Source organism: Toxotes jaculatrix, chromosome 6 (genome assembly GCF_017976425.1).
Source record: "Toxotes jaculatrix isolate fToxJac2 chromosome 6, fToxJac2.pri, whole genome shotgun sequence".
Lineage (NCBI taxonomy): Eukaryota > Metazoa > Chordata > Actinopteri > Toxotidae > Toxotes > Toxotes jaculatrix.
Window position 1 is genome coordinate 20,331,329 of NC_054399.1, and position 135,945 is coordinate 20,467,273.

Below are 135,945 nucleotides of genomic sequence, written 5' to 3' on the forward strand. Positions count from 1 at the left end.
GGTTCTTCCTTTTATTTTTCCTGTTTCCTTCCTGTTATTTATGTATATGTGTGTGTGTGAGATACTATATATATTTGATACATTGTAAAATAAGCATGGTGGAACAAATACATAGACTATTTCAGGCCATAAATTTGTTCAGATACTGGTTTTGTTGGATAGATAGAAGAATTTCTGCTTGTTTTGTTTTTTTTTTTTCCAGTCAACAAATCAGAACCAAGGAGTAATGAAAGCCCAGTGTTGAGTGTGTTCCGTCTGCTCTACTGGAAGTGTTCATGTTGATGTCTGAGAGAAGGAGTGACCTGTCAATCATTTATTTGAACTGTCTGCTTGAAGCACTTGCTCAATGAGTCTTTTGGAGCCACAGTAACAGATGCAGGAATTGTGCATGGCAAAACATTTAAAACTAATAATCAACTGAGTCTGTTTATTTGATAGTTTAATTAAGTGCTTGATACTGAATAAAAAAAAGGTGCCGTATTATTAGCCAGCAGCGATGCACTATGTGATTATTCAGAAGGAGATTTAACAACATCAATCTACATAAAATCCCATGTAAGACAAAGTACCAGTATGCAGTCTCATACTTTCCAAAATATTCAACATTTTGTTGTCAGTTTTTCCCCATAGAAATGAATGGACAAATTGTTCAGAGGCTGGAGGGGGGAGCAGGTGTTAAAGTATTCTGAAAAATTTCACTCTTTGCACATCTTTTTTTTTTTGCCTGAACGTAGGCAAATTTGTCTTCTCTCACACAGTATAAATACCTAAGCAAACAGAGTTGCTCATTTTCCATGAGCCTCTGAGTGTCAGGAGCTCCATCCAGCTTCCTGCTATACAAATAACAAAAAACATTAACCCCCACCCCCACCCCCACCCCCCTTTTTTTTTTTAAACAAACTTTCTCCATTTTCCACATTTTTAATACCACAAACAAGTGATTTAAATCAGTGGATTCAGTGGAGTCTCTCGCAATATAAAAATTTAGACCATGGTCTTTGGCAAGCCTCAGTTTGAGAGGTGTCTCTCAGTTGAATCCATGTCTCACTCAGTAGAAGCTAAGCACTTAAAATCACCATGGCAACCTCTGAGTGCAGTTGGGCACAAACAGCTGATTCAGATCAACCGATTGGATGACTTCTCTCATGTCGGGGCGTTTTTTTAACACTCACTGACATCTCTGTCAAAGTCCTGCAACACACTATTTGCACACTACAAACCAGACACATGGATTTACACAATTTTCAGCAACTTTCACTGTTTTTTGTAGAATTTTAGTCTGGAGACATTCAGCAGTTAATGTCAGGTGGTGGGTTCAAATTCCACACACACAAATAATTTGCTATTTCTCAGTAATTAAGACTGTACTTCAATAGATTTTCACATTATTTCACATTAGATTATCACATCTTTTTAGAAGCCACCAACACAATTTCTTGTCATGTTTTCCAAAGAAGCCTTGCAATCCCACTGCAATTTCTTTAGAAATTGCATTTTCTAGTTTAAAAACGTGCCCTTGAGAACAGAGCACTCATGAGCAGAGGGTTTTGGAGGGGAAGGTAGAAATCTCTGCTTTTGTTTTTGCCTCCTCTCATTGCTGGTTTGAGTAGGAAACAGGTTTATTTTACCCAACACGTACAATAAATATACACCTACACACGTTCATGGAAAAGTGGCAGCACTAAGCGATAACAGACATCTAATGTGCCACTGCTCCATATCACAGGGTACTGCCACAATTCAAGCTCTGGTTTCATAGTTCCAAATAAGAAAGAACCATCCAGTGTCAGAAATCCAAGTTTGTGGATCATCACTGAAAACTAATAACTTAAGCCTGTGACCAGTACACTACATTTTAGGCAGTCTGTTTGCAAGGTTTGTGATATATCCTGCTGCCAGACAAAGAAACTACCAGGGGCACCAGAACAGCTTTCTTGGCAGAAGCAATAACAGGAATAATGAGTGAATCCTGGTTATCAGTGCAGTGGAAACTAGGCTATGGAGAGCAGCTTCTCCCTGTGAGCCAATAACAGCATCAGCTAACAGAACGGTTATTTCCCCCGAAGCGGTACGAGTTGAGCCGTGGAAGAGAACACGAGACACACATTCACTGTAATAATCATCAACTCAGCTCACTTATTTATATCATCTGTACGTTTATTCATTTGTCAGAAAACGCACAGACATACGCACGGCCTCAGAAATCAGTATATCAGTCGTCCAGGCATCCATTCAGTCAGTCAGTGGTAATATTGGCAACGTTGTTCAGAGGCACTGAAAGTGTGCTGAGGTTTTCACAGAGAGTACAGGAGTATATACTGTCCTGTCGGGGCACTGCTAGGAGGTTTGGGGCCCCTGACTGTAGATGGAGGTGGGGTCCTGAATTCTGTCAGTGTATAAGACTGACTCAGTCTGCAGACCAGGATACATGGGCTTTCATGTCAAGCAAGCCTAACCCTGTTCATGTTGTGAATGAGTAATAACATCAGAAACTAATGTAGCTGCCATGGACAGGCACATACAGTAAATACAGCTATAATAAGATAGTTTTAAAATAGTTGTTTGACATTTTGGGAAATACGCATGAGTTAGATGAGACGATTTAACTGCAGAGCCATTTGTGCCAACTGTGTCCTTTAATAACTTTACAGGTTTACTGCAGTAATTTTACAAGGTCCATCATCTCTTTGTTTTGTCAAAATCAGATGAGCAGTGTCTAGTTTCATTGCAGTAATGAATGATCATCTTTTGATATAATAATTTGTGCAAAATTTCACAGGTTCAGGGTGTAATTTTTTTTCTACTTAACCTCATAGTATTGCCCGTCTACCCTGGTCTGATCAGTCCAACAGTGCAACACATGGATAAACACACAGAATTACAAATATAATACACATCCATAACAGCTTCAACTTCTCACTTTGTAAACATTAGGATAAAACTTAATGAGAGGCAAATAATGACAGTAGTAACAAAGTGTTCACTTGAACTAATCAACATATGGTAGCATAATTTTCTTTATAAAGACCAGTGTCTTTTTATATTCAGTGCAAAATCACCAATCTTTCCAATGCCCTTTTGTAGATTCAGCACAGTACACAGACATTTCCAACCAACCAGTCATATAAACCTCATGAAAATGCTCTTGAACAGCATCCTCACTGTGACGCTTTCTCTCAACAGTGGAGACGTCTCAACATATTAAAAAGTATGGCATGCACAAAATAAACCAGATGCAATTTATATGATGCCATATGAAACACTTCTCTGTCATTTGCAATAAAGCACTGAAGTTCAACTTATAACCTATGGTGCTAAAACACATCAGCATTCAGATAACAGCATTAGTTGATAACTGTGAAACCAATAATTACCAGTATATTATAGTTATAGTCTGTAACAAGTAAACACCCCATGTATTTGAACAATTTCAACATAGTACCAGAACAAACAACAACTAAAAGGTTATTTTATAAGCATTAATGCAAACTACAGTATTCAATTTCAGTGAACACAGAGCAAACAAAAAGGCTGATTGCCAAAATATTAAACAGTTACTGACAGTATGTTCGTATAGGTGCCTTTAAAAAAAACCAAAAAAAAAAACAAACCCACAGTGGTTTCTTGATTTTATTGGCTTGCAACTGCTTGAAACATTTGTGCAACCAATAAAGATCCTTACATGTAGAATGGTGTTTCACTCCAACAGCATCCATCCAAAAATAGTCTTGTATAAAAGAAGCAGTTTACCAGTGCTTTGGCATGTTTTACTCCATTAACTACAAATTGTGTTTACTGTTAGTTTGGGCTTTTTAAGGCAGTGCCTTCTGGGTTCAAGATTTTCTTGAATCAAGTGAAATAATCTTGTTTAAAATACTATTTGAACTTACACTTGACAATGAGTTGCTCCATTTGAAACTCGTTCAAATGAACAAAGAGGCTGTGGGTCAAATTCAAATAATCATAAGTACTTGTAAGTTTAGTTTTGTGTTAGTGCTCTTGTGGCTTCCCAACTAGAACAACTGTGATGTGGTAGTTGTAACAAAAAGCAGAGGAAAATGCTTAATGGTTTGAAGCAGTGGTTGGGACCAACCCCCACTGGGTTCAAAGCTAAATCGGAGGGGTCACAGGATGATTTAAGGGATAAGAAAGAAAAAGTTGTTTCTGCTGCACAAAAATCACATTTACGTTTTATGACTTTGCTCTTGTTGTTGCCTTTTTTCCTCTGAAATACTGGATAATTTCAAATGTTTAGGGCCTCTGAAGTCTTCAAATACAGGGTTGGATTAACCTGTTAGAGGAACCCAAGGCAGAAATGTTCTATTGGAACTCTATTGACCCTCCCCTCTGTATTCTGTTGCCTCTAAGTTTCCATCAAGACTAGTGTTAGTTAGTCAGTTAGCTAGTTAGTCTTATTATTTGTCCAGAGACCGTGAAACCAACCCACATAGCTCTTTGTGGTATATGCAGGGACATGCACCTTGTGAGCACAACATCATCTAAAAAGTAAATGTCTTAAAACCAGGTATATAGCGCCTGCGGCCTGAGTTTTCCTAGATGGTAATCCAGCCTTGTTCAAATGAGTCTGACAAAGACATATCAGTCTTTGGTTGAGCTGCTCATAACTCGTGCCCACGCTAAGGCCTTAACCTGTGATGAGGGATCTTGAGTTGATATCGCCACATTTTAAGCGGTCATAAGCCAAAAGGCTTAGGGAACCAAACCAAACACGTAACTGAACAGAAACAAAAAGGGTTTCCTTACTGCCGTCTATAGTATCAGTTCGTTTTCTACGATCTCATTTCCTCCATTCTTCTGCAATTTCCTGTTTCATGCACTTTCTGAGGGTGTTCAGTAGCGAGTGTGACTCTTGTTATAAAAATCCAGGAGCCTGCCAACATAATAAAAGGTTATGCTACCAGTGCTTTCATGTAAGACAAAGCGTGTTATTTCTAGGAGGTGGAGGAGTTCTATTAACAGACTGCAACTCCATCTAATGCGAAGATCTCCTCGACTGGCTCTGTCTTTCTCACAGCTTTGGTTACAGCTCTGCTTTCATCAGCTCCTCTTTGTTCTGTTTTGAGAAAACCGTACAGCATAGAATGGTCGGCTAATACAACAGCCAAGCATTTTTATTTTTCTATATTTTGTTTGTCTCTCCCTCTCTGGCTGCCCCCACTCCCTCTCATATTTAAATCCCTGAACACCACAGTACTTTGTCCTCACAGTGCTATTCTCCTGAGTGTCCTCGTGTGTGATCAGGTGTGTGTTTGTGCTCTAGAGACAAATGTAAGATGTAAACAGCTGCCTCTCTCCACAGCTGACTAAACCAACCACAGAGAAAGGCAGGATGCTGCATTCATTTCACTTTTTAACACATCTGATCATGTGAAATCCAATTATTTCAGGGTAGGCCTTTAACTGATTGAATTATGTGGTGTGGAGTGTGTGTGCATGTGTGCGTGCACTGCTGCTCTGCTGGAAAAGTTGGAAAAGCTAATTTAATGTGAAACGGGAGGCCTCTGAATGACAGGTGTACTCTGTTCTTGGATACTGTATATTGGCATCTGAAAGATGATAATATTTGAAACTGCTACATAAGATGATTTTTGAGGCATTAATAAAATCTATTTGTCTATTTAAAGGAATATAGAATCATCAGTATGTAAATAACTATTTAAAAGATGCGATAAATACATAGATTTTTTTTAACCTATCATTGTTAGCAATAGAGTTAAAGGCACACTACACTCTTTTACTCATTTAAAGTGTGACTGTATAATGTCAAATGTCTCGCGACCGCACTGTGTTCAGCTCAGCACCACTGAATTGGAACATAAAATCTAATAAACAAACAGAAAATCATATTTGATTCAAATTACATAACTGATCTTTTGAGGACGGGGCTAAACACTGATAAACACAGGACCTGGGTCATCCAAGGTGACAATAAAACAAAAAAAGAAAAAGAACTTTCTGCAAATCCAGACAAAATCCATGTTCTTCCTTTGTAGCTGTTTCACACTGCAGTAAAACCTGGTTATATGCCCTCAGGGAATCAAGATTGATCGGGACAATTAAATGATATGTCTCACAACCAGAAACATCCACAAGCTCTGCACACGTTCATTTGCAGTTTGCAAACTAATTAGAAGTTTGTAGCTAAATGCTTTCGGCTGCAAACATCACCGTGAGTTTCTAACATGTTTGCACATTTCTTCCTCACAACGCCAGTTTGGTTGTTTGTCAAGGCAAAGATTCAGCTTATTTTCTGCTTCAGAAGAAGCCTCGGCTTCAGAAACAGCCTCTCCTGGCATGTGGTCCTCCTGTACAGTCAAAACTGATGAGACTAGCAGCTTTTAACTGCAGATGGATGGTACCAGAGTTACTTTACCAATGAACAAAGGCACCACCCACAGCGGTGTGGAGGGCCTGCGGTAAAATCCACACACAAACATACAGGGCTGATAGGTTGACATTCAGTCAGTTCACACTTCGTACAAGATTCCTGATAATTATTAAATTAGATAAGATTATGAGTATTTACAATATATGCTAGGCTCACATTAACCTAATAATCAATAGTATTCATGTATATTATACCATATTTACATCTGTAATGTAATTTGAAGATATTTACATCAGATTTGTGTGGATTTATTACAAGACAAAAGATGACACAGAATATAGAAAAACCCAATCGATACTGTAGATTGGTTTCTACTATATTGCCAAATGGCTAGCCAAAGCTTACTCTTTAGCCTTATTCCCACTAAAGGCACAAACAAGGACTTAGCCTTTAGCCTGATACACACCAAAGGGCCGGTAAGAGGTTGGCTAAGGCTAACAGATTCCTGTGACACTATTTCTATCAGATGATGTTTGTTGTGCTTTGTTTTTAAATCACAAATAGTACTTTGGATTTTATTACCTGTTTGTATGAAGATGTTGAATTTGCTCTTTTGAGCCCCGTGGTCACTAAGTGGTCCCTGCTGCAGGGGTCTGTAAAAAGTACCTGTAGGGCTGATTCACACACAATAATTTAAAAATAAGTCTCAAACTAAAACTTTGTCCTTGGTGTTGATTGTTTTCCCAAGGATGAGACTTGCTCTGACGTTAAGTGTTTGCCTCCTTCCTTTTACCTCTATCACCAATTTATCTCTGTTTTCCACATTTTGCATTCTCTGTCTGCGTGTCCTTGTCTTTTCCAAGTGCTCTTGTGCCTCCTCTCCTATCCTGCTAGATCCCTGTGCACCACTAGTCCTCTGCCTGTAGCCTGAACAAGCTCAAGATTTACTTGCAATTCATTTGCATTTACCTCTCAGAATGCGACCTAGTCTTTTTTTTTTTTTTTTCCACAATTTTCTCAAATCCATAGGTTGGTTTGTGAGTGAGAGTGATTTTCAAAATAAGGGTAATACTTAGATTAAATAGGGTCATCAAATCCAATTATAGCTTCATATAATTGATCATAAGGTCACATGTTTGATCCATATATCAAATGAACTGCAACAACATCTTGAGGCCATTTTGGCTAATCCCTTCCCTAAGTCTGCTCTTCAAACACGGGGCAGTATTTGCTTTCCAGCACTTTGGTCTTGTACCATCTCCCCACCTATTCTGTCCCCCTTTATTCTCTATATTTTCTTTTACCGCCCCCTCTCCTCACATATTTCTTAGCTGTAGCCAAGGTTCTCCATCTCGTGGCGGTATCTTAACTCCGAAACTTTTGCTTTGTGCTGCTTGCTCTCCAGATGCTGCCTGAAGTCCGTCTCCTGCTCTGCACCACAGTTGCACATGGAGCAGTAGAACTGTCCGCTGGGAGTCACACACATGGCTAGGTCCCTGGGGATGCGCTGCCTTGGTCTGGGGTTGTAGTACGGCCCTGGAGGGTCAAAGAGACAAAAGACAACAGACAGGAGAGAAAAGGTTAGTAGTAGCTTCATATTACTAGACTGATTCATTCCAGATTTATTTATCATGACAGCTTGAAGGACACTCCTTCAGCTATTCTGTCTTTTTTCAATTAATCCCTCAATCACATAGTCAGTAAACTATCAGAAAATTGCATGAATACACATTATAGCTGAGGTTACTTGTTCAATTGTTTGTTTTGTCTGGTCCGTACTCCCAATCTCAAATATATTCAATTTACAGTCATATAAAACAAAGCACAAAAATCCTCATACTCAAGAAACTAGAACCAGCAAATGTTTAGCTTTTTTCACCGTGCCAGCAGAATGGCTCAGTGGGTGGTGTTGTCGGTCACCCTGTTGGTCCACCACTTTGGTCCAGACTGAAATATCACAGCAACTATTGGATGAATTGCCATGAAATGCTGTACAGAAATTCACTGTCCCCAGAGAATGAATTCTACTGCCTTTGGTGGTCTACTGATTTTTACTCTAGAGCCATGTGGTTGACATCTGTGGAGTTGAGTGAAATGTTTTAACAGCTTATCAACAATTTAGCATGAAATTTGTTACTGGCATCCATGTCCCCCTCAGGATGAATTGTAGTAACACTATTCCCTTGACCTTTTTTTTCTAGTACCACCATCAGGTCAAAACTGACTGAATTATAAATATTATACCTGCTTCACCTTCAAATGTTTGCATTGTTCATGGAAATATGTTAGCACACTGATTTTAGTATTTAGCTAAAAATACTGATGAGCCTTGGCCTCACAGATCTGCTACTAGCATGACTGTAGACTCTCTGTCTTGTTATTTAACCGACTGATTGTTAAAACGGATTAATCCAATAATTTAGCAGGGACATGAACACAATAAATCTCAGGCTGGGGACACACCCAAAGCTACGTTTCACAACAGATCTTTAATATCGACCAGAATCGCACACTTAATTCTAACCTGATGTATCACTGACACGTGTGATACACCAGAGTGCACAGAAAGAAAAGCACAGTGTTGTCTGGGATTACAACTAGGTGGATCACTGGAAAAAGAGTATTACTTGGTTTGTGAGAGTGTGTGTGTGTGTGTGTGTGTGTGTGTGTGTGTGTGTGTGTGTGTGTGTGTGTCAACACGGCAGAAAAACGAGAAGGAGACGGGGAGAGAGATAAAAAAGAAAGCGAGAAGGCAACGGCAGGAGAGCATGCAGCTATTCTGGAGTTTGTCTATCAAAAAAACTGATTATATCAGCAGAATGCTGCAGTGTGTGTGTTTGTGTGTGAGAGAGAGAGAGGGGAAGGTAACTGGCTCTTCTGTATTGTTTGGATGATCTTTCTTATTGTATGATTTATCTTGTTTTATATTGAGGAGCTGACGAGCCAGTGTTTTTGTCTGTACAAAGACAGAGGCAGAGTGAAACACGACAAGAAAGAGATGGTTGATTGACGTCAGCAGAAAGTCTGCCGTTACATTCTCTGTATCTGTTTTCACACACACACACACACACACACACACACACACACACACACACACACACACACACACACACACACACACACACACACACACACACACACACACACACACACACACACACCATCAGGTAAAGAAGTGCACCAAAAGTGCAGTAGTTAGGCATAACAGACACAACAGCAAGTGCTAGTTAGGCATGTTGGGGTGTTAGAGGTGTTAGGAGAGGAGGTAGTCTTGGAAGAGATGAGTCTTAAAGAGTCTTCAAGAGATTCTCGAAGATAGAGAGGGACAGTCTGGACTGTGACTGCCTTGTGTGCATGACAGAAATGCCAGACCACATTCCTTGGAGGAACGCAGTGGCCGTAGAGACTTGAATTTGATTTGGGAAGCCATAGGTAGGACTGACATGTTCTCAGTAAATTCGCTTTTGCATGATACTGACCTGCGCATCCTGGACCATCTGTAAGGTTTCACCGTGTATGGAGGGAGGCCTGCTAGAAGGGCGTGCAACGTGGTCAGGTTTCTCGCAGCCTTAGTCAGGCCGTGAGATGAAGAGGTGATCTCTCTTAGATTCTTTGCACTGGCTCAAACGTTAATACAGCAAACAAAGGCTGCCCTCAAAGGCTACTGAAAATAATGTATCTACTGGTGATGTTGACCTTTTCATGAGACCCCTGAATGAATTTTTTTTCAGTGCAGATGCTGTTTATGTGATAGTCTAGCCTTTGGAATTGGAATTGAATGTTAAGTATTTTCTCTTGTTCACCATATCTTTTTAGGCAGCTGCAGCAGCTTATTTCACTGACATATTCTGACAACACATGGGAGAACTGCTGATTTTTTCTCTCTCTAACCCCAAGGGTGTTCATTACAGTTCAGTCAGCTATTGAAATTGGCATTCTGGACAGCCAAACTGACTTGGCAGAATATTTATATATAAATATACATATGCAAAAACATTGTGGATTATATCACATTTTATGAGGGAAAATAAAGTCTGAACAGCTAGAGGCCAAATACTTATGTAGCTGCTAATAGTGGCTAGTTAACATAGCTTCACCGGGAAACCACACAAACGTCAATGTCCCTATTGGGTTAATATGTTGTTGCAAATACAAGTCCTAATGTAGATACATGCAGCGGTAATGATTTGTAACCCCAAATTATGCTGATATTGTCTTTTAATTTATTAATTAATTTTGAATATATATTTTTTAATATTTTACCTGACATGGAAGCAGGTAGCTGTGGGCTGCGGCGGTTTTTCACCAGTCTGTACTCACTGCTGTCTTTCCTGTTTCTTCTTGGGACTGTCTCATTGCTGCCTTCCCTGAAACAGAACCAGAGTCAACATCACTTCAGTTTCATCCAAAAGGTGAATAAATCCCAAGTGTCATTAACTTACATAATATCAGCATAGCTAGTTGACTAATTAGTGAAACCAAAACCAGCCGTGAACGGTGATTCTTCTCAAACTGCCCCGACTTTTGACCTGATTAAGCTGATTAAGTCCATGACCATACAGTTTCCTGAGTAACTTATATTTGGTGACTGCATTTCTCGTAGAATTCTCTTTTACTTGGCACTGTATGCTAAGCCTGCACAAAGCAGAATAAGGATGGAGCCTACAGCAAAAACAGCAGAAAGTTTCCTTGCCCAAACCTACGTGTTGTTGGCGTTCTGTTGGGCCTCGGCGAGCCGTAGTTTCTTGGCGTGGTTCTTGCCCTGGTAGTGGGCCTGTGCAACGGCCGGTGAACTGAAGGAAGCATCACACAGCTTACAATAATCATTCTCAGTGGCCAAGATGACCCGGGTCGCCCCCTTATACAGCGCCTGCAGAAACAGGACAAAGCAATGCAGTGTTTGTGGTGAGAGGAGTCAGGGAGTAAACAGTGAGAGAGAGAAGAAAGAAATATTTAGTGCCGGTGGGAGGAAGAAAAGAATTCCTTGCCTAATTTCTTTAGATTTTCGAGTGGGAAATATACACTCATTAAACTTTTTGACTCAGGAAAAAAAAATTACAAATTCATGCACTAAACTCCAAAATGGTCATATTTGGAGTATGATATATTTAAACGACAGTTGCAGATTAAGCTGCCTATAGGTTTACACTTTTAATTCTTTATCAATAAATTCAATCGTTCAAAAAGAACAGTTGCAGTTATGTGTAATACAAAATTTCTTATGCTGTACATTTTACAATTTTGACAGATTTGTTATTGATTTGTATGTGTACTTGATGCTTTTATTCATTCTGAGCAACAATGGCAGAAACACGCAGTGGCGCTTCAACAACATGGCAAATCTTAAAAGTCCAAAAAAAAAAATGTAGCAGTACAATGAAATGTATAATATATATGTTCATTGAATTCTGTCTCCTAAATGTCCTAATTGGGGATACACAACCCCATTATTTCATTTCTATTGTCCTTTTCTCGTTTTGCTTCTGATCTTTCATAAACCAAGTTTTCATGCAGTTTCATTGGACCTTAGATTTAACTCTTGCTAGCACTGACAAAAGAAAATGAGTGAGATGGATAGGGAATTTTATCTTCAAAGTTCGACAGTAAATTGTTCAGTGGTGAGAGGATGATGTGAGTTTCCACTGTTCAAATGAAGCAGTGTGACTCTGCAGTTCCCACCAACCTCCTCCTCAGAGGGAAACTTCCTCTATCAGCAGACTGGCCACTTTGGCAGCAGTACACCCACCTTCTCAACTGAATCTGTAATATTTAGGAAGGTTGGTGCTGAGTTGCTAAGCTTGAGCCTGACCTGCCTGCCTGTGTCGCTGTCGTTGGATCCTGAGCTGAGGGCTGTCTGTCCAGCCACATCAAGGACTTCAGGGATCCTAATGGCTGGTGGCTGTTGACTGCCAGCATAGAAATTTCTCAGCTTTTTACTGTGGTTCTTCCCCTAGACAAACAGATGAGGACATAGAAGTTTGTGTTTATTTATGTACAATATCTTGATACTCTACATGCTGCTGCATGTGTGAATGTGTATTTCAACTGACCTGGTAGTGCGCCTGTGCCTGCTGAGCAGAGTTAAGGGTAACATTGCAGAGTTTACAATACAGTGGTTTGCACAGTTCCTCCAGCCCCAGAGAGTCCTCCTGCTCCTCCATGCCCAGAGGAGAGCCCTCATCCTGGGGTTGCTCGCTGGCTGGGGCTGCCTGACCTGGAAGATGGCCAGGGATGAGGCTGGACATCGGGGCTGGGATGAGGGCTGGTCCTGGGGGCCGTGGAGGAAGCTGTGAAAGGTCTGGGCCTGGAGCAGGAGGGGACGACAGGGGGCTGGGAGGGAGGGGGAATCGACCAGCTCCAGGCGCCACTACAGGTGGGGGCACCAGTGCTTGTGCAGGGTTCAGAGGTGGAGGGCCAAGTGGTTGTGTGAGATCCATGGTAGGAGGCACTATTGCTTGTGTGTGATCTACAGGTGGGGGCCCTAAAGTATGTGGCATTGGTGGAGGCCCCAGGGGCTGAGCTGGAGTCATTGGAGGGGGGCCTAAGTTGTGTGGGGGGGTAATGGGGGGAGGCCTTAAGGTGTGAGTAGCAGTTATGGGAGGGGGCCCTAGAGTCTGGGTTGGAGCCATAGTTGGGGGACCAATTGCCTGAGCAGGAGCGATGGGTGGAGGGCCGAGAGGCTGCGTAGGTGCCATTGGCGGAGGTCCTAGCTGGTGGAGCGAGTCGATGTGTTGGAAAGGCTGCTGGGGATGGCTGAAGAGACTCAGAGGAGGCTTCAACATGTTCTCTGGGCCTGTGGACACCAGAGGAAATAAAGCATATAGACATGACTATTACACACAGGAAAAGTCAAAGAAATTTCTTACAAGAAAATTCAGCAACCCTGATGAGGATGACAATGTTGATTCAGACAGACATGACTGCAATAACACATGAATTAACTCTTTGCCACTTTTTGTTTTAAGTCTTTATGGCCTTGATGGCTTGTAGACGTTTGTATAAACAAACTATATTCAAAGAAACCAGACAGAACATTCATGGAGTAATAGAACATACTTAGAATTTTTTAGCCATGCTAGCTCTAGGGACAGCAATGTCAGTCAGTGGGCTGGTCTGCCACTTTGGTCCTGACTGAAATATATCAACAAGTATTGGTTAGACTGTCATGAAATTTTGTACAAACATTCATTGTCCGCAGAAAAATTAATCCTAATGACTTTTGGGATCCCCTGGCTTTTCCTCTAGCACCACCATGAGGTAGGCCTTTGTGATTCAAATATTTCAACAATCAACAATTTCTGGATGGATTTCTATGAAAACTGGTCAAGACATCTTGAGGTGAATCTGCTTCAAAATACACATTGTAGAATATCAGGCCTTTGTACAAGGAGGAATTGTGCTCAATATTTCAGGAAACAACTACTTTTTTGGGGTGGCTCATACAAGTTTATGATGTGCCACTTTTAGTAAAGATGACATGTAATTTGTAGGATGGACAGCAATCCTACTGACAAGGCAAGGAAACAACCATAACATAAACAAAATGTCACTTCCCTGGCAAAGGAAGAAATAAGCATGCATTGCAATATGTAGGTTGGCACGGTGGTACTCCGGCTCCCTCCCACAATCCCAAAAACATGTACATTAGGTTGACCGACTCTACATTGCCCCTAGGTATGAGTGTGTGCGTGTGTGGTTGTCTGTCTTTGTGTGTTATTTCTGCGATTGATTGCTGTACCCCACCTCCAGCTCCCCTGCGACCCTGGTGGCTCAAGTGGTATAGAAAATGGATGGATGCAATATGTATGTATTGCATTAAGTTAGACTGTTGGTGATGCTTAATATACTGCTATATATAAAGCGGATGTTGTAATCATCAAAAAGGAACTCTTCTCTAAAACTATGACAATCCGATGTTAAATGCACAGTGACACTTAGAGAAGGCATTTATTTATTGGAGCCCTGAGGCTGGAGAAATGTACAGAGATGGGCGAATGGAAACACATTCTCGGACAGAGGAGCTTCACACTCCAGTGGGCAGAAGAAAGATTAGGCTGAGCCTGCAGAGGCAGCAGTCATGCATACAGGACGTTGCACACACATGAATGTGCGCACACACAGAGACAGTGACAATAAAATCCTAAAGCCTCTCTAATCAGAAGAGATCACAGCCTAGAGTGTGACTGCTCAAATAGGCTGAATATGTGTGTGTGTTTGTGTGGGCATAGTAGGCACGGGTGTATGTGCAGAAGAATGAGCATAATATTAGGAATGCTACTCTGCTGATTTGTGTGTGCCTGTTTGTGTCACTCTAATGCTCCATTTTGTGTGTTTGTGTGTATGTGTATGTGTAACCACATATTGTCAGGTCAGTAATAGGCCAACAGCTGAGTCAAAACTCAGTGTGCTGGAAGCTTTCATCTGGAATCCAATCGGACGCCCAATGGCAGTGATTCATGGACCCAAAATAACACCCAGGGGTGTTTGTGTTTCCGACTGCTGCTTGCTGTCAGTGTGTCTGTCTGGCTGCCTGTCTGTCACCTGGCCTGGCTGACCTCAGGAGAAAGGTATGCTGGACAAGGCACTGACCTTACTATAGTGCCGTCAACTGCAAGATGAGACGTTCAGAGAGTAAGCAAAGTGGCATGTGTTGCCTACTCAGTAGTGAAGCAGTAACTACTATTTTCATGTAAATAAAAATGAGTTTCACTACTTAGACATTATGTGCTGTTTCAACATATCCTGTTCATGAAAGCTTTTCCATTTGCTGATCAGAGGAGCTCCTTTTAAGTTTCTGACAAGCGATCTGTGGGAAATGCAGTGCAGAAATACCACAGCAATGACAGCTTTAGCTCCAAAGATGGAGACAATGTAACAAAAATTCATGTAATGTTATAATAAATGGATATACTGTAGACATGTAAAGTTAAAATATGACCAAAGGGTTATGATAAAAAAAAATGTTTGTGCTTCAAATATTCATCTTTTTGCTGCTGGTGTTGAATGAGACCAATAAAAAAAAGCCTCATCCCACCAATCAAGCTCCACGTACTGCACTTCATCAATCTCACTGGCAGCAGCGTCATGAAAAACCTTCAATCCTGACTGAGACAGCCTGCACAGCAGTTTAGAAACCAAACCGCAGGACAGCTGACCCTTTTTGCTTGATATGATCCATTAAGCAGTTCAGAGAACACACTGTGCTACGACACAGTGGATATGACTATTTAACTGCGTGTGAATGTCCTCTATATCTGTTACAATAAGCTAGAAGTTGTCCCTGTCAATTGTTTTTCCAACACTGCCTCCTTACATAATATTTTTTCTTCCCTGACCTGTTCTCCTTGATCTATTGGTGATACTGCCTCATGTATTTACTTGGAAAATAATGTAGTCAGTGCTGTGTGCATGAACCAAACACTCTTGAACTAAAGAGATAAAAAAACAAAAACAAAAAAAAACACTAAACAGCTTTTATTTTGCCAATGATTCCTTGTGCTTGCCAGCATTTTCAGTTCAATTAATTCCTCTATAGTAAATGAGCCACAAAAAACGAGAGAGATCTGCAACTGCTGCATTTACATACACACACTAGACTCTAGGTGGGACTGTGTATAACTACATTTTGCTTCCACCTTCATGATATGTATTGTAAGCAATGACTGATTAGTTCTGGGGGAGAAATTGATTTAATAACAATGTGCTTTAAATCACATTTGTGAGCACATTTGCTTTTTCTAGCATAGGATGCAAAAAAGCATTCATTATTAGTTGGTTCTTAGTCTACACTAATCTGAAACATCAATAAATACTTACAGTACAAAACAGGAGGATCCTCCCTCAAAGAACATCAAAGTGGACCAAACATAACGGCTTTTAAGTATACCACATAATGAAGAATACATGCTTAACCTTCTCTCAGAATTTCAGACCTTGACTTTTGGTCAAACCTTTACTTTTGGTTCTCAATTTGTGTCAGAAACAAACAAATGAATTGCCTGTTTTGCATTTCAATTTTGTCTGTTACCTATCCATAGTTTTAATGTGAGCCTGCACTGAATGTAGATAGGCCAAGGTCGGTTTCCTCCTCTTCCAGGAGACCCAGATCTAGGCCCACAAAGTGCAGTCTACAGAGATGCAGCACATATACACGTCCACAGCAGTGGACCTTGCTGCAAGGTCAAAAAAAACTTTGTTGTTTTGCATTTTAGGTTTTGGAAATGACAATCAACTTTGCAAGTCAAATGTGATACTGCTCTGAAGTACAAGGCAGGAAGTGATCTTAGACTGTCAACACAGTAGTGCTCATCATAACTTTAGCAAGATATTGTTCTCAAAGTCTTAAAAGAATCAACCAGAGTCAGGAAAAATAAATGGCTTACTTGAAACCGCCTTAGGCTTTTTTCATTAGTTTGTTACTTGTCGGATTCTTTTCAGCTTGACTCAAAAGTTCTTGGTTTGCTGGTTTAAAACTAAGCTGCAAAAAAACTTCTGTTCTGTTCTGGAGCCTGATAATCTCATGGCCTCCACTGAGAATCTCTAAATAGGCCAAGTGTTCGTTTTCTCTAGAGTTTCTCTTGCCGTACTGTGTTGTGCCACATCAATTATAGAGCAATGAGAAGCACATGCCTCCTGCACTTATTCCATATGCTTCACTGGGCAGCGGATGAGCAGCGAAGACCAGATACATCTTACTGCAATTTACTTATTATACCATTACAGTAAAGTCTATCTTCCACTTATATATCTCAGTAGCCCTGAAGGTTAAAATCTCCTTCACCTACCTCCTCTCATGGAGAAGAGTTGGCTTAACTTTAATAATTAACATGATCAACGTGAGTGGTATTCTTCTTTAAAGACACCTGGCCTATGCATTAGGGTGCTATTACCATATCGATTGGTAAATATCTATACCTCCTTATAGAAATGGGAATTAAGAATGTGTATATTTAGGGCTGCAGTTATTATTATGTTTTTTGAAATTCTTTATTTTGGTTGATAGATCACAGGTATTATACTGATAATGGTATTCAGACAGAAAGGCACACAAACGGTCACATTTCAGAAGCATAAGTCAACAAATATTTAGTGTTTACAAATGAGTTAAACGATTTGTATATTATGAAAATAGTCATCTTTTCCGTTGATTGATCCAGTAACCGGGTACTTTTCAGCACCATATAGCATTTCATTTCCAAAAATATACTTTTTATTCACTATCATTAGGACAGAAGCTGAGATCTGATTGAAGATGGCAAGTGACTATTTATGGACAGGAATATTAGCAGGTGCATTGATCGATCTCATGCTATAAATCGGAATGATCTAGCGTCATGACCATGACACACGCTGGCCTCAAGTCCATAAGACCAACAGGAAAGCCAGTTTTGGCAGGCGACCATACAGGTAAAATGAAAAAAAAAAAAACCCCACTTATTATATAATTACCACATGTCACCATCAGCTGTGCAGATCAAGCGGTGCAAAGGATAGAGTGAACTGAGCAGCAGTGGTTCCGTTTTTTTCCCCTCACTTGCTCTGACCACACTCGATTGACTGCCATACTCGAGTGATGAAAGTGAACATTACACTGAGGCTATTATGCTGTTTCAGATTACGGTCAGACATCAAGCACAAACCTCGAGCATCCCCCGGATCATGAGATACAGAGCTCTCCTATAGTCCAAGAGACTATTAGAGTATCTCGACAACCTCAGATTTCGCATCGCAGCATCCATGCTCTATAAGCTGGGCAGGTTGGTGGCGGGTGCGTCTCCCTACATGACATTACGAAGATGACAGCGGCACCAGAGCAACCGGTTTCAGCATCCACCTTCCTCTGTACCATCTGCAAATGTCTCCGGTTGGATTTTCTCCATCCCCGCACATTAAGCGCGCAAGACTGCTGGCAGTCAGAGGGGCAGATCATATGTATATGTTAAGCCTGTCCTTACCTGGCAATCGGGCAAGATAATGGCTGCTGTCACCGTAGCTGACAGGCGGCGAAGTGTAATTTCTGCAGTATTCTGCACTGTGGTAATACGCTGCATCTCCGGTCTTCAGCTGCATCATCGTAGTCACATCCCTTCGCCAACTTCTCCTCTTCAAAAAAAAAAAAAAAAAAACCGGACGGTCAAGAAGGATGGCAGTCCCTACCACACGCTGAAACACTGAATTTCACCGGGGGGGTGGTTTCCAGAGGCGGGCGAAATACGGACAGCGTCAGGCAGCTACTAAATACTCTCGTTCACTACTGGTAAACACATTGCATTTGTGTTTTATCATCTCATCATCACATGACGATAAGCATCTGCTCAGCGGGGGTAAAATCTATTTGCGGGAGAAAAACCCTGTCGAGCTTCCTCCACCGTCCCTTTCCTTCTTGGTATAGTCCATTTCCGATGCCACCGCTGCTGATTTGCATGGGTGGCAATCATGACACATTGTATAAATATGTTACACCTCTGTGGTACACTCAGATCAGCCGTGCTGCCTATTTATGAGTCTCAGATCTGCAGGGAAAACAACCGGTCAGGCGTTGTAATGAAACTGTTGATATGATATGATATGATATGATATGATATGATATGATATGATATGATATGATATGATATGAGCAAATAAAATGAAAGTGCTCCTGAATTAGGCCGTGGAGAAAAAGAACAGATAATAATAATAATAAGAAGAAGAAGAAGAAGAAGAATGTACTGTGTCTATTCTATACGTTCCCACTTTGCTCTAAGTCCCCCTATTGATCATTTATAAACAAACATTTAGTAAACAGTTTATGACACACTATGATGAGGTTGTAAGCTGATATAAATACATTTTAAGTGTTTGTTTTTAAGCATCGGTTATAACCTATATTGTCATCCATTGTCTGTTTATGCACCAGGCTCCACTTGTGGGTGTCCACAGGAAGAAATATAGCTGCTGACAAATAATAAATAAACACTTCTGCTTACAACCATGGTGTGTCATGAACCATCTATTAAATGTTTATATGCTATTTTATGTTATTTATTTTATGTTATTTATTTTATGTTTATGATATTTGTTATCCATGTTCATAATATGAACCCATTTCTACATCAATGTGACCCTTACAAAACTTTTATTTATTTATTTTAAAGGATAGGTCTTAAAGGATAGGTGCCCATATACATCTATCTATCTATCAGGAAGAGCGATCACAGAAAGCAAAACCTGTTTCAAAGTACATACAGGCACCTCACAATTTTTTAAGCCATACTTGAAAAATTGTGGATCTATCCTTTAAAGTATTTTATTTTATTTTGTTTTATTTCAATTAATTATTTTTTTCAAGTTTTTTTTTTCTTTTATCCACTTCCTTACATTTGGCTTATCGTTGTGCTTCTGTAAAGTGTGAATTTCCATGCTTGGGGATCAAGTAAGTCTTCGCTTATCTTCTTATCTGATCAAATTGTGGGCTGCTTTGCAAAAAACAGGATACGCCCACAAACACTGAATCTTTATTTTGGTGTCTAATTATTTGAGCACCGTGAGGACATAGTGTGGCCCTGAAATAACTATGTGGTTTTAACCACAACTGCGTCGTCCCACCAGCTATATATTAGACTGACTGATCTCACACAATTTCAGTTCCTGCGTGTGTGTGATTGTGTTTGTGTGTGTGTGTGTGTGTGTGTGTGTGTGTGTGTGTGTGTGTGTGTGTGTGTGTGTGTGTGTGTGTGTGAGGAAGGGAGGAGGGCCCCAGACAGACAGCGTGGCTGCATTGTCGCAGCGAGACAACTTGTCCAGTCCATACCAGCAGCTCTGCCGCTCGCAACATCCCCAGGTCGACCTTTTTCACTGGACATGCGGGATCTGGCTTTACTTTCTGTAACTGTATGACTCACAGGCCACAACACCGGAGGGTTTGTTGTTGGCGTGGAATAACGGCTGCAGTCACGGATATCTGGCACAGAGGCTGACGAGCGACAGATAACAACCTGCCTTGCCCGGCGCCGGGAGCCACCAACCGGCCGCTGGGAACCGGAGGGGTTGGAAGGCTAGCTAACTGGAATTAGCCGGGGAGAGCCTTTCACACCCTCACCCTCAAACACTTCGCTGCGTTGACGCCTACTCTAAAGGGTAGGTTACTATGATAAATTGGTAATATTTGCGCCTTCCAGTTGACAAATGGCGTGTGTAATATATTTTCTAACAAGGGAATGACAGGCTCACCATTAGCCGTTAGCTAGTGAACAAGAGAGCTAGCTAACGTTTATCATAACGAAACTGGTGGACATTTTTCCCTAAGAGATGTTTGTGGTAAGGCAGGGCCGACATGATTCGACTGGTGAACTGATTTTCTTGGTCATTTCATTTTTACATATGATTGTATTTATCCTTATATCGAGAGCTCCCAGTGTTGTGTAGCTGTCATCTCTGTGCTGTCATCCCCAAACACCCAGCGTTAGCTAACCCGCTGCTAGCCAGCCTGCAACTCGGACTGCCACAGATGCAGACCGTGTTGATGTTGTTGTTGTGTTTTAATTTCCTCTCCTCCCGACACACATCTCAGGGACAGCGCGAAGATGGATTGAAAGATGAAGGGTGGAACTGTCCCATCATCAAAATAAGAGGACTTCTCTCTGAGGTATGCTTTACAAATCCATCATCTCCTTTGCATCTGAATCCACACGTCTTCTGTTGACTGTCCAGCAAAGACATTTGATATCAAACGTTGTCTTGTTTTTTTGTAAATGACCAATGAAATCGGAAAGCTACAGTAATTTCATGGCGAAAATGAAACTGAAAACTGATCATGAATCACGAGTGTGTTTCTTGAAACCACGTTGTTGTGTGATGTGGTGCAACTGGCAAACCTTTGTCTGTTAACCACAAATACACATTGTGTTGTAGAGATTTAGCATGTGTTCGATTTGGCTAACCTGCCATTGTTAGCCCACACAACTAATGTTTCAGTATTCAAAGCAAGCCCGTGTCTAGGCCAGTGTTTTCCCACTCCCCACATCCTGTGTTGTGAGGAAGCTTCCTCTTTTGTCCTAAAGTGCTTAGCTGCATCCTGATCAGGGTCACAGATCGCAGAACTGCTCAATGGGTGGTTTGTTCTAACTCAGGGTTTTCTATTTTAGCTTGTTTTTGTACATATCAAACACTACCCTTGTTTGTAAATTACGTTCGCTGTTTTCCTTTCTCTCCAATTATCAATTTCCTGCATTTTTGTTCTCAGTTACAGCTGTAAATTTTAACAGGGCAGACAAATTTTCCATCAGTTGGCGGATTAATGTCATAATATCAGATTGCTTACTATCCTTACTTGTTCTGCACTTCTTGCACTTGATCTAGTCCTCCTTCCAATCAGCAGCTGGATACTTATCCTGGTCAGGATTGTTTTGGCAGCAGGGCAAGCAGAGTTGGCCAGGCATTGTCCTTTTCCTCAGCGGCTTCCTCCAGCTCACTGGGACTCTCTCTGGGGGATCCCCAACTGCTCCTAGCCTGATAACCAGATTCAATTTCAGTTTCACGACAGAGCATTTGCCATGTTACTCTAAAGACGTGTAAACTTAAGAGCTATCATATCTACAGTTTTTCTTTAAGCAACCTATCCAGCTGTGTCAGTAATTTCTACACATGTTGAAATTTTTAGGGCTTTTTTCTGTAGACGTTATTCAAGCTCTGGCACAGGAAGAGGGCTTTGATATGATCAGTAAAGGATTCTACCTGCTTGGCCACCATATCCTTTTGCTAATGATTTTTTTTAGGAGAAAGTATCCAGTGAATAATTAGTGATGGGTTTTTAAAGCATTTCACTGTGTTATCTATCTACACCAAGAAGATGCATATCAGTACAGTGCTGTTTTAAAGGGATGTAGTTTGTCATATAGATTGTTCATACTGGCTGTTTTTGCTCAAAATATCTTGTTGTTATTAAGCTGTTTAGCTAATATGGTCTGAAGTCTAGAATACGTTAGCTGTCTAGACTCGAGACAGCTAACGTAATATAATCCGGACAGAGTAGCTTCCACAATTGCAAGCACTAGACTGTTGAACAAGAAGGGCAACAAAACAGTGAATGAATCAAAGATGGTTATTGGCTTGATGAATACTAACAAGCAGTTGTTGCTTTTCTTGTCATTTTTACTGCTTTTCTGAAAATGTTCTGTGGCCATTAACTGTCTAAAGCTCAAGCTAAGGCATAAATGTTGTAATTTCTTTAAAGGCCACACAAACACATACTTTCCCATCTCTGTGTCAGAATCTGCTGTTGACTCATCGTGTTGTTTTTGTGTTTGTCAGTGCTGGACCTGAGCAGTCTGTCTAAAATAGTTGTGTCATTTCTCCAAAGATCCTAAATTTCCCAGTACTTCATGACAGAATGTTCAGTGAGCTCATCTTTATTGGTAAAATTACAGCTACAGCTAGTAAGCACTAAGTATTTTTTCTTGAGAAAGTAAAGATGCAGTATTGTACTCATTATTGGCCAACATCTATTACTGACAATAATTAGCTGATTGCGCATTACTTAAAATAAATGTCAAATTAACCTAAATGAAAGCTTAATGTTTCCAAAAACATGACTGCCATATGGTAGACATATGGCTTGTGATAAAGGCTTTTTTGCTGGAATTGATCTCACTTAGAGTATCAGTTAGGCACTTGACCTAGCTGAATTCCCAAAAAGGTAGTGACTTCTTTTGTCTTTGCATTTAGTGTCAAGTGTCAAACCTAGTATTTTTAAGTAAAGTAACCCATCTGAGTGGGAAAGGAAATTTTTTCAGCTTGGATAAGATCTAAACAAGAACATGGGTCAGCATCCAATGGATAACTGGTAGACATACATCTCCCAGTAAATGATTCTACAGAAACAGGGATTGTGCCACACGGTGGTGCTGAGTTATCATTATGGACAGCAAATAATATTCTAGATCAAAGTTTGACTTGCTAATAAATGGAGTGGAAATTTTATGAGATGATGCTCTAAATATAGGAGATAGTGCAACAATGCTGTTGCACACACTGGGGCAGTTGATCAGAATAAGACTTGATCCCAGCCTAAAATATTGAGGGCATAATATAAAGTTCATCTTGACGTGAGATTGTTGTTTCAAACAGACGTGATTTACAGGATGAGTGAAAATTTATTTTATTTTAAAACGCCACTGGGAAACTGTGTGTTTCTACCGTTAATTAACTGTTCAGTGTAACAGAAGTGGGAAGATAAAGTCATTACTTTCGTTTCTGTTTAAAGCTCATGAATAACAGCACAGACGTCTAAAACTGTCTCTTCAGTGTTTCACATTGCTATCACTTTGGGGACAAGCATGGGCATGCAACCACATCTTTGCAGTTCTGAGGACATGCACTGCTGGCCTTTGTGACCACCCTCTTAATGTAGGTCTTAACTTAAGACCGACATTAAGAGGGTGGTAATGTTAGTAATGCTAATGTTTTCCACATTACTTAAAGTAATGTGGAAAACATTAACATTACTGAAATATGAGTTAAATAAAACCAAAAAAAATGTATGGGCTTCAAGTGCCACCTGTTGGCAAGATACACTTGAGTGACAAAAGTAAATAAACCGTGACCATTTAACACATGCCATAAATACTCTGCAGACTTTTACCGTACTTGTTTTAGTCTTGCTACTGTGTGGTTGATTGAACATGTTTGTTCTTTTTAACTCAGCACGAACAGCTGAGCCTCAGTCACAGCGAGTAGCAGGAATGAAGATTCACAGTACTTCAACCGGATGTAGCTCATGTGGGACTAAAAGTCAATAGCTACTTTTCTGACATAAAATTGCCAGATCTAGAATAGCTGTTACATTGACAAAGCTGCGGTCCTGACCTAATTTAAATAAAATCTATTTATTTAAACAAAGCTGGCCAATGGAGTTTTTAAAGTCAGCCCTGTGGGGTGGTTTCATGGGCACCCACTGGGCTACCTTAAAAGTACTGCACATGCACCTTTGAACAGCATGTTTCAACATGTAAGTTACAAACAACAATCTTTAGTCTAAACAGAAGCATTAACTAAACTGTATTTAATAAACACACTACACTTCAGCTTTTTACATTAGGTGTCACCATTTGGACTTAAATGGACAGGGTTTGCGACCTGTGCTGGACACTTTGAGGGTCAGAGCTTGCTTCAAAGTGTCGTTATCTTTCAGGTTGTGCTCTGCAGCTTAACTGTGTGACTGAGCTGGGAGACAGCAAAGAAGATGCCTCCCAGGCCGTCCTCAGGGGAGCTATGGGGCATCCACTTGATGCCTCCCAGGTATGCCATACTGGATTATATCTATTTATTGTGTACATGTGCACATTTATTAGCTTTTAAATTTCTTGGTATTACAAATTAAAAAATCTCCTAAATTCGCATACCTGTGTGTTTTTGCAGTGTAAAAGAAGGCACTAATACTAAGTGGAAAGTAAGTAATGAAATTTATCATCAACACTGTACAATGATGCTGGGTGTGTCTGCAGGATCCTGGTGGACTGCCTGTTGCCCAATGGGATGATTCTGACCCTCGAGTGTCTCCGTGAGGCCACGCTCATCACCATCAAACATGAGCTGTTCAAGGAGGCCAGGAAGTATCCCCTCCATCACCTTCTACAGGAAGAGACATCATACATCTTTGTCAGTGTTACACAGGTAAGAACTTTGAATCTGAATTGAAATATCTGGTTGGAAGAGTTTTCCATCTAAATGAGTAAACTGATGGAAAACCACTGCTGAAAGTCTGATGGAATAACCCCAGACTGCAATTTATACAAGGGGAACAGAAACTGCCAATGTGGCCTTAACTGCTAATAAAAAATAAAAAAAAAGAAATGAACTTCCTTATCTCTCTCACTCTCACATACTGTGCTCTCAACACAGCCAATGTGTTCCTCTTTCATGAATATATCGAGGAAACTCGGCCTCTACTTTGCTGTGGTTGGAAGGTTCCACAAAACTGTACAAATCTTAGCTTCAGAAAGTATTTTCCTGTGCTTAGAGACACACCGTGATTTTCACTTTTCCAAAACATCTATTCTGCACCTGCATGGAAGACTGTCAACTGTTACACCCTTTCACACTTTCATGAAAAATGGAAAGTGGAATACTGAACACAGCCTGTATTATTGTCCTGCCCGCAGGAAGCAGAGCGGGAGGAGTTCTACGATGAGACTCGGAGGCTGTGTGACCTCCGACTCTTCCAGCCCTTCCTCAAGGTCATTGAACCAGTTGGCAACAGAGAGGAAAAGATTCTCAACAGAGAGATCGGTGAGATATTCTTCTTCTCTGATAGCATTGGTTCTGTTTTAGCCATGGTTATTATTATTATTTTTTTAATAACTTTGCTTGGTTAAAAAAAGGTAAATTAATGTATTGTTTGGAACATGTGATGAATTCAAATTATATTTTTCTGTTCAGTTAAAAAAGTTTTTTGATTTACAGTAGCAAAGTATTTGGTACATTTTAAGCAAATGATAATTGTTTAATTTGCAAGGTAATTTATTTGTAGATAATCTAAATAGTTGCTGTTTTTCCTTAAATGGAAAAAGACAAAAGATGCAAAAATGTTTCTAAATTGTTAAGTACTCTGTTAAGAAGCAAACTAAGTAGAAAATTTGGTGAATTTTTCTACAAATGAAGTTGGGACTGAAAAGGTCTACCTGAACTACTAAGCAATATTGATGTACTAAAACTACTACTTTTGGATTACTGTTTTGTTTGTTTTAGGAAGATACAGTAAACATTTTACTTTATCTGTAAATTAACAAATCTAGCCAAAATTCCCTCAAAAGACCGAAAAAACCCCCACCTACTCTGCTTTCTATTCTGTCAGGTTTTGCCATTGGTATGCCTGTGTGCGAGTTTGACCTCGTGAAGGACTCTGAGGTTCAGGACTTCAGGAGAAACATCCTGAATGTTTGCAAAGACTCTGTGGAGCTGAGAGACGCCAGCGGGCCACACAGTAGAGCGCTTTATGTTTACCCACCCAATGTAGAATCCACACAGGAACTTCCCAAACACATCTATAGCAAACTGGACAAAGGTAGGCCACAGATTTAGTCTGCTTTTTTCAGTGTGGAATCTAACCACTACCACAGGATGTTTTTAAAGGGAAAAATAATTTATCTCTGGAAATCAAAAATTTATCTTTTTGCTTTTTTGGTCTGATCAAGTCTATGGTTATTGTTTGTTTATTATTTTTTGAGAACATTGTACACAAAAAGCACTGAAAGACAACAGGAGGAAAACAACGCAAAAAGCGAACATTTTAGCCTTTCTTCAATATTTAATCATTACTAGCCACGCTTTACAATGGATAGGGACTGAGTCAATGAGTCAATCAATTAATTGATTGAAGTGCGATTCTATTGTAGTAAAACAATACTTAGAAAAGATGCACAGTACTCAATACAGTAGCCTCATTCCTCAGAATAATTAATGGTGGGTCATTGTTTCTTGGTTGGTGCTGGAGTAAAATTTGATTTATTGATCAATGGTCAATCTGTTTTTCTGTCTGTCTCTTCTTGTAGGTCAGATTATTGTTGTGATTTGGGTGATTGTTTCACCAAACAATGACAAACAAAAGTATACACTGAAGATCAACCACGACTGTGTGCCTGAACAGGTGGGGTGAACATGAAATGAAAAGACAGTAATTCTGGCACCTTTAAGTCGGATGCACTGTTCTTAAAGAAGCCCGTATTAAGTTCTGCCTTATCTATGTCCTAAAGGTGATTGCGGAGGCCATTCGTAAGAAGACACGCAGCATGCTGTTGTCCCCAGAGCAGCTAAAGATGTGTGTTCAGGAATACCAGGGTAAATACATCCTCAAAGTTTGTGGCTGTGACGAGTACCTGCTGGAAAAGTACCCCATCAGTCAGTATAAGGTAAGAGACAAGCAAATTTATGCTAAGTATACAAAGCATTACATTTGTGAAAATTGAGAACTTAAATGATATTAAAAAGGATAAATTATTGCTTTCATTGGTACTAAATATTTTCATTATGATTTCAGTAATTTATCAGAAAACAAAAGAAGACTGATCTGTATATTTGATCCTGTCTGATGAACAGTATATACAGGAAGCTTGGTCAGCAGCTGTTTGAATTTTTCAGGCTGAAAATTTGTCAACATTTACTGGCTCACATTAAGTGAATATTGGGAAAGTGTAGACCAGATATAGCTAAATGGCTCAAAGAGAAAGATTATCAGACACAGTTGGGGGGTATTCAACTGGGATGTTCTATGGTAATAAGTGCTGTTAAGTCAAACGTAGGAAACCTGCTCAGTTATAAAGACTCCACTTTCAAAACACTGGAGCCGTTTCCATATGCACTACGAGCTCATTTTCTGATTTTCCACGAGTGATTCCCTCTGAGCCAGATCAAAGTAGAAGATGCACACAGTGTCACTGTTTCCTCTTCAGTCAGCTGCCGGAAAGTGACCAGTTGACATCACTGGCTACACTTACTCATGGTGTAACTGTATCAGCTCTGTGTAGACTTTCGTTATAACTGTACGCCTCTGTGTCATTCCCTCTCTCCATCTCTCCCGTCTCTAGTATATCCGTAGTTGCATCATGCTGGGCAGGATGCCTAACCTGATGCTAATGGCTAAGGACAGCCTGTACACCCAGTTGCCTACAGATAACTTTGTCATGCCGTCATACTCTCGACGCATCTCCACGGCAACTTCCTATATGAACGGTGAGGCAGCTGCCAAGTCGCTGTGGACCATCAACGGAACTCTGCGAATACGAATCCTCTGCGCCACCTATGTTAACGTCAATATACGTGACATAGACAAGGTGGGGACGTCCACTGCTTACAAGATTCTTAACTCCTATACTTAACACTTCAGTAAACTCACTGCCCAGTGGTTGTAGACTACAGTTAAATTACTACTTCCAAAGTAAGAATGGCCTTTCAATTGGTTAAAAAAAAAAGTGAGCCGTATTTTCTATATTTTTTAGCAGATTGATAAATAAAGAGGAGTCTTTCGGAATCAGTTTATTAAATTCAAGATTTCAAGATCAAGATTTGTTTTTGAGCAGTATAAAAGGACTGTTTTCCCAGTTGTGCATAGGGTCCCACCTTCCAGCTCCCTCACATCCTGTGGAAACAAACAGTCATTGTCCAACTCTCATATGAAAATAGACCTCTACCAAAGGAAAGTAGTTCTGGCAGCTAACGTTGGTGTGTTGTCCTGAATCACTTTTGTAAATGTAACAAATCTTCACTAAGCTGCCAGACTGCATGCCTCTTACGTGTAAGGACCATTTAACTTGACAGCTGCTACAGGTTATCAATCATCCAGTCTTAAAATCAAAAATGCATCGTGATAACATGTATTTTTTCAGTGTTGTTATTATTGTTTCTTTCTTAAAAATTTATCTTTGATCCATTTTGCCTCTCTCTCTCTGCTTGTAGATATATGTGAGGACAGGTATTTACCATGGAGGTGAACAGATGTGTGACAATGTCAACACACAGAGAGTGCCCTGTTCTAACCCCAGGTAATTCACCATTACCTTTAGGAAAAGGGACCTCTCAATAACAGTAATCATAATTAGTTAAAATGTAGAGCACTTTCCTGAACATAGTTATAAAGTGCTTAAAATGAATATGACTGTAACTCACTTTCAATGAAACGCTTCTTTATACGATATGCATAGCTAATTATTTAAACAGTCGAACTCAGGAGAGTAAGTTAACAGTTTAGTGCTGGCTAGTAACACTAAACTGCAGTATTACGTTACTGTTAAACCCGAGTCTTTGTCCTAACTTGACAGAAATACCTTACCTTACCTTCTAGAGGTATACCTGGTAGAACAGCCTGCATGTTAAAACAATTGTGGTGTCGACGTGTGAAATTTTTTTTGTCCAGTGTAGGTATGAATAAATTTTCTTGCTAAAAGTACATGATCAATTCAGCGCTTTTCAGTCTTCTGTCAGGAAACATTGGAAACAGTTTGGTGGTCCTCAAGGCATAGCAAGGCATAACTCTTTTTTCAGGTTCCTTGTTTTGGTGATATTAGCTTGAGCTGTAGGTCTCCGCATGAAATTGTTTTCGTCTTATTGTTAACTATGTTTGATTGTCCCCCATTGTTGTTCCGCAGGTGGAATGAGTGGCTCACCTATGATATGTACATCCCAGACATTCCCCGTGCCGCCAGACTGTGCCTCTCCATCTGCTCCGTCAAGGGCAGGAAGGGGGCTAAGGAGGTAGGAGAGAAAGCAGTGAAGGGAAGGACTCCACAGTGGAACTTACGTTCATAGTGGATCAGAAATGGACATGCAATAACAGGAAGTGTCTTACTAGGCCAGCTAGGGAATAATTTTGGTAAAATAGTAAAATACATTGTCCTACAGTTTTACCAAGGAATCTCATTGGAAATGTAACAGTGAAATGGTTGAATTAAGTGTTTTGGTATATTAATGAGTAGAAAATGTCATTTTGGGATTTAAATCACACAAACAATCTGTAGTAGGGCACAACAAATCAAATATGGACTCATGTTAGCCAAACAAAAACAACACATCTTTGTATATGGTATATAACAGATTGGCAGACAGTGCTACAGTTGTTGCAGCCTAAAGATAGAAGATAGCAGATGACCTTCATATGTCAGAACAATGGCATGCTAACCCATCCGAGAGGGACTTATATGTATAGGTGCTTTGTGTGTGTGTGTGTGTGTGTGTGTGTGTGTGTGTGTGTGTGTGTGTGTGTGTGTGTGTGTGTGTGTGTGTGTGTGTCTTTTGGCATGTGCTGGTACTGGCACATGAACCCTACTCTGTTTGTCAGTCTGTCTGAGTATATGTGTCCACGGTGAACGGGAGCTGTGGTATCATCTTTGGCTCTGTTTAATTACTTATCAGCCATGGGCACTGTGATGGAAAAAACATCACCAGAAACACAATCAGCAGAAGGGACTTTTCCATTCATGATAGGATATGTTTTGCTCGTGTGTAATCCACATTGAGGGCATGTTGTGAAAGGGGCTAACTGTTCTTCCTCAAACTTGGATGAATGCAAAATTGTTACTGCACTGGATATAAAAATTAAATAGGATAATACTTTTTGACATAATCCAAAACTCATTTGTGCTGTCTACTAAGGGGTAGCATATTCCAGACATATTCCAGACAGTTAAATCTGACATACAGTGAAAAGAATGACTGACATTTTACTCTATATTTAGACAACATGTAGTGTAAAACTGTTAGAGTGTGTCAGTGTTTTTGTGTATTAGGTCTGATATTTAATGTAACAAACACCTGCACAGATTGATTTTTCTTCTGTCTCTCTCTGGTGGAAAACCTGAAGCAGAGGGAGGTGTGTGTGTGTGTGTATTTGTGTTTGTGTGTGTGTGTGGGAGTGTGGGAGTGTGGGAGTGTGGGGTGTATCACTGAATGCCAGACATGGATATTGTAACAGACCTGGGGTGAATCCTGTCCCCCTGCTGCGCTATGCTAGGTTGAGGTCAGGTGAGCGGATGCTCTTTCATGCCCCACCTGAATTAAAGATAAAGACATCTCAGCAGCCTTTTGTTCCAGCACTTGCTATAAATAAGTCCATTTGAACTGGCTTTCTGCATGTAACTCTGTCTGTCGCACTATGCTGCACTTTGTCACCTTGTCCCATCGCTGCCCCTTAGTGAAGATTCACTGTGAAGATCAAGATGTTATCTTAAACATTTCCCCAGCCTTTGTGAAGGCTTTCATTGTAGCTTTGGTTAGAGAAGAGCATTTAAAATAAATTATTTGATAACTTTTAAATCTTAAGATGAAACCGCAGTGCATGTTCGCAAGCAGTGGCAAATATTTTCAGAAAATGTTAACATTGAGTGCAAAATCCTTTATTCTACTGTACCTTGTTTCATAATTTAAGGCAGACATTCACAGAAAGGCCCAGTTCAGAGTTTAACTGAACTATTTGGTTTGGCTGTTGGATAATGAATCTGCAGCACCATAAAACAAGCAGTCCCATTCACTGACACATTTACCTATTCAACCTTACAGGGTTATTGACACTACATGTCATTGTAGTTATGAAGTCGGCATCTTATTTAAACTTTGTTAAAATCCTTCAAACACTATTAAAATTAATTAGAATGTGTTAAAAGCTATTAAAGCTATAACAAGCCAATAAACCTCCTGCAGCCCTTTAATATCTTTTAATACCTGATGTCTACAGGATATCAAAAAAACTGCAGACCAACACCCTGAAGCCAACGCCTGTGGTGGAATAGTGAAGCAACCAGCATCTCTGATCAATAGAGTTTGAACAGAATGAGCAGCACAGGGCCAGTTTTAATAAGTCCACTAAATCATGGGGAAAGTTGTGTCTCAGGGCTGAAAATGAAGTTATAAATGTTAACTTGTGGATGTGTTGTCTGTGCTTTCACTTGCCTCAGGTACCTTTTTGTATTTATTAAAACCAGTGGCTGTTGTGTTTGTGTACTGTGCCTTGTTTTAGCGAATATAAATGTTTTTTCTGAGTTAGTGCTTTTAATGTGTCCTTAGCGTAAGGAAACCTTAATAAGACTTAATACTTCAACTGAGTCCCAGAATACATTGATGTTAAATGCCTCTTTGATTCTGAATTTTTCACCATCTGTGCTTGTGTCTGTTTTGTTTCCCATGAGATTCTCACATTTAAACTAATTACACTACCCTCCCTTCTCTCTCTCCCATTAGGAGCACTGTCCATTAGCTTGGGGTAATGTCAACTTGTTTGACTACACTCACACTCTAGTGGCCAACAAGATGGCTCTGAACCTCTGGCCTGTCCCTCACGGCCTTGAGGACCTCCTCAACCCCATAGGAGTCACTGGATCCAACCCCAATAAGGTATTAAAATTCAGCGTCTTTTTCAAAAGTAAAAAAAAAACAAAACATTTTTACATATCTTTTGGCACAGTAAATGCACTGTTTCATATGGGGACTGTACCTAAAATAGGGCTTAAGAAAGTAACAGGTTTCCATGTTTTCTTTACTTTATTTCTGTTGTTCAGGAAACGCCATGTCTGGAGCTGGAGTTTGACCACTTTAGTAGTCCAGTCAAATACCCAGATATGAATGCAGTAGAGGATCACGCAAACTGGATCATCTCAAGGGAGCTGGGATTCAACTACAACCTCTCTGGACAGGTAATAACTCGTTTACCAGCTCATATCTAGTGGGTTGGAAAGGTACAACAACACAGAGGTTTAATCAGTTAAGGCTTTTAAAAATGTTGTTACTTATGTTTAAACCTCCTTGTGAGATCTCATGAGTGTAAAAGGTGTGGGCCATACAAAAGAGCAGGAGTAGCATACAGGAGTGGGAGGGTGTGCTCTTGAACACTTGAGTTGAAGCATTAAAAAACTTGTAAAAATACATGTTTACCTTCAATTTCTCACTGAAGAAGCTTATTCATTCAGCAGGCAACAAAGCAATATGCACTTGTTAGTAATGAAGGTGTGTGATTTTCACCTTTCATTAAACCCATTTGTGGTGTGAGATATTTTGGCATTGATTTGTGAGGCCCTAATGTGAGGTGTAGTTGTTTTGTCGTTGAAGGGATTACACATAATGGGACAATCTACCAAATTAGTTGTGATAGAAGTGTGTAAGTAATATGAGCAGAGCTGTGTTGTGTAAGACACCACATATAATTGTAGTTGATTTGATAAATGTGGTTGATTTTCAGCCCCAGCTATAAAAACTGACTGTTGACATATGCTTTGCTAACAGAGCTGGTCCCAACACTTTTTGTGTGACACTGTGCTCAGTTACTCATGATGGTGATTCTGTCTTATCAGATTTCTAGATGATGTGCAGCATGAGAACCATGACTTGTGATAATGTGACATGTGGTTGGAGTTACTCCGCCATGTGAGAGGATGTGAACAGTGTGAGACGACGTGTTAAGTTATTCATGATGTGTGTGTCAAATGTTCGTAGTGCCAAACTCAATATGTGGTGTGATAATAATGGCACCCAGCCCAATCCTGATCAGAAAATTGTTTAAAATCTAAGCACATTCTTTTTTTTGTTTTTTTTTGTTTTTTTGGGGCGATGGTTGTGCAAATTTTGTCCTTTTAGCTTATCACAGTGTTGTCTGATAGGGAAAACTTCAAATTCAGGATTTGGAGACTATGCTCCAGCTCTTTTGCAGCTTTGACGCATTTTTAATTTGAACTGGAAACAATTCAGAAGCAAGCCGTCCATTATTCTTTGGAAACATTTATGATATACTGTGTTTCAGAGTTGTTTTGCATTTTTTGGCATTTTTCAAGCGTAAATACACATTTGCAGTTCAGATGTGGAAACAGATGCTTTTTGGCTTTATTAAACATGACTATCATTCTGTTGCTTGTACACCTTCTCTGTCATCACTCATTTTAAATGTCAGTGTGGCCGATCTCTCAGCACAGCTCCTGTCATTAACCTGAATTTCTGATTATTTTATCTCATGATGTCATGATCGTAAAGTCATAATTTTATCTGTAGCTCAGCAGCTTGACAGTGACAGCTGGTCAGTATAATATTTATGAGTTGTGATTAAATTTCTTGCCTGTTCTGAATTGTCTGACAGCATAAACAGAAATATGTAAAGGAGAACAACTACATTGTGAATATGGCTCAGTGATGGTGAAGGTAAAGTCAGAAACAAATAAATTGGATCATTAACAAGAATAAGTTTAAGTGAAATAGCAGGAAATACAGACATTTAAGTACATTCACCAGTGAATTTCACACTTCAGAGATGCAATCTTCTCCTGCTAAAGACCTGGATGATTATTTGAGCACAGCATCAACACAGCTTCTCATTTTACCTACTAGAAACATGATTACATACTCCAAGGTGTGAAAAAACTACCATGGTCATACCAAGGGAGATTTAAATGGTCACGCAGCACGACGCATGAGTACTGAGTACTGTATAGCCTGTGCACAGATTTAGAACTGTGGTTAAACTTTTTACCAGAGCCCTGGTGGACATGGATGTGTAGATAAAATTATAACAATTAGGATAATATTATGGTATAGTATTATAACAGTTAGGATCTTACAAATGACAGGATTTGCAGCAGATAGATTTTTTTAAAGTGACATGTTGTTACAGGTCCATCAGATACTGTGTGATGCAGGAAAGGTTGACCACAAATTGTTGACTTATTTATGATGATAGCGTAATGTGGCATATTGTAATTCCTTTATCTGTAATTCCTGTATCTGTTTATCTTGAGAAGCTTTCCTAACAGAAATGAGAGTTAATGAATTGCAATTGTTAATGTCTTAAGCTAACCCTATATAGAGTCCCTATATTCCTACTTATTATTGGCAAACTTCAACATTTTAGAGGCTCAGCTTCACTCAAGTCATTTTACACACCAATATTTAAGGTGTTAAAAATGGTTTGCTATGCTTCTTTCCATATTGTCTTGTATTCAGAATGAAACATATAGCTCGAAATAAAGTCTAACAGTGATGTGACTTATGATCAGAGAGGTGAATAATATAACATTTTTTTTATTGTGTTTTACTCCAGTGTAGCTGTTTGTTGATATCAGAAATTTACAGCTGGTAGTCCTTAAAGTGTTTTCTTTCTGCTGTGTTTCAGAGCAATCGTGTGGCCAGAGATCACGCTCTGACAGAGAGCGACACTGAGCAGCTGAGACAGCTGAGCAACAGAGACCCTCTGTCAGAAATCACTGAACAGGAGAAAGACTTCCTCTGGAGACACAGGTAAACTCCCAGTATTACTTGAAGTATTACTTGAAGCCATAGATTACATAACATGACACAGATTTCACAGGTTGGACTCATATGTAGCTGTGTGTAATTTTACTGTGTGTTACTTGCATAGCCCCAAACCACATTTAATTCAAGCTTATTCATGTAGGTTAACAGGTGAGACATTTTCATTTTTCGAAATTCCTACTCCTAAACAACTGTCTTGTTTAAAAAAAAAAAAAAAGCCAAAACACATATCTGGTATTAGCCTTAATCAACTTTGGTATGCTGAGTACTCACACAGTTTTGCTTTTTACTCTCTAACCAGGACATGCATATGTAAAAACAACTGATTAATTCTCTCAGTCGGATGCAACACATTGCAGTTATTTCCTTCGTCTTTCTCTGCCAGGCACTACTGCATGAACATCCCTGAAATCCTTCCCAAGATCCTTCTTGCTGTCAAATGGAACTCCAGAGATGAAGTAGCACAGGTAATCCTATTTTGTATGTGCCTTTTATATGAACACACATTCTAAATCTGTGTCTAAGAAATAAGAAGAAGCATACTTAAAGAAAGATTTACTCAGCTCAGTGGTTCCACAAAATGCTTTCAGTTGGATTTTGAAAAACAAGAATAGAAAAAACTTTTGGTTTTCAGTCTTGTAAGTACCAGATGCAAAGCATGCTGCAAGATTTATTCCATCTACTATTTTTGAGCGCTCATGTCAGTTTGTTAGGAAATTGTTTTTTGTATTTTTTTGTTTTCAAGCTCAGATGTATTTTATACCTCAGTACCAAATTCTTCCCTAATGCACATACACTGTGTTTTAAAGCAATTTCAGCCTCTTAGCTGTAGCTTGCAAAATCAAGGCTTGCAACAGAGCTGCACAGAATCAAATTTTTTTTTTCATTCCTTTTATATATATCTGTTAATAAAATGTTTCCACTTGATTGTAATTCTGTAGTTTAAATATATGTGTATTAATGCACATTTCTTGGTTTGCATGTTTTCCAGATGTACTGTCTGTTAAAGGAGTGGCCATCTATCCGCCCTGAGCAGGCCATGGAGCTGCTGGACTGCAACTACCCAGACCCCATGGTCAGACACTTTGCTGTACGCTGCCTTGACAAATACCTGACTGATGACAAACTGTCCCAGTACCTGATCCAGCTTGTACAGGTAGGTCTGACATAGAGTTGCAGCTGTTAAGTTCAAGGAACTGATCAATGAAAGAATGATGTAGAAAGGAAGACATTGAGAAACTAAGAGTGCTGTTAGTGAAGTGGGCTGTGGAGTACCTTTCTTTGTCCTCGGCAGCCAGTCTTATATCTCTTGGAAAGCAGCTTTTGTTTGGCCTGTTCCTGTGTATGGAAGACTTCCTGGTGTTTGGTGTACAGAGACTCCACGGTGCGGAGACATCACAGAGTCTGAGATGACTAATCTGAACCTCATCTCTGCATCCCCTCTTGTTCTTTTCTTCCAATGTTCCTATCCTCTCTCTCCTTTTAGGTATTAAAATATGAGCAGTATCTTGACAATCCCCTGGCCCGCTTCCTCCTCAAAAAGGCCCTGACCAATCAAAGGATAGGGCATTTCTTCTTCTGGCACCTCAAGTGAGTCACCATCCATGCTTTTTCTTCATATTTAGGGACCTTTCTTTCTCTATGTCTCTCCAGAAAGCTGAAAACTCATCTCACCTTCCTGCCTTTCACTCTCTGTCCCCCTCACTTCTCTTTGTGTCTTCTTCACAGGTCAGAAATGCACAACAAAACGGTGAGCCAGAGGTTCGGGCTGCTGTTAGAGGCTTACTGCAGGGCTTGTGGCATGTACCTCAAACACCTGAGCAGGCAGGTAGAGGCCATGGAGAAGCTCATAAACCTCACTGACATCCTGAAACAAGAGAAGAAGGATGAGACACAGAAGGTAAAGAAGGTGGCAACGCACACATAAACACTCACATACACAAACACACACAGGAACACATTAGTTTAAGTCTTTTACATCTCAAAGCCATGGTACCATGTATGATATTTGAAATATCAGGATGTTACTTATTTATGATTTTGTCACAGCTCAGAATGTGTAAATTACACGTCACTACTGTGTTGTTGATCAGTTTCAGGCCTTTAATCAGTCCAGTCAGGTTATGTCAGTGGCTTCTTCAGATAATTGACTCACAGCACACATCAAATATGATGATATTATATTAAAACAGTCTGGGGAAAAAAAACACCTTCATTTAAAACTCAACTTGTCCTCACATTCATAAAAAACACACAGATGTAGTCATTTGTAGAAGATTTCTTTGTGGTTGCGTGTTGCGTGTGTGCATACACATTTATGTGCAAATGAACTGTGTGTCGTTGTGTGTGTGTTTGTGTGTGTGTGTGTGTGTCTGTGTCTGTGTGTGTGTGTTTTTGTGTGTTTGTGTGTGTGTGTGTGTGTGTGTGTGTGTGTGTGTGTGTGTGTGTGTGTGTGTGTGTGTCTGTGTGTCTGTGTGTCTGTGTGTGTGTGTTTGTGTGTGTGTGTCTATTGTGGAGGTCCAGATGCGGTTTCTTGTGGACCAGATGAAGAGACCGGACTACATGGATGCTCTGCAGAACTTCACCTCTCCTCTCAACCCTGCACACCAGCTGGGAAACTTGAGGTTAGACACCTGTGACTGAGCTATTGTGTGTGTGTGTGTGTGTGTGGGTGTGGGTGTGCGTGCGTGTGTGTGTGTGTGTGTGCGTGTGCAGTGGTTTGTATGTGTATAAGTAGGGCTGACATTGTTTAATAACTTGAATTAATTTGCTAACAGGTTAGATGAATGCAGGATCATGTCATCAGCAAAGAGGCCGTTGTGGTTGAACTGGGAGAATCCTGACATCATGTCCGAACTCCTCTTTCAGAACAACGAGATAATCTTCAAAAACGGAGATGGTAACACACATACACATACACATACACACACATACTCACACACTCACACACTCAGATAAAAGCACTAATGACCACCAGGTAAAATGCTTTGGTCTAACAAAACAGTTGTTCTGTATACTACAAGTGTTGCTGGAGTTTTGATCTCTCTAGAAATCAACCTGTAACCACAAACCCAAACTAATATGTGCCTGAACTGATGCAATAGCATTCAAGCTTTATATCACATAAACTGTGAAGCTTTCCTTCAATGATAAATCTAAATGCTGAGGAATATGGGAAGCTTCTGTCTCAAGCATGTGCTTTTTTTAGTACATCTGATTCTCAAAATGTGACCGCTGTCATCATAAGCCTGGAAAGGATTTGGGCAACAACAAACACCTGAGGCATGGCAAGGCTCGTTTATTTGTGTAGCACAGTACAAAAAATATAAGACCGGGAAATAAGAACATTAGAAAAGGAAGCAAGTAGAAGGAATAGAATAATAAAATACATAACATAAGGTAAAAAAAAAAGAAAAAAGATACACAAATAAAAAAAAACAGCTTTAAAAGGCAGAATAAAGAACAAAAATTATGAAGTACCACTCTAAATTTCAATTTAAGGATCAATACTTTAAAATCAGTAATTATAATTTTACACATTGAACATTTTTTTGTTGTCTCTGACCTACCCCTTTATGCCTCCTACCTTTAGTGCTACGAATCTATAAAGCGATCCTGCATATTAAATCACACTGTTCAGAGGCTGCAGAGCTTCTTGTAATGGTTGCCTGTTGTAATCACACTAGCTTGTCCTTATGTTTGTATGTGTGTGTTTGTCAGTATCCAACGATATTAACGTTATTAATTGTAACTGTCGTCATTCTGTGTGTCTGTGCTGTAGATTTGCGGCAGGATATGCTGACGTTGCAGATTATTAAAATCATGGAGAATATTTGGCAGAATCAGGGACTGGATCTACGGTACTGTAAATCTCTAAGTGTATTTCTCTTTTTTTCCTGTATCTTTCTGTTTCTTTACTCTCTCAGTGCCTGGAATTAACCAAATCTGTTTCATGTGTGTTTCCAGGATGCTTCCCTACGGCTGTCTGTCATTGGGAGACTGTGTGGGCCTCATTGAGGTGGTTCGCAGCTCCCACACCATCATGCAGATTCAGTGTAAAGGAGGGTTGAAGGGAGCCCTGCAGTTCAACTCCAACACTCTGCATCAGTGGCTCAAGGACAAGAACAAGGGCGAGATGTGAGTTCTTCTCACCTCATATTATTTTTACAGCATCTCTGCATCATTAGACCGTATGAAACACAGAGCATTAAAATGAAGTCTCTGTAGACTGTAAAAGAAATATCTAAAAGCAGAATTCCTGTTTGTGTTTCTCACATGTATATTTTTTGTAATCAGTTCTTAATTTCCATTTAAAATACAGGTATGACATGGCTGTGGATCTGTTTACGAGGTCCTGTGCTGGCTACTGTGTAGCTACATTTATCCTTGGGATAGGAGACAGGCACAACAGCAACATCATGGTCAAAGATGATGGACAGGTAAAGTGTATATGCAGTGTGTAGTGTGTAGCCTTGTACTGACATGTGATGTGCCTATAACTATGCCCAGTCCCATATAAATGTTGCCTGTTGCTAAGGAAGTTTTTACTTCATTTGTTCCAAAAATATTAATAATCTCCTTGCTTTGCTTGTCTTTCTCTCTGTTTCAGTTTCGGTCAGGTGATGGTGTCTGTGGACTTATTAAAACATAGCTCCCAATAAAATACTGAACTGCTTATCTGAAAAATGTCAGTAGTGTGGCATTTCACAGAGGCAGCACAGCCAGAAACAGTTTGAGGAAAAGAAATATAGTTTTTAAAGGACTATTCTAAAACATAATCCATAATCCTGACAAAATGCAGATAACAAAACTTAAGAAGCTTCTTTGTCTAGCCTGCTTTATGTAGGCTATTTTACTATTTTATTTTTTGCTGTTGACAAGTGCATAAAGTGAAAGGTTTAAGCTAATAGTGGAAGACTGAATGGCTGTACTCATCTCTGTAACTTGATGTTGTTGGTGATTGCTGTTAGCTCTTTGTGTTTCCCTGTGGGCATACAGTTTATAGATCAGACTTTAGAAGAGGTTTACTTGCCGGAGACAGTGACTGAGCTTTGACTTTCTGCTTTCCTCTTTGTTTTGCTCTCCTTCAGTTGTTCCATATAGATTTCGGCCATTTCCTGGATCACAAGAAGAAGAAATTTGGCTACAAGAGAGAACGAGTTCCCTTTGTACTGACGCAAGACTTCCTCATCGTCATCAGCAAGGGATCCCAGGAGTGCACAAAGACCAAAGAGTTTGAGAGGTACTGCAGCTGCCTACATCTGCTTTTCTCTCATTGTTTTCGTTCACTTTTTTTTTTTTTTTTTTTTTTTTTACTGTCACCATTTTCGTCAAACTGGAGAGCACCCTCAGTGGTTTTTATTTTGAAAATGCATGGGAACAGAACAGTCGGTATGAATTTATTTAGCAATGCAGTACATTTGTCTTGCCTCACCTCCCTCAGTTGGGCAAGTTTCCACTCAACTTGACCAGATGACCACAGTGAGCTCACTCGGAGCTCTGTGGATTGATGTTTGCATCAGTGATTACATGAAAAACAAAGCAATTGGCCAGAATCCTTCCTGTCTCGCAAGCAGGTCTGAGGCCTGTTTTAAAAAATTTGCAACATGCAAGCTGCCGTTTGCAACGTGAGATAATTTAATTTTGACATCAAATGACGAAACTTGCAACTCATACATGAGAGTGCGAGAGCCTCGCAGGACTCGGAAAGGTATTTGCTGTTTGTGAACTGGCTGGCTGTTGTCATCACAGCCCTCGAATCTTCTTCAGATGGCATCACACTGAAAGTGAAACAGAAGTGCTCAGCTGGCTCTGCGTGGGTGTCATTGAGTAACACTGAGCTTTGTTTCTAATGTCATTTATCCCTTGCTGATGTTACCATGTCTTCCCCGCACTGTGGCCATGATGCAAATTGTATAAATATTTTCTCTAATTGTTGCGTCTTTCTCACATTCTCTTTTCCTTGTCCCTCCAGGTTCCAGGAGATGTGTTATAAAGCCTACCTGGCCATCCGGCAGCATGCCAACCTCTTCATCAACCTGTTCTCCATGATGCTGGGCTCTGGCATGCCTGAGCTGCAGTCATTTGATGACATTGCCTACATCAGGAAGACTCTGGCCCTGGAGAAAAGTGAGCAGGTATGTAGACATTTCTCTGTGTTCATATCCATTCCGCTCTCGTCTTATTTTGGGGTCTTTAAATAGTCTCAAGTCTCACGTCACCATATTATTTTCATCTGCTTGTGAATCTTTTGTATTTTGTTTTTTCTCTGCCATGTGCAGGAGGCGTTGGACTACTTTATGAAACAGATGAACGATGCTCACCATGGAGGGTGGACCACTAAGATGGACTGGATATTCCACACAATCAGACAGCATGCACTAAACTGATGTCCTGCACACAAACAAAAAACACCAGTCCCTACCATGGAGTATTTACTTGTGTCAACCAGACGCAGCATTAGTCTTTCAAGGAAATTCAGTTCTGTTACACCAGACACTGCAAACAGCCCACTGATGGTTTTCTTTTTAACACCAGTACTGTATGTGTTAATTTAAACAACTTTTGCGTTGTTCTGCTTTTTCTCGGCGTCATCATCTGCCTTTCTGTGTGGTCTTGATGAAGCTCTCACACTACCCTCTTCTTGCTTCGGGGACAACAAGAAAGTTTTCCTCACATCCTGGTGAAGATGTGCCCTACCTGGCCAATGCTTGTATCCCTGGCTACTATGCTTCCTCTATTTTTTTGGCCAACACGAACAAACCGGGTAACCAAGGAAATTTTACCCCTTACTCTGCTGCTCTTGGAGGAAAAACACAAATTGGACAAAACAGTGTAAAGAAAATGTGTTTGCCAAGCTGTAAATGTAGCCATAAAGGGAGTTCGACATGCTGCTCTTCTGCTGTTGTAGTGCTGCACTGTGGGTCCACCCCAGACGGGAGGTGCTTGGGAAACTTTTTTTTTAATCACTGCTGAGAAGATAGTGGGCACAAGGACCTGTCTAAATTATCTCACATAATAGAAGTGTTACTCAGATTTGCTGTCTGGTGCACGATTACCAGAGTATGGGGGCTTCTATGATGACTACCACTGCACAGTCTTCCACCATCTTTGTGGGGAAGTTGCCCTTCTGAGCTGATTTGTTGTCAGCTTTCCAACTTGTTACCCTTTGTGAGGAAATTTCAAAGCTCAAGAACTGCACTGCAGAAGAGTCTGTGTTGTTTTGCACAGCCCTGCAGTCTCCCACGGCCTCAATGAAACAGCACTCCACTCCTGGGAACATTTGTTGGTGGTGCAGCTTTAGACTCATGCATAAACTTCAGGGTGAAGATGCCTCCATCAAAAAAAACAGCACTTAGAAATACCAGAATAATATACAGATTTATTATGTATGACTTTTTAAATTTATTTATGTATCTAGTTTCTTTCAGTTTCTACACAGGCAAAACCCTAACTCAGCTCTCTGGAAACATGCCATTGTTTGTGTAAATATATTTGGATTTTTTTTTTTTTTTTTTGTGTTTGCAACTTCTTCTGGCTACCAGTGCAGCCCTTCTCCCCTGCTTTCTCTGTCATAGAGTTTTTGCTCCTGTTCGTAAACCAAGACCGCAGACGCCCTTTTTTGCTTCAGTCACTTTTAAGTTATGTCAGCTGACAGAATCAGTGGCCCAGTTTGTCTCATTGTGGCTAATTTTCAGTCCTACTATGACTTTTAAAGAATAATTTGTTTGGGGGAAGCAAAATGGCAAGAGTGAAAGTGCCAGTCTCACATTTTGGAAATAATGGGACCTATTTTAAGCCTCTGTCTGTCTGTCTGTCTGTCTGTCTGTCTGTCTGTCTGTCTCTGTCTGTCGGTCTGTCTGTCTGTCTGTCTGCGAGCAGAGGTCCAGGGGAATGTCACGTCTTCCTGTTGATACAATGCCTTGGCGTCACAGCACAACACTCCACAACACTGCACACTGCTAAGCCCAACAGAGTCTGCCTAAGCAAGTTGTAGTTAACAAAATCATAACAGCACTGTTAACATGAAAAGACATGATACAGTTTTTAGGAAGCACTAGATTTGACCTTTGTGGTGTATTATTTTTTTATTTGTATGATAGGCTAGTGCTCTTTAGCATGTCCCCTCATTAGAACGTGTTTTCATGGACAAAGTTTATTTATCTTGTTTATCATTTGGTGGATATTTTTTTATCCAGAACAACTTTCTCTGAGCCTATAACCCTGCAAGAATTTGAGCCATGCTTTTTGTTGCCGGGTACTGTTAAAGCCATGCTCCACACCTTTTTGTTGGCACTTGAATTTTTTTATAGATTTTTCCCAGCAAGACCGTGTAGGTTTTTCAGTATTTTAAAGTCACAGTGAAATGGTTGTTAGAGCATCTTTAGTAAAACAAGTGAAGCAGCACATGGGGGCAGGATTAGCTAATCATCACTATCACATTTCATTGAATAAATTTTGGGTATACATCCCTGAGTTTAAGATGAGGCATAAATAATTTTTTATGTTTTACAGAGAGAGAGATAAAAGACGGCTTTTGATGTAAAAATACTCAGATTCTTTTTAAACATATATTTGGCGTATAACAAGTGATAACAGAACAGTTAACACAGACTCAAGATTCCAGCTTGGAACATGTATTTATGTTTCACTGTCATCAAAGCAGACTATAGCAGGCTGGTCTCTGGAGACGGGTCATTTGGGATCATTTAAAAAAAGGTGCACAGAGCTGTGAATGGCATGATTTCTCACAACTGAGAACGTCTCGTATGGTCTGCTCTGCTGAGGAGAGCATCCTCACAAGCCCCGCCCCCGACATCCTCAAATGTGTCTTTCAAGACATTTGGATGTGTGCGTAGCTAAATTGTTATTTTAGTAACCTTACAATTCTTACAATCTTGTCAGTGGAAAGGAAAGTCTGCACTTTGCCAGTTCAACTGTTGATTGTACTGAAAAGCCAAAGTTGTGGTCTGTTCTGATGTGGCGCACGTGTGAGGTCGATTTATTTCAGCATTGATTGCTGGAATGTATTTAACCGCTTAACGTGGACCTTATGTGCACTCACCCGTTTATGTTTTTTCGTTCTAAAGTCAGATGCAGTGTCACTGAACACACGGTAGGCTGTCAGCAGAGAGCTCCTCTCTCATCCACTGATTTTCTTAACGTGCCAAATCAGGCCTCACTGCGGCCTGTGGAAGCTAATGCTGGAATTGCATCATGCAGGAAGGTATCAGTATCAGTTACAGACTTTAAAAATCAAAAATTAAAAAAAAAGGGAAAGGTGGGGGTAATGCACTTAAAAAATATCAAGTTCTCAATGCCTTTTTGTTCAAAAGGACTGTAAGAAGAAAGTTAGCCTAGTATGCATGTTTCTCAAGCAGCATAACCAGTATGTATGATGTACATTTTGAAACAGCATTAAGCAGTATGTATGTACAGTTACAGTCTAAACTCTTTTTCTATGGTAGGCTTCAAGTGTGACAAACCTATAATGTTGTTATCTTTAATATCCTTTGCCATATATCCTCTGAACTGATAGTGTGAGTGTGTTTGTGTGTGTGTGTCCATGTGCATTAATTGTCTTTCTGTACAGGTTGCAGAGCTTCATTGGCAGGCCCCAATGAAAACACACACCATGTATGTATGTATGCGTGCACATGTCCACGTGTCTGTGTGATGACACCCAACTGTTGCAGTGATGGTGTCTCTAAATGTTTTGTAACCCTTTTTTTTCCCCATTTGCTTGTTTGTGCCAGAGAAGAAAAACAAAATTGCTGAAGCTTTTGCAGGAAAACTTCAGGAACGAGGAAACGTAGAAGAAGGGAAACTTCTTTTTTTCATACATCGGTTGTAAATGTTTTACTTGAAATGTCACGAATTGGAACCACAGCTTTGATGATTTAGAGCTGGGATGCGGTATCCATTTAGTACTGATTGTGAGAGAGAGTGTGTGTGTGTGTGTGTGTGTGTGTGTGTGTGTGTGTGTGTGTGTGTATTGTGCTGTAGGTGAGCAGCAAGGTTTGAAACATTTGTGTACAGGCTGTTTGTGTACAGGCTGTTTGTTTGTATACTGGCAGTAAATGCTATTGATGCCACAGTCCTACATTTCAGAGCGAAGAAGCAACTATTTCTTGAACTAGAATGAAGGACTGAAGTTGTGCTTGAGTCCACGTTTCTAAGACCAGGTGCAGTGAGAACTGTGATGAAGTATTTAATAAGATTCAGTAACCTCAGAAAGGAATGAGGTCCAGCACCAAGATGATAGTTGTCACATCTTGTCATAGCATGTATGTATGTTTGTTTGTTTGTTTGTTTGTTTGTTTGAAAGTTCTCCTGGTCTCCGACTTTGGCTCTGAATTGGTGCAGGAATTCTGCAATAACTGTTGCACTACTTTTTTCCTCCCTGAAGTGAAGGCTTAGATGACACCCACTCTTTATCCTTCTTAACTGTCAGAAAGCCCCACATTGAAAAGGTATTTACAAATCCGCTTGTTGCAGGATCAGTTTAACTGGTTTCTGTCTTGTTTTGTTGCTAAGCTCGTCTGACTGTGTGGGTCAACAGTCTGCAGGAGATTCCTTTTTCCTCAGTGCTGAGAGATACTGATAGATGTTCTGTGAAGCGACCGAGAGAGGAGGGAAACAATATTTTCACTCGTCATCTCTTCAGTTTGCTAATGCAATCACAAAGTCTGACCTATGATTCCAAGACTAAACCGTGGACATGATAACATGAACACGCAGCAAATAAAATGCAGATCAATGCAATATCCTTGCAGTAAATACTATGTTTGTGACACTTACATTGTGGTGTTTTGTTTTTGGCAACTGTCACAAGTTTTTATTCTTGTTTGTGTTCTTGTTTCTTCACCTGATGGACAGGTGCTCACATTATTGTGTCCACCACCTGTATGAACATGCACCCTGATATTTAGTAGAGCAGAGCTTAATATGTGTTGTTTTGGGTTTTTTCCTGTAGAGAAGTTAAAAGCCTTGTTTTGTTTTTTTGTTTTTTCTTACACAAATTGTGTTTTTAGAAAGCCTTTGAGGCTTTAAACAGCATGAATGTCGAGGGTTTTAAACTCTATACTTGCAGAAAAAGAAAAAAAAAATCAATCTTGGATCCAAGAGCAAATATGGTGAATCATTTAGATTATTTGTGATCATTTTTTTAGACATCACAAATGCCCCAAATTCTCAGCTTAAAGAGGAATATGGACTGAATAGTCTGTCCTTTCATGTTCTTTTCTGTATACAGTACTATGAGCTACATTACAGTGTGGCATTAATATACTTCCATAACATACCATTAACCTATACTATGAATGAATGTACAACGGGCCAATGTATTGTTTTCCACAGCCTGCATGGAATTGGGTAAAGATGAATTCTTCCTCTTGCTACTTTGTTTTTTGTTAGTTTTTTTTTAATTTAGTCTGCTAGGCAGCCATACAGATGTTAATAAATTAACGCCTAAAGTTAGCTCTCTGACATCTTCATTCTCACAGTAACCTGCGTTTGTTTTTGTTTTTTTCTTCTTCTTCTTCTTCTTCATAAGCGTATATTGTGTTTCATTCTTGCTCCCAGGTCACAGAGTAAAGGTTTGTACCCTGACTGACTGATTGGTCATCTGAGTGTTCTGTGAAGATGTACAAATAAATTTGTTAAACATTCACTCCGCGGTGTTTGCTCTCGCACTGTCCCCTATTGCAGTTTGACTGTACAGCAGGTGTCTTTACAAAATCATGCTTTATTGCTAATAACGTGTACTTGACAATAAGCACTCTGTAAAGTTTGTCTCTGCAACATTCAACCATAAACACTTAAATTCTTGATTTTGTGTTATTTCCCACTGTATCTAAATTTCTGAAACATTAAAAAGTGGCTTCCTGAAAGGGAAAATTCAGGGAATTTGTTATTTTCCTGGAGAATGACTGTCAAGGATGTCTACTAATATCCCTTAACAGGAAAATGCTTTTTTCCCAGATTATTGATCCCTTTAAAAAATGAACATTAATAGACCCTCTTGAGAGATGGTGACAGTTCTGCGAGCAGAGGTCCAGGTATGTCATAGCACTTCAATGGAAGTGCTATGACTTTGTTAAAGGACGTCAGGGGAACAGCACAGTATATATTCACACGTAAAACCAGCATAAAGAGCAAAGTTTTATTTCACTTTTCTCACATCTCAGAGGGCACTTAAACACTCATTCCTTTGATTTACTTAGAGGAAACTGTTATTAAGGTGACACCTGTTTTATTCCTCACTTAACTAGCAACAGTGTGAAGCTCTGTCATCATTTCAGTCCTTATTTTTCCAGTGCTTTCTGAGGAGTTACAGGCCCCAGAAATGGGTTACTTTCTCTTTTTTTCTTCTTCAAAAATGTTTGTTTTATTAACCCTCTTCCTTTCATAGTTTTAAATCTGAAGACACTCCTGAAAAGGTTCTTTTCAAAAAAAAAAAAAAAAAGTAACCAGTCTGCACAACAAACACAAAATCTGTTGGAAGAGTGTGAAAATTATTTTGAATATAAATGTGGACAAATTTAACCCAACAGGTCTGTGTCACTGAAGGCATTGTCTGCTGACTGCTGTGAGGGGCCCACCTCTGTGGTGGCCTGAGTAGGAGGTTCAGGCGCAGCAGGGTGGACTGAACGGAAGGGCTTCCAGGGCTTGGACGGGCAGTGGAAGGGGGTGTCATTCACAGCTTCTGCAGCTCCAGGGACCGAGGCCACATCGGGGATGCCGGACGGTTTGGAGGCCGTGGTGTCCTCCTCAGATGATTCTTCTTTGGCTGAAGCTTTGGAGGGGGTGGCCTGTGAGGTTGGTGGTGACTTGGAGGGGGGACGGTCAAACAGAAGGTTCCTGAGTGGAGACCAGCCGGGGGGACGGCGCCTGGTGAACAACTGAAGACAAGAACGCAGTAAGTGGACGAACAGACTGACAGATGAAACTCCTCCTTGGTGATGAAAATGTAGCTTAACCTTTGAGGACTGGCAGTGAAAGGAGAACAGCTGTGCTCGCAGCCCATTTTACACTGTGCTGGTGTTATGGTATCGACTCTCACTGCCCAATACATAAACTCTCAGTGATCATCAATCATGTTCTCATACATAATTTCAGTTTTTGCAATTGAGGCTTCACTGTTTACAGGTATTACCAGTTTACCTTGTATCTATCACACTGGTTATCATTACTCAAAACATTAAAAATCATTTATCAATCATCAAATCATTAATGCATTTATATGTGGATTCTATTAGTAATATGAAAGTCAGAGAAGGAGCCTAATGGCAGCTGACAGCACCTAAATAATGAAGTAAAGATCAAGATATTTTTCTTAGGATTTCGCAAATTACTGAGAAAGGATAAAAAGGAGAGGAGCTTCTTGGACTTAAATGTTTCAGGTGGCCACAGAAACAAGTACAAATATATGCTAATGTTGCTGCATATCTGTTGGATGTGTGAGGGAGTTGTTTGTGTTTGTTAACACATTAGCCAACTTTAAAGTTGTGTCAGGTTGTCAGCTTGCAGCTGATTTCTTCTGCCCTCAAGTGGACAAAAAAAAAAAAAAAAACCTTTTCAGCTTTAAAGTGAAATTCACCTTCCACTAAATCACTCCATCAAACAGTTATTGTGCAGTCACTGACCTCAGCTGGGTCTGTGACTGCACAATCTGGCCCCAAATGCCACTATGTAATAAATAAAGTAAAACTTTATTTTTGAGCATCTTTTGAGTTACAAAATGCTTTAGAGTTCCAAAAAGACAGTAAAGAATTTGAATAAATAATTACAACAATAAGAACAAACCAAGGCAAAGAAGCATCCGGGGTATGTATCAGAGCTTAGGGTTAGAGCAGGATGTGAAAAAAAAAGTCAAAATACTTTCTTATCTTTCACTATTTTGTGAAAAGTGGGTCTCACCATGGGAGGCAGTGCACCAGGTTCACACTCTATCTGGGCCTCTGGGGGTTCAAGTCTCCATGGAGCTATGTCCACTGTAGAGTTACAGTTTGCAAACTCCTACACGCGAATGCACACACACACCAAGTTAAATGAGCCCAGAAGGCAAAGAGTAGTGATCGTGTCTGTGTTTTGTTTTCGTTATTTACCACATTCTCTTCATCAGGCACACACAGTTCGTTCAGGTCTTTGTGTTCGGCCTTGGCGCAGATGCTTTTCCTCATATCAAATCTCAGCTTGAACCTGAAACCTGCGACCACCTGCAGGGATTCACACATGCAGTGAGTATAAGAAAGACTTTTCCCTGCTTCCTCTTCATTCAGTATCACCCAGTCTCTACCTGTCTGGTGGCGGGGCCAACACTGTGCAGGGTGAACAGGTGAGTGGAGTCAGAGATGGAGTTATACTTGGAGATGGAGACAGAAAGAGGAACTTTAAGGTCCTCTGAATCCTCATCAATGTCCTCAGGGCAGCCCAAACAGGGAGCTTTCTCTGGAACGATGTAATCATCTGGAGCGGAGGCAAGAGCGTAAAAAAGTGAAAAAAAAAAACATAAAAAAGCAGAGATAAAGTAAAAAGGCAAAAGAGGAGATGGCAGACGTCTGTGGCTCGGGATGCTCCCCACGGGGTCCCTTCATACATGCATGCAATATAAACTGTACATTACAGCACGATGCAGGTCTCTTTACTCCTCAGATACTGATTATCATAAATTTATACAATGGTTTCTGCTGAGAAATAAGTTAAACATAATAAACAGATACAAATAACGCACAATATTCAAGTAAACTTTAAGTAAAAAGCACATAATGTAATCTAATTAATTAGAAATTTATGTCAGTGAACTTTAAAAGGTTCACCAAGTGTAATAATGTAAGAGAGGTGTGATGTAGAGACAGATGGATAACGGATCAGCTGAATGTGCTCGATGGAACATAAAACTGTTTAAATTCTGTTTGCAATGTAAGAAATGGACTAAAGTAGATTCACAGTGTTTTGTAGCCAAGGAAACAACATAGAGAAATGCACAAGAAAACAAAATCAGGCAAAACAAAGTGATGAATTCCCACACCAAGCTTATTGTAGGAACACTTAAAAAAAAACAAAACAAAAAAAAAAAGAACAGAACAGAACAGAAAAATATTTGATTCAGACAGATATACAACAGTCCAGACTGCTAAAAATGAACACATGAAATTGGATGTAACAGGTCAGGAGGGGCTGTACTTTGACCATGCTTCTCTGATGGAAAATAACTTTAGTAAAGCTGCTGGCATTGTTTTTGAAACTAGAGTCAGTTGACCTTTAATAACCTCTTACTTCAGTTTTGATCCACACTGGTTTATGGGAGAATGAGAATGTGTTTTGCTTGCTTTGGAGGGTCAAGTACAGCAACATTCATAGTCCTCTTATTTAAAAGAGTACCAAATTTGATGCAGCAAATCCAAATTAATATTGTCTTTTTTTATTCCATGTTTCCTTCATTCTTGTCAAAACATTACCCGTGAGGGGTCTATTGAAGCCTGGTAAGCTCACTTGTTTCTGATGCCAGATGTTTTTCATGTTAACCAGATTCCATGCAGCTCCCTCTGGAACCACAAAAGCTTTTATATAACTTTTTTTTTTTCACATACGCAATAGTCGCTGTTCCCCGAGACCTGCAGAGAGCCTTTATGTACAAAATCAGAGGAGTTTCCCTTAAACGTCTGTTGCTCATCCAATCCATAATTTACAGACAGATGAGTTTAAAACATTCAGGGAATCAGGCATAACTGAAATTAGGACAATACATAATTATTTATACAGGGGGAAATCTAACATAAGACCAGCTTTATTACTGAAGTAAAACAGTGCTGATTCTGCGTCCAGCCTGTTTACTTAACCTGTGGTGTTAAAATAGGTCTAAAATAAGTTTCAAACAGTGCCACTTTTGTTCCTTTAAGGCCAGACCCCACTGTAGCAGGCAAATACTACATTAATGCAGAGAGGAATTTTTCAAGCTCAGCCTTTAAAACTTGCAAAACATTTTGGAAACAGGATAGAGAGCACATAGAATCTATTTACTGTAGGCCAACAGTGGGCTGGTTAGGCAAACAGATTAAAGTCTAGACTATGCCACTGCAGATAGTGTTGATATATTACACAATTGTGCGCCCACCAGTGTACACTTTTCCTCAATGACTCACTGTTTTCTACATGAGAAATAGGCCCTGCTGTGATAAACAGCGTCATGGTGGACTCTGACTGTTAATATTGCAGAGATTCCTGCTGTAAGAACATTCTCCATACACGATCAAACAATTTACGAAAGACGACGTGGATGTTACTGTTTTCAGTTTTACTCATTATATGGGATGAGACCTGAAACAGTTCCAGTTGCCCCAGTGGAGGCATCACATGACAAGAGAAGTAATAAGTATTAAGTGAGCCACCGGTTCTTCGGGTTAATGTCTTAAATGAGGTCCCAAGTTGAAAAAGTTCTTCAAATAATCCTGCTTATTGAGAGGTTTTTGAAACAATCATCACTTTAAATTCTATTCAGGTTTCTGACAAAGTAAAATCGCTTGTCCCTGAAGTGTCCTAGATTATTTCACACAGCAGAAAACATGAAACAAGGCAAGCAAAAGGCTTCATCTTGTGTTCAGATTTTCTGTTCTTTTGGTAATATTTATCATTTAAATATCTGACGTTTTGGTTAATGTACTGTTTCACTTTCCTGCCAAGAGTTATAGTACATTCAGACAATGTTGGCAGTTTATTTTCATGCAGCTGCCACTGGTGGTGGATTTGCAGTCATTCTGCTTACAGCTACTTTGCCTCTAGTTCTTTTCACTTAGAGGGAGATACCACTGGTGACAGAGGTTGATGGGGAAGTTTTTTTTGTTTTTTCACTTGGCTGCTCGTAATTATAAACAACAGTCCAGTGAGTTCATCCACCATGAGGTCATCCTGTTCATCCATTCACTCACTCACTCACTCACCCAGCACACAGTCCACCTGCTTGGTGTCTGTTTCTGTGTCTGTGATGTAGACTGTGGCGTTGCATGAAATCGGCCTCTGGAGGAACAACAGGATAGATGATGATTATTGACTGTGATTAAATAGAAACAGAACTATTACTACCAATGTTAAGAGATAGAACCTGCTCTAAATGTTCCAGCTTTGTTTGTACTAACGCATTACCTTATTTTCTCCACAGAAGTGAATGTAGAACAATTATGAGAGTGGAGAACATGAATGTCAGCAACTGTATTTCATTCCATCATCATTACCTTGCGTCCATAAGCCAGATAGTCACAGTCTGTCCAGAGTTTGTTGCTCCCAGCCGGACAGTCACTCCTCCTGGTGGTGAACTGCAGCGAATACACAGAGTCCGAGCCATTCTCTGACTGGAGAGAGACGCACACGGTCAGTGTGTGTGTGTGTTTGTGTCAGAGGTCAAAGTGTCTAAACATGTTTTCCCAGAATTTCTCGGTCATCCTCCCACAGCTTTAGTTCCTCTCGTTTCATCACCTCCCAGCTTCAGCTCTGACATGAGCTGCATGGATTTTTAAAGGAGGTCACAGCCTTCAGATCTATTCCCATCCAAGTCTTTAACATAACCAAGATGTTAAAGACATGTTGTTTTACTTATAGAAGAACAATTATTACTTTTATCGGTACATTGCATCATATTTATCCAACTTTATACTAGTTATATTTCAGAGCGAAATTTACTTTTTACTTCTTATACACTCAATTTCTTCACTACATTTATCTGGCAAGTAGCAAGTAATATTGTAAAGTTTAAGGAATTGCATTATTGCAAGAGTACATTTAATATGCAGTCAGGAATTAAAAAAACTGTGTAAATTAAAACTTTTCTCCTGCATGATTTGTATTGACTGTTTAAACCTTCTATGTTTAATCGTCCCATCAAGGGGAACACTGATAAACTTCCTCTAGAAGTGACTGATCACTGGTAAAACGATTTAAAACATTTTAAAGAAAAAATCCAGTAGCCTACACTTCTATTTATGTTATAGGAATATCAGATTTTAGTATTTTTTTTCTTTAAGACTTTATAACGGCTCATGAAGACTGTATATGCTGAGACAAAGCAGGTCAGTAAACATGTAGAAAGCCACATCTGTGTTTGTCGTCTCTATACCTTGCTGGCTGTTTGTATCTGAAAGAGGGCCAGCTTGTGTCCGGTGCTCAACCTCTCATTGAACTTGTGCACGGCGCTGTGGACGGCCTTCTCTACAGATGGGTCGTCACAGAAGATCAGGACGCCTGGCTGGACCTCCACTGTCTCCTGGACAAGCTGAAGAAGCATACATTTTATACATTTATACAAAATTCTGGTAAGTTTTAATGTCGTGATGTATTTTTATAATGTGATATTACTGCTTTCACGTAAGCAAAGTATCTGAATACTTCTTCTACCATTGCTGTAATCCCTCAGGTTTAAAGACAGAAAGACAGTTAAAAGTCATGGCCTCTGGTACTTTCTCCTCACCTGCCCAAAGGCTGAGCTGTGGAGGCACAGCAGGCCCAGCACACACAGGCCCACTCCACTCCTCATTATTTGATCTTGATGGATGTTTGGCTTTGCTCTGCTACAAAGCACAGAAAAGGCAAAAATCACACCAGCTGAAGACTTTCATCCACACTCTATCAGTGAGATATTAGTGCATTTCATGTCCAGATGACCAAATTCCTCATTCGTGGCTGAAAAATAAGCATGTTTATACTTTTCTGGATTTAATGTAAAGAGTTAGTGATACAGTGTCTTACTGTTTCTGAAGGTGGAGGCCTGCTGTCGAACCTGCCGAGCTTGAAGAAGAAGAAAAACTCGACTCCTCTCCACACAGGGATGGACGACTGAGCCTGAAGTTCTCCTGAAACAGTAGGTGGGAATCCTGAGAAAGATGATGACACACACATAGACGCATACACAGAGGACAGGAGGGCACAATGGACACACACACACACAGATGGAAAAGGAGAGTAAATGTTTGCTTTTTTGTTTGCCCTCCTACCTGTTGAGTCAACAACAGTCATTATCAGAAAGAGAGAGAGAGACAGAGCATTTGAGGAGATGTGCAAACTTCCCTTGTTGGTGACTTTGGGAGAGAAAACACTCTCCTACCTCAAACACGTACTCACAAAATAAACCACACAAAGTAGAGTTAATTGGTTAATTAACACACCATCTGTGTGGTAGCAAAAAAATTACCCTTACTGTATGTGTTTAGGAGGGCACTGTGTGTGTGTGTGTGTGTGTGTGTGTGTGTGTGTGTGTGTGTGTGTGTGTGTGTGTGTGTTTCTGTGTGCATGCGCTCTGTGTGTGGTTTGTGTGTTTTAACTTTGGTACTTTGTCCTTGTCGACCTTTAGCCTAAACCTCTCTGATTTCCCCACTGCTGCTCTGTGATTTGAGGTGAAATGCGCTCAGATGTTACGCTCCATATAGACGGATCATACAGACATTGTGTTTGCATTGTCTTTGTGCAGTTACAGGAATACACTAAGTTCACCGAGTGCAAAAAGGTCACCTCACCTGCACCTGCACACTCATGACGACACACCAAAATCTTACATATGTGTCTGACAGGTCATTGGCTCTGTCAACATTTAGAGAATCACTTCAACTCCATCATGTGCACAGATACAGAAAATTAGTTCTTTGTGATCTGCAGATAAAAAATGAACTGCAACTGTGGAAAAGCATAGACAAAAGAATAATTCCGCCCTCTTGTGGTGACGCACACAAAAAGAAATGTGCTAACTGTGAACACAGCTACTGAATAAATTGTCGTGTCACCATATACAGCACACAGAATACACTATATAAACACATACACACACTCAGTTACATTTAATCATATGCAATTAAATACACATTCCCACCAATACACATAATGTGCGTTGGTGGGAATGTGTATGGCTAAGGCGCAATATCACATTAAATGATGAGGACCTCAATTAATCCTGCACCATTAACTGTTTTGTCCACCTGTTTCAGAACTGCCTTGGGGTCTATTGCTAAATAGATTTGTGAATAAATGATCACAGACAGGGGTCAGTAGGTCCCCACAGCACAGGGCCTCCCAGTGGGTTAAAGTTTGCTATATTCAGACCGAAGACCATCTTCTCTCTCAACGACATGAAGAAATACATTTAACAACATCATTAGACAACAATATCATTAAATTATTATAACTGATGTATCAGTGTCTTTTTTCAGTATGGGTTAATTTGATGATTATTTTCTTAATCATTTGATTGTTTCTCATTATTGCAGTAATAACAGTCTGCGTGCAGATTGTGTCTGCGTGTCTTTGATTCAGCTGTTTGTTTAACTGGTGTGAGTTTACCCTCAGAGGTGTCAGTTCTGCCCTGCCTCCTGTGACACTTCATTTCCTCTGTAGGAGTCTTTTAGCTGTGTAGTTGTTCAGCGGTTTCACTGAACCACCAAACTACAGCTGCCACGCTCCTACGGCATTTCTAAACTAGTCACGTTCCTCTACTCTTCTTCTTCCTTCTTTTCTTTTCCAACTATGAAGCTGAGGTGTCGCACAGGTGGATGGTGTCTTTTCTTCCTGGCTGCTTTAATTTTAGGTAAGTTTGATGATTATTCAAATGTGGTTTCGCCCTCAGATAATGACTGTAAACTCTCTCTATAGGTCATTCTTTGTCTTTCTCAAGAATTTCAGTATATATGAGAGACTTTTCACACCTTGTCTCTCAGGGTTACTGCCTTATTGTGCTTTTTCTAATTGATCTTCTGTTTCTTTACATGATACCATAAATAAGACTAACTGTTTTGGATATTTTTACTCCTGGACCAAGTCTTTTATGCCAAAGATCAATGTATGTCCTGACAGTACATGATGCCATGCAGCACCAATTACTTCTAAACAATCCCATTCTGTAAATATCATTAATTGAAATAAATAACGCTGGGTGGGTTCATACATTTTTTTTTTTGTTTGAAATTAAACAATGGTCTTCACAATGCTGTTTTAACTCTTTGAACTCTTTAGGAGCACAGTACTGCACTTTTTTGGTGTCTGTATGTGTCATAAGTTTCAGTTTAAGGCACGTCTAGTTTCCTTTCCCACACAGTGATCTTTGCTTGTTTGGTCTTTGGTGGTCTTTCTCACCTTGTGGTTTGAGCAAACAAAGTGGTATGACAATGATCAGAGCCAGTTTTCAGGTACTGGTAGTACACATACAGTAAAGCATTTTATTACTACATCTACTGATTAATTTATCTTAAAATCTTAATATCTTTGAAATGCAGATTGTTAGATAACTAAACTGAATAAAAAAAACATGAAACTAAACTTTGAAACAAAATTTTGCAGTAGCAGCTTTTAAACTGTTTTTTTTTTTCCAAAATGACATGCCGTTGTTAAATTATTGCAGTTGTGATACTTTAATGTAACTATTGTAAACTGTGGGCCAAGGTCAAGACTATATGTATTATCTATTACTATATTAACCACATATCCCAAAAATCAACTAACTATGGACTGTAGGAATTAGCAGCACTAAGGGACAATCAATGATGGCTCTCACTGAACTTCAACCTAATCTTGTAGTCCTGTCTTTTAGAGGGGCCCGGTGTCAAAATCCACTCTATATGGTGCTTTATGGTGAATATTCCTCATTGAAGTTGAAAATATGGTGGCCCCACAACACGTTTCCCCCTCTTTCAGTTTTGTGCCACAAAGCAAGCAGAAGTTTCTTTCCATTTTCACCCTGCTGAGACACACAAACTAGACCCTGGGTCAAAATCACCAGATTGCCAATGGTAATGATTAATTGATTTTAAAATGCTTCCTTGTTATGTAACAATAAAAATGACAGGTCTCTTCCTCCACCAGGAGTCCATCTCCAGAGAAACGACCGCTCGGTCCAGCCTGCTTCCAACTCTGAGCAGCAATCTGGGGCTCAGATCTACCGGCCGGTCCTGCAGCCCACTGAAGCCATTCCTCCAACAGGTACACACAAGACCCCAGCATCAGTTTCTGTAGCCTGTAGTCTGAATCCTGCAGACAGAATCACAAACTTTCATGATGTTATCAGTCCAATTATGTAATTAAATGAGGTAGGACTGTTTATCATGGGTTTATTTCATTGTGCTTTACTGAGAGTTTTCATGATATACAATATCTGAGATAGCTGAGGTAGCATGTAATGCAGTGGATGTATAACAGTATTACATTTGAAGTTAAGATTTAAAAAAAAATCTTAACTATAATTCAATATAACTTCAATAATAAATTTCATAGCACCCATCTATAAAGAACCATACAGTTTGACAAACTGTGTGAATCAGCTTTTTACAGTAGCACAGTAACTCTGCCGGTATGTGTATTTCTGTCATATTATCTGTTTCTTTTAGACGTGATTGTTAAATATTCAAATTTGTTAGACACTTAATGCATCAGCATTATACTAAAACTGAACTTCAGTCAGGTGTTACTGATAAAGAATAAAAGTTATAGATAATGTTACATAACCATGTCCAATGTAAAACTCGCATTACAATTTGTACTTCATTGCTGTGTGTGTGCTTGTGTTAATGTATGTATGTGTGCACTTTGTGTGCATGTTTTTGTGTGTATTGTGCACAGGGACCTACATGATGAAAAGCTTGGCTGGGAAACCCTGCATCAAAGTCACCACAGGAGTAGAGTACACTGTCATCGAAAAGAAGGTTTAAAGGCTGTGACTGGCTCAGCACTGTGTGTGTGTGTGTGTGTGTGACACTTTTCAGCCTGTTTTTCAGAAAGTGTGTGTTTGTGTCAGCAGCTCTTTGTGAGGTGTTACAAGTTGGTTTCACTGTTCAAACTGTAAAAATCTAAAAATGCCTTCATATTTAATTTTTTTTTTCAGTGAAAGACAAACTGTGATCCAGCACAGAATGAAACATTTTTCTGTGTTGGAGTGCAGATTTATACTCGCATATGTCTCAAATATAGAGTGACGAGTGACAAATTTTTATTTAGTTACATTTTGTTTAAATCCTAGAAGAATGTGAGGAGAGATGATGATTTGTGACACTGTCCAGTGATATAAAGTAATATTTCCCTCCTGTATGCACTCCAAAGACCTGGTATTTCAGCCTGGATCCTTCCAGGGTCAGGACCAGCGGTTACTGTGGCAAAGACACTGCTGTTCTCTCTCTCACGCTAGCAGACAATGCAGCCAGTCTGCAGCTCACCTTCAGAAAGGTACAACACACTTGGGGACAAATTTCATGTATTCCTCATTTTTGTGAAGTTTGAATGTTCTCCCCTAAACATCACGCAAACAGTTCAGGTCCAAATTGCCCATAAAATAAACAGCCGTTATGAAAATGACAGAGAAGAGACATAAAGGTTTGGGGTTTTTTTTCCTCCAGCTTTTCAGATCATCACATGATTGGAAATTCAGCTATCTCAAGAAAAACAGATACATTTCACTATTAAGAAAATGTTTAATTTCTTTGTGGAAACTAAAAAATAGTTTGCATGGACAAATGTGTAACTGTTCAGAATTCAGGGTTTTCTGAATCATTCTCTGTGTTTTTGTCCTACAGGAAAAGAATGTTTTCTACATTATCAGGACGACTGCTCATCTGTCTCCTCTGCCTGTTTGCAAAAAATGTTCAAGTAAGAGCGGACAGAGTGAAAAGAGAAAACAGAAAATATATGACCGCTTCTGTTTCTGATTTTTAGGAATAACCTGCAAACTCTAAGAATGTATCTGTCACTGTTTTAATATCCTCTTCCTCCCAGACAAGACTTATTCTGGCTTGATGGACCACAAGAAGTTGTTCAAAACAGCCAATGGTCAGAGCTTCAGTTGCAAATCCGAGAATCTGCTTTCGATGTCGACTGAGCTGAAGATCAAGCTGGTCCCTCTGCAGATGCAGGCCTTCACTCTGCCCAACGGAAAATACGGACAAGGTGATAGAGCCAATCGTCTGGGTTCCACAACAGGAAATGAGCCACTGATTCAAGATGCTGCATTAGAGGATGGGAAAGCAGGAACACTATATTTCTGCAACCCAAGACTTTATATTTTGTCTTTAACAAACTGATTTGTTTTGGGAAGCTATGTGCAAAATTTACACAGCTCAGTTAGATTAGCTCAATTAGACATGGTTTTTGGAGGCTTAATGACATGTCCCAGTGGTTGGTGTTTAAGACCAGTGCTGAAAAGCAGTAAACCTGTCCATGCAAAGCCTTCAACTTTCTTTTAGGATACCTGCTCCAGAATTTGAATAAATTTATCTTGCACTATACTTAGCATGACAGAGACTTACAGTACCACAGAAACAGTTGAAAGCGAATTAATCGCATGATAACAGTTTCTCCAAACATCTTTTCCTCCATCAGCTACTCATCTTTTTACTCAGTCCCCTGAACCCTATTTATTTTTAATCATCCTCTTTAATCCCTCTCTCTTATGTTTCAGAGGTGGAGTGCTGGGCTGACTTTAACAAGAGGGTCATTCCCATCATCATTGGGGCCACAGTGGTGGGTCTCATCCTGATCGCAGTGCTCACATGCCTGTTCATCAGAGACCGCCGCACACATGGCTACGAGGCACTCTGAGCTTGCTGTGAAACTGGATGGAGATTTACTCCATCTTCAAGAATATTTTATATTCTATTAGAGTTAAGTGTTCAAACTTCTTCTCCTTGACCTGCATTTGACTTTAAATTTCACAAATGTTTCTCATAATAAAATGTAGACACCTAATATCTGATATTCAAACTATAAATTCAAAAAGTATTGTTAAATGTATTTATTTGACTCTTTTCTTAACTTACACTCTCTTCAATTAATGTGAAAATGAATTTCCTATTGCATTTCATTTGTCTTTCGTTCTGCTTCCATTGATGGCTTTTATTCACTGTAGTTTGTTGTCATTTTCAGATTTTTTATATTTTCAACAGTTGTACAAAGGACACACAACAACAACAAGAACAATAATAAAATTACTGTTATCAGTATCATTGTTAAATGTATATGTTTTAAGTTACATTTTTTTCGATAGACTTGCTGTAATTTTACAAGCTACTCTTGTTAATGAAATAAAACAAAAATGGTCTTTTTATTTTAATGATTGTAATTATTCATCACTGACTGTGCCACCTCTCAGAGTGGATGAAGAGAGAAGGAACAATAAAACAAAACAAAATGGTAATAATAATGAATAAGCAAATACTCAAAACAAATAATACATTCAACAGTTCCACTACCTATGTGACCTGTCTCCCTCTGCTGGCAGTTTGTGGTCACTGCAGCTCCCTCCCCGCCTCCATATCCCCGTTTCTCATTGGCTGTCGAAGCTACGAGTCCTTGGGAAGATCATAAATGATAATACAGAAATTTAGTAGTGTGTCATAGTGTGTATACGTGCATGTTTAACGTATTAAAGCCCCAGATATTTAACCCCGGTTTTATTTGAGTGGTAGCTGCAGTTAAAATAAAGCCAAGCTGAATATTAGGGTCTTTGTTAAATTACCACTTCGCCTTCTCCACGTTCAGCTGGTCAGTCAGTGAGTGAGCTAAGCTAGCAGCTAGCCTCAGCAGCTGGTAGCTATGGCTGCAGTTATGCTGAGTTTCCCCACTCTGCAGGGTCTGAGGATATTTACACAGTGAGTACATCAAGTAGTGACACGTCTGCTCTGTTCTTGTCAGAAACAGACCGCCCCCACTCCCACCACTGAGACGTTCAGCTTTTTTTAATTAACGTTTTTAAGTTTATGAATCGGACCAGTGTTATCTCACGGCTAAGCTAACCAAATAAGATACACTTTTGTAGCTAAGATTGAAAATTGTCCGCCGGTGGTCATGATTACTAACCTTGACAAAATCACGTTATTTCTCAACTCAGCATCAACATGTTGATAAAATGTGTTTCATCCTGCGAACTGCTGGAGATACAGATTAAGACCTGAGCAAGGTTAAATAAAGGTAGCAGTTAGCATGGCTAATGTTGCTGGACCAAAATGCACACTGCTGAGCATACACCTGTGCGACCAGTCCTCATTGGGTGTAGTCACATTCACCTCAGTTATTTAGATGAGATTTCACTTTGTTGTGACTGCAGCTGCTGTTTCTTGAGCAGTTCGTTCATTTAGTATCTGCTCTGCCCCTCAGAGCCATGTAGGAATTTGAATGAAGTTGTTGACTCTTCTCTCTTCTGTCCTCTGTGCAGAAAATTATCATGGACCAAAAGAGGCGTGAGGCTTGTTTCATCAGGAGGTGAGTGATGTGCAAATGCAGTGGAGATTTAAACTGTAAAATGTTGTTTCACTAAAAACATATCAGTGTTTTCCTGATGTGGTACAATAGAAATAAAAATCCACTGTGGATCCCAAACTGTCTTGAGCTGCTGTTGTTTAGATCAGAACGGTTGTGTTGCATCTTACCAGTTCTTTAATTAGTGAGTTTAACAATATGTATCTGCACTTTTTATATTTAGTGTTTGATTTAATTTAAAGAGCATTAGCCGTCTGTTGTAAAAACTTTGTGTCCTCTCCAGGGGTGGGAAGGATAGAGAAAGTGTTGATCGCCAATCGTGGAGAGATCGCGTGTCGTGTGATGCGTACAGCCAAGAAGATGGGCGTCCGCTCTGTGGCGGTATACAGTGATGCAGACAGACACTCCATGCATGTGGCCATGGTGAGATGCTAGATACATTTTTCTGGCTGTGACTTTTACTGTGTTTCAGGACTCTGTGATCTTCTCCACTCTGTGCAGCGGCTAATGAACACAATGAGACATCATGTTGTTGTTTTTATCTTTTTTACAGCTTATGTTGGTTATATTCAGTTGCAAACAGTTTTGCTTTTGGTGTTTTGTAGGCAGATGAAGCCTACCGCATCGGTCCTCCACCCTCCCAGCAGAGTTACCTCAGCATGGAGAAAGTTTTGGAGGTGGCCAAGAAGTCTGGATCACATGTGAGTAAGCTCGCTGCAAGGAGAATTCTGTGGACCATTATATATAAATATATATAGACACACACACACATATATAATGTGTGTGTGTGTGTGCCACTATTATATCCAGTTTTTCTGAAATCTTGTATGTGTGTTTGTGTGTGTGTAGGCGGTCCACCCTGGCTATGGCTTTCTATCAGAAAACACAGAGTTTGCAGAGGCTTGTAAACAGGAAGGAATCATCTTCATTGGGCCACCTTCCTCTGCCATCCGAGACATGGGCATTAAGAGGTGGCACACACATATTAATATGAATATTTATATTCTGCTAAATTTTATGGGCAAACATAAACGGAATGGGGAAAAAAACTATAGTAACAGAATTTGCCAATTGACTTTTTTTTTCAGCACATCCAAACACATCATGTCAGCTGCCGGGGTGCCAATCATTGGGGGTTACCATGGAGAGGACCAATCAAATGAGAGGCTGCAAGCAGAAGCTGCTCGGATTGGTTACCCTGTGATGATTAAAGCAGTCCGTGGAGGAGGAGGGAAGGTGAGAGGATGTGAAAACTCCAAACTAACTTTGAAAGAGTAACTTCGGAAAACAAAAAGTAACTGATTGTTTGTGTGCGTGTTTAGGGGATGCGCATTGCACGCTCAGATGCAGACTTCTTAGAGCAGTTGGAGTCTGCGAGACGAGAAGCCAGAAAATCCTTCAACGATGACGTCATGCTGGTTGAGAAGTTTGTGGAGGATCCCAGGTAACACTCACTCACTAACTGCTAACCAGCCAGTTCTGCCATGTTATTGTCTCCATTTATGTGATATAAAAAATGAATTTGTCCTTTTATTTCTCTCTCTGTCTGTCTCCTGCAGACATGTGGAGGTTCAGGTGTTTGGAGACATGCACGGAAACGCTGTCTATCTTTTTGAGAGAGACTGCAGCGTCCAAAGGAGACATCAGAAGATCATAGAGGAAGCACCAGGGGTGAGTGCACGATGATGGTGGTAGAGACGCATCGTTGAATTAATACTGAGTGGAATTTTAAAACTATGATATCTAAGTTTGAATTTAAAGCCTGGGATGGGAATCAGACATGGACATGTCTTGTCCAATGGTTTATTTAGTCATGAACTTTCAATAAAAGCTCTTTGTTTAGCTTTTACTACTCTTTGTCATAGAAGAGGAGACACATCAGCATCTGTCCTTCACTACCATGATGAGAAAAGCTGGAAAAAAAACTTTGCACACTTTGTGTTGGTAGAATTTATAGCTCTACATGTGTTGAATGAGGAAAATCTCCTTCATATGAGGAGAATCTCCTGGATATTGGGGCTTTGATCACTTGAAAATGTTTGTGTCAACAGTTGATTGTTTACATTGTGTTTTCATTCATTTCTGTATGTATTTTTTTCAGCCTGGTATTAGTCCTGAGGTTCGGAGGAAACTTGGAGAAGCAGCAGTTAGAGCAGCCAAGGCTGTCAACTACGTAGGGGCAGGTGAGACACACAGACACCGGCACATGTCTCACCACATCACTGCACTGCCTCAGACCCAGAACACACAGTGCACTATATTTATATTATTTTCTTCTGTAGGTACGGTTGAGTTTATTATGGACGCCCAGCACAACTTCTACTTTATGGAGATGAACACCAGGCTGCAGGTGGAACATCCCGTGTCTGAGATGATCACTGGAACTGACCTGGTGGAGTGGCAGCTCAGGGTAATAACAGAGGGGGGAGACTAAAGATAACTTTAAAAAAAAAGGGTGGAGCTGAGGGGGTGGGTGGTGAGTAAAACTTTTATTACCAGAAACTGACTATGCTTTGGGAAAATCTCCTCCAGGTGGCAGCAGGGGAGCGCCTGCCTCTCCTCCAGGATGACATCATCCTAAGGGGGCACTCATTTGAGGCGCGTATCTACGCCGAGGACCCAAACAACGACTTCCTTCCTGGGGCGGGGCCTCTGCTGCATCTCTCCACCCCTCCACCAGACCAAGACACTCGCATAGAGACTGGGGTCAGGGAAGGTGGGGAGGCAAAATCTACCTGTTCAGCTGTGTTTACACTGATAGTTTCCCGCTCTTCATGTAACAATAACACTCTGTGTTTATTTTTTTTTTTACAGAGTTAAGAGTCAAATTTGCAACTTTATGTTATTGCTCGATGTAACACAATAGCTGTACTGGCTGATTACGCACAAAACAAATTAAAATAGCAGAGGATGAATGGGAAATACATTATAGAAACCATAACAATGAGCTAGTCTCCATCTATTTAATAATCTCCGTCTGTGTGTATGTGTGTGTTTGTTTTCAGGGGATGAGGTGTCGGCACATTATGACCCAATGATCGCCAAGCTTGTGGTGTGGGGAGAGGACCGATCAGCTGCCTTAAAGAAGCTGCGGTACTGTTTACGACAATATAATGTAAGACACACACACACTCAGATGATAATTCTTTTCATGTGATGCAACTGAACTTGTTAGATAAATGTATTTGCTAAACTTAAAGTCCCTACGAGTTGCGTTTGATTTAAATTGTAAAACAAATGAATGCAGAAATTCACAGAAGTTGTGTTTTCACGCTCTTTCTGTCTTCTTCTCTGCACCTGTCCTCAGATCGTGGGACTGAACACTAACATAGACTTTCTGCTGAGTCTTTCGGGCCACCCAGAGTTTGAGGCTGGAAACGTAAGCACCAGCTTCATCGCCCAGCACTACGCTGACCTCTTCCCCACTCCGAGAGCTCCTTCTGGGGCGACGATCTGCCAGGCGGCCCTGGGTCTTGTACTGCAGGAGAGGAAAAACACACAGGAGTTCACACACGCCTCCACCGGTGAGGGCATAACGTTTTCCTTTCCAGGACAAATTATTTATAGCTGTTTGACTTGAAAAGACAATAACATTCTAAGTGTACATGGTGTGTGATTTTCAGACCCCTTCTCCCCGTTTGGCTCAAGCAGTGGCTGGAGAAACAACATTCAGTTTAACAGAAATATGACTCTACAGCTGGGAGACAAAAGTAAGTACCAGCCATACTATCAGCCTTTACTGCCCTCTACTGCACAGGAAGAATAGGAAGTTAAAGAATAGACAGGAGGACAGAGAATCTGAAGTGGTTTAACATATGAGAAGCAGTTTCTCTTTTTGACTCTCAGTTGTTAAACTTGAGTTTCATTTCTGCTAAATGCAGAAAGACAAATGAACGCTTTGAGCTTCTGAACAGGGGATTTAGATCACGATTCAGGTAGGGCTGCAACAAATAAATATTTATGTTCTCAATTACTATAATTTTTTTAGTTTATAAATTGTCATAAAATGGTGTAGATTTTAAAGCCGAAGGTGACAAGTCCAGATGTCTTGTTTTGTCCCACAAAAAGTCCAAAGCTCAGAAACATTCTGTTTACAATCACAAAAACAAAGAAAAAGGAAATCCTTACATCACATACTGGAACCAGCAAATATTTAACATTTTTACTTAATAAATGACTTGAATGAATAATAAATTATCACAGTTACAGTTTAGATGAATCTTCTTGGATGGAATAAACAGTTAACTGACTCCAGCACTCATTTAAGTGAGGAGCGTAAAAATGTATGAATCTGAGTTTGGATGGAAAATTCCAAGTGACCAGAAATGATTTGGAAATCCTGTTCCTCTTCAGTAAGTACTTGATTTTTTCCTAGCAACAGTGGCTAACAGAGGACGCATGTTGAAGTTCCGGTTTGTCAGTGTTACATGCATGAAGCAGCACATTCCACTGTAATGGAAAATATCCGTAAAACCTCACTACAGTGCACAATGGATCTGCAAGCAAAAACAACACACAGACAAACACAGACATGCATACATACATACATGGGGCAATAAATATACAATAAATCAACATAACACATGAAGGCATAAACATGGATTTTGTGGGTTATTTAGTGTCTTCTCATCTCTTATGTAGTAAAAGGATCACTGGGCCTGTCTTAAAAAAACACATTTTAATGTTTTGAGTATTTTAGAGGAAAAGGTGATGACAATGATGACACAAGTTTTAATAAATCAGTTGAAGAGTTAATATATTGTGTTAGTTTTAAAAAAACAGATCAGTACAGTTTGCAGTTGGCGCCTTATGGATGGCGGATATGTGGATCTTATTCATCTAATGGCTGTTTGAATAATTAAGATTATAGCTGCTCTGCTCTGTGACAGTTTGTTAATGAACTCGTTGAATTCATTCAATTCATTATTCAGTGTTTCTATTAAAAATGTCACTGCAAGGCCAAAAATAAGTCCAGTGGCTGCTGCTGTGTGAGTGTGATGATGATGATGATGGTGATGATGGTGACTTGGTGTTTTCTTTACTTTCTTCACCATCTATCCTGTGCATGAATCCAAAACCTTATTAGAAAACATTTCTTCCTGTTTGTGTCTCTAGAAGTCGACGTAGTCGTCAAGTATAACAAAGATGGAAGCTATAGTATGCAGGTGAGCTGGGATAGAAGTTTTCTTTTTGTTCAGCATTGCCACATCATTGATAAGCCACAGTGGTGGTGGGTTTTTTTTGGTTTGTTTTTAAGTGATTTTTGTAAAGTACATTTTTTTTAAATTAACAGATCTGTTTATTTTAAAATGATTATATTTTAAAATCTAGTTTTCCATGAATATTTATTCTTTTATTTGCATTTTTCCCTATAAATTCTTGGTACAAGTCATTGGGAGGTGAACCTGCACTTCTCATGTTCCTCTTTTCAGATTGGTGAGGAGGTGTACCATGTGACTGGAGAGGTGGAGGTTGAGGGTGGAGCTTCGTTCCTGCACTGCTCTGTCAACGGGGAGAAGTCCCGTCCCAAACTGGTGATCCTGGACAACACGGTCCACCTGTTCTCCACAGTATGTTCCTGACAGTTGACATAGAAACACAAGCTGAGCGAAGTAAACTACTTAATGTTAGATGATAGAAAGATTTACATTTTGCATATCCCGTCAGTCAGTGAAGCACAGAGATCGATGCTTTTGTGGTTTGTTAATTATATAAATCTGGTGTCTTTTTTTTTTTAATTATTTAAATTATTGACGTTAAATGAAGAAGCAATGTTTCATGTAGGGCTGTAACTGACGTTTTTGGTCCATAAAATGTAGAGAAAAATGGTCACCCAGGTATCCTGAACACCATCATCAGATTACAAGTGGTCCAAAACCCAAACATATGGACTGAAGTATCACATAAGATGAATCAAAACAGCAAACATACACCTTTCAGTAGCTGGAACCACAGAATATTTGGCACTTCAGCTTGAAAAGTTAATTAAATGTTTCTTAATCCTAAACACTGTACATATTAACTGGGTGGGCTTATGTAAGGTTGTATATAAGTCTACATTTACCGCTGTCTTTGTGAGCATCAGTAGTTTGTTTATTAGGCACTTGTCCTGTTTACAGGTAATTTATTGCAGGTTAATTTTCCCAAATGAAGGATTATGTGAAAGCTGTAAATTTATCTGTTCCCCAGTTGATTGAAAAAGAACTACACTTCACCTGTCGCTGCATCTGTCTCTCGTCCAACAACTGGGGACAAACTTTCGACATCTGACATCAGGGGAAATTAAACCCTGTTCAAATCGTCTTACCTCAGCTGTCACAGCTGACAGGAAACTGTCACTTCTCTTTCTGACATGTTTTCTACAGGAGGGCAGCTCCCAGGTGTCTGTTCCAGTGCCAAAGTATCTGGCAGGCGTGAGCGGCTCCGGGGCTCAGGGTGGAGCTGTGGCCCCCATGACTGGAACTATAGAGAAGGTGAGGTGTTTATTTTTCTTTAGGCTTAACTAGTGTTCGCACATGTACTGAGGTTTGAGTACTTAAAGTCATCAAATTAAATAACAGATTTTAAATAAAATGGATTTTTTTGTATAAGCCTATCATATAACTCCAATTCAGGGTACAATGGTGAGAAACTATTAACATTAAGATAAGTTCAAAGAAAAACATATTACTTAACTGAAAGATGTTTACTAAATTCTCTACAGAAGGTGGAATAAAAAGTGGACAAATATCAATTTATAAAAGTGATTTATTTATTTATTCATTCATTCATTCATTCATTCATTCATTCAGTTAGTTAGTTGTGTTTTTGTTTTGTTTCCAAAGTGAAGAATTAGTTTTGATGCTCAGTACTAAACTGCAGGTCACATAATAATAATACATTTACTTCACAGAATCGCTTCATAATAAACAAACTTGAAAGAATGAATGATGATGTTTTTGTTGTGGTGACTGCGTGTAGTATAAGCTCTATAATACACTCCTGCTGTTATAAACAATAATTGACTGTGAAAGAAAACACTATCCTATGCTTCCACCTTGTCTATTCTTTTTCTTTTTGAGGACACCTCACATACTGGCAGCCAGTGCAGTGAGGCTAAAGCAGATGTGATTAAATGATAAATTAAAAAAGAAAATTACAGTAGAATAATGGAGAAGTAACAAGGGCTTAAATAACTTTGAGGGTCCAGTCAGACTGAGTATCCTTTCTCTAAACAAATAAACAATGTGGTGCACTGTGTTCAGGTGCTGGTGAAGGCCGGGGATAAAGTGGCTGTTGGAGACCCGCTGATGGTCATGATCGCCATGAAGATGGAGGTGAGGGACTCCTGCTGGCTCTGCCTCACACACATTCTCACTTTTTAACAAGTTTAAATCGCAGGTACACACTCTGCTTAGTTTCTAGTAAAGCTGATCTGTTGTTCCTTTTCGCCTCTGCCAGCACACGATCCGAGCGCCCAAGTCAGGTGTGATCAAGAAGGTTTTCTTCAGCGAGGGCTCTCAGGCCAATCGCCACGCTCCTCTGGTCGAACTAGAGGAGGAGGGCGAGGATAACGGGGACGGCGGCAGCCAGTAAACGCATCCAGACACAAAAGCAACCACAAAATACACACAGACAGATGGGAGAGAGCCGGGACTGGTTACTGTGACAACTGGAGCATCCACCATTAGATAAATATTTTTTAAAATGCAAGTCAGGACCTGAATCATCTGTCTGAGAGTGAGTCTGGTTCAGTCAGACAAATACTTTCACCCAGGTCCCCTACATGCATTTAAGAAGGTCCAACTCAGTTGCAGTGACCTGAAATGTTCCTGGGCTGAACCTGAGTCAGTGGAGAAACTACACATAGATCTGTAATGTACAGTTGCCTTTCACACAGCAGAGTTTTGCCTTTATGTTGCCTGTATTTTCTGTTTTCTTCTTTTTTTTGTTTTTCTTTTTTTGTTGTAAGTGAATCAGACTTTTCTTCCTCTGTGTTTGCAAATGTCTCTTTTTTTTTCCAAGTCTCTTCTCTCTGTGTTGGTTCCTGTCAGTGGTGTTGGTGTTGAAGATTTGGGGAATCCTGTCCTTTTGTTCAGTACAGTTGAATGCACTTCAGTGTGAATGACGTAGATTTCTGAGCCTCCTTTCTATGCGAGCTGCATGCACCTCTTTACATGAGCACAGTGACAACACTATGAGTGTGTGGCAGAATTATACCTTATTGGGTTAAGAATAGTTACTGATAACTGTGAGAAAGTATGTCTCATTTAGATCCTCATCCCCACATGATGCATTATGACGGATTTGTTTATTGCCCTCTCTGACAAAAACAACCATGAATTCATTGTCACTGCCAGTGAAAACCATCAACCTCCAAGTTTGCTGATGTTCCTTTTTTTGCTGATAAGTTGAAGGGTTACACTCTCACTCATAAGGCAAGAAAACTCTCCTACCATGTACATACTGTAAAACTCTTCCATATTTCAAAGACTTTGATTTAATCACTAAGAACTGACATTTTGAAGCTGTATGATTTTCAGTGAGCAGTGATAATGAAAGAAAAGTGGATGGATGTAAAGTTAATGTATTTTTAGAGTTTAATATTTTGACACATCCTGTCTTTCCAGACTGACTTCAAACTCAGTCCTTTTACACCCCCCCCCCCCCCAGACCTTAGAAGAAAAGTATTGTGGTTTAAGGACGTGGCACTGAAGCAAAAGGCCCTGATGAACCAACACTCCAAAATGAATTGTGATGCAAAGTTAAAGTCACATCTGCAGTATTTTTGAGACCACATTTGGCTCAGGGTTCAAAATAACCCTTAAAGGATGAAATGTCAGTCACAGAGAGCTTTATACATACAGATGGTTTGGTTGTGTGTATATCCGCCATCAGTCCAAGTGATTTACCAAATGGACGACATGTGAACTTGACCGGTTTCTGCTGATCACTCTGTTCTTACTAACTGTGTGCTTTGAGGCCTTGTAGACTAAAGCTGTCAATATAAACGTGTGTTTATTTCCTGGATTATTTTGTAGATATGCGACAGATGATTTTTTTTTAAAAAAAAGATGATAATGAACTGGTCAGATGCTGTAATAAAATTTTGTCAAAGTAGATGCAGCCCCCATGTCGTGTCATACTGTGTCATACTTGGTGCATTATTTTTCTCATTTTGGCTGATTCACACATCTTTTCAGGTCTGTGTTTACAGACTGGGATTGATTGACATCTCATCTAAACTCCTCTTTGTGCCTTTACTGTTGTGTCACATGTGAAAATACCTGCTACACAACATTCACCAGTGAATGGCCAAGACACAGGGAAAACTATTACTGGCGGATGCTGTGTGTGTGTGTGTGTGAACTGAAGATCTGAACAACCTCCACAGCTCAGCAGGTAAGACTTCATTAGATCAGTGAGGTGTTTGCATCATGTTAATCTATGTCTTTACGTTGTGCCTTGATGGTCAAAATTTGGGGCAGGAATTATTATTTTCACGATCTGTTCATTATTTTCAAATTGAATTTTTTGGCTCCATATATTTTTAAGAGCTAAATGCTTTAAATTGCTTGTTTGCAGTCCAGTGCAGTACAGTGATACAAAATGGAGAGAAGCTGCTAATTCTCATATTCTAGGAGCAGCAGATATGTGGCAGTTGTGCTTATTAATGACATTTGTTAATTAAGGACTAATAAGTTATCTAAAGTTCTTGATTCATTTCTGTTTATTGCTCAATTGACTAATTGTTTCAGCACTGCTAAAAAATGTCACACTTCATCTTGTAATTCAGAGAATTTAAGTTTATTGGATTAATTGCCGCTATCTCCCTGATCTAAAGTCTTATTTGCGTTTTCTCTCCCTCATTAACTACATGTAGATTTCTCTGAAGGTGCTACGCTGTTGTTTTCTGGTCAGGTAATGTTTACTTCTCTCATATGAGAGCACTTGAACGCAGTCGCACTCCGAAGACTTGTTTCTTAAAAACGTATTTATTTCGTAAATAGAACTGCATCTTCATAAACATCAGCTATAAGACAGATTTACAGACAGAAGGAGGAGGGAAGACAAAACGGACACAGCAACAAATCTCAGTCAACAGAAGAGTGATGATGGTGGTTTATTAATCTTAAATCTGGTGAAGCTTGATTTTACTGATGAGGGGAGGGAAGAAAAACCTGTCGAGTGCCGACGATCTGCAGTCTGAGTCACAGGACATTCTGCTGCAGAAAACGGACTGGCTGACATTTTCATTTAGATTCACGTTTTTAGCTGATTTGATTAAAGAAACTTTAATCTGATTTCAGTCTGCAAACAGTGGCTGAGCTCTCCAAGAGCATCTCCGCACCGACGTCATCGGCCACTGTCTCTAAATGTGTTTCATGTCTAAACCACCTCTTCTTCCTGACTGGAACTGAAGATTTCGATTGATCCTTGTACAGTTTATGGTAACGATGTCCACAATTTCTGTTAAGTGAATAGTTTTAGGATAATTCTTCAACTATCACAGACAGTGGGTCTGGTCACTGGAAGGTGATGTTTTGGGGGTTTTTTTTTTAATTTTTTATATATAAAGACTGAACTAAAGTCTTGAAATTTTTATGTTTCTCAGGCAGAAGACAGATGACTGTACACGTATTCAGTATATGGCCAATATTTCTAGAAGCAGAATTAACTCAAAACCCCGCCTGTAGACAGAATTTAACAGCTCTTCGTGTCTTAAATGCGAAATCCAATTAAACTGGGATGGTGTTTCTTGATGGATGACACAATGATCATCTGGTGTGATTAAATATTAAGTGGCCATTTTTTGAATTATGCGGCTGTGTAATCTCCTGCTTCTAGAAATAACCCCCTAGGCCTAAAACCCTGACTTCAGTGCTGCTGCATGCTTTAGAGAATCAGGCCTTGGATGTTTTCAATCTGATCTTGAGTTAATATGAAGCATATATTTCCAGGATGCTGTGTGGATAAAAGTTTCTCACTCTAAACACAGGTGACAATAGAAACCTAAAGTGTTCAAGAATATTAAACCGAGAAATATTTAACCAAGAAATTGTTACATAATCCTACAGATTTTTGAAACTCATTCATTCATTTTTTACAGCTTAATCCATCAGGGTCGCAGGGAGCTGGAGCCTATCCCAGCTGACTATGGTACTGAGAGAACCCATGCAGGCAGGAACATGCAAACTCCACACAGAACCGGGGTTCAAACCTGGAACCTTCTTGCTGTGAGGCGACAGTGCTAACCACTGCACCACCGTGCCGCCCTTTTTGAAACTCAGCTCATTAATAACAGATGTTACTTCATACTGCATCTTTCTTTCCATGTTTCCAGTTTTAATTTTTTTTGTTTATTATTTTATTTTGATCATGAATCTACTACTTGTCACCCTTAGTGTATATTTATCTTATTTTTTGTGTAGCCCATCAATTATGATTAATATTATCGCTTGTGTCCTAATGTCTTATTTATTTAATTTTGAACACTTTGGCTTTCCGTAGGTGAACACAAGGGGGCATCAGAACTGCACTAGCACTGCAGGTGTTTCTGCACGGCTCAGTCTGAACTGCCTTTGGTCATGAAGGACTCATCTCCCCTCCTCTGCCATCTGCTCTGGTGTCATGTAGACAGTCACGGTACGGCTGTGGCACTGTGGCACTGAAGCCCCACAATGCTTCCTACGCACTGAGGTTAGTGCTGGTTCCACAGGTGAAAGTTGTCCAGTTTTGGTACTACATCTACTGGGTGGATGTAGTACTCTTTTTTTTGTGTGGCGCCATAAAGGCTGGGTGATGATTCAACAGGGTCATCTACTGACCTTTGGCTGATTTACATCCTGATGTAATGATCACAATTATCATTTTACAAAACATCGCTAGTGTTTGTGAGCTATGTGTAGGAAAAATACTCTCAAAATTAGTTTGAGATCTTTTGTGTTTTATGTGTGAATATCAGAGAAACATTGTGTATTGTGTATGTATTGTGCAATAGTAAGGTGCGTATATACAGTGAAAGAGTTTTTGCTTGTTAGGGCGAAATTCATGCAAAGCCCTATTGTAACTGAAGGGATTATTATTATTCTCCCCTTTTATTTTTCTTCTGCCGCTTTTTCGTCTAATTTGACCCCCTGAACGTGCTCAAAAAGTCATCAAACTTTGCCCAAAATTGTCCCCTGACAAAAATTCTTGTTTGACACTGTCCATGCAACCGGGCGCGGCCAAATGGCTCTGCAGCACCCCCAGAGTCTGAAAATATTCACCGTAAGACCTACATACTTGAAAACCAATACATAGATGCATCGCGTCGAGATGAGAAAAAAAGCCTCTTGGAGAAAAATTCCATGATGTACAGGAAGTCGGCCATTTTGGAAAGATTTTGCGAACTCCTCCTAAGGGAATTGTCCGATTGCACTGAATTTTGGTCAGATTGCTCAGAAGGCATTAGGGACAAAAAGTTATCAAATGTTTTGATGTGGGTTACACGGTCTGCCCGTGGCGCCACCACGAAAATGACCCTTCGCCAACACACAGGAAATGGATGTATTTGTGCCTGTATCTCCCACATACTTCATCCAATGTTGAGCAAACTTTACAGTCAGGATGACCTTCAAACTCCCAACTGATTTATATGCTCATTTGATGATACACTCATAGCGCCCCCTGCTGGGAAGGGCCCATGTCTTTTCTGTTGCTGTACACTGCTGAACTTCTCTGGGGAGAAGGGCAGGAGAGAAGAGAGGACATAATCTGATACATTTGAAAAGTTTTGTCATGGTTCGGAAGACATGAGTAAAAGTTATCAAAAGCTTTCATCAAAATTACACGGTGTGGGTGGGGCAGAAGAACGAAGTTGACCCTTTGTTAAAACACAGGAAATGGATGTATTAGTGGGTGTTTCTCCCACATACTTAATCTACTTAAGTACTTGACATTTTGACACAATTCTAAAGTATGACTTTTGTTGGCCGATTTTGAAGCCTTGCAATACTATGGCGTTTCTTATGACATTTTGAGACCATACTAAAGTATGACTTCTTTTGGCTGATTTTGAGGCCTTACTATACTATGATGTTTTTCTGACATTTTGAGGCCATACTAAAAAAAATGTCATACGGCCGTATGACATTTTTCTAACATTTTGAGGTCTTGCTAAAATATGACTTTTTTTGGCATATTTTGAACCCTTACTATACTATGACGTTTTTTATGACATTTTGAGATCTTACTAAAATATGACTTTTTTTGACATAATTTGAAGCTTTACGGCTGTATGACGTTTTTTATGACATTTTGAGGTCTTACTGAAATATGACTCTTTTTTTGGCCGATTTTGACGCCTTACTATACTATGACGTTTTTTATGACATTTTGAGGTCAAAAAAATTTTTGACTTTTTTTGGCCGGAAAAAACGCCATACTATACTATGACGTTTTATGACATTTTGAGGTCAAAAAAATTTTGACTTTGTTTGGCCGAAAAAAAGGCCATACTATACTATGACGTTTTTTATGACATTTTGAGGTCAAAAAAAATTTTGACTTTTTTTGGCCGAAAAAAACGGCATACTATACTATGACGTTTTTTATGACATTTTGAGGTCAAAAACAATTTTGACTTTTTTTGGCCGATTTTGACGCCTTACTATACTATGACGTTTTTTATGACATTTTGAGGTCAAAAAATTTTTTGACTTTTTTTGGTAGAAAAAAACGGCATACTATACTATGACGTTTTTTATGACATTTTGAGGTCAAAAAAAATTTTGACTTTTTTTGCCCCAAAAAAACGCCATACTATACTATGACGTTTTTTATGACATTTTGAGGTCAAAAAAATTTTTGACTTTTTTTGTCCGATTTTGACGCCTTACTATACTATGACGTTTTTTATGACATTTTGAGGTCAAAAAAATTTTTGACTTTTTTTGGCCGAAAAAAACGCCATACTATACTATGACGTTTTTTTATGACATTTTGAGGTCAAAAAAATTTTTGACTTTTTTTGGCCGAAAAAAACGCCATACTATACTATGACGTTTTTTATGACATTTTGAGGTCAAAAAAATTTTGACCTTTTTTGGCCGAAAAAAACGGCATACTATACTATGACGTTTTTTATGACATTTTGAGGTCAAAAAATTTTTTGACTTTTTTTGTCCGATTTTGACGCCATACTATAGTATGACGTTTTTTATGACATTTTGAGGTCAAAAAATTTTTTGACTTTTTTTGTCCGATTTTGACGCCTTACTATACTATGACGTTTTTTATGACATTTTGAGGTCAAAAAAATTTTTGACTTTTTTTGGCCGATTTTGACGCCTTACTATACTATGACGTTTTTTATGACATTTTGAGGTCAAAAAAATTTTTGACTTTTTTTGGCCGGAAAAAACGGCATACTATACTATGACGTTTTTTATGACATTTTGAGGTCAAAAAAATTTTGACTTTGTTTGGCCGAAAAAAACGCCATACTATACTATGACGTTTTTTATGACATTTTGAGGTCAAAAAAAATTTTGACCTTTTTTGGCCAAAAAAAACGCCATACTATACTATGACGTTTTTTATGACATTTTGAGGTCAAAAAAAATGTTGACTTTTTTTGGCTGAAAAAAACGCCATACTATACTATGACGTTTTTTATGACATTTTGAGGTAAAAAAAAATGTTGACTTCTTTTGGCCGAAAAAAACGCCATACTATACTATGACGTTTTTTATGACATTTTGAGGTCAAAAAAAATGTTGACTTTTTTTGGCCGATTTTGACGCCTTACTATACTATGACGTTTTTTATGACATTTTGAGGTCAAAAAAATTTTTGACTTTTTTTGGCCGAAAAAAACGCCATACTATACTATGACGTTTTTTATGACATTTTGAGGTCAAAAAAATGTTGACTTTTTTTGGCCGATTTTGACGCCTTACTATACTATGACGTTTTTTATGACATTTTGAGGTCAAAAAAATTTTTGACTTTTTTTGGCCGGAAAAAACGGCATACTATACTATGACGTTTTTTATGACATTTTGAGGTCAAAAAAATTTTGACTTTGTTTGGCCGAAAAAAACGCCATACTATACTATGACGTTTTTTATGACATTTTGAGGTCAAAAAATTTTTTGACGTTTTTTGTCCGATTTTGACGCCATACTATACTATGACGTTTTTTTATGACATTTTGAGGTCAAAAAATTTTTTGACTTTTTTTGTCCAATTTTGACGCCTTACTATACTATGACGTTTTTTATGACATTTTGAGGTCAAAAAAATTTTTGACTTTTTTTGGCCGATTTTGACGCCTTACTATACTATGACGTTTTTTATGACATTTTGAGGTCAAAAAAAATTTTGACTTTTTTTGTCCGATTTTGACGCCTTACTATACTATGACGTTTTTTATGACATTTTGAGGTCAAAAAAAATGTTGACTTTTTTTGGCCGAAAAAAACGCCATACTATACTATGACGTTTTTTATGACATTTTGAGGTCAAAAAAAATTTTGACCTTTTTTGGCCGAAAAAAACGCCATACTATACTATGACGTTTTTTATGACATTTTGAGGTCAAAAAAAATGTTGACTTTTTTTGGCTGAAAAAAACGCCATACTATACTATGACGTTTTTTATGACATTTTGAGGTCAAAAAAAATGTTGACTTTTTTTGCCCGAAAAAAACCGCATACTATACTATGACGTTTTTTATGACATTTTGAGGTCAAAAAAAATGTTGACTTTTTTTGGCCGAAAAAAACGCCATACTATACTATGACGTTTTTTATGACATTTTGAGGTCAAAAAAAATGTTGACTTTTTTTGGCCGATTTTGACGCCTTACTATACTATGACGTTTTTTATGACATTTTGAGGTCAAAAAAAAATTTTGACTTTTTTTGGCCGAAAAAAACGGCATACCATACTATGACGTTTTTTATGACATTTTGAGGTCAAAAAATTTTTTGACTTTTTTTGGCCGAAAAAAACGCCATACTATACTATGACGTTTTTTATGGCATTTTGAGGTCAAAAAAAATTTGGATTTTTTTTGGCCGAAAAAAACGCCTTACTATACTATGACGTTTTTTATGACATTTTGAGGTCAAAAAAAATTTTGACTTTTTTTGGCCGAAAAAAACGGCATACTATACTATGACGTTTTTTATGACATTTTGAGGTCAAAAAATTTTTGACTTTTTTTGGCCGAAAAAAACGCCATACTATACTATGACGTTTTTTATGACATTTTGAGGTCAAAAAAATTTTGACCTTTTTTGGCCGAAAAAAACGCCATACTATACTATGACGTTTTTTATGACATTTTGAGGTCAAAAAATTTTTTGACTTTTTTTGTCCGATTTTGACGCCATACTATACTATGACGTTTTTTATGACATTTTGAGGTCAAAAAATTTTTTGACTTTTTTTGTCCGATTTTGACGCCTTACTATACTATGACGTTTTTTATGACATTTTGAGGTCAAAAAAATTTTTGACTTTTTTTGGCCGGAAAAAACGGCATACTATACTATGACGTTTTTTATGACATTTTGAGGTCAAAAAAATTTTGACTTTGTTTGGCCGAAAAAAACGCCATACTATACTATGACGTTTTTTATGACATTTTGAGGTCAAAAATTTTTTTGACTTTTTTTGTCCGATTTTGACGCCATACTATACTATGACGTTTTTTATGACATTTTGAGGTCAAAAAATTTTTTGACTTTTTTTGTCCGATTTTGACGCCTTACTATACTATGACGTTTTTTATGACATTTTGAGGTCAAAAAATTTTTTGACTTTTTTTGTCCGATTTTGACGCCTTACTATACTATGACGTTTTTTATGACATTTTGAGGTCAAAAAAAATTTTGACTTTTTTTGTCCGATTTTGACGCCTTACTATACTATGACGTTTTTTATGACATTTTGAGGTCAAAAAAAATTTTGACCTTTTTTGGCCAAAAAAAACGCCATACTATACTATGACGTTTTTTATGACATTTTGAGGTCAAAAAAAATGTTGACTTTTTTTGGCTGAAAAAAACGCCATACTATACTATGACGTTTTTTATGACATTTTGAGGTAAAAAAAAATGTTGACTTTTTTTGGCCGAAAAAAACGCCATACTATACTATGACGTTTTTTATGACATTTTGAGGTCAAAAAAAATGTTGACTTTTTTTGGCCGATTTTGACGCCTTACTATACTATGACGTTTTTTATGACATTTTGAGGTCAAAAAAATTTTTGACTTTTTTTGGCCGAAAAAAACGCCATACTATACTATGACGTTTTTTATGACATTTTGAGGTCAAAAAAATTTTGACTTTGTTTGGCCGAAAAAAACGCCATACTATACTATGACGTTTTTTATGACATTTTGAGGTCAAAAAATTTTTTGACGTTTTTTGTCCGATTTTGACGCCATACTATACTATGACGTTTTTTATGACATTTTGAGGTCAAAAAATTTTTTGACTTTTTTTGTCCAATTTTGACGCCTTACTATACTATGACGTTTTTTATGACATTTTGAGGTCAAAAAAATTTTTGACTTTTTTTGGCCGATTTTGACGCCTTACTATACTATGACGTTTTTTATGACATTTTGAGGTCAAAAAAAATTTTGACTTTTTTTGTCCGATTTTGACGCCTTACTATACTATGACGTTTTTTATGACATTTTGAGGTCAAAAAATTTTTTGACTTTTTTTGGCCGAAAAAAACGCCATACTATACTATGACGTTTTTTATGACATTTTGAGGTCAAAAAAAATGTTGAGTTTTTTTGGTTGAAAAAAACGCCTTACTATACTATGATGTTTTTTATGACATTTTGAGGTTAAAAAAAAAATTGACTTTTTTTGGCCGAAAAAAACGCCTTACTATACTATGACGTTTTTTATGACATTTTGAGGTCAAAAAAAAATTTGACTTTTTTTGGCCGATTTTGACGCCTTACTATACTATGACGTTTTTTATGACTTTTTGAGGTCAAAAATTTTTCTTACTTTTTTTGGCCGAAAAAAACGCCATACTATACTATGACGTTTTTTATGACATTTTGAGGTCAAAAAAAATGTTGAGTTTTTTTGGTTGAAAAAAACGCCTTACTATACTATGACGTTTTTTATGACATTTTGAGGTCAAAAAAAATGTTGAGTTTTTTTGGTTGAAAAAAACGCCTTACTATATCATGACGTTTTTTACATTTTGAGGTCAAAAAAAAAATTGACTTTTTTTGGCCGAAAAAAACGCCTTACTATACTATGACGTTTTTTATGACTTTTTGAGGTCAAAAAAAATTTTGACTTTTTTTGGCCGAAAAAAACGCCATACTATACTATGACGTTTTTTATGACATTTTGAGGTCAAACAAAATTTTGACTTTTTTTGGCCGAAAAAAAACGGCATACCATACTATGACGTTTTTTATGACATTTTGAGGTCAAAAAATTTTTGACTTTTTTTGCCCGAAAAAAACGCCATACTACACTATGACGTTTTTTATGACTTTTTGAGGTCAAAAAAAATTTTGACTTTTTTTGGCCGAAAAAAACGCCATACTACACTATGACGTTTTTTATGACTTTTTGAGGTCAAAAAAAATTTTGAGCTTTTTTGGCCGATTTTGACGCCTTACTATACTATGACGTTTTTTATGACATTTTGAGGTCAAAAAAAATTTTGACTTTTTTTGGCCGAAAAAAACGCCATACTATACTATGACGTTTTTTATGACATTTTGAGGTCAAAAAAAATGTTGAGTTTTTTTGGTTGAAAAAAACGCCTTACTATACTATGACGTTTTTTATGACATTTTGAGGTCAAAAAATTTTTTGACTTTTTTTGCCCGAAAAAAACGCCATACTATACTATGACGTTTTTTATGACATTTTGAGGTCAAAAAAAAAATTGACTTTTTTTGGCCGATTTTGACGCCTTACTATACTATGACGTTTTTTACATTTTGAGGTCAAAAAAAATTTTGACTTTTTTTGGCCGATTTTGATGCCTTACTATACTATGACGTTTTTTATGACATTTTGAGGTCAAAAAAAATGTTGACTTTTTTTGCCCGAAAAATATGGCATACTATACTATGACGTTTTTTATGACATTTTGAGGTCAAAAAATTTTTTGACTTTTTTTGCCCGAAAAAAACGCCATACTATACTATGACGTTTTTTATGACATTTTGAGGTAAAAAAAAATGTTGAGTTTTTTTGGTTGAAAAAAACGCCTTACTATACTATGACGTTTTTTTATGACATTTTGAGGTCAAAAAAAATGTTGAGTTTTTTTGGTTGAAAAAAACGCCTTACTATACTATGATGTTTTTTATGACATTTTGAGGTAAAAAAAAAAATTGACTTTTTTTGGCCGAAAAAAACGCCTTACTATACTATGACGTTTTTTATGACATTTTGAGGTCAAAAAAAAATTTGACTTTTTTTGGCCGATTTTGACGCCTTACTATACTATGACGTTTTTTATGACTTTTTGAGGTCAAAAATTTTTCTTACTTTTTTTGGCCGAAAAAAACGCCATACTATACTATGACGTTTTTTATGACATTTTGAGGTCAAAAAAAATGTTGAGTTTTTTTGGTTGAAAAAAACGCCTTACTATACTATGACGTTTTTTATGACATTTTGAGGTCAAAAAAAATGTTGAGTTTTTTTGGTTGAAAAAAACGCCTTACTATATCATGACGTTTTTTATGACATTTTGAGGTCAAAAAATTTTTTGACTTTTTTTGCCCGAAAAAAACGCCATACTATACTATGACGTTTTTTATGACATTTTGAGGTCAAAAAAAATGTTGAGTTTTTTTGGTTGAAAAAAACGCCTTACTATACTATGACGTTTTTTATGACATTTTGAGGTCAAAAAAAATGTTGAGTTTTTTTGGTTGAAAAAAACGCCTTACTATACTATGACGTTTTTTATGACATTTTGAGGTCAAAAAATTTTTTGACTTTTTTTGGCCGAAAAAAACGCCATACTATACTATGACGTTTTTTATGACTTTTTGAGGTCAAAAAAATTTTTGACTTTTTTTGGCCGATTTTGACGCCTTACTATACTATGACGTTTTTTATGACATTTTGAGGTCAAAAAAAAAATTGACTTTTTTTGGCCGATTTTGACGCCTTACTATACTATGACGTTTTTTACATTTTGAGGTCAAAAAAAAAATTGACTTTTTTTGGCCGAAAAAAACGCCTTACTATACTATGACGTTTTTTATGACTTTTTGAGGTCAAAAAAAATTTTGACTTTTTTTGGCCGATTTTGACGCCTTACTATACTATGATGTTTTTTATGACATTTTGAGGTAAAAAAAAAAATTGACTTTTTTTGGCCGAAAAAAACGCCTTACTATACTATGACGTTTTTTATGACATTTTGAGGTCAAAAAAAAATTTGACTTTTTTTGGCCGATTTTGACGCCTTACTATACTATGACGTTTTTATGACTTTTTGAGGTCAAAAATTTTTCTTACTTTTTTTGGCCGAAAAAAACGCCATACTATACTATGACGTTTTTTATGACATTTTGAGGTCAAAAAAAATTTTGACTTTTTTTGGCCGAAAAAAACGCCATACTATACTATGACGTTTTTTTTATGACATTTTGAGGTCAAAAAAAATTTTGACTTTTTTTGGCCGATTTTGACGTCTTACTATACTATGACGTTTTTTATGACATTTTGAGGTCAAAAAATTTTTTGACTTTTTTTGGCCGAAAAAAACGCCATACTATACTATGACGTTTTTTATGACATTTTGAGGTCAAAAAAAATGTTGAGTTTTTTTGGTTGAAAAAAACGCCTTACTATACTATGACGTTTTTTATGACATTTTGAGGTCAAAAAAAATTTTGACTTTTTTTGCCCGAAAAACACGCCTTACTATACTATGACGTTTTTTATGACATTTTGAGGTCAAAAAATTTTTGACTTTTTTTGTCCGATTTTGACGCCATACTATACTATGACGTTTTTTATGACATTTTGAGGTCAAAAATTTTTTTGACTTTTTTTGCCCGAAAAAAACGCCATACTATACTATGACGTTTTTTATGACTTTTTGAGGTCAAAAAAAATTTTGACTTTTTTTGGCCGATTTTGACGCCTTACTATACTATGACGTTTTTTATGACATTTTGAGGTCAAAAAATTTTTTGACTTTTTTTGCCCGAAAAAAAACGCCATACTACACTATGACGTTTTTTATGACTTTTTGAGGTCAAAAAAAATTTTGAGCTTTTTTGGCCGATTTTGACGCCTTACTATACTATGACGTTTTTTATGACATTTTGAGGTCAAAAAAAATTTTGAGTTTTTTTGGTTGAAAAAAACGCCTTACTATACTATGACGTTTTTTATGACATTTTGAGGTCAAAAAAAATTTTGACTTTTTTTGGCCGAAAAAAACGGCATACTATACTATGACGTTTTTTATGACATTTTGAGGTCAAAAAAAATTTTGACTTTTTTTGTCCGATTTTGACGCCTTACTATACTATGACGTTTTTTATGACATTTTGAAATCAAAAAAATTTTTGACTTTTTTTGTCCGATTTTGACGCCATACTATACTATGATGTTTTTTATGACATTTTGAGGTCAAAAAAATTTTTGACTTTTTTTGCCGATTTTGACGCCTTACTATACTATGACGTTTTTTATGACATTTTGAGGTCAAAAAAAATGTTGACTTTTTTTGGCCGAAAAAAACGCCATACTATACTATGACGTTTTTTATGACATTTTGAGGTCAAAAAAATTTTTGACTTTTTTTGGCCGAAAAAAAAACGGCATACCATACTATGACGTTTTTTATGACATTTTGAGGTCAAAAAAAATTGTGACTATTTTTGTCCGATTTTGACGCCTTACTATACTATGACGTTTTTTATAACATTTTGAGGTAAAAAAAAAAATTGACTTTTTTTGGCCGAAAAAAACGCCTTACTATACTATGACGTTTTTTATGACTTTTTGAGGTCAAAAAAAATTTTGACTTTTTTTGGCCGAAAAAAACGCCATACTATACTATGACGTTTTTTATGACTTTTTGAGGTCAAAAAAAATTTTGACTTTTTTTGGCCGATTTTGACGCCTTACTATACTATGACGTTTTTTATGACATTTTGAGGTCAAAAAAAAAATTGACTTTTTTTGGCCGATTTTGACGCCTTACTATACTATGACGTTTTTTACATTTTGAGGTCAAAAAAAAAATTGACTTTTTTTGGCCGATTTTGACGCCTTACTATACTATGACGTTTTTTATGACATTTTGAGGTCAAAAAATTTTTTGACTTTTTTTGCCCGAAAAAAAAACGCCATACTACACTATGACGTTTTTTATGACTTTTTGAGGTCAAAAAAAATTTTGAGCTTTTTTGGCCGATTTTGACGCCTTACTATACTATGACGTTTTTTATGACATTTTGAGGTCAAAAAAAATTTTGAGTTTTTTTGGTTGAAAAAAATGCCTTACTATACTATGACGTTTTTTATGACATTTTGAGGTCAAAAAAAATTTTGACTTTTTTTGGCCGAAAAAAACGGCATACTATACTATGACGTTTTTTATGACATTTTGAGGTCAAAAAAAATTTTGACTTTTTTTGTCCGATTTTGACGCCTTACTATACTATGACGTTTTTTATGACATTTTGAAATCAAAAAAATTTTTGACTTTTTTTGTCCGATTTTGACGCCATACTATACTATGATGTTTTTTATGACATTTTGAGGTCAAAAAAATTTTTGACTTTTTTTGCCGATTTTGACGCCTTACTATACTATGACGTTTTTTATGACATTTTGAGGTCAAAAAAAATGTTGACTTTTTTTGGCCGAAAAAAACGCCATACTATACTATGACGTTTTTTATGACATTTTGAGGTCAAAAAAATTTTTGACTTTTTTTGGCCGAAAAAAAACGGCATACCATACTATGACGTTTTTTATGACATTTTGAGGTCAAAAAAAATTGTGACTATTTTTGTCCGATTTTGACGCCTTACTATACTATGACGTTTTTTATAACATTTTGAGGTAAAAAAAAAAATTGACTTTTTTTGGCCGAAAAAAACGCCTTACTATACTATGACGTTTTTTATGACTTTTTGAGGTCAAAAAAAATTTTGACTTTTTTTGGCCGAAAAAAACGCCATACTATACTATGACGTTTTTTATGACTTTTTGAGGTCAAAAAAAATTTTGACTTTTTTTGGCCGATTTTGACGCCTTACTATACTATGACGTTTTTTATGACATTTTGAGGTCAAAAAAAAAATTGACTTTTTTTGGCCGATTTTGACGCCTTACTATACTATGACGTTTTTTACATTTTGAGGTCAAAAAAAAAATTGACTTTTTTTGGCCGAAAAAAACGCCTTACTATACTATGACGTTTTTTATGACTTTTTGAGGTCAAAAAAAATTTTGACTTTTTTTTGGCCGATTTTGACGCCTTACTATACTATGATGTTTTTTATGACATTTTGAGGTAAAAAAAAAAAATTGACTTTTTTTGGCCGAAAAAAACGCCTTACTATACTATGACGTTTTTTATGACATTTTGAGGTCAAAAAAAAATTTGACTTTTTTTGGCCGATTTTGACGCCTTACTATACTATGACGTTTTTTACATTTTGAGGTCAAAAAAAAAATTGACTTTTTTTGGCCGAAAAAAACGCCTTACTATACTATGACGTTTTTTATGACTTTTTGAGGTCAAAAAAAATTTTGACTTTTTTTGGCCGATTTTGACGCCTTACTATACTATGATGTTTTTTATGACATTTTGAGGTAAAAAAAAAATTGACTTTTTTTGGCCGAAAAAAAACGCCTTACTATACTATGACGTTTTTTATGACATTTTGAGGTCAAAAAAAAAATTGACTTTTTTTGGCCGATTTTGACGCCTTACTATACTATGACGTTTTTTACATTTTGAGGTCAAAAAAAAAATTGACTTTTTTTGGCCGAAAAAAACGCCTTACTATACTATGACGTTTTTTATGACTTTTTGAGGTCAAAAAAAATTTTGACTTTTTTTGGCCGAAAAAAACGCCTTACTATACTATGACGTTTTTTATGACATTTTGAGGTCAAAAAAAATGTTGAATTTTTTTGGTTGAAAAAAACGCCTTACTATACTATGACGTTTTTTATGACATTTTGAGGTCAAAAATTTTTTTGACTTTTTTTGCCCGAAAAAAATGCCATACTATACTATGACGTTTTTTATGACTTTTTGAGGTCAAAAAAAATTTTGACTTTTTTTGGCCGATTTTGACGCCTTACTATACTATGACGTTTTTTATGACATTTTGAGGTCAAAAAAAAAATTGACTTTTTTTGGCCGATTTTGACGCCTTACTATACTATGACGTTTTTTACATTTTGAGGTCAAAAAAAAAATTGACTTTTTTTTGCCGAAAAAAACGCCTTACTATACTATGACGTTTTTTATGACTTTTTGAGGTCAAAAAAAATTTTGACTTTTTTTGGCCGATTTTGACGCCTTACTATACTATGATGTTTTTTATGACATTTTGAGGTCAAAAAAAAAATTGACTTTTTTTGGCCGAAAAAAACGCCATACTATACTATGACGTTTTTTATGACATTTTGAGGTCAAAAAAAAATTTGACTTTTTTTGGCCGATTTTGACGCCTTACTATACTATGACGTTTTTTACATTTTGAGGTCAAAAAAAAAATTGACTTTTTTTGGCCGAAAAAAACGCCTTACTATACTATGACGTTTTTTATGACTTTTTGAGGTCAAAAAAAATTTTGACTTTTTTTGGCCGATTTTGACGCCTTACTATACTATGATGTTTTTTATGACATTTTGAGGTAAAAAAAAAAATTGACTTTTTTTGGCCGAAAAAAAAACGCCTTACTATACTATGACGTTTTTTATGACATTTTGAGGTCAAAAAAAATGTTGAATTTTTTTGGTTGAAAAAAACGCCTTACTATACTATGACGTTTTTTATGACATTTTGAGGTCAAAAATTTTTTTGACTTTTTTTGCCCGAAAAAAATGCCATACTATACTATGACGTTTTTTATGACTTTTTGAGGTCAAAAAAAATTTTGACTTTTTTTGGCCGATTTTGACGCCTTACTATACTATGACGTTTTTTATGACATTTTGAGGTCAAAAAAAAAATTGACTTTTTTTGGCCGATTTTGACGCCTTACTATACTATGACGTTTTTTACATTTTGAGGTCAAAAAAAAAATTGACTTTTTTTTGCCGAAAAAAACGCCTTACTATACTATGACGTTTTTTATGACTTTTTGAGGTCAAAAAAAATTTTGACTTTTTTTGGCCGATTTTGACGCCTTACTATACTATGATGTTTTTTATGACATTTTGAGGTCAAAAAAAAAATTGACTTTTTTTGGCCGAAAAAAAACGCCTTACTATACTATGACGTTTTTTATGACATTTTGAGGTCAAAAAAAAATTTGACTTTTTTTGGCCGATTTTGACGCCTTACTATACTATGACGTTTTTTACATTTTGAGGTCAAAAAAAAAATTGACTTTTTTTGGCCGAAAAAAACGCCTTACTATACTATGACGTTTTTTATGACTTTTTGAGGTCAAAAAAAATTTTGACTTTTTTTGGCCGATTTTGACGCCTTACTATACTATGATGTTTTTTATGACATTTTGAGGTAAAAAAAAAAATTGACTTTTTTTGGCCGAAAAAAAACGCCTTACTATACTATGACGTTTTTTATGACATTTTGAGGTCAAAAAAAAATTTGACTTTTTTTGGCCGATTTTGACGCCTTACTATACTATGACGTTTTTTACATTTTGAGGTCAAAAAAAAAATTGACTTTTTTTGGCCGAAAAAAACGCCTTACTATACTATGACGTTTTTTATGACTTTTTGAGGTCAAAAAAAATTTTGACTTTTTTTGGCCGATTTTGACGCCTTACTATACTATGATGTTTTTTATGACATTTTGAGGTCAAAAAAAATTGTGACTTTTTTTGTCCGATTTTGATGCCTTACTATACTATGACGTTTTTTATGACATTTTGAGGTCAAAAAAAATTTTGACTTTTTTTGCCCGAAAAATATGGCATACTATACTATGACGTTTTTTATGACATTTTGAGGTCAAAAAAAATTTTGACTTTTTTTGCCCGAAAAATATGGCATACTATACTATGACGTTTTTTATGACATTTTGAGGTCAAAAAATTTTTGACTTTTTTTGCCCGAAAAAAACGCCATACTACACTATGACGTTTTTTATGACTTTTTGAGGTCAAAAAAAATTTTGACTTTTTTTGGCCGAAAAAAACGCCATACTACACTATGACGTTTTTTATGACTTTTTGAGGTCAAAAAAAATTTTGAGCTTTTTTGGCCGATTTTGACGCCTTACTATACTATGACGTTTTTTATGACATTTTGAGGTCAAAAAAAATTTTGACTTTTTTTGGCCGAAAAAAACGCCATACTATACTATGACGTTTTTTATGACATTTTGAGGTCAAAAAAAATTGTGACTATTTTTGTCCGATTTTGACGCCTTACTATACTATGACGTTTTTTATAACATTTTGAGGTAAAAAAAAAAATTGACTTTTTTTGGCCGAAAAAAACGCCTTACTATACTATGACGTTTTTTATGACTTTTTGAGGTCAAAAAAAATTTTGACTTTTTTTGGCCGAAAAAAACGCCATACTATACTATGACGTTTTTTATGACTTTTTGAGGTCAAAAAAAATTTTGACTTTTTTTGGCCGATTTTGACGCCTTACTATACTATGACGTTTTTTATGACATTTTGAGGTCAAAAAAAAAATTGACTTTTTTTGGCCGATTTTGACGCCTTACTATACTATGACGTTTTTTACATTTTGAGGTCAAAAAAAAAATTGACTTTTTTTGGCCGAAAAAAACGCCTTACTATACTATGATGTTTTTTATGACATTTTGAGGTAAAAAAAAAAAATTGACTTTTTTTGGCCGAAAAAAACGCCTTACTATACTATGACGTTTTTTATGACATTTTGAGGTCAAAAAAAAATTTGACTTTTTTTGGCCGATTTTGACGCCTTACTATACTATGACGTTTTTTACATTTTGAGGTCAAAAAAAAAATTGACTTTTTTTGGCCGAAAAAAACGCCTTACTATACTATGACGTTTTTTATGACTTTTTGAGGTCAAAAAAAATTTTGACTTTTTTTGGCCGATTTTGACGCCTTACTATACTATGATGTTTTTTATGACATTTTGAGGTAAAAAAAAAAATTGACTTTTTTTGGCCGAAAAAAAACGCCTTACTATACTATGACGTTTTTTATGACATTTTGAGGTCAAAAAAAAAATTGACTTTTTTTGGCCGATTTTGACGCCTTACTATACTATGACGTTTTTTACATTTTGAGGTCAAAAAAAAAATTGACTTTTTTTGGCCGAAAAAAACGCCTTACTATACTATGACGTTTTTTATGACTTTTTGAGGTCAAAAAAAATTTTGACTTTTTTTGGCCGAAAAAAACGCCTTACTATACTATGACGTTTTTTATGACATTTTGAGGTCAAAAAAAATGTTGAATTTTTTTGGTTGAAAAAAACGCCTTACTATACTATGACGTTTTTTATGACATTTTGAGGTCAAAAATTTTTTTGACTTTTTTTGGCCGAAAAAAATGCCATACTATACTATGACGTTTTTTATGACTTTTTGAGGTCAAAAAAAATTTTGACTTTTTTTGGCCGATTTTGACGCCTTACTATACTATGACGTTTTTTATGACATTTTGAGGTCAAAAAAAAAATTGACTTTTTTTGGCCGATTTTGACGCCTTACTATACTATGACGTTTTTTACATTTTGAGGTCAAAAAAAAAATTGACTTTTTTTTGCCGAAAAAAACGCCTTACTATACTATGACGTTTTTTATGACTTTTTGAGGTCAAAAAAAATTTTGACTTTTTTTGGCCGATTTTGACGCCTTACTATACTATGATGTTTTTTATGACATTTTGAGGTCAAAAAAAAAATTGACTTTTTTTGGCCGAAAAAAACGCCTTACTATACTATGACGTTTTTTATGACATTTTGAGGTCAAAAAAAAATTTGACTTTTTTTGGCCGATTTTGACGCCTTACTATACTATGACGTTTTTTACATTTTGAGGTCAAAAAAAAAATTGACTTTTTTTGGCCGAAAAAAACGCCTTACTATACTATGACGTTTTTTATGACTTTTTGAGGTCAAAAAAAATTTTGACTTTTTTTGGCCGATTTTGACGCCTTACTATACTATGATGTTTTTTATGACATTTTGAGGTAAAAAAAAAAATTGACTTTTTTTGGCCGAAAAAAAAACGCCTTACTATACTATGACGTTTTTTATGACATTTTGAGGTCAAAAAAAAATTTGACTTTTTTTGGCCGATTTTGACGCCTTACTATACTATGACGTTTTTTACATTTTGAGGTCAAAAAAAAAATTGACTTTTTTTGGCCGAAAAAAACGCCTTACTATACTATGACGTTTTTTATGACTTTTTGAGGTCAAAAAAAATTTTGACTTTTTTTGGCCGATTTTGACGCCTTACTATACTATGATGTTTTTTATGACATTTTGAGGTCAAAAAAAATTGTGACTTTTTTTGTCCGATTTTGATGCCTTACTATACTATGACGTTTTTTATGACATTTTGAGGTCAAAAAAAATTTTGACTTTTTTTGCCCGAAAAATATGGCATACTATACTATGACGTTTTTTATGACATTTTGAGGTCAAAAAAAATTTTGACTTTTTTTGCCCGAAAAATATGGCATACTATACTATGACGTTTTTTATGACATTTTGAGGTCAAAAAATTTTTTGACTTTTTTTGCCCGAAAAAAACGCCATACTATACTATGACGTTTTTTATGACATTTTGAGGTCAAAAAAAATGTTGAGTTTTTTTGGTTGAAAAAAACGCCTTACTATACTATGACGTTTTTTATGACATTTTGAGGTCAAAAAAAATGTTGAGTTTTTTTGGTTGAAAAAAACGCCTTACTATACTATGATGTTTTTTATGACATTTTGAGGTAAAAAAAAAAATTGACTTTTTTTGGCCGAAAAAAACGCCTTACTATACTATGACGTTTTTTATGACATTTTGAGGTCAAAAAAAAATTTGACTTTTTTTGGCCGATTTTGACGCCTTACTATACTATGACGTTTTTTATGACTTTTTGAGGTCAAAAATTTTTCTTACTTTTTTTGGCCGAAAAAAAACGCCATACTATACTATGACGTTTTTTATGACATTTTGAGGTCAAAAAAAATGTTGAGTTTTTTTGGTTGAAAAAAACGCCTTACTATACTATGACGTTTTTTATGACATTTTGAGGTCAAAAAAAATGTTGAGTTTTTTTGGTTGAAAAAAACGCCTTACTATATCATGACGTTTTTTACATTTTGAGGTCAAAAAAAAAATTGACTTTTTTTGGCCGAAAAAAACGCCTTACTATACTATGACGTTTTTTATGACTTTTTGAGGTCAAAAAAAATTTTGACTTTTTTTGGCCGAAAAAAACGCCATACTATACTATGACGTTTTTTATGACATTTTGAGGTCAAACAAAATTTTGACTTTTTTTGGCCGAAAAAAAACGGCATACCATACTATGACGTTTTTTATGACATTTTGAGGTCAAAAAATTTTTGACTTTTTTTGCCCGAAAAAAACGCCATACTACACTATGACGTTTTTTATGACTTTTTGAGGTCAAAAAAAATTTTGACTTTTTTTGGCCGAAAAAAACGCCATACTACACTATGACGTTTTTTATGACTTTTTGAGGTCAAAAAAAATTTTGAGCTTTTTTGGTTGAAAAAAACGCCTTACTATATCATGACGTTTTTTACATTTTGAGGTCAAAAAAAAAATTGACTTTTTTTGGCCGAAAAAAACGCCTTACTATACTATGACGTTTTTTATGACTTTTTGAGGTCAAAAAAAATTTTGACTTTTTTTGGCCGAAAAAAACGCCATACTATACTATGACGTTTTTTATGACATTTTGAGGTCAAACAAAATTTTGACTTTTTTTGGCCGAAAAAAAACGCCTTACTATACTATGACGTTTTTTATGACATTTTGAGGTCAAAAAAAAATTTGACTTTTTTTGGCCGATTTTGACGCCTTACTATACTATGACGTTTTTTATGACTTTTTGAGGTCAAAAATTTTTCTTACTTTTTTTGGCCGAAAAAAACGCCATACTATACTATGACGTTTTTTATGACATTTTGAGGTCAAAAAAAATGTTGAGTTTTTTTGGTTGAAAAAAACGCCTTACTATACTATGACGTTTTTTATGACATTTTGAGGTCAAAAAAAATGTTGAGTTTTTTTGGTTGAAAAAAACGCCTTACTATATCATGACGTTTTTTACATTTTGAGGTCAAAAAAAAAATTGACTTTTTTTGGCCGAAAAAAACGCCTTACTATACTATGACGTTTTTTATGACTTTTTGAGGTCAAAAAAAATTTTGACTTTTTTTGGCCGAAAAAAAACGCCATACCATACTATGACGTTTTTTATGACATTTTGAGGTCAAACAAAATTTTGACTTTTTTTGGCCGAAAAAAAACGGCATACCATACTATGACGTTTTTTATGACATTTTGAGGTCAAAAAATTTTTGACTTTTTTTGCCCGAAAAAAACGCCATACTACACTATGACGTTTTTTATGACTTTTTGAGGTCAAAAAAAATTTTGACTTTTTTTGGCCGAAAAAAACGCCATACTACACTATGACGTTTTTTATGACTTTTTGAGGTCAAAAAAAATTTTGAGCTTTTTTGGCCGATTTTGACGCCTTACTATACTATGACGTTTTTTATGACATTTTGAGGTCAAAAAAAATTTTGACTTTTTTTGGCCGAAAAAAACGCCATACTATACTATGACGTTTTTTATGACATTTTGAGGTCAAACAAAATTTTGACTTTTTTTGGCCGAAAAAAAACGGCATACCATACTATGACGTTTTTTATGACATTTTGAGGTCAAAAAATTTTTGACTTTTTTTGCCCGAAAAAAACGCCATACTACACTATGACGTTTTTTATGACTTTTTGAGGTCAAAAAAAATTTTGACTTTTTTTGGCCGAAAAAAACGCCATACTACACTATGACGTTTTTTATGACTTTTTGAGGTCAAAAAAAATTTTGAGCTTTTTTGGCCGATTTTGACGCCTTACTATACTATGACGTTTTTTATGACATTTTGAGGTCAAAAAAAATTTTGACTTTTTTTGGCCGAAAAAAACGCCATACTATACTATGACGTTTTTTATGACATTTTGAGGTCAAAAAAAATGTTGAGTTTTTTTGGTTGAAAAAAACGCCTTACTATACTATGACGTTTTTTATGACATTTTGAGGTCAAAAAATTTTTTGACTTTTTTTGCCCGAAAAAAACGCCATACTATACTATGACGTTTTTTATGACTTTTTGAGGTCAAAAAAAATTTTGACTTTTTTTGGCCGATTTTGACGCCTTACTATACTATGACGTTTTTTATGACATTTTGAGGTCAAAAAAAAAATTGACTTTTTTTGGCCGATTTTGACGCCTAACTATACTATGACGTTTTTTACATTTTGAGGTCAAAAAAAAAATTGACTTTTTTTGGCCGAAAAAAACGCCTTACTATACTATGACGTTTTTTATGACATTTTGAGGTCAAAAATATTTTTTACTTTTTTTGGCGGAAAAAAACGGCATACTATACTATGACGTTTTTTATGACATTTTGAGGTCAAAAAAATTTTTGACTTTTTTTGGCCGAAAAAAACGCCATACTATACTATGACGTTTTTTATGACATTTTGAGGTAATAAAAAATTGTGACTTTTTTTTCCGATTTTGACGCCTTACTATACTATGACGTTTTTTATGACATTTTGAGGTCAAAAAAATTTTTGACTTTTTTTGGCCGAAAAAAACGGCATACTATACTATGACGTTTTTTATGACATTTTGAGGTCAAAAAAAATGTTGACTTTTTTTGGCCGATTTTGACGCCTTACTATACTATGACGTTTTTTATGACATTTTGAGGTAAAAAAAAAAATTGACTTTTTTTGGCCGAAAAAAACGCCTTACTATACTATGACGTTTTTTATGACATTTTGAGGTCAAAAAAAAATTTGACTTTTTTTGGCCGATTTTGACGCCTTACTATACTATGACGTTTTTTATGACTTTTTGAGGTCAAAAATTTTTCTTACTTTTTTTGGCCGAAAAAAAACGCCATACTATACTATGACGTTTTTTATGACATTTTGAGGTCAAAAAAAAAATTGACTTTTTTTGGCCGAAAAAAACGCCTTACTATACTATGACGTTTTTTATGACTTTTTGAGGTCAAAAAAAATTTTGACTTTTTTTGGCCGAAAAAAACGCCATACTATACTATGACGTTTTTTATGACATTTTAAGGTCAAACAAAATTTTGACTTTTTTTGGCCGAAAAAAAAAACGGCATACCATACTATGACGTTTTTTATGACATTTTGAGGTCAAAAAAAATTGTGCCTTTTTTTGTCCGATTTTGACGCCTTACTATACTATGACGTTTTTTATGACATTTTGAGGTCAAAAATTTTTTTGACTTTTTTTGCCCGAAAAAAACGCCATACTATACTATGACGTTTTTTATGACATTTTGAGGTCAAAAAAAATTTTGACTTTTTTTGGCCGATTTTGACGCCTTACTATACTATGACGTTTTTTATGACATTTTGAGGTCAAAAAATTTTTTGACTTTTTTTGCCCGAAAAAAAAACGCCATACTACACTATGACGTTTTTTATGACTTTTTGAGGTCAAAAAAAATTTTGAGCTTTTTTGGCCGATTTTGACGCCTTACTATACTATGACGTTTTTTATGACATTTTGAGGTCAAAAAAAATGTTGAGTTTTTTTGGTTGAAAAAAACGCCTTACTATACTATGACGTTTTTTATGACATTTTGAGGTCAAAAAAATTTTTGACTTTTTTTGGCCGAAAAAAACGGCATACTACACTATGACGTTTTTTATGACATTTTGAGGTCAAAAAAATTTTTGACTTTTTTTGTCCGATTTTGACGCCTTACTATACTATGACGTTTTTTATGACATTTTGAAATCAAAAAAATTTTTGACTTTTTTTGTCCGATTTTGACGCCATACTATACTATGATGTTTTTTATGACATTTTGAGGTCAAAAAAATTTTTGACTTTTTTTGCCGATTTTGACGCCTTACTATACTATGACGTTTTTTATGACATTTTGAGGTCAAAAAAAATGTTGACTTTTTTTGGCCGAAAAAAACGCCATACTATACTATGACGTTTTTTATGACATTTTGAGGTCAAAAAAATTTTTGACTTTTTTTGGCCGAAAAAAAACGGCATACCATACTATGACGTTTTTTATGACATTTTGAGGTCAAAAAAAATTGTGACTATTTTTGTCCGATTTTGACGCCTTACTATACTATGACGTTTTTTATAACATTTTGAGGTAAAAAAAAAAATTGACTTTTTTTGGCCGAAAAAAACGCCTTACTATACTATGACGTTTTTTATGACTTTTTGAGGTCAAAAAAAATTTTGACTTTTTTTGCCCGATTTTGACGCCATACTATACTATGACGTTTTTTATGACATTTTGAGGTCAAAAAAAATGTTGAGTTTTTTTGGTTGAAAAAAACGCCTTACTATACTATGACGTTTTTTATGACATTTTGAGGTCAAAAAAAATGTTGAGTTTTTTTGGTTGAAAAAAACGCCTTACTATACTATGACGTTTTTTATGACATTTTGAGGTCAAAAAATTTTTTGACTTTTTTTGCCCGAAAAAAACGCCATACTATACTATGACGTTTTTTATGACATTTTGAGGTCAAAAAAAATGTTGAGTTTTTTTGGTTGAAAAAAACGCCTTACTATACTATGACGTTTTTTATGACATTTTGAGGTAAAAAAAAATGTTGAGTTTTTTTGGTTGAAAAAAACGCCTTACTATACTATGACGTTTTTTATGACATTTTGAGGTCAAAAAAATTTTTTGACTTTTTTTGCCCGAAAAAAACGCCATACTATACTATGACGTTTTTTATGACTTTTTGAGGTCAAAAAAAATTTTGACTTTTTTTGGCCGATTTTGACGCCTTACTATACTATGACGTTTTTTATGACATTTTGAGGTCAAAAAAAAAATTGACTTTTTTTGGCCGATTTTGACGCCTTACTATACTATGACGTTTTTTATGACATTTTGAGGTCAAAAAAAAAATTGACTTTTTTTGGCCGAAAAAAACGCCTTACTATACTATGACGTTTTTTATGACTTTTTGAGGTCAAAAAAAATTTTGACTTTTTTTGGCCGAAAAAAACGCCATACTATACTATGACGTTTTTTATGACATTTTGAGGTCAAACAAAATTTTGACTTTTTTTGGCCGAAAAAAAACGGCATACCATACTATGACGTTTTTTATGACATTTTGAGGTCAAAAATTTTTTGACTTTTTTTGCCCGAAAAAAACGCCATACTACACTATGACGTTTTTTATGACTTTTTGAGGTCAAAAAAAATTTTGACTTTTTTTGGCCGAAAAAAAACGCCATACTACACTATGACGTTTTTTATGACTTTTTGAGGTCAAAAAAAATTTTGAGCTTTTTTGGCCGATTTTGACGCCTTACTATACTATGACGTTTTTTATGACATTTTGAGGTCAAAAAAAATTTTGACTTTTTTTGGCCGAAAAAAACGCCATACTATACTATGACGTTTTTTATGACATTTTGAGGTCAAAAAAAATGTTGAGTTTTTTTGGTTGAAAAAAACGCCTTACTATACTATGACGTTTTTTATGACATTTTGAGGTCAAAAAATTTTTTGACTTTTTTTGCCCGAAAAAAACGCCATACTATACTATGACGTTTTTTATGACTTTTTGAGGTCAAAAAAAATTTTGACTTTTTTTGGCCGATTTTGACGCCTTACTATACTATGACGTTTTTTATGACATTTTGAGGTCAAAAAAAAAATTGACTTTTTTTGGCCGATTTTGACGCCTTACTATACTATGACGTTTTTTACATTTTGAGGTCAAAAAAAAAATTGACTTTTTTTGGCCGAAAAAAACGCCTTACTATACTATGACGTTTTTTATGACATTTTGAGGTCAAAAATATTTTTTACTTTTTTTGGCGGAAAAAAACGGCATACTATACTATGACGTTTTTTATGACATTTTGAGGTCAAAAAAATTTTTGACTTTTTTTGGCCGAAAAAAACGCCATACTATACTATGACGTTTTTTATGACATTTTGAGGTAATAAAAAATGTTGAGTTTTTTTGGTTGAAAAAAACGCCTTACTATACTATGACGTTTTTTATGACATTTTGAGGTCAAAAAAAATGTTGAGATTTTTTGGTTGAAAAAAACGCCTTACTATACTATGATGTTTTTTATGACATTTTGAGGTAAAAAAAAAAATTGACTTTTTTTGGCCGAAAAAAACGCCTTACTATACTATGACGTTTTTTATGACATTTTGAGGTCAAAAAAAAATTTGACTTTTTTTGGCCGATTTTGACGCCTTACTATACTATGACGTTTTTTATGACTTTTTGAGGTCAAAAATTTTTCTTACTTTTTTTGGCCGAAAAAAACGCCATACTATACTATGACGTTTTTTATGACATTTTGAGGTCAAAAAAAATGTTGAGTTTTTTTGGTTGAAAAAAACGCCTTACTATACTATGACGTTTTTTATGACATTTTGAGGTCAAAAAAAATGTTGAGTTTTTTTGGTTGAAAAAAACGCCTTACTATATCATGACGTTTTTTACATTTTGAGGTCAAAAAAAAAATTGACTTTTTTTGGCCGAAAAAAACGCCTTACTATACTATGACGTTTTTTATGACTTTTTGAGGTCAAAAAAAATTTTGACTTTTTTTGGCCGAAAAAAACGCCATACTATACTATGACGTTTTTTATGACATTTTGAGGTCAAACAAAATTTTGACTTTTTTTGGCCGAAAAAAAACGGCATACCATACTATGACGTTTTTTATGACATTTTGAGGTCAAAAAATTTTTGACTTTTTTTGCCCGAAAAAAACGCCATACTACACTATGACGTTTTTTATGACTTTTTGAGGTCAAAAAAAATTTTGACTTTTTTTGGCCGAAAAAAACGCCATACTACACTATGACGTTTTTTATGACTTTTTGAGGTCAAAAAAAATTTTGAGCTTTTTTGGCCGATTTTGACGCCTTACTATACTATGACGTTTTTTATGACATTTTGAGGTCAAAAAAAATTTTGACTTTTTTTGGCCGAAAAAAACGCCATACTATACTATGACGTTTTTTATGACATTTTGAGGTCAAAAAAAATGTTGAGTTTTTTTGGTTGAAAAAAACGCCTTACTATACTATGACGTTTTTTATGACATTTTGAGGTCAAAAAATTTTTTGACTTTTTTTGCCCGAAAAAAACGCCATACTATACTATGACGTTTTTTATGACTTTTTGAGGTCAAAAAAAATTTTGACTTTTTTTGGCCGATTTTGACGCCTTACTATACTATGACGTTTTTTATGACATTTTGAGGTCAAAAAAAAAATTGACTTTTTTTGGCCGATTTTGACGCCTTACTATACTATGACGTTTTTTACATTTTGAGGTCAAAAAAAAAATTGACTTTTTTTGGCCGAAAAAAACGCCTTACTATACTATGACGTTTTTTATGACATTTTGAGGTCAAAAATATTTTTTACTTTTTTTGGCGGAAAAAAAACGGCATACTATACTATGACGTTTTTTATGACATTTTGAGGTCAAAAAAATTTTTGACTTTTTTTGGCCGAAAAAAACGCCATACTATACTATGACGTTTTTTATGACATTTTGAGGTAATAAAAAATTGTGACTTTTTTTTCCGATTTTGACGCCTTACTATACTATGACGTTTTTTATGACATTTTGAGGTCAAAAAAATTTTTGACTTTTTTTGGCCGAAAAAAAACGGCATACTATACTATGACGTTTTTTATGACATTTTGAGGTCAAAAAAAATGTTGACTTTTTTTGGCCGATTTTGACGCCTTACTATACTATGACGTTTTTTATGACATTTTGAGGTAAAAAAAAAAATTGACTTTTTTTGGCCGAAAAAAACGCCTTACTATACTATGACGTTTTTTATGACATTTTGAGGTCAAAAAAAAATTTGACTTTTTTTGGCCGATTTTGACGCCTTACTATACTATGACGTTTTTTATGACTTTTTGAGGTCAAAAATTTTTCTTACTTTTTTTGGCCGAAAAAAAACGCCATACTATACTATGACGTTTTTTATGACATTTTGAGGTCAAAAAAAAAATTGACTTTTTTTGGCCGAAAAAAACGCCTTACTATACTATGACGTTTTTTATGACTTTTTGAGGTCAAAAAAAATTTTGACTTTTTTTGGCCGAAAAAAACGCCATACTATACTATGACGTTTTTTATGACATTTTAAGGTCAAACAAAATATTGACTTTTTTTGGCCGAAAAAAAAACGGCATACCATACTATGACGTTTTTTATGACATTTTGAGGTCAAAAAAAATTGTGACTTTTTTTGTCCGATTTTGACGCCTTACTATACTATGACGTTTTTTATGACATTTTGAGGTCAAAAATTTTTTTGACTTTTTTTGCCCGAAAAAAACGCCATACTATACTATGACGTTTTTTATGACATTTTGAGGTCAAAAAAAATTTTGACTTTTTTTGGCCGATTTTGACGCCTTACTATACTATGACGTTTTTTATGACATTTTGAGGTCAAAAAATTTTTTGACTTTTTTTGCCCGAAAAAAAACGCCATACTACACTATGACGTTTTTTATGACTTTTTGAGGTCAAAAAAAATTTTGAGCTTTTTTGGCCGATTTTGACGCCTTACTATACTATGACGTTTTTTATGACATTTTGAGGTCAAAAAAAATGTTGAGTTTTTTTGGTTGAAAAAAACGCCTTACTATACTATGACGTTTTTTATGACATTTTGAGGTCAAAAAAATTTTTGACTTTTTTTGGCCGAAAAAAACGGCATACTATACTATGACGTTTTTTATGACATTTTGAGGTCAAAAAAATTTTTGACTTTTTTTGTCCGATTTTGACGCCTTACTATACTATGACGTTTTTTATGACATTTTGAAATCAAAAAAATTTTTGACTTTTTTTGTCCGATTTTGACGCCATACTATACTATGATGTTTTTTATGACATTTTGAGGTCAAAAAAATTTTTGACTTTTTTTGCCGATTTTGACGCCTTACTATACTATGACGTTTTTTATGACATTTTGAGGTCAAAAAAAATTGTGACTTTTTTTGTCCGATTTTGACGCCTTACTATACTATGACGTTTTTTATGACATTTTGAGGTCAAAAAAAAAATTGACTTTTTTTGGCCGAAAAAAACGCCTTACTATACTATGACGTTTTTTATGACTTTTTGAGGTCAAAAAAAATTTTGACTTTTTTTGGCCGAAAAAAACGCCATACTATACTATGACGTTTTTTATGACATTTTGAGGTCAAACAAAATTTTGACTTTTTTTGGCCGAAAAAAAACGGCATACCATACTATGACGTTTTTTATGACATTTTGAGGTAAAAAAAAATTGTGACTTTTTTTGTCCGATTTTGATGCCTTACTATACTATGACGTTTTTTATGACATTTTGAGGTCAAAAAAAATTTTGACTTTTTTTGGCCGATTTTGACGCCTTACTATACTATGACGTTTTTATGACTTTTTGAGGTCAAAAATTTTTCTTACTTTTTTTGGCCGAAAAAAACGCCATACTATACTATGACGTTTTTTATGACATTTTGAGGTCAAAAAAAATTTTGACTTTTTTTGGCCGAAAAAAACGCCATACTATACTATGACGTTTTTTTATGACATTTTGAGGTCAAAAAAAATTTTGACTTTTTTTGGCCGATTTTGACGTCTTACTATACTATGACGTTTTTTATGACATTTTGAGGTCAAAAAATTTTTTGACTTTTTTTGGCCGAAAAAAACGCCATACTATACTATGACGTTTTTTATGACATTTTGAGGTCAAAAAAAATGTTGAGTTTTTTTGGTTGAAAAAAACGCCTTACTATACTATGACGTTTTTTATGACATTTTGAGGTCAAAAAAAATTTTGACTTTTTTTGCCCGAAAAAAACGCCTTACTATACTATGACGTTTTTTATGACATTTTGAGGTCAAAAAATTTTTGACTTTTTTTGTCCGATTTTGACGCCATACTATACTATGACGTTTTTTATGACATTTTGAGGTCAAAAATTTTTTTGACTTTTTTTGCCCGAAAAAAACGCCATACTATACTATGACGTTTTTTATGACTTTTTGAGGTCAAAAAAAATTTTGACTTTTTTTGGCCGATTTTGACGCCTTACTATACTATGACGTTTTTTATGACATTTTGAGGTCAAAAAATTTTTTGACTTTTTTTGCCCGAAAAAAAACGCCATACTACACTATGACGTTTTTTATGACTTTTTGAGGTCAAAAAAAATTTTGAGCTTTTTTGGCCGATTTTGACGCCTTACTATACTATGACGTTTTTTATGACATTTTGAGGTCAAAAAAAATTTTGAGTTTTTTTGGTTGAAAAAAACGCCTTACTATACTATGACGTTTTTTATGACATTTTGAGGTCAAAAAAAATTTTGACTTTTTTTGGCCGAAAAAAACGGCATACTATACTATGACGTTTTTTATGACATTTTGAGGTCAAAAAAAATTTTGACTTTTTTTGTCCGATTTTGACGCCTTACTATACTATGACGTTTTTTATAACATTTTGAGGTAAAAAAAAAAATTGACTTTTTTTGGCCGAAAAAAACGCCTTACTATACTATGACGTTTTTTATGACTTTTTGAGGTCAAAAAAAATTTTGAGTTTTTTTGGTTGAAAAAAACGCCTTACTATACTATGACGTTTTTTATGACATTTTGAGGTCAAAAAAAATGTTGAGTTTTTTTGGTTGAAAAAAACGCCTTACTATACTATGACGTTTTTTATGACATTTTGAGGTCAAAAAATTTTTTGACTTTTTTTGCCCGAAAAAAACGCCATACTATACTATGACGTTTTTTATGACATTTTTAGGTCAAAAAAAATGTTGAGTTTTTTTGGTTGAAAAAAACGCCTTACTATACTATGACGTTTTTTATGACATTTTGAGGTCAAAAAAAATGTTGAGTTTTTTTGGTTGAAAAAAACGCCTTACTATACTATGACGTTTTTTATGACATTTTGAGGTCAAAAAAATTTTTTGACTTTTTTTGCCCGAAAAAAACGCCATACTATACTATGACGTTTTTTATGACTTTTTGAGGTCAAAAAAAATTTTGACTTTTTTTGGCCGATTTTGACGCCTTACTATACTATGACGTTTTTTATGACATTTTGAGGTCAAAAAAAAAATTGACTTTTTTTGGCCGATTTTGACGCCTTACTATACTATGACGTTTTTTATGACATTTTGAGGTCAAAAAAAAAATTGACTTTTTTTGGCCGAAAAAAACGCCTTACTATACTATGACGTTTTTTATGACTTTTTGAGGTCAAAAAAAATTTTGACTTTTTTTGGCCGAAAAAAACGCCATACTATACTATGACGTTTTTTATGACATTTTGAGGTCAAACAAAATTTTGACTTTTTTTGGCCGAAAAAAAAACGGCATACCATACTATGACGTTTTTTATGACATTTTGAGGTCAAAAAAAATTGTGACTTTTTTTGTCCGATTTTGACGCCTTACTATACTATGTCGTTTTTTATGACATTTTGAGGTCTAAAAAAAAATTGACTTTTTTTGGCCGAAAAAAACGCCTTACTATACTATGACGTTTTTTATGACTTTTTGAGGTCAAAAAAAATTTTGACTTTTTTTGGCCGAAAAAAACGCCATACTATACTATGACGTTTTTTATGACATTTTGAGGTCAAACAAAATTTTGACTTTTTTTGGCCGAAAAAAAACGGCATACCATACTATGACGTTTTTTATGACATTTTGAGGTCAAAAAAAATTGTGACTTTTTTTGTCCGATTTTGATGCCTTACTATACTATGACGTTTTTTATGACATTTTGAGGTCAAAAAAAATTTTGACTTTTTTTGCCCGAAAAATATGGCATACTATACTATGACGTTTTTTATGACATTTTGAGGTCAAAAAATTTTTTGACTTTTTTTGCCCGAAAAAAACGCCATACTATACTATGACGTTTTTTATGACATTTTGAGGTCAAAAAAAATGTTGAGTTTTTTTGGTTGAAAAAAACGCCTTACTATACTATGACGTTTTTTATGACATTTTGAGGTCAAAAAAAATGTTGAGTTTTTTTGGTTGAAAAAAACGCCTTACTATACTATGATGTTTTTTATGACATTTTGAGGTAAAAAAAAAAAATTGACTTTTTTTGGCCGAAAAAAACGCCTTACTATACTATGACGTTTTTTATGACATTTTGAGGTCAAAAAAAAATTTGACTTTTTTTGGCCGATTTTGACGCCTTACTATACTATGACGTTTTTTATGACTTTTTGAGGTCAAAAATTTTTCTTACTTTTTTTGGCCGAAAAAAACGCCATACTATACTATGACGTTTTTTATGACATTTTGAGGTCAAAAAAAATGTTGAGTTTTTTTGGTTGAAAAAAACGCCTTACTATACTATGACGTTTTTTATGACATTTTGAGGTCAAAAAAAATGTTGAGTTTTTTTGGTTGAAAAAAACGCCTTACTATATCATGACGTTTTTTACATTTTGAGGTCAAAAAAAAAATTGACTTTTTTTGGCCGATTTTGACGCCTTACTATACTATGACGTTTTTTATGACTTTTTGAGGTCAAAAAAAATTTTGACTTTTTTTGGCCGAAAAAAACGCCATACTATACTATGACGTTTTTTATGACATTTTGAGGTCAAACAAAATTTTGACTTTTTTTGGCCGAAAAAAAACGGCATACCATACTATGACGTTTTTTATGACATTTTGAGGTCAAAAAATTTTTGACTTTTTTTGCCCGAAAAAAACGCCATACTACACTATGACGTTTTTTATGACTTTTTGAGGTCAAAAAAAATTTTGAGTTTTTTTGGTTGAAAAAAACGCCTTACTATACTATGACGTTTTTTATGACATTTTGAGGTCAAAAAAAATGTTGAGTTTTTTTGGTTGAAAAAAACGCCTTACTATACTATGACGTTTTTTATGACATTTTGAGGTCAAAAAATTTTTTGACTTTTTTTGCCCGAAAAAAACGCCATACTATACTATGACGTTTTTTATGACATTTTTAGGTCAAAAAAAATGTTGAGTTTTTTTGGTTGAAAAAAACGCCTTACTATACTATGACGTTTTTTATGACATTTTGAGGTCAAAAAAAATGTTGAGTTTTTTTGGTTGAAAAAAACGCCTTACTATACTATGACGTTTTTTATGACATTTTGAGGTCAAAAAAATTTTTTGACTTTTTTTGCCCGAAAAAAACGCCATACTATACTATGACGTTTTTTATGACTTTTTGAGGTCAAAAAAAATTTTGACTTTTTTTGGCCGATTTTGACGCCTTACTATACTATGACGTTTTTTATGACATTTTGAGGTCAAAAAAAAAATTGACTTTTTTTGGCCGATTTTGACGCCTTACTATACTATGACGTTTTTTATGACATTTTGAGGTCAAAAAAAAAATTGACTTTTTTTGGCCGAAAAAAACGCCTTACTATACTATGACGTTTTTTATGACTTTTTGAGGTCAAAAAAAATTTTGAGCTTTTTTGGCCGATTTTGACGCCTTACTATACTATGACGTTTTTTATGACATTTTGAGGTCAAAAAAAATTTTGACTTTTTTTGGCCGAAAAAAACGCCATACTATACTATGACGTTTTTTATGACATTTTGAGGTCAAAAAAAATGTTGAGTTTTTTTGGTTGAAAAAAACGCCTTACTATACTATGACGTTTTTTATGACATTTTGAGGTCAAAAAATTTTTTGACTTTTTTTGCCCGAAAAAAACGCCATACTATACTATGACGTTTTTTATGACATTTTGAGGTCAAAAAAAAAATTGACTTTTTTTGGCCGATTTTGACGCCTTACTATACTATGACGTTTTTTACATTTTGAGGTCAAAAAAAATTTTGACTTTTTTTGGCCGATTTTGATGCCTTACTATACTATGACGTTTTTTATGACATTTTGAGGTCAAAAAAAATTTTGACTTTTTTTGCCCGAAAAATATGGCATACTATACTATGACGTTTTTTATGACATTTTGAGGTCAAAAAATTTTTTGACTTTTTTTGCCCGAAAAAAACGCCATACTATACTATGACGTTTTTTATGACATTTTGAGGTCAAAAAAAATGTTGAGTTTTTTTGGTTGAAAAAAACGCCTTACTATACTATGACGTTTTTTTATGACATTTTGAGGTCAAAAAAAATGTTGAGTTTTTTTGGTTGAAAAAAACGCCTTACTATACTATGATGTTTTTTATGACATTTTGAGGTAAAAAAAAAAATTGACTTTTTTTGGCCGAAAAAAACGCCTTACTATACTATGACGTTTTTTATGACATTTTGAGGTCAAAAAAAAATTTGACTTTTTTTGGCCGATTTTGACGCCTTACTATACTATGACGTTTTTTATGACTTTTTGAGGTCAAAAATTTTTCTTACTTTTTTTGGCCGAAAAAAACGCCATACTATACTATGACGTTTTTTATGACATTTTGAGGTCAAAAAAAATGTTGAGTTTTTTTGGTTGAAAAAAACGCCTTACTATACTATGACGTTTTTTATGACATTTTGAGGTCAAAAAAAATGTTGAGTTTTTTTGGTTGAAAAAAACGCCTTACTATATCATGACGTTTTTTATGACATTTTGAGGTCAAAAAATTTTTTGACTTTTTTTGGCCGAAAAAAACGCCTTACTATACTATGACGTTTTTTATGACATTTTGAGGTCAAAAAAAATTTTGACTTTTTTTGGCCGAAAAAAACGGCATACTATACTATGACGTTTTTTATGACTTTTTGAGGTCAAAAAAAATTTTGACTTTTTTTGGCCGATTTTGACGCCTTACTATACTATGACGTTTTTTATGACATTTTGAGGTCAAAAAAAATTTTGACTTTTTTTGGCCGAAAAAAACGCCTTACTATACTATAACGTTTTTTATGACATTTTGAGGTCAAAAAAAATTTTGACTTTTTTTGCCCGAAAAAAATGCCTTACTATACTATGACGTTTTTTATGACATTTTGAGGTCAAAAAAATTTTTTGACTTTTTTTGCCCGAAAAAAACGCCATACTATACTATGACGTTTTTTATGACTTTTTGAGGTCAAAAAAAATTTTGACTTTTTTTGGCCGATTTTGACGCCTTACTATACTATGACGTTTTTTATGACATTTTGAGGTCAAAAAAAAAATTGACTTTTTTTGGCCGATTTTGACGCCTTACTATACTATGACGTTTTTTATGACATTTTGAGGTCAAAAAAAAAATTGACTTTTTTTGGCCGAAAAAAACGCCTTACTATACTATGACGTTTTTTATGACTTTTTGAGGTCAAAAAAAATTTTGAGCTTTTTTGGCCGATTTTGACGCCTTACTATACTATGACGTTTTTTATGACATTTTGAGGTCAAAAAAAATTTTGACTTTTTTTGGCCGAAAAAAACGCCATACTATACTATGACGTTTTTTATGACATTTTGAGGTCAAAAAAAATGTTGAGTTTTTTTGGTTGAAAAAAACGCCTTACTATACTATGACGTTTTTTATGACATTTTGAGGTCAAAAAAAATGTTGAGTTTTTTTGGTTGAAAAAAACGCCTTACTATACTATGACGTTTTTTATGACATTTTGAGGTCAAAAAATTTTTTGACTTTTTTTGGCCGAAAAAAACGCCATACTATACTATGACGTTTTTTATGACATTTTGAGGTCAAAAAAAAATTTTTGACTTTTTTTGGCCGATTTTGACGCCTTACTATACTATGACGTTTTTTATGACATTTTGAGGTCAAAAAAAAAATTGACTTTTTTTGGCCGATTTTGACGCCTTACTATACTATGACGTTTTTTACATTTTGAGGTCAAAAAAAAAATTGACTTTTTTTGGCCGAAAAAAACGCCTTACTATACTATGACGTTTTTTATGACTTTTTGAGGTCAAAAAAAATTTTGACTTTTTTTGGCCGATTTTGACGCCTTACTATACTATGATGTTTTTTATGACATTTTGAGGTAAAAAAAAAATTGACTTTTTTTGGCCGAAAAAAACGCCTTACTATACTATGACGTTTTTTATGACATTTTGAGGTCAAAAAAAAATTTGACTTTTTTTGGCCGATTTTGACGCCTTACTATACTATGACGTTTTTATGACTTTTTGAGGTCAAAAATTTTTCTTACTTTTTTTGGCCGAAAAAAACGCCATACTATACTATGACGTTTTTTATGACATTTTGAGGTCAAAAAAAATTTTGACTTTTTTTGGCCGAAAAAAACGCCATACTATACTATGACGTTTTTTTTATGACATTTTGAGGTCAAAAAAAATTTTGACTTTTTTTGGCCGATTTTGACGTCTTACTATACTATGACGTTTTTATGACATTTTGAGGTCAAAAAATTTTTTGACTTTTTTTGGCCGAAAAAAACGCCATACTATACTATGACGTTTTTTATGACATTTTGAGGTCAAAAAAAATGTTGAGTTTTTTTGGTTGAAAAAAACGCCTTACTATACTATGACGTTTTTTATGACATTTTGAGGTCAAAAAAAATTTTGACTTTTTTTGCCCGAAAAACACGCCTTACTATACTATGACGTTTTTTATGACATTTTGAGGTCAAAAAATTTTTGACTTTTTTTGTCCGATTTTGACGCCATACTATACTATGACGTTTTTTATGACATTTTGAGGTCAAAAATTTTTTTGACTTTTTTTGCCCGAAAAAAACGCCATACTATACTATGACGTTTTTTATGACTTTTTGAGGTCAAAAAAAATTTTGACTTTTTTTGGCCGATTTTGACGCCTTACTATACTATGACGTTTTTTATGACATTTTGAGGTCAAAAAATTTTTTGACTTTTTTTGCCCGAAAAAAAACGCCATACTACACTATGACGTTTTTTATGACTTTTTGAGGTCAAAAAAAATTTTGAGCTTTTTTGGCCGATTTTGACGCCTTACTATACTATGACGTTTTTTATGACATTTTGAGGTCAAAAAAAATTTTGAGTTTTTTTGGTTGAAAAAAACGCCTTACTATACTATGACGTTTTTTATGACATTTTGAGGTCAAAAAAAATTTTGACTTTTTTTGGCCGAAAAAAACGGCATACTATACTATGACGTTTTTTATGACATTTTGAGGTCAAAAAAAATTTTGACTTTTTTTGTCCGATTTTGACGCCTTACTATACTATGACGTTTTTTATGACATTTTGAAATCAAAAAAATTTTTGACTTTTTTTGTCCGATTTTGACGCCATACTATACTATTATGTTTTTTATGACATTTTGAGGTCAAAAAAAATTTTGACTTTTTTTGCCGATTTTGACGCCTTACTATACTATGACGTTTTTTATGACATTTTGAGGTCAAAAAAAATGTTGACTTTTTTTGGCCGAAAAAAACGCCATACTATACTATGACGTTTTTTATGACATTTTGAGGTCAAAAAAATTTTTGACTTTTTTTGGCCGAAAAAAAACGGCATACCATACTATGACGTTTTTTATGACATTTTGAGGTCAAAAAAAATTGTGACTATTTTTGTCCGATTTTGACGCCTTACTATACTATGACGTTTTTTATAACATTTTGAGGTAAAAAAAAAAATTGACTTTTTTTGGCCGAAAAAAACGCCTTACTATACTATGACGTTTTTTATGACTTTTTGAGGTCAAAAAAAATTTTGAGTTTTTTTGGTTGAAAAAAACGCCTTACTATACTATGACGTTTTTTATGACATTTTGAGGTCAAAAAAAATGTTGAGTTTTTTTGGTTGAAAAAAACGCCTTACTATACTATGACGTTTTTTATGACATTTTGAGGTCAAAAAATTTTTTGACTTTTTTTGCCCGAAAAAAAACGCCATACTATACTATGACGTTTTTTATGACATTTTTAGGTCAAAAAAAATGTTGAGTTTTTTTGGTTGAAAAAAACGCCTTACTATACTATGACGTTTTTTATGACATTTTGAGGTCAAAAAAAATGTTGAGTTTTTTTGGTTGAAAAAAACGCCTTACTATACTATGACGTTTTTTATGACATTTTGAGGTCAAAAAAATTTTTTGACTTTTTTTGCCCGAAAAAAACGCCATACTATACTATGACGTTTTTTATGACTTTTTGAGGTCAAAAAAAATTTTGACTTTTTTTGGCCGATTTTGACGCCTTACTATACTATGACGTTTTTTATGACATTTTGAGGTCAAAAAAAAAATTGACTTTTTTTGGCCGATTTTGACGCCTTACTATACTATGACGTTTTTTATGACATTTTGAGGTCAAAAAAAAAATTGACTTTTTTTGGCCGAAAAAAACGCCTTACTATACTATGACGTTTTTTATGACTTTTTGAGGTCAAAAAAAATTTTGACTTTTTTTGGCCGAAAAAAACGCCATACTATACTATGACGTTTTTTATGACATTTTGAGGTCAAACAAAATTTTGACTTTTTTTGGCCGAAAAAAAACGGCATACCATACTATGACGTTTTTTATGACATTTTGAGGTCAAAAAAAATTGTGACTTTTTTTGTCCGATTTTGACGCCTTACTATACTATGACGTTTTTTATGACATTTTGAGGTCAAAAAAAAAATTGACTTTTTTTGGCCGAAAAAAACGCCTTACTATACTATGACGTTTTTTATGACTTTTTGAGGTCAAAAAAAATTTTGACTTTTTTTGGCCGAAAAAAACGCCATACTATACTATGACGTTTTTTATGACATTTTGAGGTCAAACAAAATTTTGACTTTTTTTGGCCGAAAAAAAACGGCATACCATACTATGACGTTTTTTATGACATTTTGAGGTCAAAAAAAATTGTGACTTTTTTTGTCCGATTTTGATGCCTTACTATACTATGACGTTTTTTATGACATTTTGAGGTCAAAAAAAATTTTGACTTTTTTTGCCCGAAAAATATGGCATACTATACTATGACGTTTTTTATGCCATTTTGAGGTCAAAAAATTTTTTGACTTTTTTTGCCCGAAAAAAACGCCATACTATACTATGACGTTTTTTATGACATTTTGAGGTCAAAAAAAATGTTGAGTTTTTTTGGTTGAAAAAAACGCCTTACTATATCATGACGTTTTTTACATTTTGAGGTCAAAAAAAAAATTGACTTTTTTTGGCCGAAAAAAACGCCTTACTATACTATGACGTTTTTTATGACTTTTTGAGGTCAAAAAAAATTTTGACTTTTTTTGGCCGAAAAAAACGCCATACTATACTATGACGTTTTTTATGACATTTTGAGGTCAAACAAAATTTTGACTTTTTTTGGCCGAAAAAAAACGGCATACCATACTATGACGTTTTTTATGACATTTTGAGGTCAAAAAATTTTTGACTTTTTTTGCCCGAAAAAAACGCCATACTACACTATGACGTTTTTTATGACTTTTTGAGGTCAAAAAAAATGTTGAATTTTTTTGGTTGAAAAAAACGCCTTACTATACTATGACGTTTTTTATGACATTTTGAGGTCAAAAATTTTTTTGACTTTTTTTGCCCGAAAAAAATGCCATACTATACTATGACGTTTTTTATGACTTTTTGAGGTCAAAAAAAATTTTGACTTTTTTTGGCCGATTTTGACGCCTTACTATACTATGACGTTTTTTATGACATTTTGAGGTCAAAAAAAAAATTGACTTTTTTTGGCCGATTTTGACGCCTTACTATACTATGACGTTTTTTACATTTTGAGGTCAAAAAAAAAATTGACTTTTTTTTGCCGAAAAAAACGCCTTACTATACTATGACGTTTTTTATGACTTTTTGAGGTCAAAAAAAATTTTGACTTTTTTTGGCCGAAAAAAAACGCCATACTATACTATGACGTTTTTTATGACATTTTGAGGTCAAACAAAATTTTGACTTTTTTTGGCCGAAAAAAAACGGCATACCATACTATGACGTTTTTTATGACATTTTGAGGTCAAAAAATTTTTGACTTTTTTTGCCCGAAAAAAACGCCATACTATACTATGACGTTTTTTATGACATTTTGAGGTCAAACAAAATTTTGACTTTTTTTGGCCGAAAAAAAAACGGCATACCATACTATGACGTTTTTTATGACATTTTGAGGTCAAAAAATTTTTGACTTTTTTTGCCCGAAAAAAACGCCATACTACACTATGACGTTTTTTATGACTTTTTGAGGTCAAAAAAAATTTTGAGCTTTTTTGGCCGATTTTGACGCCTTACTATACTATGACGTTTTTTATGACATTTTGAGGTCAAAAAAAATTTTGACTTTTTTTGGCCGAAAAAAACGCCATACTATACTATGACGTTTTTTATGACATTTTGAGGTCAAAAAAAATGTTGAGTTTTTTTGGTTGAAAAAAACGCCTTACTATACTATGACGTTTTTTATGACATTTTGAGGTCAAAAAATTTTTTGACTTTTTTTGCCCGAAAAAAACGCCATACTATACTATGACGTTTTTTATGACTTTTTGAGGTCAAAAAAAATTTTGACTTTTTTTGGCCGATTTTGACGCCTTACTATACTATGACGTTTTTTATGACATTTTGAGGTCAAAAAAAAAATTGACTTTTTTTGGCCGATTTTGACGCCTTACTATACTATGAGGTTTTTTACATTTTGAGGTCAAAAAAAAAATTGACTTTTTTTGGCCGAAAAAAACGCCTTACTATACTATGACGTTTTTTATGACATTTTGAGGTCAAAAATATTTTTTACTTTTTTTGGCGGAAAAAAACGGCATACTATACTATGACGTTTTTTATGACATTTTGAGGTCAAAAAAATTTTTGACTTTTTTTGGCCGAAAAAAAACGCCATACTATACTATGACGTTTTTTATGACATTTTGAGGTAATAAAAAATTGTGACTTTTTTTTCCGATTTTGACGCCTTACTATACTATGACGTTTTTTATGACATTTTGAGGTCAAAAAAATTTTTGACTTTTTTTGGCCGAAAAAAACGGCATACTATACTATGACGTTTTTTATGACATTTTGAGGTCAAAAAAAATGTTGACTTTTTTTGGCCGATTTTGACGCCTTACTATACTATGACGTTTTTTATGACATTTTGAGGTAAAAAAAAAAATTGACTTTTTTTGGCCGAAAAAAACGCCTTACTATACTATGACGTTTTTTATGACATTTTGAGGTCAAAAAAAATTTTGACTTTTTTTGGCCGAAAAAAACGGCATACTATACTATGACGTTTTTTATGACTTTTTGAGGTCAAAAAAAATTTTGACTTTTTTTGGCCGATTTTGACGCCTTACTATACTATGACGTTTTTTATGACATTTTGAGGTCAAAAAAAATTTTGACTTTTTTTGGCCGAAAAAAACGCCTTACTATACTATAACGTTTTTTATGACATTTTGAGGTCAAAAAAAATGTTGACTTTTTTTGCCCGAAAAAAACGCCTTACTATACTATGACGTTTTTTATGACATTTTGAGGTCAAAAAATTTTTTGACTTTTTTTGGCCGAAAAAAACGCCATACTATACTATGACGTTTTTTATGACTTTTTGAGGTCAAAAAAAATTTTGACTTTTTTTGGCCGATTTTGACGCCTTACTATACTATGACGTTTTTTTATGACATTTTGAGGTCAAAAAAAATTTTGACTTTTTTTGGCCGAAAAAAACGCCTTACTATACTATGACGTTTTTTATGACATTTTGAGGTCAAAAAAAATGTTGAGTTTTTTTGGTTGAAAAAAACGCCTTACTATACTATGACGTTTTTTATGACTTTTTGAGGTCAAAAAAAATTTTGACTTTTTTTGGCCGATTTTGACGCCTTACTATACTATGACGTTTTTTATGACATTTTGAGGTCAAAAAAAAAATTGACTTTTTTTGGCCGATTTTGACGCCTTACTATACTATGACGTTTTTTACATTTTGAGGTCAAAAAAAAAATTGACTTTTTTTGGCCGAAAAAAACGCCTTACTATACTATGACGTTTTTTATGACTTTTTGAGGTCAAAAAAAATTTTGACTTTTTTTGGCCGATTTTGACGCCTTACTATACTATGATGTTTTTTATGACATTTTGAGGTAAAAAAAAAAATTGACTTTTTTTGGCCGAAAAAAACGCCTTACTATACTATGACGTTTTTTATGACATTTTGAGGTCAAAAAAAAATTTTGACTTTTTTTGGCCGAAAAAAACGGCATACTATACTATGACGTTTTTTATGACTTTTTGAGGTCAAAAAAAATTTTGACTTTTTTTGGCCGATTTTGACGCCTTACTATACTATGACGTTTTTTATGACATTTTGAGGTCAAAAAAAATTTTGACTTTTTTTGGCCGAAAAAAACGCCTTACTATACTATAACGTTTTTTATGACATTTTGAGGTCAAAAAAAATGTTGACTTTTTTTGCCCGAAAAAAACGCCTTACTATACTATGACGTTTTTTATGACATTTTGAGGTCAAAAAATTTTTTGACTTTTTTTGGCCGAAAAAAACGCCATACTATACTATGACGTTTTTTATGACTTTTTGAGGTCAAAAAAAATTTTGACTTTTTTTGGCCGATTTTGACGCCTTACTATACTATGACGTTTTTTTATGACATTTTGAGGTCAAAAAAAATTTTGACTTTTTTTGGCCGAAAAAAACGCCTTACTATACTATGACGTTTTTTATGACATTTTGAGGTCAAAAAAAATGTTGAGTTTTTTTGGTTGAAAAAAACGCCTTACTATACTATGACGTTTTTTATGACTTTTTGAGGTCAAAAAAAATTTTGACTTTTTTTGGCCGATTTTGACGCCTTACTATACTATGACGTTTTTTATGACATTTTGAGGTCAAAAAAAAAATTGACTTTTTTTGGCCGATTTTGACGCCTTACTATACTATGACGTTTTTTACATTTTGAGGTCAAAAAAAAAATTGACTTTTTTTGGCCGAAAAAAACGCCTTACTATACTATGACGTTTTTTATGACTTTTTGAGGTCAAAAAAAATTTTGACTTTTTTTGGCCGATTTTGACGCCTTACTATACTATGATGTTTTTTATGACATTTTGAGGTAAAAAAAAAAATTGACTTTTTTTGGCCGAAAAAAACGCCTTACTATACTATGACGTTTTTTATGACATTTTGAGGTCAAAAAAAAATTTGACTTTTTTTGGCCGATTTTGACGCCTTACTATACTATGACGTTTTTTACATTTTGAGGTCAAAAAAAAAATTGACTTTTTTTGGCCGAAAAAAACGCCTTACTATACTATGACGTTTTTTATGACTTTTTGAGGTCAAAAAAAATTTTGACTTTTTTTGGCCGATTTTGACGCCTTACTATACTATGATGTTTTTTATGACATTTTGAGGTAAAAAAAAAAATTGACTTTTTTTGGCCGAAAAAAAACGCCTTACTATACTATGACGTTTTTTATGACATTTTGAGGTCAAAAAAAAATTTGACTTTTTTTGGCCGATTTTGACGCCTTACTATACTATGACGTTTTTTACATTTTGAGGTCAAAAAAAAAATTGACTTTTTTTGGCCGAAAAAAACGCCTTACTATACTATGACGTTTTTTATGACATTTTGAGGTCAAAAAAAATTTTGACTTTTTTTGGCCGAAAAAAACGCCATACTATACTATGACGTTTTTTATGACATTTTAAGGTCAAAAAAATTTTTGACTTTTTTTGCCCGAAAAAAACGCCATACTATACTATGACGTTTTTTATGACTTTTTGAGGTCAAAAAAAATTTTGACTTTTTTTGGCCGATTTTGACGCCTTACTATACTATGACGTTTTTTATGACATTTTGAGGTCAAAAAATTTTTTGACTTTTTTTGCCCGAAAAAAAACGCCATACTATACTATGACGTTTTTTATGACATTTTGAGGTCAAAAAAAATGTTGAGTTTTTTTGGTTGAAAAAAACGCCTTACTATACTATGACGTTTTTTATGACATTTTGAGGTCAAAAAATTTTTTGACTTTTTTTGCCCGAAAAAAACGCCATACTATACTATGACGTTTTTTATGACTTTTTGAGGTCAAAAAAATTTTTGACTTTTTTTGGCCGATTTTGACGCCTTACTATACTATGACGTTTTTTATGACATTTTGAGGTCAAAAAAAATGTTGACTTTTTTTGGCCGAAAAAAACGCCATACTATACTATGACGTTTTTTATGACATTTTGAGGTCAAAAAAATTTTTGACTTTTTTTGGCCGATTTTGACGCCTTACTATACTATGACGTTTTTTATGACATTTTGAGGTCAAAAAAAATGTTGACTTTTTTTGGCCGAAAAAAACGCCATACTATACTATGACGTTTTTTATGACATTTTGAGGTCAAAAAAATTTTTGACTTTTTTTGGCCGAAAAAAAACGGCATACCATACTATGACGTTTTTTATGACATTTTGAGGTCAAAAAAAATTGTGACTATTTTTGTCCGATTTTGACGCCTTACTATACTATGACGTTTTTTATGACATTTTGAGGTAAAAAAAAAAATTGACTTTTTTTGGCCGAAAAAAACGCCTTACTATACTATGACGTTTTTTATGACTTTTTGAGGTCAAAAAAAATGTTGAGTTTTTTTGGTTGAAAAAAACGCCTTACTATACTATGACATTTTTTATGACATTTTGAGGTCAAAAAATTTTTTGACTTTTTTTGGCCGAAAAAAACACCATACTATACTATGACGTTTTTTATGACTTTTTGAGGTCAAAAAAATTTTTGACTTTTTTTGCCCAAAAAAACGGCATACTATACTATGACATTTTTTGACATTTTGAGGTAAAAAAAAATGTTGACTTTTTTTGGCCGAAAAAAACGGCATACTATACTATGACGTTTTTTATGACATTTTGAGGTCAAAAAAATTTTTGAATTTTTTTGTCCGAATTTGACGCCTTACTATACTATGACGTTTTTTATGACATTTTGAGGTCAAAAAAATTTAGACTTTTTTTGTCCGATTTTGATGCCTTACTATACTATGATGTTTTTTATGACATTTTGAGGTCAAAAAAGATGTTGACTTTTTTTGGCCGAAAAAAACGGCATACTATACTATGACGTTTTTTGACATTTTGAGGTCAAAAAAAATTTAGACTTTTTTTTGGCCGAAAAAAACGGCATACTATACTATGACGTTTTTTATGACATTTTGAGGTCAAAAAAAATTTTGACTTTTTTTGTCCGATTTTGATGCCTTACTATACTATGATGTTTTTTATGACATTTTGAGGTCAAAAAAGATGTTGACTTTTTTTGGCCGAAAAAAACGGCATACTATACTATGACGTTTTTTGACATTTTGAGGTCAAAAAAAATTTAGACTTTTTTTTGGCCGAAAAAAACGGCATACTATACTATGACGTTTTTTATGACATTTTGAGGTCAAAAAAAATTTTGACTTTTTTTGGCCGAAAAAAACGCCATACTATACTATGACGTTTTTTATGACATTTTGAGGTCAAAAATTTTTTTGACTTTTTTTGGTCGAAAAAAACGGCATACTATACTATGATGTTTTTTATGACATTTTGAGGTCAAAAAAAATGTTGACTTTTTTTGCCCCAAAAAAACGCCATACTATACTATGACATTTTTTATGACATTTTGAGGTCAAAAAATTTTTTGACTTTTTTTGGCCGAAAAAAACGCCATACTACACTATGACGTTTTTTATGACTTTTTGAGGTCAAAAAAAATTTTGAGCTTTTTTGGCCGATTTTGACGCCTTACTATACTATGATGTTTTTTATGACATTTTGAGGTCAAAAAAATTTTGACTTTTTTTGCCCGAAAAAAACGCCTTACTATACTATGACGTTTTTTATGACATTTTGAGGTCAAAAAATTTTTTGACTTTTTTTGGCCGAAAAAAACGCCATACTATACTATGACGTTTTTTATGACTTTTTGAGGTCAAAAAAAATTTTGACTTTTTTTGGCCGATTTTGACGCCTTACTATACTATGACGTTTTTTATGACATTTTGAGGTCAAAAAAAATTTTGACTTTTTTTGGCCGAAAAAAACGCCTTACTATACTATGACGTTTTTTATGACATTTTGAGGCCAAAAAAATTTTTGACTTTTTTTGCCCGAAAAAAATGCCTTACTATACTATGACGTTTTTTATGACATTTTGAGGTCAAAAATTTTTTTGACTTTTTTTGGCCGAAAAAAACGCCATACTATACTATGACGTTTTTTATGACTTTTTGAGGTCAAAAAAAATTTTGACTTTTTTTGGCCGAAAAAAACGCCTTACTATACTATGACATTTTTTATGACATTTTGAGGTCAAAAAAAAAATTGACTTTTTTTGGCCGATTTTGACGCCTTACTATACTATGACGTTTTTTACATTTTGAGGTCAAAAAAAAAATTGACTTTTTTTGGCCGAAAAAAACGCCTTACTATAGTATGACGTTTTTTACATTTTGAGGTCAAAAAAAAAATTGACTTTTTTTGGCCGAAAAAAACGCCTTACTATACTATGACGTTTTTTATGACTTTTTGAGGTCAAAAAAAATTTTGACTTTTTTTGGCCGAAAAAAACGCCTTACTATACTATGACGTTTTTTATGACATTTTGAGGTCAAAAAAAATGTTGAATTTTTTTGGTTGAAAAAAACGCCTTACTATACTATGACGTTTTTTATGACATTTTGAGGTCAAAAATTTTTTTGACTTTTTTTGCCCGAAAAAAATGCCATACTATACTATGACGTTTTTTATGACTTTTTGAGGTCAAAAAAAATTTTGACTTTTTTTGGCCGATTTTGACGCCTTACTATACTATGACGTTTTTTATGACATTTTGAGGTCAAAAAAAAAATTGACTTTTTTTGGCCGATTTTGACGCCTTACTATACTATGACGTTTTTTACATTTTGAGGTCAAAAAAAAAATTGACTTTTTTTTGCCGAAAAAAACGCCTTACTATACTATGACGTTTTTTATGACTTTTTGAGGTCAAAAAAAATTTTGACTTTTTTTGGCCGAAAAAAACGCCATACTATACTATGACGTTTTTTATGACATTTTGAGGTCAAACAAAATTTTGACTTTTTTTGGCCGAAAAAAAACGGCATACCATACTATGACGTTTTTTATGACATTTTGAGGTCAAAAAATTTTTGACTTTTTTTGCCCGAAAAAAACGCCATACTATACTATGACGTTTTTTATGACATTTTGAGGTCAAACAAAATTTTGACTTTTTTTGGCCGAAAAAAAACGGCATACCATACTATGACGTTTTTTATGACATTTTGAGGTCAAAAAATTTTTGACTTTTTTTGCCCGAAAAAAACGCCATACTACACTATGACGTTTTTTATGACTTTTTGAGGTCAAAAAAAATTTTGAGCTTTTTTGGCCGATTTTGACGCCTTACTATACTATGACGTTTTTTATGACATTTTGAGGTCAAAAAAAATTTTGACTTTTTTTGGCCGAAAAAAACGCCATACTATACTATGACGTTTTTTATGACATTTTGAGGTCAAAAAAAATGTTGAGTTTTTTTGGTTGAAAAAAACGCCTTACTATACTATGACGTTTTTTATGACATTTTGAGGTCAAAAAATTTTTTGACTTTTTTTGCCCGAAAAAAACGCCATACTATACTATGACGTTTTTTATGACTTTTTGAGGTCAAAAAAAATTTTGACTTTTTTTGGCCGATTTTGACGCCTTACTATACTATGACGTTTTTTATGACATTTTGAGGTCAAAAAAAAAATTGACTTTTTTTGGCCGATTTTGACGCCTTACTATACTATGACGTTTTTTACATTTTGAGGTCAAAAAAAAAATTGACTTTTTTTGGCCGAAAAAAACGCCTTACTATACTATGACGTTTTTTATGACATTTTGAGGTCAAAAATATTTTTTACTTTTTTTGGCGGAAAAAAACGGCATACTATACTATGACGTTTTTTATGACATTTTGAGGTCAAAAAAATTTTTGACTTTTTTTGGCCGAAAAAAACGCCATACTATACTATGACGTTTTTTATGACATTTTGAGGTAATAAAAAATTGTGACTTTTTTTTCCGATTTTGACGCCTTACTATACTATGACGTTTTTTATGACATTTTGAGGTCAAAAAAATTTTTGACTTTTTTTGGCCGAAAAAAACGGCATACTATACTATGACGTTTTTTATGACATTTTGAGGTCAAAAAAAATGTTGACTTTTTTTGGCCGATTTTGACGCCTTACTATACTATGACGTTTTTTATGACATTTTGAGGTAAAAAAAAAAATTGACTTTTTTTGGCCGAAAAAAACGCCTTACTATACTATGACGTTTTTTATGACATTTTGAGGTCAAAAAAAATTTTGACTTTTTTTGGCCGAAAAAAACGGCATACTATACTATGACGTTTTTTATGACTTTTTGAGGTCAAAAAAAATTTTGACTTTTTTTGGCCGATTCTGACGCCTTACTATACTATGACGTTTTTTATGACATTTTGAGGTCAAAAAAAATTTTGACTTTTTTTGGCCGAAAAAAACGCCTTACTATACTATAACGTTTTTTATGACATTTTGAGGTCAAAAAAAATTTTGACTTTTTTTGCCCGAAAAAAATGCCTTACTATACTATGACGTTTTTTATGACATTTTGAGGTCAAAAAATTTTTTGACTTTTTTTGGCCGAAAAAAACGCCATACTATACTATGACGTTTTTTATGACTTTTTGAGGTCAAAAAAAATTTTGACTTTTTTTGGCCGATTTTGACGCCTTACTATACTATGACGTTTTTTTATGACATTTTGAGGTCAAAAAAAATTTTGACTTTTTTTGGCCGAAAAAAACGCCTTACTATACTATGACGTTTTTTATGACATTTTGAGGTCAAAAAAAATGTTGAGTTTTTTTGGTTGAAAAAAACGCCTTACTATACTATGACGTTTTTTATGACTTTTTGAGGTCAAAAAAAATTTTGACTTTTTTTGGCCGATTTTGACGCCTTACTATACTATGACGTTTTTTATGACATTTTGAGGTCAAAAAAAAAATTGACTTTTTTTGGCCGATTTTGACGCCTTACTATACTATGACGTTTTTTACATTTTGAGGTCAAAAAAAAAATTGACTTTTTTTGGCCGAAAAAAACGCCTTACTATACTATGACGTTTTTTATGACTTTTTGAGGTCAAAAAAAATTTTGACTTTTTTTGGCCGATTTTGACGCCTTACTATACTATGATGTTTTTTATGACATTTTGAGGTAAAAAAAAAAATTGACTTTTTTTGGCCGAAAAAAACGCCTTACTATACTATGACGTTTTTTATGACATTTTGAGGTCAAAAAAAAATTTGACTTTTTTTGGCCGATTTTGACGCCTTACTATACTATGACGTTTTTTACATTTTGAGGTCAAAAAAAAAATTGACTTTTTTTGGCCGAAAAAAACGCCTTACTATACTATGACGTTTTTTATGACTTTTTGAGGTCAAAAAAAATTTTGACTTTTTTTGGCCGATTTTGACGCCTTACTATACTATGATGTTTTTTATGACATTTTGAGGTAAAAAAAAAAATTGACTTTTTTTGGCCGAAAAAAAAACGCCTTACTATACTATGACGTTTTTTATGACATTTTGAGGTCAAAAAAAAATTTGACTTTTTTTGGCCGATTTTGACGCCTTACTATACTATGACGTTTTTTACATTTTGAGGTCAAAAAAAAAATTGACTTTTTTTGGCCGAAAAAAACGCCTTACTATACTATGACGTTTTTTATGACATTTTGAGGTCAAAAAAAATTTTGACTTTTTTTGGCCGAAAAAAACGCCATACTATACTATGACGTTTTTTATGACATTTTAAGGTCAAAAAAATTTTTGACTTTTTTTGCCCGAAAAAAACGCCATACTATACTATGACGTTTTTTATGACTTTTTGAGGTCAAAAAAAATTTTGACTTTTTTTGGCCGATTTTGACGCCTTACTATACTATGACGTTTTTTATGACATTTTGAGGTCAAAAAATTTTTTGACTTTTTTTGCCCGAAAAAAAACGCCATACTATACTATGACGTTTTTTATGACATTTTGAGGTCAAAAAAAATGTTGAGTTTTTTTGGTTGAAAAAAACGCCTTACTATACTATGACGTTTTTTATGACATTTTGAGGTCAAAAAATTTTTTGACTTTTTTTGCCCGAAAAAAACGCCATACTATACTATGACGTTTTTTATGACTTTTTGAGGTCAAAAAAATTTTTGACTTTTTTTGGCCGATTTTGACGCCTTACTATACTATGACGTTTTTTATGACATTTTGAGGTCAAAAAAAATGTTGACTTTTTTTGGCCGAAAAAAACGCCATACTATACTATGACGTTTTTTATGACATTTTGAGGTCAAAAAAATTTTTGACTTTTTTTGGCCGATTTTGACGCCTTACTATACTATGACGTTTTTTATGACATTTTGAGGTCAAAAAAAATGTTGACTTTTTTTGGCCGAAAAAAACGCCATACTATACTATGACGTTTTTTATGACATTTTGAGGTCAAAAAAATTTTTGACTTTTTTTGGCCGAAAAAAAACGGCATACCATACTATGACGTTTTTTATGACATTTTGAGGTCAAAAAAAATTGTGACTATTTTTGTCCGATTTTGACGCCTTACTATACTATGACGTTTTTTATGACATTTTGAGGTAAAAAAAAAAATTGACTTTTTTTGGCCGAAAAAAACGCCTTACTATACTATGACGTTTTTTATGACTTTTTGAGGTCAAAAAAAATTTTGACTTTTTTTGGCCGATTTTGACGCCTTACTATACTATGACGTTTTTTATGACATTTTGAGGTCAAAAATTTTTTTGACTTTTTTTGGCCGAAAAAAACGCCATACTATACTATGACGTTTTTTATGACATTTTGAGGTCAAAAAAAATGTTGAGTTTTTTTGGTTGAAAAAAACGCCTTACTATACTATGACATTTTTTATGACATTTTGAGGTCAAAAAATTTTTTGACTTTTTTTGGCCGAAAAAAACACCATACTATACTATGACGTTTTTTATGACTTTTTGAGGTCAAAAAAATTTTTGACTTTTTTTGCCCAAAAAAACGGCATACTATACTATGACATTTTTTGACATTTTGAGGTAAAAAAAAATTTTGACTTTTTTTGGCCGAAAAAAACGGCATACTATACTATGACGTTTTTTATGACATTTTGAGGTCAAAAAAATTTTTGAATTTTTTTGTCCGAATTTGACGCCTTACTATACTATGACGTTTTTTATGACATTTTGAGGTCAAAAAAATTTAGACTTTTTTTGTCCGATTTTGATGCCTTACTATACTATGATGTTTTTTATGACATTTTGAGGTCAAAAAAGATGTTGACTTTTTTTGGCCGAAAAAAACGGCATACTATACTATGACGTTTTTTGACATTTTGAGGTCAAAAAAAATTTAGACTTTTTTTTGGCCGAAAAAAACGGCATACTATACTATGACGTTTTTTATGACATTTTGAGGTCAAAAAAAATTTTGACTTTTTTTGTCCGATTTTGATGCCTTACTATACTATGATGTTTTTTATGACATTTTGAGGTCAAAAAAGATGTTGACTTTTTTTGGCCGAAAAAAACGGCATACTATACTATGACGTTTTTTGACATTTTGAGGTCAAAAAAAATTTAGACTTTTTTTTGGCCGAAAAAAACGGCATACTATACTATGACGTTTTTTATGACATTTTGAGGTCAAAAAAAATTTTGACTTTTTTTGGCCGAAAAAAACGCCATACTATACTATGACGTTTTTTATGACATTTTGAGGTCAAAAATTTTTTTGACTTTTTTTGGTCGAAAAAAACGGCATACTATACTATGATGTTTTTTATGACATTTTGAGGTCAAAAAAAATGTTGACTTTTTTTGCCCCAAAAAAACGCCATACTATACTATGACATTTTTTATGACATTTTGAGGTCAAAAAATTTTTTGACTTTTTTTGGCCGAAAAAAACGCCATACTACACTATGACGTTTTTTATGACTTTTTGAGGTCAAAAAAAATTTTGAGCTTTTTTGGCCGATTTTGACGCCTTACTATACTATGATGTTTTTTATGACATTTTGAGGTCAAAAAAATTTTGACTTTTTTTGCCCGAAAAAAACGCCTTACTATACTATGACGTTTTTTATGACATTTTGAGGTCAAAAAATTTTTTGACTTTTTTTGGCCGAAAAAAACGCCATACTATACTATGACGTTTTTTATGACTTTTTGAGGTCAAAAAAAATTTTGACTTTTTTTGGCCGATTTTGACGCCTTACTATACTATGACGTTTTTTATGACATTTTGAGGTCAAAAAAAATTTTGACTTTTTTTGGCCGAAAAAAACGCCTTACTATACTATGACGTTTTTTATGACATTTTGAGGCCAAAAAAATTTTTGACTTTTTTTGCCCGAAAAAAATGCCTTACTATACTATGACGTTTTTTATGACATTTTGAGGTCAAAAATTTTTTTGACTTTTTTTGGCCGAAAAAAACGCCATACTATACTATGACGTTTTTTATGACTTTTTGAGGTCAAAAAAAATTTTGACTTTTTTTGGCCGAAAAAAACGCCTTACTATACTATGACATTTTTTATGACATTTTGAGGTCAAAAAAAAAATTGACTTTTTTTGGCCGATTTTGACGCCTTACTATACTATGACGTTTTTTACATTTTGAGGTCAAAAAAAAAATTGACTTTTTTTGGCCGAAAAAAACGCCATACTATACTATGACGTTTTTTATGACATTTTGAGGTCAAAAAAATTTTTGACTTTTTTTGGCCGAAAAAAACGGCATACTATACTATGACGTTTTTTATGACATTTTGAGGTCAAAAAAAATGTTGACTTTTTTTGGCCGAAAAAAACGGCATACTATACTATGACGTTTTTTATGACATTTTGAGGTCAAAAAAAATTTTGACTTTTTTTGTCCGAAAAAAACGGCATACTATACTGTGACGTTTTTTATGACATTTTGAGGTCAAAAAAATTTTTTGACTTTTTTTGGTCGAAAAAAACGGCATACTATACTATGACGTTTTTTATGACATTTTGAGGTCATAAAAATACTTTGACTTTTTTTGCCCGATTTTGACGCCTTACTATACTATGACGTTTTTTATGACATTTTGAGGTCAAAAAAAAATTTGACTTTTTTTGCCGATTTTGACGTCTTACTATACTATGACGTTTTTTATGACATTTTGCGGTCAAAAATTTTTCTTACTTTTTTTGGCCGAAAAAAACGCCATACTATACTATGACGTTTTTTATGACATTTTGAGGTCAAAAAAAATTGTGACTTTTTTTGGCCGATTTTGATGCCTTACTATACTATGACGTTTTTTATGACATTTTGAGGTCAAAAAAAATTTTGACTTTTTTTGCCCGAAAAATATGGCATACTATACTATGACGTTTTTTATGACATTTTGAGGTCAAAAAATTTTTTGACTTTTTTTGCCCGAAAAAAACGCCTTACTATACTATGACGATTTTTATGACATTTTGAGGTCAAAAAATTTTTTGACTTTTTTTGCCCGAAAAAAACGCCATACTATACTATGACGTTTTTTATGACTTTTTGAGGTCAAAAAAAATTTTGACTTTTTTTGGCCGATTTTGACGCCTTACTATACTATGACGTTTTTTATGACATTTTGAGGTCAAAAAATTTTTTGACTTTTTTTGCCCGAAAAAAACGCCATACTACACTATGACGTTTTTTATGACTTTTTGAGGTCAAAAAAAATTTTGAGCTTTTTTGGCCGATTTTGACGCCTTACTATACTATGACGTTTTTTATGACATTTTGAGGTCAAAAAAATTTTTGACTTTTTTTGGCCGAAAAAAACGCCTTACTATACTATGACGTTTTTTATGACATTTTGAGGTCAAAAAAATTTTTGAGTTTTTTTGGTTGAAAAAAACGCCTTACTATACTATGACGTTTTTTATGACATTTTGAGGTCAAAAAAAATTTTGACTTTTTTTGGCCGAAAAAAACGGCATACTATACTATGACGTTTTTTATGACATTTTGAGGTCAAAAAAAATTGTGACCTTAATTGGCCGAAAAAAACGGCATACTATACTATGACGTTTTTTATGACATTTTGAGGTCAAAAAAAATTTTGACTTTTATTGGCCGAAAAAAACGGCTTACTATACTATGACGTTTTTTATGACATTTTGAGGTCAAAAAAAATTTTGACTTTTTTTGCCCGAAAAAAACGGCATACTATACTATGATGTTTTTTATGACATTTTGAGGTCAAAAAAGATGTTGACTTTTTTTGGCCGAAAAAAACGGCATACTATACTATGACGTTTTTTGACATTTTGAGGTAAAAAAAAATTTTGACTTTTTTTGGCCGAAAAAAACGGCATACTATACTATGACGTTTTTTATGACATTTTGAGGTCAAAAAAAATTTTGACTTTTTTGGCCGAAAAAAACGGCATACTATACTATGACGTTTTTTATGACATTTTGAGGTCAAAAAAAATTTTGACTTTTTTTGTCCGATTTTGACGCCTTAATATACTATGACGTTTTTTATGACATTTTGAGGTCAAAAAAAATTTTGACTTTTTTTGGCCGAAAAAAACGGCATACTATACTATGACGTTTTTTATGACATTTTGAGGTCAAAAAATTTTTTGACTTTTTTTGGCCGAAAAAAACGGCATACCATACTATGACGTTTTTTATGACATTTTGAGATCAAAAAAATTTTTGACTTTTTTTGTCCGATTTTGACGCCATACTATACTATGATGTTTTTTATGACATTTTGAGGTCAAAAAAATTTTTGACTTTCTTTGGCCGAAAAAAAACGGCATACCATACTATGACGTTTTTTATGACATTTTGAGGTCAAAAAAAATGTTGACTTTTTTTGTCCGATTTTGACGCCTTACTATACTATGACGTTTTTTATGACATTTTGAGGTCAAAAATATTTTTTACTTTTTTTGGCGGAAAAAAACGGCATACTATACTATGACGTTTTTTATGACATTTTGAGGTCAAAAAATTTTTTGACTTTTTTTGGCCGAAAAAAACGCCATACTATACTATGACGTTTTTTATGACATTTTGAGGTCAAAAAAAATTTTGACTTTTTTTTCCGATTTTGACGCCTTACTATACTATGACGTTTTTTATGACATTTTGAGGTCAAAAAAATTTTTGAGTTTTTTTGGTTGAAAAAAACGCCTTACTATACTATGACGTTTTTTATGACATTTTGAGGTCAAAAAAAATTTTGACTTTTTTTGGCCGAAAAAAACGGCATACTATACTATGACGTTTTTTATGACATTTTGAGGTCAAAAAAAATTGTGACCTTAATTGGCCGAAAAAAACGGCATACTATACTATGACGTTTTTTATGACATTTTGAGGTCAAAAAAAATTTTGACTTTTATTGGCCGAAAAAAACGGCTTACTATACTATGACGTTTTTTATGACATTTTGAGGTCAAAAAAAATTTTGACTTTTTTTGCCCGAAAAAAACGGCATACTATACTATGATGTTTTTTATGACATTTTGAGGTCAAAAAAGATGTTGACTTTTTTTGGCCGAAAAAAACGGCATACTATACTATGACGTTTTTTGACATTTTGAGGTAAAAAAAAATTTTGACTTTTTTTGGCCGAAAAAAACGGCATACTATACTATGACGTTTTTTATGACATTTTGAGGTCAAAAAAAATTTTGACTTTTTTGGCCGAAAAAAACGGCATACTATACTATGACGTTTTTTATGACATTTTGAGGTCAAAAAAAATTTTGACTTTTTTTGTCCGATTTTGACGCCTTAATATACTATGACGTTTTTTATGACATTTTGAGGTCAAAAAAAATTTTGACTTTTTTTGGCCGAAAAAAACGGCATACTATACTATGACGTTTTTTATGACATTTTGAGGTCAAAAAATTTTTTGACTTTTTTTGGCCGAAAAAAACGGCATACCATACTATGACGTTTTTTATGACATTTTGAGATCAAAAAAATTTTTGACTTTTTTTGTCCGATTTTGACGCCATACTATACTATGATGTTTTTTATGACATTTTGAGGTCAAAAAAATTTTTGACTTTCTTTGGCCGAAAAAAAACGGCATACCATACTATGACGTTTTTTATGACATTTTGAGGTCAAAAAAAATGTTGACTTTTTTTGTCCGATTTTGACGCCTTACTATACTATGACGTTTTTTATGACATTTTGAGGTCAAAAATATTTTTTACTTTTTTTGGCGGAAAAAAACGGCATACTATACTATGACGTTTTTTATGACATTTTGAGGTCAAAAAATTTTTTGACTTTTTTTGGCCGAAAAAAACGCCATACTATACTATGACGTTTTTTATGACATTTTGAGGTCAAAAAAAATTTTGACTTTTTTTTCCGATTTTGACGCCTTACTATACTATGACGTTTTTTATGACATTTTGAGGTCAAAAAAATTTTTGAGTTTTTTTGGCCGAAAAAAACGGCATACTATACTATGACGTTTTTTATGACATTTTGAGGTCAAAAAAAATTGTGACTATTTTTGTCCGATTTTGACGCCTTACTGTACTATGACGTTTTTTATGACATTTTGAGGTCAAAAAAAATTTTGACTTTTTTTGACCGAAAAAAAAACGGCATACCATACTATGACGTTTTTTATGACATTTTGAGGTCAAAAAAAATTTTGACTTTTTTTGTCCGATTTTGACGCCTTACTATACTATGACGTTTTTTATGACATTTTGAGGTCAAAAAAAATTTCGACTTTTTTTGGCCGATTTTGACGCCTTACTATACTATGACGTTTTTTATGACATTTTGAGGTCAAAAAAAATGTTGACTTTTTTTGGCGGAAAAAAACGGCATACTATACTATGACGTTTTTTATGACATTTTGAGGTCAAAAAAATTTTTGACTTTTTTTGGCCGAAAAAAACGCCATACTATACTATGACGTTTTTTATGACATTTTGAGGTCAAAAAAAATTTTGACTTTTTTTCCCGATTTTGACGCCTTACTATACTATGACGTTTTTTATGACATTTTGAGGTCAAAAACATTTTTGAGTTTTTTTGGCCGAAAAAAACGGCATACTATACTATGACGTTTTTTATGACATTTTGAGGTCAAAAATTTTTTTGACTTTTTTTGGCCGAAAAAAACGGCATACTATACTATGACGTTTTTTATGACATTTTGAGGTCAAAAAAAATTTTGACTTTTTTTGGCCGAAAAAAACGGCATATTATACTATGACGTTTTTTATGACATTTTGAGGTCATAAAAAAACTTTGACTTTTTTTGCCCGATTTTGACACCTTACTATACTATGACGTTTTTTATGACATTTTGAGGTCAAAAATTTTTTTGACTTTTTTTGGCCGAAAAAAACGGCATACTATACTATGACGTTTTTTATGACATTTTGAGGTCAAAAAAGATGTTGACTTTTTTTGGCCGAAAAAAACGCCATACTATACTATGACGTTTTTTGACATTTTGAGGTCAAAAAAATTTTTGACTTTTTTTGGCCGAAAAAAACGGCATACTATACTATGACGTTTTTTATGACATTTTGAGGTCAAAAATTTTTTTGACTTTTTTTGGCCGAAAAAAACGGCATACTATACTATGACGTTTTTTATGACATTTTGAGGTCAAAAAAAATTTTGACTTTTTTTGTCCGATTTTGACGCCTTAATATACTATGACGTTTTTTATGACATTTTGAGGTCAAAAATTTTTTTGACTTTTTTTGGCCGAAAAAAACGGCATACTATACTATGACGTTTTTTATGACATTTTGAGATCAAAAAATTTTTTGACTTTTTTTGTCCGATTTTGACGCCATACTATACTATGATGTTTTTTATGACATTTTGAGGTCAAAAAAATTTTTGACTTTTTTTGCCGATTTTGACGCCTTACTATACTATGACGTTTTTTATGACATTTTGAGGTCAAAAAAAATGTTGACTTTTTTTGGCCGAAAAAAACGCCATACTATACTATGACGTTTTTTATGACATTTTGAGGTCAAAAAAATTTTTGACTTTTTTTGGCCGAAAAAAAACGGCATACCATACTATGACGTTTATTATGACATTTTGAGGTCAAAAAAAATTGTGACTATTTTTGTCCGATTTTGACGCCTTACTATACTATGACGTTTTTTATGACATTTTGAGGTCAAAAAAAATTTTGACTTTTTTTGGCCGAAAAAAAAACGGCATACCATACTATGACGTTTTTTATGACATTTTGAGGTCAAAAAAAATTTTGACTTTTTTTGTCCGATTTTGACGCCTTACTATACTATGACGTTTTTTATGACATTTTGAGGTCAAAAAAAATTTTGAATTTTTTTGGCCGAAAAAAACGCCATACTATACTATGACGTTTTTTATGACATTTTGAGGTCAAAAAAATTTTTGACTTTTTTTGGCCGAAAAAAACGGCATACTATACTATGACGTTTTTTATGACATTTTGAGGTCAAAAAAATTTTTGACTTTTTTTGGCCGAAAAAAACGCCTTACTATACTATGACGTTTTTTATGACATTTTGAGGTCAAAAAAAATTTTGACTTTTTTTGGCCGAAAAAAAAACGGCATACCATACTATGACGTTTTTTATGACATTTTGAGGTCAAAAAAAATTTTGACTTTTTTTGGCCGAAAAAAACGCCATACTATACTATGACGTTTTTTATGACATTTTGAGGTCAAAAAAAATTTTGACTTTTTTGGCCGAAAAAAACGGCATACTATACTATGACGTTTTTTATGACATTTTGAGGTCAAAAAAAATTTTGACTTTTTTTGTCCGATTTTGACGCCTTAATATACTATGACGTTTTTTATGACATTTTGAGGTCAAAAAAAATTTTGACTTTTTTTGGCCGAAAAAAACGGCATACTATACTATGACGTTTTTTATGACATTTTGAGGTCAAAAAATTTTTTGACTTTTTTTGGCCGAAAAAAACGGCATACCATACTATGACGTTTTTTATGACATTTTGAGGTCAAAAAAATTTTTGACTTTTTTGTCAGATTTTGACGCCTTACTATACTATGACGTTTTTTATGACATTTTGAGATCAAAAAAATTTTTGACTTTTTTTGTCCGATTTTGACGCCATACTATACTATGATGTTTTTTATGACATTTTGAGGTCAAAAAAATTTTTGACTTTCTTTGGCCGAAAAAAAACGGCATACCATACTATGACGTTTTTTATGACATTTTGAGGTCAAAAAAAATGTTGACTTTTTTTGTCCGATTTTGACGCCTTACTATACTATGACGTTTTTTATGACATTTTGAGGTCAAAAATATTTTTTACTTTTTTTGGCGGAAAAAAACGGCATACTATACTATGACGTTTTTTATGACATTTTGAGGTCAAAAAATTTTTTGACTTTTTTTGGCCGAAAAAAACGCCATACTATACTATGACGTTTTTTATGACATTTTGAGGTCAAAAAAAATTTTGACTTTTTTTTCCGATTTTGACGCCTTACTATACTATGACGTTTTTTATGACATTTTGAGGTCAAAAAAATTTTTGAGTTTTTTTGGCCGAAAAAAACGGCATACTATACTATGACGTTTTTTATGACATTTTGAGGTCAAAAAAAATTGTGACTATTTTTGTCCGATTTTGACGCCTTACTGTACTATGACGTTTTTTATGACATTTTGAGGTCAAAAAAAATTTTGACTTTTTTTGACCGAAAAAAAACGGCATACCATACTATGACGTTTTTTATGACATTTTGAGGTCAAAAAAAATTTTGACTTTTTTTGTCCGATTTTGACGCCTTACTATACTATGACGTTTTTTATGACATTTTGAGGTCAAAAAAAATTTCGACTTTTTTTGGCCGATTTTGACGCCTTACTATACTATGACGTTTTTTATGACATTTTGAGGTCAAAAAAAATGTTGACTTTTTTTGGCGGAAAAAAACGGCATACTATACTATGACGTTTTTTATGACATTTTGAGGTCAAAAAAATTTTTGACTTTTTTTGGCCGAAAAAAACGCCATACTATACTATGACGTTTTTTATGACATTTTGAGGTCAAAAAAAATTTTGACTTTTTTTCCCGATTTTGACGCCTTACTATACTATGACGTTTTTTATGACATTTTGAGGTCAAAAACATTTTTGAGTTTTTTTGGCCGAAAAAAACGGCATACTATACTATGACGTTTTTTATGACATTTTGAGGTCAAAAATTTTTTTGACTTTTTTTGGCCGAAAAAAACGGCATACTATACTATGACGTTTTTTATGACATTTTGAGGTCAAAAAAAATTTTGACTTTTTTTGGCCGAAAAAAACGGCATATTATACTATGACGTTTTTTATGACATTTTGAGGTCATAAAAAAACTTTGACTTTTTTTGCCCGATTTTGACACCTTACTATACTATGACGTTTTTTATGACATTTTGAGGTCAAAAATTTTTTTGACTTTTTTTGGCCGAAAAAAACGGCATACTATACTATGACGTTTTTTATGACATTTTGAGGTCAAAAAAGATGTTGACTTTTTTTGGCCGAAAAAAACGCCATACTATACTATGACGTTTTTTGACATTTTGAGGTCAAAAAAATTTTTGACTTTTTTTGGCCGAAAAAAACGGCATACTATACTATGACGTTTTTTATGACATTTTGAGGTCAAAAATTTTTTTGACTTTTTTTGGCCGAAAAAAACGGCATACTATACTATGACGTTTTTTATGACATTTTGAGGTCAAAAAAAATTTTGACTTTTTTTGTCCGATTTTGACGCCTTAATATACTATGACGTTTTTTATGACATTTTGAGGTCAAAAATTTTTTTGACTTTTTTTGGCCGAAAAAAACGGCATACTATACTATGACGTTTTTTATGACATTTTGAGATCAAAAAATTTTTTGACTTTTTTTGTCCGATTTTGACGCCATACTATACTATGATGTTTTTTATGACATTTTGAGGTCAAAAAAATTTTTGACTTTTTTTGCCGATTTTGACGCCTTACTATACTATGACGTTTTTTATGACATTTTGAGGTCAAAAAAAATGTTGACTTTTTTTGGCCGAAAAAAACGCCATACTATACTATGACGTTTTTTATGACATTTTGAGGTCAAAAAAATTTTTGACTTTTTTTGGCCGAAAAAAAAACGGCATACCATACTATGACGTTTATTATGACATTTTGAGGTCAAAAAAAATTGTGACTATTTTTGTCCGATTTTGACGCCTTACTATACTATGACGTTTTTTATGACATTTTGAGGTCAAAAAAAATTTTGACTTTTTTTGGCCGAAAAAAAAACGGCATACCATACTATGACGTTTTTTATGACATTTTGAGGTCAAAAAAAATTTTGACTTTTTTTGTCCGATTTTGACGCCTTACTATACTATGACGTTTTTTATGACATTTTGAGGTCAAAAAAAATTTTGAATTTTTTTGGCCGAAAAAAACGCCATACTATACTATGACGTTTTTTATGACATTTTGAGGTCAAAAAAATTTTTGACTTTTTTTGGCCGAAAAAAACGGCATACTATACTATGACGTTTTTTATGACATTTTGAGGTCAAAAAAATTTTTGACTTTTTTTGGCCGAAAAAAACGCCTTACTATACTATGACGTTTTTTATGACATTTTGAGGTCAAAAAAAATTTTGACTTTTTTTGGCCGAAAAAAAAACGGCATACCATACTATGACGTTTTTTATGACATTTTGAGGTCAAAAAAAATTTTGACTTTTTTTGGCCGAAAAAAACGCCATACTATACTATGACGTTTTTTATGACATTTTGAGGTCAAAAAAAATTTTGACTTTTTTGGCCGAAAAAAACGGCATACTATACTATGACGTTTTTTATGACATTTTGAGGTCAAAAAAAATTTTGACTTTTTTTGTCCGATTTTGACGCCTTAATATACTATGACGTTTTTTATGACATTTTGAGGTCAAAAAAAATTTTGACTTTTTTTGGCCGAAAAAAACGGCATACTATACTATGACGTTTTTTATGACATTTTGAGGTCAAAAAATTTTTTGACTTTTTTTGGCCGAAAAAAACGGCATACCATACTATGACGTTTTTTATGACATTTTGAGGTCAAAAAAATTTTTGACTTTTTTGTCAGATTTTGACGCCTTACTATACTATGACGTTTTTTATGACATTTTGAGATCAAAAAAATTTTTGACTTTTTTTGTCCGATTTTGACGCCATACTATACTATGATGTTTTTTATGACATTTTGAGGTCAAAAAAATTTTTGACTTTCTTTGGCCGAAAAAAAACGGCATACCATACTATGACGTTTTTTATGACATTTTGAGGTCAAAAAAAATGTTGACTTTTTTTGTCCGATTTTGACGCCTTACTATACTATGACGTTTTTTATGACATTTTGAGGTCAAAAATATTTTTTACTTTTTTTGGCGGAAAAAAACGGCATACTATACTATGACGTTTTTTATGACATTTTGAGGTCAAAAAATTTTTTGACTTTTTTTGGCCGAAAAAAACGCCATACTATACTATGACGTTTTTTATGACATTTTGAGGTCAAAAAAAATTTTGACTTTTTTTTCCGATTTTGACGCCTTACTATACTATGACGTTTTTTATGACATTTTGAGGTCAAAAAAATTTTTGAGTTTTTTTGGCCGAAAAAAACGGCATACTATACTATGACGTTTTTTATGACATTTTGAGGTCAAAAAAAATTGTGACTATTTTTGTCCGATTTTGACGCCTTACTGTACTATGACGTTTTTTATGACATTTTGAGGTCAAAAAAAATTTTGACTTTTTTTGACCGAAAAAAAACGGCATACCATACTATGACGTTTTTTATGACATTTTGAGGTCAAAAAAAATTTTGACTTTTTTTGTCCGATTTTGACGCCTTACTATACTATGACGTTTTTTATGACATTTTGAGGTCAAAAAAAATTTCGACTTTTTTTGGCCGATTTTGACGCCTTACTATACTATGACGTTTTTTATGACATTTTGAGGTCAAAAAAAATGTTGACTTTTTTTGGCGGAAAAAAACGGCATACTATACTATGACGTTTTTTATGACATTTTGAGGTCAAAAAAATTTTTGACTTTTTTTGGCCGAAAAAAAACGCCATACTATACTATGACGTTTTTTATGACATTTTGAGGTCAAAAAAAATTTTGACTTTTTTTCCCGATTTTGACGCCTTACTATACTATGACGTTTTTTATGACATTTTGAGGTCAAAAACATTTTTGAGTTTTTTTGGCCGAAAAAAACGGCATACTATACTATGACGTTTTTTATGACATTTTGAGGTCAAAAATTTTTTTGACTTTTTTTGGCCGAAAAAAACGGCATACTATACTATGACGTTTTTTATGACATTTTGAGGTCAAAAAAAATTTTGACTTTTTTTGGCCGAAAAAAACGGCATATTATACTATGACGTTTTTTATGACATTTTGAGGTCATAAAAAAACTTTGACTTTTTTTGCCCGATTTTGACACCTTACTATACTATGACGTTTTTTATGACATTTTGAGGTCAAAAATTTTTTTGACTTTTTTTGGCCGAAAAAAACGGCATACTATACTATGACGTTTTTTATGACATTTTGAGGTCAAAAAAGATGTTGACTTTTTTTGGCCGAAAAAAACGCCATACTATACTATGACGTTTTTTGACATTTTGAGGTCAAAAAAATTTTTGACTTTTTTTGGCCGAAAAAAACGGCATACTATACTATGACGTTTTTTATGACATTTTGAGGTCAAAAATTTTTTTGACTTTTTTTGGCCGAAAAAAACGGCATACTATACTATGACGTTTTTTATGACATTTTGAGGTCAAAAAAAATTTTGACTTTTTTTGTCCGATTTTGACGCCTTAATATACTATGACGTTTTTTATGACATTTTGAGGTCAAAAATTTTTTTGACTTTTTTTGGCCGAAAAAAACGGCATACTATACTATGACGTTTTTTATGACATTTTGAGATCAAAAAATTTTTTGACTTTTTTTGTCCGATTTTGACGCCATACTATACTATGATGTTTTTTATGACATTTTGAGGTCAAAAAAATTTTTGACTTTTTTTGCCGATTTTGACGCCTTACTATACTATGACGTTTTTTATGACATTTTGAGGTAAAAAAAAATGTTGACTTTTTTTGGCCGAAAAAAACGCCATACTATACTATGACGTTTTTTATGACATTTTGAGGTCAAAAAAATTTTTGACTTTTTTTGGCCGAAAAAAAACGGCATACCATACTATGACGTTTATTATGACATTTTGAGGTCAAAAAAAATTGTGACTATTTTTGTCCGATTTTGACGCCTTACTATACTATGACGTTTTTTATGACATTTTGAGGTCAAAAAAAATTTTGACTTTTTTTGGCCGAAAAAAAAAACGGCATACCATACTATGACGTTTTTTATGACATTTTGAGGTCAAAAAAAATTTTGACTTTTTTTGTCCGATTTTGACGCCTTACTATACTATGACGTTTTTTATGACATTTTGAGGTCAAAAAAAATTTTGAATTTTTTTGGCCGAAAAAAACGCCATACTATACTATGACGTTTTTTATGACATTTTGAGGTCAAAAAAATTTTTGACTTTTTTTGGCCGAAAAAAACGGCATACTATACTATGACGTTTTTTATGACATTTTGAGGTCAAAAAAATTTTTGACTTTTTTTGGCCGATTTTGACGCCTTACTATACTATGACGTTTTTTATGACATTTTGAGGTCAAAAAAAATTTTGACTTTTTTTGGCCGAAAAAAACGCCTTACTATACTATGACGTTTTTTATGACATTTTGAGGTCAAAAAAAATTTTGACTTTTTTTGGCCGAAAAAAAAACGGCATACCATACTATGACGTTTTTTATGACATTTTGAGGTCAAAAAAAATTTTGACTTTTTTTGGCCGAAAAAAACGCCATACTATACTATGACGTTTTTTATGACATTTTGAGGTCAAAAAAATTTTTGACTTTTTTTGGCGGAAAAAA

The 135,945-nt window shown here is 35.0% G+C and overlaps 5 protein-coding genes across 10 annotated transcripts; 3 read left to right on the plus strand and 2 right to left on the minus strand.

The window, feature by feature from the left end:
• Window positions 1–7,442: 7,442 nt before the first annotated feature.
• Window positions 7,443–18,421, minus strand: zmat3 (zinc finger, matrin-type 3). The gene is made up of 6 exons (XM_041040429.1): window positions 18,304–18,421; window positions 12,400–13,142; window positions 12,159–12,299; window positions 11,053–11,219; window positions 10,613–10,716; window positions 7,443–7,885 (listed from the first exon to the last, which is right to left on the minus strand). The coding sequence occupies exons 1-6, from the start codon at window positions 18,419–18,421 to the stop codon at window positions 7,677–7,679; spliced, it is 1,482 nt and encodes a 493-aa protein (XP_040896363.1). The 3' UTR covers window positions 7,443–7,676.
• Window positions 18,422–20,090: 1,669 nt separating this feature from the next.
• Window positions 20,091–46,767, plus strand: LOC121182992 (phosphatidylinositol 4,5-bisphosphate 3-kinase catalytic subunit alpha isoform-like). 4 transcript variants are annotated; one of them, XM_041039726.1, is made up of 26 exons: window positions 20,091–20,468; window positions 20,898–20,972; window positions 24,516–24,622; window positions 24,829–24,997; window positions 25,486–25,612; window positions 26,178–26,387; window positions 26,875–26,969; window positions 27,076–27,231; window positions 27,907–28,152; window positions 28,775–28,860; window positions 29,464–29,569; window positions 32,048–32,200; window positions 32,365–32,499; window positions 34,959–35,083; window positions 35,484–35,565; window positions 36,090–36,254; window positions 36,585–36,688; window positions 36,827–36,998; window positions 37,616–37,722; window positions 37,876–37,997; window positions 38,880–38,958; window positions 39,065–39,235; window positions 39,420–39,537; window positions 40,189–40,340; window positions 41,073–41,235; window positions 41,380–46,767. In XM_041039726.1, the coding sequence occupies exons 3-26, from the start codon at window positions 24,567–24,569 to the stop codon at window positions 41,485–41,487; spliced, it is 3,207 nt and encodes a 1,068-aa protein (XP_040895660.1). In that variant the 5' UTR covers window positions 20,091–20,468; window positions 20,898–20,972; window positions 24,516–24,566; the 3' UTR covers window positions 41,488–46,767. The 4 variants fall into 4 exon arrangements, with proteins under 4 accessions (XP_040895660.1, XP_040895659.1, XP_040895661.1 ...); XM_041039725.1 differs by having other exon boundaries at window positions 20,091–20,464; XM_041039727.1 differs by having other exon boundaries at window positions 20,091–20,464; window positions 37,622–37,722.
• A 480-nt stretch (window positions 46,768–47,247) lies between these two features.
• Window positions 47,248–54,028, minus strand: kng1 (kininogen 1). 2 transcript variants are annotated; one of them, XM_041039731.1, is made up of 9 exons: window positions 53,837–54,028; window positions 53,559–53,658; window positions 53,208–53,363; window positions 52,330–52,446; window positions 52,039–52,114; window positions 49,398–49,567; window positions 49,207–49,317; window positions 49,019–49,117; window positions 47,248–48,000 (listed from the first exon to the last, which is right to left on the minus strand). In XM_041039731.1, exons 1-9 carry the CDS (start codon window positions 53,992–53,994, stop codon window positions 47,641–47,643), a joined length of 1,347 nt encoding a protein of 448 aa, XP_040895665.1. In that variant the 5' UTR covers window positions 53,995–54,028; the 3' UTR covers window positions 47,248–47,640. The 2 variants fall into 2 exon arrangements, with proteins under 2 accessions (XP_040895665.1, XP_040895664.1); XM_041039730.1 differs by having other exon boundaries at window positions 53,208–53,367; window positions 53,554–53,658.
• Window positions 54,029–55,490: 1,462 nt separating this feature from the next.
• Window positions 55,491–60,179, plus strand: LOC121182922 (lysosome-associated membrane glycoprotein 3). Of its 2 annotated transcripts, XR_005894172.1 has the most exons (8): window positions 55,491–55,661; window positions 56,933–57,049; window positions 57,686–57,768; window positions 58,163–58,285; window positions 58,633–58,705; window positions 58,832–59,002; window positions 59,514–59,715; window positions 59,978–60,179. XR_005894172.1 is itself a non-coding variant. In XM_041039565.1 (7 exons), the coding sequence occupies exons 1-7, from the start codon at window positions 55,601–55,603 to the stop codon at window positions 59,651–59,653; spliced, it is 768 nt and encodes a 255-aa protein (XP_040895499.1). In that variant the 5' UTR covers window positions 55,491–55,600; the 3' UTR covers window positions 59,654–60,179. The 2 variants fall into 2 exon arrangements, 1 of the variants encoding a protein (XP_040895499.1); XM_041039565.1 differs by having other exon boundaries at window positions 59,514–60,179.
• A 367-nt stretch (window positions 60,180–60,546) lies between these two features.
• Window positions 60,547–70,349, plus strand: mccc1 (methylcrotonyl-CoA carboxylase subunit). The gene is made up of 19 exons (XM_041040932.1): window positions 60,547–60,702; window positions 61,266–61,312; window positions 61,593–61,732; window positions 61,915–62,010; window positions 62,159–62,280; window positions 62,398–62,545; window positions 62,632–62,753; window positions 62,869–62,980; window positions 63,411–63,492; window positions 63,592–63,719; window positions 63,842–64,025; window positions 64,315–64,424; window positions 64,617–64,833; window positions 64,933–65,019; window positions 66,425–66,474; window positions 66,742–66,879; window positions 67,675–67,782; window positions 68,554–68,625; window positions 68,750–70,349. Exons 1-19 carry the CDS (start codon window positions 60,647–60,649, stop codon window positions 68,882–68,884), a joined length of 2,154 nt encoding a protein of 717 aa, XP_040896866.1. The 5' UTR covers window positions 60,547–60,646; the 3' UTR covers window positions 68,885–70,349.
• Window positions 70,350–135,945: the final 65,596 nt, after the last annotated feature.

Coding starts and splice junctions, on each gene's coding strand:
- kng1 (XM_041039730.1), bottom strand. CDS start 53,994: ATGCGTCTATGTGTGTGTCATCATCTTTCTCAGGATTCCCACCTACTG. Junction 52,447..53,207: donor AGATACAAACAGCCAGCAAG/GTATAGAGACGA, acceptor GTCTCTCTCCAG/TCAGAGAATGGCTCGGACTC. Junction 49,118..49,206: donor TGCCTGATGAAGAGAATGTG/GTAAATAACGAA, acceptor ATTCGCGTGTAG/GAGTTTGCAAACTGTAACTC.
- mccc1 (XM_041040932.1), top strand. CDS start 60,647: ATGGCTGCAGTTATGCTGAGTTTCCCCACTCTGCAGGGTCTGAGGATA. Junction 60,703..61,265: donor GGTCTGAGGATATTTACACA/GTGAGTACATCA, acceptor TCCTCTGTGCAG/AAAATTATCATGGACCAAAA. Junction 64,834..64,932: donor GTTCACACACGCCTCCACCG/GTGAGGGCATAA, acceptor TGTGATTTTCAG/ACCCCTTCTCCCCGTTTGGC.
- LOC121182992 (XM_041039726.1), top strand. CDS start 24,567: ATGCCTCCCAGGCCGTCCTCAGGGGAGCTATGGGGCATCCACTTGATG. Junction 24,998..25,485: donor TCTTTGTCAGTGTTACACAG/GTAAGAACTTTG, acceptor TCCTGCCCGCAG/GAAGCAGAGCGGGAGGAGTT. Junction 36,999..37,615: donor AGAAGGATGAGACACAGAAG/GTAAAGAAGGTG, acceptor TCTATTGTGGAG/GTCCAGATGCGGTTTCTTGT.
- LOC121182922 (XM_041039565.1), top strand. CDS start 55,601: ATGAAGCTGAGGTGTCGCACAGGTGGATGGTGTCTTTTCTTCCTGGCT. Junction 55,662..56,932: donor CCTGGCTGCTTTAATTTTAG/GTAAGTTTGATG, acceptor TTCCTCCACCAG/GAGTCCATCTCCAGAGAAAC. Junction 59,003..59,513: donor CAACGGAAAATACGGACAAG/GTGATAGAGCCA, acceptor CTTATGTTTCAG/AGGTGGAGTGCTGGGCTGAC.
- zmat3 (XM_041040429.1), bottom strand. CDS start 18,421: ATGATGCAGCTGAAGACCGGAGATGCAGCGTATTACCACAGTGCAGAA. Junction 10,717..11,052: donor CAACAGAACGCCAACAACAC/GTAGGTTTGGGC, acceptor GTTCTGTTTCAG/GGAAGGCAGCAATGAGACAG. Junction 7,886..10,612: donor GCTACCTGCTTCCATGTCAG/GTAAAATATTAA, acceptor TTGACCCTCCAG/GGCCGTACTACAACCCCAGA.